The 144179-nt window shown below is 41.1% G+C and overlaps 2 protein-coding genes across 3 annotated transcripts; both read right to left on the reverse strand.

The window, feature by feature from the left end:
* Positions 1 to 14047: 14047 nt before the first annotated feature.
* FNDC1 (fibronectin type III domain containing 1) lies at positions 14048 to 97174 on the reverse strand. 2 transcript variants are annotated; one of them, XM_089530111.1, is made up of 18 exons: positions 97069 to 97174; positions 92736 to 92853; positions 90465 to 90652; positions 88224 to 88331; positions 86589 to 86777; positions 82108 to 85197; positions 79808 to 79926; positions 79601 to 79712; positions 78325 to 78675; positions 69951 to 70016; positions 67924 to 68085; positions 60234 to 60464; positions 57312 to 57420; positions 31712 to 31791; positions 23443 to 23472; positions 19734 to 19895; positions 16677 to 16799; positions 14048 to 15059 (listed from the first exon to the last, which is right to left on the reverse strand). In XM_089530111.1, the coding sequence occupies exons 1-18, from the start codon at positions 97118 to 97120 to the stop codon at positions 14944 to 14946; spliced, it is 5406 nt and encodes a 1801-aa protein (XP_089386237.1). In that variant the 5' UTR covers positions 97121 to 97174; the 3' UTR covers positions 14048 to 14943. The 2 variants fall into 2 exon arrangements, with proteins under 2 accessions (XP_089386237.1, XP_089386238.1); XM_089530112.1 differs by having other exon boundaries at positions 82108 to 85206.
* LOC149310960 (uncharacterized) lies at positions 43372 to 47296 on the reverse strand. Its single transcript, XM_089528433.1, has 2 exons — positions 46363 to 47296; positions 43372 to 44147 (listed from the first exon to the last, which is right to left on the reverse strand). The coding sequence occupies exons 1-2, from the start codon at positions 46963 to 46965 to the stop codon at positions 43446 to 43448; spliced, it is 1305 nt and encodes a 434-aa protein (XP_089384559.1). The 5' UTR covers positions 46966 to 47296; the 3' UTR covers positions 43372 to 43445.
* Positions 97175 to 144179: the final 47005 nt, after the last annotated feature.

A 144179-nucleotide genomic window follows, 5' to 3' on the forward strand; every position in this document is an offset into this window, starting at 1 on the left:
GGGATTTTAAAGCCTAAGCACACATCACCACTCATTTCCAGTGGACAGCAGGATTCCCTGTCTCAGCAAAAAGTGTTTGTATGCAGTCGTGTACCTAGTGTTTGTGATACCTGGGACGGATCATTTTTAACACCTCTGGTGTTCCTTGAAATGCTCTAATAATGAACACCAGAATCCAGTCATTCACCATAGACCAGGCTACTTCCACTATGCTGACTGGTTCCTTCCTCTTTTATTACCACTTAGCTTCCCTGCCTTATCCAGTGAGCTGTCTAAATACCCCGAAGGCACCAGATCCTGTCTGCTCTTGGAAGCTAAGCAGGGTCAGCTCTTGGATGGGAGACTGCCAAGGAATTCTTGGTGGTGTAGGCTACATTTCAGAAGAAGGAACTGGCAACACCATCTCTGAGCATTCTTTGCTTAAGAAAACCCTATGAAATTCATGTGATCACAAGTCAACAGGTGACTTGAAGGTGTGTGCATGAATGTTCCCATGCGCACACACACAATGATCTTGTGAATGGCAACATGGTGGTACTCTAAGATTACACTTTTTAACTAATTTGATTTGGTGAAGATTTTCCCTTCATATTATAAACCCTGACTCTTTTTATCCCTGAGTTTAAAGATCACCAATGCCAATGCACATCATCCTGATATGAAGGAGTAATGGCACTGCCTAGATTAATCAAGATGCATATCGAACTGTGCAAAACTTCTGGTGGGCAATTATCTTCCCTTTCTTTTTTAAAACTAAAACTTTAATCAGTGGACAGTGATCAGCCCTATATAAATTTTAATCGATTGCCAAACCTTCCAAAGATTCTATGTACTTGCAGATTTCAGATTTCTTTCCAAAACAGAGTTTGGGGAATGACATGAAAAAAATTCATTTAAAATTCAAAGGGGGGGGGGGGGGGATACAGAAGGAAGCAGGGCTGTAACATTTTCCTAGCATTTTTTCAGTATGGCTACTGAGACAGCAAGGCCACCTGCTGAGTGGATGTGTGCATGCGTGAGCAAGCAAGCAAAGTGAGCAAGCAAGCTTTGCATGCATGCTTGCCCACTTTCCCACCTACTCTCTCTCTCTCCTTTCTAGTCTCCCACACGTGCATACAGCAGCAACAGTTTGGTAAAATAAAGCCTTATCATAATAGAAACAAACTCAGCAGGCAAATGGAGAGAAGTGCATTTCTCTTTCTGGCTGCACAAGTCAAAGCACTTTAGATCTCTTCTGGTTGTAAAAGCATGAAAGAGGGTCATAAAAGAGTACTTTTTGCCAAACAGATTTTTCCAGCTTGGCCAAAAAACCCAAAAAACAAACAAACAAAAAAACACTTTTACAACACTTGTATGACCCTCTCCCACACTTTTATGATGGAAGAGAATGAAAGTGCTTCAATGTCATGAAGAGATAGAAAGAGATATTTGCTGCATTCTGTTTGCCTGCATTCTGTTTCTAATTCAATAAGACCGATAACCTTCTGTCAGGGCATTTGGAGCAGAGCATGCACTGTCAGATGGTGAGTGGAGGGGCCATTGAGAAAGTGGTGGACCTAAGGGCACTCCCTTATTGGCTCACCTAGAGCAGACCGTATCCACTGCACCATGCTTGGTGCATCACTGTTGGTATGAATGTTGTGTCTGTGCACTCAATGCTACACACACACACAGCCAGAATCAAGAAGATAGGACTGGGGAGAGAATGGGTAGATGCATGCACTTGGCAGGAAGGTGGAAAAAAGATGGTCAGCCATGTCACTCTTGGTTGCCATATTATCAGATTTGCTGTTTACCCCAGTTTCACTCACACCCTAATCCAGGGGTAGACAACCTTTTTGAGCTGGGGGCCAGGTTGGTGTCCCCCAGACAACGGGGGCGGGGGGGGGCGGGCGAAGCCAAAAAATAAATAATTAAATAATATAGGACAACATTTTCAAATGTAGGACACATTTTTTAAAAATGGAGAACATGAGAAAAAGTTTGATGATTTTTTTAAAATGTTAATATAAATTCATGTTTCTTAGGCATGATCAAAATGGAGGACATTTGGGCATTATTCCTAGACAGATGGCAGAAATGTACTTTCCTTTCTGGCCAACCCCCCCTCCCCCCATTCCAAATAGCACATTTGGGCATCGAACATGGCTTTACTTAAGATGGCCTCTTGCATATTTCAGAGGCTTATTGCATAACCAAACTCTTTGGGTTTCACACTGAACGTGGGTTCACATGGCTATGCATATTGAACATGTCAAGGTGGTTTCACAGTTCTTGCACCAAGTGTACTTCTCAGAAGTGTGTACTTGGTCAAGGGACTTTGGTTTTTCTTCACTGTGCATGAGTTTGTAAAAATCACAGCAATTTACAGTGGCCTTGCCTCAGAGGCTTTCTGCTATCAATGGCGGGATACAAACGGGCAGGGGAAGACGTCTTGGAGGTGTATTCTGCTGAATACGGAGCCTCCAGACCGCCCGCCCCGGGGGCGTGGCTCAGGAGATGGGGCTTCCACATGGGGGGCAGTGAAGACGCCTCACCTGGGGCCGTTTCTGACCCGCAGTTTCTAAACCGCCGCCTCGGAGGACGCTGCAAAGAGAGAGGCAGCTTCCTCACGGGCGGCCAAAAACAGGGCTTTTTTTTTTCCTTTGCCGGCTGGCGGATGCGCAGCTGCGCAGCTGCAGCGCTAAGCAGCGGCGGCAGAAAGCCTATGTGCACATTTAAAGTGCCCAAGCCCCTTTAAAACTTTTTCCCTCACCCTGCCCAAGAACAATGGTGGTCTCCTGCCAGCTGGTGATCAGCTGGTGTTGGCATCCTTGTCCACTTGCACTTTGCCAGTGTCACCAGCATCATAGATGCCTCCTCTCCTTTGGTCCCCGCGCTCTTGCTGAATCTGCAATGCACAGGTCTCCGCTGCCACCGCTGTCCCCCTGCCATCCCCCATCACCTCCCTTGTACATATGTAAATATTTAAAGTTTTAGGGGTTTTTTATTGTTAGGTGAAAATGGCACAGGAATGTGTGTAGGGGCTCACTTTAAAGTCCAAACTTTCCAAGCAGCGCATGCGTACATGTTGCTCTAGGGTTAGGGTTAGGGTTAGGGTTAGGGTTAGGGTTACAAGTCTTAAAATGCGCTGCAGCTGTGCTGCAGCTTCCACACCTGCATGGCAGCTGACGCTGCAATTAAAGCCTGACTGCAAACTGCGCATGTTCCAGGACCCCGACTCATTATGTGACGCAGCAGACACAGAGCTTTTAAATGGGCAACTTAAATTAGCGGCGCAGCAATTCTGACGTACCGGTGCAGCAGCTTACAGACAGAGCTGCGCAGCTGCGCATCAAACGGAAAAGAAGCGGAGAAAAGCAGCACCTTTTTAATGCCGCCTCTTCCCGCTTGGGGCGTGCGGGGGGCGTGTTCATGGCGGCATTCAGGTAAGGCCCGTCTGAAGGCTCTACCTTCATGACGTCATGAATACACCCCTTTTTGCCCGTCTGTATCCCGCCAAAATCACCATTAAAGAACCAAAAACACACATAAAAGCCACTTTGGAAAGTCACACTCTCTTGGCTTCAGAAACAGTGTGTGCATGCCTCTCAAGCTGACTCCTATCATCATCATCATCATCATCATCATCATCATCATCATCATTATCATCATCACACTATCACTGTCAAAACAAGGGAGACTTGTTAGCATTAAAAGCACCCAAAACACACTTTGGAAGGTGACACTCACTCTGTGGTGGAAATTCCTTGTTGAAATAGAAAGCTATAGAAAGATGGAGTCACCTTTGTCAGCCAGAGAGATAGTTTTTAAAATAGAGGCTTGGAGTTTAGAAAAATTAGAGCAAAGGAACAATGAGTGCATCTTGACCTAAATGGAAGCTGGCACCAGTAAAAAAGACATAACATAAACTACTGAGATAAGGATACATTGTTGATGTTTAAAAGCAAGGTTAGAAGGAAGGCTACTAAATTCCTAAAGGAGGTGGTAAGGAGTGATGATGCAGTTTTAATGTATGCATGTATTTCTGTTCTGATTGTAAGAATTCTGTATGTTTAAATTGTAATTAGCCAATCAGGTGTATTGAAGAAGCTTCTTTGTCTTCAATAATATAAAAAGAGCCATTTTGTCTTGTTCGGGACCTCAGCTTTTTGGAACTTGAATTCCACTGAGTTCAATGTTTTCCTTTGTCGACAATTGGAAATAAATTTATGGATTTTCAATCTACTAGGTCTTCTTGTCAATCATTGCTATGCCAGGCCTAGATTTTTAAGTTTCCTGAAATTTCTGTTACATCTCAGCTTAAGAAACAGTGCCTGCATGCCTCTCAAGCTGACTCATATACTCATCATCATCATCATCATCATCATCATCATCATCACACTATCATTGTCAAACCAAGGGAGGCTTGTTAGCATTAAAAGCACCCAAAATAAAAATTTAAAAAACCTTGAGGCCTCTGGCCACTCACCACCTCTTCCTTCCTCCTCTTCCTCCTCCTCCTTCTTCTCCCCCTCATCCTCCTCTTCCTCCTGCACCTTCTGCTCCTCCTCCTCCTCTTCCTCCTCCTCCTTCTGCTCCCCCTCCTTCTCTTCTTCCTCTTCTTTCTTCTCCTCCTCCCCCTCCTCCTCTTCCTCCTCCCCCCTCCCCCATGCGCCGCGCGGCCTGGGGGCAGGACAGAGGAGGCAGAGGAGAGGGAGGTGGGCGGCGCGGGCCCACGTGGGGAGGCAGGGAGGGCGGAGTGGGCTTGCATGGGGAGGCGGGGAGGGCAGCGCGGGCCCACGTGGCGAGGCAGGGAGGGCAGCGTGGGGCTTCCCCCTTTGCCTCCTCTGCCCCAGGCCGTGCGGCCCTCCTCTTCCTCCTCCGCGCGGTGGAGGAGGACAGCGCGGTCAAGCGGCCCAGGAGGAAGAGGAGGTGGAGGAGGAGGCGGAGGCGGCGGCGGCAGCGGCAGGACCAGGCTAGGGCCGGTCCTGCCGCCTCCGCGGGCCGCATCTGGCCCGCGGACCGGGGGTTGCTGACCCCTGCCCTAATCTATAACCAGATGGTCCAAAAGAAATTCAAATTCCTTTCCAAAACCTAGCCTTTCTTCCCTCCTGCTGTTTTCAGGTTTTGAGACTGAAACTACAGGGAGTGGAATGCTTCTGACCTGGCAACATTATACAATAGCTCAGGCCTCATGCCTGGGCTCTTGTTGTCTTCCCCATTCCAGGAAGAGATTGACTGGATTATAGTTTCTGTACATCTAAATCCAAGACTTCGTGACTTAAATCACTGAGGATTGATGGATATAATATTTTCCCATGTTGAAATCTGTGGTAATTGTCTTTCCGGTGGCATTTTTTGCAAGTTGAACTGATCTTATCCCTGCTTGGAAATTGCATGAGAAGAGGAGTGGAGTTTTTGCTGGCTATCCCTCATTCCTTCACCACCCACACTCTGGGGAAGAAGGTATGAAGAAGGTGCCCCCACTGTAATTCAGGAAGTGTTCTGAAAAGTTACTTTTTGGATTATACTTCCCAGAATCCTTCAGCCTTCTGGGAGTTGTAGTAGCCACCTTGAGTCCCTGTACTGGGAGGAAGGCGGAATATAAATAAACATATAAACTTTAATAATAATAATAATAATAATAATAATAATAATAATAATTCTCCTGCATAAGTATTGGGAGAAAATGGAAAGTGTAATCTCACTGCCCTCTGGCAATTCTAATCATATATGGATCTTTCTGGCCCTACTATTAGGCAGAAAGAGGCAACCACCTCCAGTGGCAGATAGCATGGAGGTAACAAATGCAAGCTGCATGTGCACAAGTTGCTCATAAGCGAGTTTGCTGCCCATAGGAATCCTGTCACCAGCAATGAAGTAAAATGCAAGGATTCATCCAACTGGCTTCTGTATTTGGAAAGGGGAGAGCCAGTGTGGCAGAGTCATTTGAGCTCTAGAGACCAGGACCTGGGGTAAGTCACATTCTCTCAGCCTCAAAGGAAGGCAGTTAGTAAGCCCACTCTAAATGAATCCTGCCAAGAAAACCCTGTGATAGATTCACCTTACGGTTGCCATAAGTCAGAAACAACTTGAAGGCACAAAATAACAAGAAGGATATGGAAAGATTGTGTAGGCATCATCTTGTCCTTTTACTTCAGCAACAAGACTGGACCCAGCCCAGGGTGAATGCTGAAACAAAGAAAGAAATACCAAGAAGGAGGTTCTGATCTGCTTATTTATTGATGCCCCAGCTGGGGTCATGAAGCTGGCACAGTGGTCACATCCTGAACACATTTCCTTCCATAAGAACTAATGATTGGGCTAATGGGAATTATATATTGCAGAGAACAGTCCCACATAAAAGAGACAAAATATCCTAATTTGAAAGATTTTTGGACACAAATAGGAATGTACATTTAGAAAATGTTCCTCCATGAGCTTGTAAAGTAATATTAAATTACACGTTAGACTGTTTCAAAGTCAAAAAATTTAATAGCGGAGGATGAATAACTTTGCCTTTAAATTAATTATGAATATTTTAAACAAATTAGTTTCAAATGTCAGTACGAGTTTGGATAAGGACACATTTGGAGGGAATGCTACAGAGAAAGAGTGCAGCTCAGTAAAAGTGTACTGAAAGAAATGCAAAAAAGAAAAGAAAAAGAAAAATCCAGGAATGATATGAAGCATAAAAACTGCCAGCGTGCACAATGGGCAAAATCATTGTCTGACATTACAGCTCTCATTATAGATTAATAATAATAATAATAATAATAATAATAATAAAGTTTATTTATAAAGCACTGTAGGTTTAAGAGAAAATGTCCAATATTGGTGTAAATTAGGAATGAATTATAGACTAAACTCTAACTCTCAGCAACATTTTTATTGTTTAAAAAAAACCCTAAGTGATTTAAAAGCATAGTGCATGTAGGCCAATTATAATCCATTTTTACAGAAGAGGTGTACAAATTATATTTCCATTGCATTAATCTATTTATTCTTGTTGTTAAAACACCATTACTTTCACTGTCCATTAATTAAAATGATATGTGGTTTGTTATTCAGAGAGGTTGGAACTAGAAAACCACATTCAATGTAGCTGCAGCTTACTTGTTACTTTTTAATAATTAGGGTATAATAAAGTCACATTTCAAAAGTAAAACTTGTGTGTGTTTGTGAGAGACAGAGAGAGAGAGAGGGAGGGAGGGGAGAGAGAGAGAGAGAGAGAGAGAGAGAGTCAGCAATCCTTGATGGTTAACCAACAATCCATTTCCCAATTATTTTTCAAAGCTTTTAGAGACACTCTGAACAGAATTTTTCAAGTTTTACAGTTAAAAAAACTTCATTTATTTTAAGCAATGAAAAAGACAACATTCCATGAATTGGTCCACCAACTTCCCAGGAACTGTTCCATTGCTTCAACCACCATTTGCTGATGGCTTCTGCAGAGAAGGCAACTCCAACAGCACTTCTATGGAGAAGAAGACACCAGCCTGCCCACCTGCAACAAACAGCCCTGAAAATGGGCTAAGCAAAGTGTATCTGCTAGAAGATGGTTCCCATAAGCCCTCATAGTGGCCAGAGCTGAAGAGAACTGTAGGGCAAAATCATCTGGAATTCCACAATAGGAATACCATATTAGGAATACCTACTCCTGCTCTAGAAAAGACGGGCAGAGCAAAATTGGGCTCGTTTTGCATTGATGGTACCTTCCCAAGGTGCATTTGTATTAGTGACACAGAGTCAGTGGAGGAAAGAATAAGGGACAAATGGACTATGTCTTGCCAACCCTTGTTGTAAAGCTCCAACCTGTCAGTCCTAGGGACTGGAGGCTAAGGCACAAAACAAAACAGGCCAGGTCAGATAAAATTACACAAGAGGCATCTAAAGGTTGTAGGAGGGTATTAAGGTGGAATTAAGGTTCCAAGGCAGGCAAACAGAGATCAGGAAGACCAAGTCAGGAAGTGGTCAAAATAAAAGGGAGGCAACAATCTTTGATTGTATAGGGGCAGAGGGCAAAAGGGAGGACAATTTGTGCAGTAAATCCAACACATTGACTACTGTCCAGAAACAGATTGGAGTCCAAGGTCCTGTATGGCAAAATGTAGTTCCTCGTGTAGAACTGTGCTACAGTTGTTCATTCCACACACCCCAGACTTACTGTTGTACTACTGCAGACAACCCTGGCCATTCTATGGTAGGTGGAGAGTTTGGAGGAAAGTTTGGAGAAGCAACTGTCTAGCCAGACACAGAACGATTATTTCATCTTCTGGGGCCCTCCAGAGGTTTTAGTGGATGGCATAATCAGTCTCTTTCTGGCTAAAGGAGCATAGCCAGACACTTTTCCAACCTCCTGTTCTTGCCACCAACCACAGAATGGCTATGAGGAGGGAAACTTTTGTAGTTGTGTAGAATGGATAAGAATAAAAGGGATTTAAAAACCTTCCTATTTCGAGCTGCATTCCCCGAATGAAGCTCCAGATAGCCTTCCTTCCTCTCCTGCCGGCAAGATGGTCGGCTGATTGTGTTTTTAATCTGTTTTTAATCTGTGTACATTGTTATTTGGTTGATGTTTATTATTGTGTATAATTTTATTATGTTGTTCACCGCCCTGATCGATGGAAGGGCGGTATATAAATAAAATTTTTATTATTTATTATTATTATACCAACCTCTGCAATGACTGAAGAAGGAGAAGGAGAAGAAGAGATAAGCAATTGCAAGGTGGACTTACACCTGCATATGCCAACAACAGACCACCTTTCTAGGGACAAGGACATACACTGCTCCAAGTATATATGTGAAGGATTCCTGTCCGACTATAACTGCTGTCCTCCTTTATCATGATTAAAAATTTTACCAGTTCAGGGGCAGACCAAAATGTTTTGTTGCCTGAGATAAAGCAGCAAATGGCGCACACATACACATGTAAGTTAAGATGCACAATACCCAAATCCAGCCAAGTAATTTTGGTATAGGAGGCAGGAAATTGCCCAAGCACAACTCCTCTTCTCCAGCAATAAAAACACACACAACACTAACAATTATAACAATTGCTGCCCTTTCATAGCACCCAGATTCTGCAGCCTGAGGAAACACACTCTTTTCCGTAACAAGAGGGCTGGCTCTTATTACATTCTTGTTATTTTACTGCAGCAATGCTTAATCACAAATTGTTTTATTCTAAAGCCTTCATCAAGAGCAATCTTGGATCTTCAAATGAGCAAAGGAAAACTGTAAATTGTAACCATCTGGTGTTAGGAACCTGATCCAAAAATATTTTTCAACTGTGAAACAGGGTGTTCAGCCCAAATGGCTGCTCTGACATGTCTTCCATGGGAAGAATGTCATGAGTTCAGTGCGGTCCTAGAGAAGCTTGAGACACGGTCTGAACAACAGCTAGACAGAGAGAGGAAACAGCAACATTCATTGGCAAGGTACATGTGCCTGCACCACTCCTCTAATAGTCTGATATGCTGTATGTTCCCTAGCTAGAAAATGAGTGAACACTGAGACCAGAAAACAGCTGCAGAAGGGAGGCAAATGAGGTGGAATCAATGGATGGTACTTGTTCATTGCTGCTGTTCCTGTATTGTTTATATATTTCCGTTATATATTACAATGGTTTGTGATTCCTACTGTCCTGTGTTGTCCCCATTAGAGAGGAGCAGATGGTATGAGTCATATATTATCAGAAGATATAATTAAGTGGAAAGTGTTTGCATTGTTTCTTGACTAGGATGGTTCTCTTGAGTCACTCTATCTTGGAAAAATACCCCAGTCAGTTTGTATCAGCAAGGAGACAAAACTCTCTAGGATTTTAGATTCAAGGATGTTCTCACCATTATGGCTCCTATAAGGTGAGCATGTGGTAGGCATAGCTCGTAACCCCTCTTATGAGTTTTAGGAGAAAAACCTTTTTTGGGTGGGAAAGCTATGAAAGCTTAAGAATTGCTCCATGAGTAAACTAGAGCTTTGTTGTTCTAACTTAACTGCATTAAACTCTAGCTTTAGCTTTGTAACAGATTAACTTGGTCACTCCCCCCCCCCCCCCCCAGACACATATGTTTTATTGCATCACAAAAGTAATTTTATCACCTTTTGGTTTTGTGAAATAGACATTCAAAGGAAAGGAAAAATACCAATTTGAGTGTGGGTTTTAAACTATCTTCAGTGCAAGGGACTACCTGGGCCCAGGCTATCTCCAGGCTGAGGCTTTGAAGACTGGTGGAGGAAAAACAAGGAAAAGGCCAGCCTAACCTCCTTTGGAAAGGCATTTCATAATATAGTGGTAGCTACTAAAAAGGCCCTAACTTGGTCACTTTTTTGAATGTTGTGATCAGAAACTGGAAATGTAACAGTTTTGAATTACAGTTCTCACAGTCCTTCAGCCTTTCTATGGCCTCTGGTTGTGAAATGGGATACATATTTTAAGCAGGGTCAACTCTCAGTTTAAGGAAGCCTTCAGAAAAGTGTCTTCTTATAGGTAGAGTCCTTATTAGATCTGTGCTAGATCCATGCAATGGGTTTATCTGGTGGTGGCAGCACATAGAACTCCAATCATTGTTGCCTTGGTGCCTATAATTTAAATTTCCCACAGTGTTACAGATAAGGCTTTGCCGACATTTCATTGCATTTTAAATTATAAATGCTCCCAATCATCAAATGCTGTTAGAAAATATAAGGTTCCCCAGAGCCTTAGGGCACTGTTTGTTAATACCATTCCTGATTTTTTTAAAAAAATAAATAAATAGCATAATAAATGTGACGTATCTGTACAGGTAGAATTACTAACAAACATCTGGGATATACAATGCTACAAATCACCCTCAACTCGAAGCTGTCAATGCATATGTTGCTGTTACATGCTTTCAAATCAGTTCTTACTCATGTGACAATTCTATCCTATGAGGGTTATTTTGCATGATTTGTTCAGTGTGGGTTTGCCATTGTTTTTGTCTAGGGCTGAGAGAGTGTGACTTGTTCAAAGTCACCCAGTGAGATTTCCATGGTTGAGTGGGGATTCTAACCTGGGTCTCCCAGAGTCATACTTCAACAACAACCACTAAACCATACTGCTCTTGCACTGTGTATGACTAGGGTGCTTTAAGAACCCCTAAATCTACACTCTCTCTTTAAAAAAGAGCACTAGGTGAATAAAGTTGCTTTTATTTTTTGCTTGGGTGGGATGCCTCCTCATTTCAGAGACAGAAGGAACCAGAGATATGTGGTGCTTCCCCTGAAGACTAACTGAATTGGATACAGGTAATGGCTGAACTCCTACATTGTTCAGTGCAAGAGTTCTGGAAGTGGTATCACTATGTCACTCTATTCTCTGTCCACTGGACTCTGTGACTTGTGGAGAACAGGGGGAGAGGTTGGAGAAGCATCTGGCTATGCTTCATAGCAGACACAGACTTGACTCTCCACCAAGATTTTCTAGGTCTCAGTGGATGTTCTTATTGGTTTGCATCTGGCTATGGGACATAGTCAAACATTTCTCAGATGCTCCCCTTTACTGCTCTCCACCAGCCATGGAATGGTCATTCAGGAGGGCTATTGCAGCAAAACCAGGAATCCTGGGGAGGTGGGGCATTGATCACTGCAGGAGGAGGAAAATAACACCAACTTCTGCAACAATAACAACAACAACAGATATACACAGGGATAAAGTGCCACTAACAGGATGCTGGCCATTATCTAGATTGAAACATTAAATTTAAGTTAGCCATGACAATATCGAATGGATCTCATTATGACTTGATCTACATTTCTTTATGGCATTTTCTCTTCCTTTTAATTGCAATAAAATAATGCAACTTTTATGTGAAGCCAAATAAAATACTGTTATTTGTTTTCCTATCCCACATAAAACTTTGAAAGATTGGCTTTACATCTAAGCAGTTCTGATCCTTGGTCTGAATAATTTCATACTCTGGAGCCATTAACCAGATAATCAGTAATAATGCAATGCAAATTAAACAATATAACAACATGACATCTATTTTAGAAAGGTTAAGGACCACATGTATTTAAAGCTGTATTTAAAAATGGTTGAAAATAATGTTTGTGTCTATTCCCTCATTCATTGGTGACAGTTGCTGTTTTCTGAGGCTGCCTTTTCCCAATGTGTCAGAAAGCTTATAAAATGCTACTGAAGAACTATTATGCTAGCCTTTCTGTGGCTGCACAGATTATTAATATTGGTTTACCCTGAAATAATAATAATAAAGTGTAGATATGGATGGTCTTGTCTCAATATTTACCAGACTTGCGATTGCCAGTTGGCTGTTTGCAGACATATGTGGGCTGGCCAGAGGCTTCTTTCTAACTGCTCAGTACTTCCACAACTCTTTATTTTTGAGAAAGTCTGGCTGAAGACCCACCAACCTAGCTTAGATCCAGTGGTTAATATTCCTATATGCTGTTTTTTCTTGTTCTAGTGAGAGATATTACAGACAGCTATCTAGAGATGTAGTGACCTTCAGATACAAATAGGAATCAATAGTTGCTTGGATTGTACCTTCAACAGATCCCAGGTAGCATCTTGATATTTTTAAGTTTTGCCTTTAGGATGTCTTCCCATTCCCTCTGGCAGATTCAGCCTTCAGATGTTGCATGAACAAACCCCTTCTGCACCAGGCTGGTAGCTCTCCAATGCTCTCTGTTCAATGGATCCCTGCCAGTAGTGGGAGGTGATATCATCTTGGGAAGTGCCAGGCCTGAGCATCTAGAGTAGACTTAAATTTCCCAGGCTGAAATTGGCCATTACAGATCTACTCAAAGCTGGGATGAGAAATCAATCTTTAGATATACCAATTTTGTTTATGATCTAAACCCCATGCACACATCTCAGCTGCATCTGAATTCAGTACAGTACCTCTTCCACAGCTCCTATGTGTTCATGTGTTTTGTATGAGCAGAGGTCACTGTATAATTTTAAATATTCTGTGCATGTAAGAAACATGTGCATTCATTGATGTTAAACAAAGTGAGGAAACTCCTGCACAGATGAAGCTTCACATGTATATTAGAGATCTACAGAATTCTGGATGATGGCTATGATAGAGAGTTCCACTTAAAGGAGATGCTTTTTTTTTTAAAAGCATGACAGACAAATGTTTCTAGGATAGTCATAGAATATTCTCATGACTTGAAAACAGAATGACATATTAAATAATATCTGCCATTCAAAGAGATATTTAATTGTCATTAAACAATAGTTGTTATTTAGTTTAGAAATCAAAACAAGTGAAAGGGGGTGGAATCAACTGAACTGAGAGCTAGAATTTATGTCACATTCTTAGGTATAAACCAATGTGCTTGTATTGTGAGAGGGTAACAACTATGATGTTAAGTGCTTTATTTGGTTTGTGTACTTTGTAGAACTGAAATATCATGTTTGGGACCGGTTAGCCAGAAAAGCAGGAGTTTACCTCCATAATCACAAGAAAGTGTGACTGATAACTCCGAGGGTGGAAAAATCTCATTACTATCAATGGGAACTTTCTTATAAATGAATACATATGTCAAGGACAGAGTCACATTTTGGAGTAGAGTTCAAAGACATAGCTGTATTAGTCTGGAATTCCAGTATGTAAAGACATTTTGTAGAACCTTGTTGCTACAACTTCTTCCACTCAGTCTCAAAATATTACAAGATTCCTTTGCATACTTGCATTTTGGGAGTGTATCATGGTGGAGTAGGGATGAAATTCACTTTTCCACACCCATGACAATCCTGAGCTTTTATAATAACCTACCTCAACTTCCCATGAATGCTAGAGCCATTTTTTTTTAAAAAAAATGCACATTAAATACAGCAACATCTTAATATCACTTATGTAGTTTGACCCTAATTTCAGTGCAGTTGCACATCATATATGTATATATAGTACTATGGCTTAAGTCACATTTCAATTTCAGTGACCCCAAAGTCTCTCTGTATTTTAGAGTGAAAAGGTTAGTGACTCTGTATGTTCTAAGGGGCATCCATCATTTACCATACACATTGTTAGGTTGTTAGTTTGACATGTGTATACCAAATAATTCACCATAATTGAAACATCACATGCCAGGAGCCTGATGCTGAATTCTTCTATTTTATACAAATATCAACATCATTACAGTTCAACAATACTCACAAGAGGAGAAGCCTGGTTTTTACATGGTTAATGTATTGTGCATAGTATATTTTTCACAGGATATTTTTTTTAGAAGACTTGTTTGTTAATAGCACCTTTTACATAAAAACATCATCCCGCAGACATATTTATCTAAATCAACAAGAAAACCTCAGTTCTAAGAAATACTTCTGCAAGCATACAGTACTGGTTGTTGGTTTTTTAAAGTTCAGTTTACATAGTGACCTGGAATTTTCTTCCAGCAACCCACAAACCCACAGGAGAGGTCTTGAATAACATTGATTGGTTTTCATTGGGCATTTCATTAACACAGCATGACTGCACAGCAAAATTCTGAAGCAAAATGTTTCAGAAGGCAGCTGAAGGCAACAGACAATTCCATTAATAGTAGTGGAAAGTGGTTAGCATTCCATAATGCAAGCAAAGCATGCTTAAGTCGTTCTTTGCAAGATATATCACAATTCCACCCCCTTTTTTTGGCTAGCCAAATATATTAGGTTTCACTGAGCACAGATTGTGATTACATCTCCATGCCTTTTAAAGGCAAGGAAAAGAAGACAGCACAACCCAACTAAATCCTGTATGTGCTCTGCAGCAAGAGGAACCAAGAAGCACCATAGACTTGGGTGACAAAAGCCTATACAGTACTGATTTCATGAACGTCTATTGAGTCTTCACTAGTTTCTTCTTTTTTGATGCTGCCGTTTTCCTTTGTTTGATGAACCAACTGCCCAGAGTCCTTCAACAATGGTCATTCAAAAGGCACTGTTGGGTGCACTGTGCTTAGAACTGTAGAAAGACTGCAACACCATTACCATTTCCCTGGAATGGGAACACCACACTCATACCAGCCCACATAGTAATAAGGTGTCATATATCCAATGCGTCCAAATGATACAGGCTCTTGTCGATACTGGCGATAGTAACCTGTAGGAGCCAAAATATCAAGATCAGTTTCTCAGTGGCAGAAAAGCAATGATTCTGTTATCATAGGGGGAACAGAGCTATATGAAGGGGAGTGGGATCTAATCCCGTTGTAGTCATCAGAAATACCAGTGGGCTGCCATGGTGCCAGTCACCTCCCTGGCCCAATTCAAACGGGAGTTGAAGACCCACCTGTTTGGCATCGCATTCCCCGATTAGTCCTTATAGGCCCCCCCGCCATAAAAGGCCGCACAGGCAATGGGTTCCTAACCCGGGGGCATTTGTTGTTGTTTTTCTTTTTGTGCTGTTTTGTATTTTAACATTGTATATTGAAATTTTATGTCATTTTAACTGTTGTGAACCGCCCTGATCTTTGGAAGGGCGGTATACAAATAAACCATTTATTTATTATTATTATTATTATTGCATGTGGCAGAAAATGTAGCTCCTCTTCTATTGCTATTCAAAGAAGCAAATTAAATATAATTCCTTCTGGAGGTACAGAAGACAACCAAAGAGGGGGAAAAAGGGACTCTCTTTTTATTGAGTACACTGTGCTGCTTTCAATATCCTCTCTCCACTATGCCATTAGTGAGGAGTGAGGTGCAATGAGGAAAGAGCAGCAAAAGGAAGGCTGAAGAATCAGCACTCACAGTCAAAACAAAAGTCAAAATGAATGTAAGAAAGAAATAGAGGGTTAAAAACTAATTTTTTAAAAAATGGATAGAGGGAAAACTAGCTGTCTGTAGAAAGAATCTGACTGCTTAAAGCATTAGCAGAACCCGAGCATTCTTTTCCACATATGTGGTGTACTATCTGAACTGCTGGTTGCTGTGCCAATTCCACAATTTCCTTTGTTTCATATTTCTGGTCCTTGGAGCTAGCCCCACACATCTGGATTAACTGCCCTTTGCTTAGATGGCAAAGCACGGAATGATCCTATGACTTTGGTGACTAAATATTTCATTTTCTATGCTAAAAACCCAAACTTTATAAAAAAAAAACCCGCTTACTGAATTTCAAAAAGCCTTGTTACACCAGTTACACCAGTACACTAGTGCACAAGTAGCTGGATGGTCTAGGAAATTTCATAAACATAGACCTTACCAGTGAGCAGGGAGCTGGATAGACTGCTGAGCAATGAGAAAGTCAACACTTCTCCATCCTGCGAATTGATTGGGTGCAGTCTAGTAACTTCAGTGTAGCAACACTGTCATAATTTTACACTATGGAGTTTAGTAAACTCCATGGAGGCTAGTAAAGCACAATTACAGTAGGATAACAACATTTTAGGCAGGTATGTATCACACAGATTTTGTGTCTCTCCTGTTACTAATTTGCATTGCAATTATTGGTGGAAAGCAAGTTTTCACTGAGGGTCCCCTCAGCCCTCAGTGAAAAAGTGCGCTCCACCAATGACTGAAATGCAAAGCAGCAATAGAAGAGATATGACATGATGTGATAAGTATCTGCCAAAGATACTATCATCCTAGTATAATTTTACTAGCCTTGTGTGATAAACTCCTAGGCCAACATAGCTATGCTGTGAAAAGAACTTTTGGCCAATATCTCCAATATTTTATACAATTAACATTGCTTTTTATATTTATTTATTTTTACCTTGAATGGGAGGCAGGGCCTCTACATATGACTGTGGTCCTGTTCTTCCATCCAGGTGTGAATCCACAAATTGACAATGATCTTCACCTCTTCCCCAGCTATCCCCAATGCTGTAAAATGTATCTGGGAAAAAATGTGCTTGTGGTTAGACTTTACAACTCTTCTGGTACACAGAGGAGTTTATCACACAAAGGAGATTGGGAGTTTATCCTGTGAATATCCAAGGGAAAAAAATTGCTTTATTTGTGGGATGCTTTAAATGTGTTTTAATCTCTCTTTAATCCTGAAATTAGCCCCAGTGTGATAAACTCCAAGGAAAGGACTGCTTCTTGTATTGCAAGAGGTGTTTGCTTGCTTCTACCCTAAAACAGATGGGGTCCGTTGCATGAAAATGGCTTCTGTGTCTTGGACAACTATAGGTCTGAGTTGAAAGATGTCATGATAACATTCATGATAATATTTTAAGAGACATGAAATAGGAGGCCAAACTCCCTTGCAAATGTATTCATCCATAAACTGCAGTATACAGCAATAAAACAAACCAAATAATATACAGGACACACAGTATCAAAATATGGTGCTTACATTGTACATGAAGGTAGCTTGTATGGTATTGGAAGACTTATAAAATAGGTCTGTTTTCAACATGTGCTTAAAAATATAAATCACAGCATCTTGAATTTCAGATAGAAAATTACTCCATAAAGTGGGTGCCACGGTATTATATGTCCTGCTCTGTACAGCTATGTAATAGAACTCAGAAACATGTGACAACGATGTTTATCACACTATACTCTTAAAGTGCTACTATTCCACTTTGACTCCTCTAGCTGCCTCCTGTTGCATTCTGGGATTGGCAGTTTTAAGGAGGAGTATTTAGAATTCTCAGGGAGAGAATGCAACAAGAGGCAGCTAGAGCAGTCAAAGTGGAATAGTAGCACTTTAAGAGTATAGTGTGATAAACATCAACATCAGGGGAGTCACTCTGGATGATTGCAAGGATTGAATGGGCCTATAATGGAGAAATTTCTTTTTTTACACTGTTGAAAAATTCTTCCACTGTTACATGTTGGGTGCAGGAGCTTACTGAGCAGCAGCAACAGTGGCTTTCATTTGTATTTTAAAATGACATTGATACCACCACCTGTGCTAGCAACAAAATAATTTATAACAAACAAACAAATAAAGAAACAAGAAAGATAAAGTGTTGCTGCCACTATGATCACCCAATAAATCTCTCAATGGCGCGTCAAATATAGGAGATGGCTGGTCTTGTATGTACCACCAAGGGTTTTCTATAGGTCAAGGGTTTTGTGTAAGTGCCTTCAAGTCATGTGCAAACATTTGAAGACCCTATGAATGGCATAGGGCTTTCTTAGATAGGAACATGAAGAGGTGGTTTTGCCAGTTCCTTCTTCTGAAATAAAGCCTAAAGCACCTGGTATTCACTGGGGGTCTTCCACAGAAGTACTAACCGGGGCTGACCCTGCTTAGCTTCCATTATCAGACAGAATCTGGGGTCTTTTGAGTATTCAGGCCAACATAAGTTACTTCTACTACAAATGAATCATGATCAACATGATGAATGCCAATCATCTGCTTGAAGATAGGGATAAGGAGTTACTAAAGCCAGTCTTCTGTTTAGTCTGAAGATCCTCACACAACAACCTCTGAACTGGAGCCAGAATTGAGTTTACCAAGCCTGAATATTAATCAAAACATAAAATGGGATAACAAGCAAATTCCACTGAAATTTGCAGTGAAGGTCTTTCACATTAGGGTACCTCAGTGCTAAGAGGTAGAAATGCATGAACAGTCTATTTGTACACAGAAAGGAACAGTGAGAAAAAGCTTTGCAAGGCCAGTCCAAAATTCTTTTCTTTCTCCTCTGAAGAAGGGTTTCAGAATGTATCCAGCTTAAAGTTCAGTCTCAGCAACAGGTCACAGTGGAGATTTGTGTCTACTGAAAGGGCCAGTAAAGGTTCAGACAGAAGCAATACTAATCTAGGAACACTGGGTGCAGATCTCAAATGTGAGCTTGTTTATTATTTCTATATATTTCTGAAATAATAGGAGCATTATGGTAAAAGAATCCACTGGCACAATACGAAAGGAAGCCAGTGGTCCTCGCCAACATTCCTGAATTCAGTAAAACAGATTTTTATGTCTGCTATTAGCTGGGAATCACAGTGGAAGATCTCTTGTTTTCTGGACCAGCTCCTGCCACTGTGTTAGCAATTGCTCTGAAAGCAACACAGACCTAAGGAAAATGGAAATGCTTTGTATCTAAAATAACACCACTATTCCATAGACCAGAGATGGGCAACTATGGCCCTCTAGATGTTGTTAGACTGCAACTACCAGGATCCTTCATCATTGGCTATACTGCCACAAGCTAATAGGAATTGCAGCCCAATAACCTCTGGAAGATGTTACTGCAATGCTAGATGACAGTTCTACAGGTACTATGAGCCACCAAAAAAGACAAATAAATGGGTTCAAGAGCAAATTAAGCCTAAAGGTAAAGTAAAGGTATTCCCGGTTGTCAAGTCATGTCCGACCACAGGGGGCGGTACTCATCTACATTAATAAGCTGAAGAGGCAGCATTGTCAGAGACTACTCTGTGATCATGTGGCCAGAATGACTGCACAGAACACCATTTACCTTCCCACTGGAGTGTTATCTATTCACGGGAAATCCTGTAAATGGTTTGTTGCTAGAGCATTCCTGGTTCTTTCCGGGATAAGTCCTCTTAGATCACAACATTGTCTGAAAACCTTTGCTGTGATCACGCACCTTTCCCAGGAAAATGCCCTTTTAAAACCCTGATTTTCCCCATGTGATAGTCTCCCCTGACAAATTGGTACAGTTGGATGATATGTGCTAGTTCTTGCAGCAGCAGGTTTGGAGTAACCTGCAGCTGCCACTTACTCCTGATAATCTCCTCCATCCTAAATACTGAAAAAATACAGATTTTCTGTTTTGCCCTTCTCCCTGCCCCAGTAATAATTTTCTGTGTCAAAATCATAGCACTATGAAATGACACAGATACATACCTCTTAGGTCATCACTGAGATAAATCTTGTATCTCAGTGAATTGCAAAGAACAACACCTACAAACTTCCTATACCATGTCCTTTTCACATATTGCTTGCCACTGCATTCGGAGTATGTGGGATCATATTTGAAAGAGAATGGGATCCAGATTGGTTCTCCGCCTGAAAAACAAAATTTAAAATGACACACTTTGAAATTTTTCCCATTAAGTTTGTTTATAATGAGCATCTTTACCTTATCTGACATTTTATTTTATAAACTCATAAAAATGTTTCTTAGCTAACACCTGAAGCTAATCCTAAACCGATTTTCTTGGAAGTATGTTTATTTCATTTAATGAACCTCACTTCCCACTAAATGCGTGATTATCATTTGCTATTTGATGTTCTTTTTTGTTGCCTGTTTTATTGAGCCATTTCCTGTATTTCTATGTATTTTATATGTATTATCCTATTATTTCTTAGATTATATGCCATAGGCAGGTTTACTCTTTTATATTTATTGTTATTATGTACAGAGCTGTGCAAATCTACAGCGCAATAATAATAATAATAATAATAATAATAATAATAAATATTGTAAAGATCATATTTTGTCAGTGGCTCTCAATTTTTGGCATTCCAGATGTTTTGGACTTTAACTTTCAGATTCCCAGACATTGGTAACACTGACTGAGACTACTGGGCACCGAACTCCAAAACATATGGAGAGCCAGAGGTTGAGAACTGCTAGTCTAAATCATAAACTGAATAAACTAATATTATCCATCAATGCCCCTCTGGACAAATGTCAGCATCATGAAACAGAATAAACCCAAAGTGCTGAGTGAATTGAGGTATACTTTTTTTAAAAGTCAGTGGTACATAACATAATGGTATCCCTACTATCACACTCAATATTTATGATTTATTAAATTACATATCTAACATTATAATCATAATACATCCTAATATATATGGAATCCAAAAGAACTAAAACATCCTACCTAGCCAAATGTCTGGTTTTGAGAGCTTCAGACAACAGACTTCCTTAAGACATTTATCAAAACAAATACTGAAATATACTTGACCCTTTCACACTCATACACCCCTCTCCAGGATTAACCCACCATAAAAGGATTATGGATTTTACAGTATATTACAGTGTGTTCACATGACATTTTATAATGAAAAAAAGAAACAAGATTTTTATAAAGTTTTGTACTGAATAGAAATTTTGGTTTTTTTTAAAACTTAAATCAGAAATCAGTATTAAATTAGAACAATTACTCAATAGGAACAACAAAATAAAATAAAAAAGAACTAATTTTAAAATGTGCCTGCTAGCTTTATCATTTTTAAACCAGAGGGTTGTGACAATTAAAAGCTATTATCTATCTATCTGTCTATCTATTTGTATGCTGCCTTTCTTCCAGAAGGGACCCAAGGTGGTTCACAGACAAAAACATGTTAAAAATATCACAATATTAATAGCCCAGCCAACAGCTGATTTGAATCAGTTGGATTTAAAACTGATAACAGGCTAACCTGTATGATCTTTACATTAAGACAGATGGCACAGTTCTGAAGTGATCCTGTGTCAGTATTCTTTAAACTGCTGCACAACATTTGAAATAGGCTAGAGTCACAAACCACAATTTGGGCACCATAGAACAGAAGATGTCTTTAGTGTGCATTCAGCATCCCTCACAAATCTGGTAACTCACAACCTGCCCCTGTAAAAAGATTGTGGGAACCAGCTAGTATTCACTTTGAAATCGATTGTCCTTATTCCAAGTCCTGTGTGGTCTAATGTGTAAACATGAGTGCCAATGGACTGTCCTGATAATTTCAATGGAGACAAGAGTTTTGTAAACACAAAAGAATGCACATGTGGATCTGCCCCCTTGACTTAATTGAATGGGACAATCCTTGTGGGTGGTAGAGCCCTGTGGCTGTACCAAGAAAGCAAATCATTTTGATCAGGCAATATCAATGATATGCTTTTAAATTTAAGCATTTCAGCTTACAAGCTTTGGACTTCATGCATAAAGGAGCAGCCGTGTCTGTGCGTTGTAAATAGATCAAACATTAAAATCTATCTCTCATCCAAAACAGCATTGTAATTCTACCCATACTTTAGATGAGGGAAGGTTTCACTATGAAGGTTGTTGCTTCATTTCTTTCTCAAGACCTCTTTCTGCGTGCTCTGTCTCTTTTATACTTTGGCAACTGTTCTACAGCATGGGAACCACATTTTGAAAGGGAGGACAAACAAAGCAACATTTTGTCTTTTATTTAAAAGATTCTTTTGACCCTGAAAGAATCAAGCCATAATCCTGTAAACATACATAAATTCATGAACAACACGCAGGAATAACCTCCATTGAGCTCTGCTGAAATGGGCTTCAGTACCTCTGACTTGTGCTTAATGGGGCTTCTTTTGTACATAATGTTTCTCCCATGTGCCATTATTTCCAGCATTTGAGCCAGTGGAAATAAAACAATGAGGTGTTCATGGAAAGAAAACTACTCAGTGGATCTGAATTGAAGCACTCAGCATTCCCATGCCATTCATCAGCATAGTGGTTCCCCATGAACAAGTCCAGTGAAATCGACCATACCTCACTACAATTGCTGCTGTGAAGCTCACCATATGGTTTTCATTACTGACTCAAGCCTGCTTGGGAGAGTCATTTGGCACGTTCTGTATTTTTTAATACCAAACATAAAACCCTGGGGTAAATTATCATCCCAAACCATCATTTTAAGCCATAATATAATATAATAATATGTGCCTTGCTAAAATGTATTAGATATCAAACAGATATACTAAGTGGATATCCAGCTAGCTTGAATTATATGAGGGAAGTATAAGAAGAAGCTCATAGGAAGAAAGTGTAATTGAGAGCTAAATGTTTCAAATCAGCCTTGTTAATATGTCCACAAAGGTTACTAGTCTTCAAAGTCTTTACTAGCCTGTTAGAAATTGGCAAAACAGGGACAAGAAGCTGTCAGATTCCTTTTCCAGAATTTCTCCTAAAATCAGTGGTTTCAGTGCAGGGCATAGAAGAGCGACAGATCACTTTGTCTCTTCTTCACCAGCCAGCTCATCCATCTGCGTGGAGTTCCTAGTCTACTTCTATGCACATCAACTTTTTAAAAACCTCAAGGAAAGCTGTTAAGAGTAGCCAGTGTTTGATACATTGATCATGCTCTTCAGTTGTTTGGTCAATATTCCATAAAGTTGAAATCTAAGCTTTATACCTTGAACAGCTTGAAGATCTGTGAGTTCATTCATGTAGTCAGAGCAACTCTTCTGGGCATGATTAGCCTAACAGTTTGTCATCTGATGATCATCCTTATGGTGATAAGGTTCTCTGTATTTATCTAGGAAGGTCTTCAAATGACACAGTCTGCCTTTGGGGCCACACCCGGAGCTTTACCAATCTAAATACACAGCCTTTGAGAACCTAAGATCACTGCCATGTAATGATAAAACATGGAGTAGAATTTTGTGGGGGCCTTAAGCTATGTAGTCCATAATTTTAATTAAGTAGTTCAAGAAGGTATGTAGGACATCACTAACAGTATAAAGCAAGACAGCAGTTTTTCACACCTTGCTTTCTGTCAATTGTTTTCAGTTTATCTGTCAATTACATCAAGACACAACTGTAATCTTTGCAGTGTTTGGGACAAAACAATATGTGAAATCAGCAGTGAGACTTACCCGGTGGTCTGACAATAAGCAGAGGATTATCTGTAAAGAAGACATAAGAATATGCTTGAGTAGTTTATTCTAAAAATATCTATCGCCTAAAGCCAAAATGAATTGCACATAAAAAAAATTTTTTTTTAGTCGAGTAAGTATATTCTATTCCTATTTGTGTTCAAAGAAAAATGCACTCACAGGATTCAATTCAAATTATGCTCTATTAGTTGGGTATAAACTTTTTCTTTCTTTTCCAAAATAACAGTGTTTTTTTTTTAATTTCCAGAAAAGTGAAATTTGCATTTCCACCTGCCATTGTGATAAATTTGTCCACTGCTGCAATATGTTTTTGGGATGATTATTATGGGATCATTAAAAATGAAAAGCACACAATGGTGGTGTTATACAAATAGTCCAGTTTCACAGAACTGGGAAACTCACAACCAAAACCAACCCTGGGGAAGATAAGATAAAGAGGTGACATGGTGTTTAAACAATTTGAATGATGGAACAAACATGTTCATGTTGAAGAGCCCTAGTGGCGCAGTGGTTAAATGCCTGTACTGCAGCCACTAATTCACAAACTGCAAGATTGTGAGTTCAATACCAACAAAGGGGCTCAAGCTCAACTCAGGCTTGCATCCTTCTGAGGTTGCTAAATTGTTGGGGGCAATTAGCTTACACTTTGTAAACTGCTTATGGAGTGCTTAAGTGCTATTGCTATTCATGTTGACAATGGAGCAAACTTGTTTTCTTCTGCTCCAGAGACTAGGACATGGAGCAGTGGATTCAACTTGCAGGAAAAGAGACTCCACCTTAAAAATAGGAAGAACTTCCTGACAGTAAGAGCTGTTTGACAGGGGAACAAACTGCCTTGGAGAGTGGTGGAGTCTTCTTCTTTGGGTTTTTTAAAAATAGAACCTGGAGGGCCATCTGTCGGGAGTGCTTTCAGTGTTCCTGCATGACAGAGGATTGGGCTGGATGGCCCTTGTCATCTCTTCCAACTCTATGTTTCTATGATTCTATGATGAAATGGCAAGCCAGCCAATCACTGAATGCAGAACAATGATAAGCAATGTCCCAGAGCTGAGCTCACTTAGAGTCCAGCCATCAAGTGGGCAGGGAATAATAATGAGAAATAAGCTGAACAGCAATTTGAAATGGGAAAAGGTGGTGACCTTGTGCATACAGGAAGATCCAAAATAACAATTTAGAAAATCTTATTTTATGGAAATTATGTATGTATTATATGTGTGTGGGTTTTTTTTTTTAAAGAATGCTAAACATAGCATGCTGTTTTGTTTTGCTTTTTAATTAAGAAAAGACATCCCTAGGGCTAACTGGGAAGATTTTGTTCATATCTAAAATATATGGTTTAAAGGAAATACATTCCAAATCAATTAAATACTGTATCAGGCTGTCACCCCATAAAAAAAATCTAAACCTATTAGCAGCATGAATTCTAGCCCTCTAATCAGTTGATACGTTACATAAATGTGCATATTCAAAAATAGTTCTGCAAGAATCATACTTCATTTTTCAATCTTTGAAGAGGCGCTTCTTATGAAAAAGCAAGTGACAAATGCCTTAACACAGTGCCTGTCACCTTCAATTTTAAAAAAGAAATCAAGCCTGAACTCTCACTAGAAGCCAAAAGCACTAAGCCGAGGTTATTGTACTCTGGACATATCATGAACTGACATGACTCATTGGAAAAATTGATAATGCTCAGCAAGGTGAACAGCAATAGAAAAAGAAGAAGGCTGCATTATAGATGGATTGATTCAATCATGGCAGCCATGTCCCAAAACCATGTTACTTGCCCTAGGTCACCCAGTGGGTTTTATGACATATTTTCATAAAATCTGCTGCCCAGTTAATCAGGGACATTTTTTAATAATAATAATAATAATAAAGTTTTTATTTATATACCGCTTTTCTAAAAATCAAAGCGGTTTACAGCATATACATAAACAACAATAAAACCATAATAAAACCACAATTAAAACCACATTAAAACCCCATCTCATGCCAGCCCAACAATGCTGACGAGGGAGGGGAGCACATTGGGAGTCGGAGGTCAAGAGTCAGGGGTATGCCTGCTCGAAAAGGTGTGTTTTTAACCCCTTCTTAAATAGGTCCAGTGAGGTGGCCGAGCGGAGCTCATCGGGAAACGAGTTCCAGAGGTTGGGGGCCGAGATGGAAAAGACCCTTCTGGTGGTCGTAGCTAATCTGACCTCTGGAACGCTTAGCAATTGCTTCCCGGTTGATCTGAGTGTGCGGGGCGGATTGTACGGAAAGAGGCGGTCCTCCAAGTACCCTGGGCCCAAGCCATTTAGGGCTTTATAGGTAATAACCAACACCTTGTATTGCGCCCGGAAGTGAATAGGCAGCCAGTGAAGGTCCTTAAGGACTGGTGTTATGTGGCTGGTCCTAGGTGTATTAGTGACCAGTCTTGCCGCCATATTCTGCACCAATTGCAGCTTCCGGGTATGGTACAAGGGTTGCCCCATGTAGAGCGCATTGCAGAAATCCAACCGAGAGGTTACCAGAGCGTGTACTACCGTTTCAAGGTCTCTCCAGGCCAGGTAGGGACGCAGCTGGCGTATCAGCCTAAGCTGATAACAGGTGCTCCTGACCGTCGCGTCCACCTGAGAAGTAAGGTGGAGCGACGAGTCAAGGAGCACCCCCAGACTGCGTACTGAGTCCTTCACGGGAAGCGTGATCCCGTTTAGGACAGGTGGAATCACCGCCATCCCTGGGCCAGGGGAGCCTATCACGAGTACTTCTGTTTTCTCTGGATTCAAACTGCATCTGTTTTCCCTCATCCAGCCCATTAGCGACTCCAGACAGGCAACGAGAGGAGAGATGCCATCCTTGGTCACTGAATCAGTCGGAGACATAGAGAAGACTATTTGGGTATCATCAGCGTACTGATAACCCCGCGCCCCATGCCTCCGGATGATCTCTCCCAGCGGTTTCATGTAAATGTTAAAGAGCATGGGGGACAGAATGGCTCCTTGAGGGACCCCAGATATGAGGGCCCTCTTATCGGAGCACACGTCCCCCAGCTGCACCATCTGGAACCTCCCAGAGAGATAGGATCGGAACCACTGGAGCGCAGTGCCTCCGATTCCCAGCTCCACTAGGCGCTCCAGAAGGATACCATGGTCTATGGTATCGAAAGCCGCTGAGATGTCCAAGAGCACTAACAGGGACATGCTACCCCTGTCCATGCCCAGACGGAGATCATCGACCAGGGAGACCATGGAAGTCTCAACCCCGTAACCCGCCTGAAAGCCGGTTTGAAATGGGTCTAGATAATCCGTTTCATCCAAGATCGATTGAAGCTGGATTGCGACCGCCCTCTCGATCACCTTCCCTAAAAATGGCAATAGCGATACTGGTCGATAATTACTATGCATCAGGGGGTCGAGGGAGGGCTTTTTTAGCAAGGGTTTTACTATGGCCAATTTCAAGCTAGATGGAAATTGCCCATCCCTCAATGATGAGCCGCTAGCCATGAGGGACAGGGATCGAGGGAGCAGGTCGTCTTCCTAACACTTCGAAGGATCTTGTCCACATCATCGGTATCTACAGACTCAAAGCAATCCAGTTTAATCGAGTCCACGGAGGCTCTGGATACCTCTATTCTGGTTTCTGCATTAATACTGGCGTCAAGACCTTCCCTTATCCGAGAGGTTTTATCCGCGAAGAAGTTGTTAAATTGGTCACAGCAGGCCTTAGATGGTTCTAAAATAGGGTTCAAGGCAGGGGGGAGCCGAGTTAGCTCCCTCACTACCCTGAACAGCTCTGCTGGACGCGACTCCGCGGACGCGATACGTGCACCAAAGAACAAGTTCTTTGCTGCATCTATCGCCTCTCCATAGTCCTCCAAAAGACGGTCTAGGAGAGCCTTGTTGGGTAAGCACTGGTGTGCCCGCCAGGCTCGCTCTAGCCGTCGCAGCACCCGCTTCCTTGCCCGGAGATCTTCCGTATACCAGGGCTTCTTTTTGGAAGCAGGCCTAAGAGGGTGCTTGGGAGCGATACTGTGTATAGCCCTGGAGAGATCAACATCCCAGATGTTGGTCAGGGCATCAGCAGAATCGCCGTCATTCCCAACCATATATCCCTCTAGGGCTTCCTGGAACCTTTTGGGTTCCATCAGCCTTCGAGGGTGGACCATTCTAATAGGTCCGCCACCCCTGGGAGGGATCTGGGTAGATGCTTTGATTTTTGCCTCTACCAGGAAGTGATCCGTCCATGACAGGGCGGAAATATTAGTTATTTCCGCCCCCGGAATTTCCATGTCCGTACAAAAAACCATATCAAGCGTATTACCCGCCGAATGCGTAGGCCCCGAGACCAGTTGTGACAGGCCCAGGGCTGCCATGGTATCCATGAATTCCCAAGCCGCACCTGTTGGAATCTGGTTGGCCGCGAAGGGAATGTTGAGATCCCCCAGGACCAAGAGCCTGGGGGATTCCAGCACTAGCTCCGAGACCAACTGTGTCAGCTCGTTAAGGGAGTCTGTTAGCGCACGGGGTGGCCGATAGACCAACAGAATCCCTAGACTGTCACTGGCCTTCAGGGTCAGGTAGATACACTCGATATAGGAAGTTTGACAGACATGGTTCCTGGATAGGGACAAGGTGTTTTTATGAATCAAAGCAACACCCCCCCGCCCACCTAACCTGGTCTGGTCCTTCACTGAGTACCCGGCAGGTAGGGCCTGAGCCCACACAGCTTCCCCTTCAGGCCCAAGCCAGGTCTCAGTTATGCAAGCCAGGTCACAGTTGTTATCTTCGAGCAAGTCATAGATAATGTGGGTCTTATTCTTAATAGACCTGGCATTGCACAGGAGCAGAGACAGGGTTTGTGGAATGGTTGGGATGACCCTCAGATCTCTTTGGTTAGAAGAGGGATAGGAAGGGGAGATAGATATTAAGCATCGATCTCGCCTTCCCCTGTAACGCTGATCCACTCTCCTACCGCCATACCTCCCCCTGCCCCACACTACTCCAATAGGAGCCCCGCTTGCGCCGAGGGAATTACCCTCTGCCTCCCCAACCGAACCACTCTCCACATCCATACCCTCCCCCTCCCCCCCCCAACAGCAATAAAGGCAGAGAGAAGATACTACAATCATTCTCTGCCAAATAGCTGGCACAGGTCCGTCGCCCCTGCCTTCTGTGCAGTCACCGATGTGCGCAACTGCGAAAGTGCGCTGTGATGGAGTCCAAAAAGCAGTCCGAGGGTGGCTCCTGGGCCGGTGCACACATGCGCACCTCTAACAACCCAGGAAGCCACCCGGCAGCAACAATAGCTCACACAGCAGTCCTCGGAGTCAAGGGGGCGTGACGGAGGAGGGGACCAGGCAGGCTGGCTTTATACACGCCGCTGCCCCAGCGCGCCCCTTTCTCCGCCTTCCCCAGGTGTTCTGGCCTTCTCACCCGGTCCGCTAGCGAAGACGCTGTGGTGGAGTCCAAAAAGCAGTCCGGGGGCTCCTGGGCCGGTGCGCAGATGCGCACCTCTAACAACCCAGGAAGCCGCCCGGCAGCAACAACAGCTCACACAGCAGTCCTCGGAGGCAAGGGGGCGTGACGGAGGAGGGGACCAGGCAGGCTGGCTTTATACACGCCGCTGCCCTGGCGCGCTCCTTTCTCCGCCTTCCCCAGGTGTTCCGGCCTTCTCCCCTGGTCCGCTGGCAAAAACGCTGAGATGGAGTCCAATAGCAGTCCGAGGGCGGCTCCTGGGCCGGTGTGCAGTTGCGCACCTCTAACAACCCAAGAGACCGCCCGGCAGCAACAAACCGCTCACACAGCAGTTCCTGGAGGCAAGGGGGCAAGTAGCCTCGCAGCAGGGCTTGGAGCTGGCTGGTGGTGAAAGAGCAGGGCAGAAGAAACCTCAAAGCTTTGGCCCCGCCCCCTGTCCAGGTTCCTTGCCTTTAGCTGCTGCCCAGATGGTAAAAGGCACAGACACACAGTAGCCTCTCAGCAGGGCTTGGAGCTCACTTAGATGTGTCTCTTTTTTGTGTGTAAAAATCAATCACATTATTCATAATCATATTACTGCTATAATCCATTTACTTAGGAGTCAGTTCCACTGAACACAATGGGGCATTTTTCTGACTAGATAAATATAAGCTTGCACTGTAAATTGATTACTGTATATACTCTACTATAAGTTGACCTCATGTATAAGTCGAGGGCAGGTTTTGGGGCCAAAATTATGGATTTTGATAGGGCCCGTGGATAAGTTGAGGGTTAAACATTGGGGCATGTAACAAAGCAAAGTTTCCAGCAGAAAAGCAAAGCCAAAGAACTTACAAAATTTCAGCTGGCATAACTGTTTGTGCTTATACTAATGGCAGATGGATGAGAGAATAAAGGGGTAGTCAGTGATTTCAGGATAGATTACACTCACATAAAACCATACTTCTGTGGCTTATCATAACTTATTTGTTCTTCCTACTTAATAACCTTTGCCTTCTTGACCGCATTCTGAGGTTGTTTAGCTGTATGTGTCCCAGTGTTCATTTGTGCAACACTGAAGGCTATGAAAATTGCCCCAGGTGTAGTTGTCCATGCTTGCTCCAGACCTAACACAGCTAACTGTTTCACTTGCTTCTGATGTTTTTTCTTTCACATATTTGAATGGCTCAAAATATGTATGAATTCAAAGGCAAGAAGTAAAAAATACACTGAAAGTGGGGAGGAGAAAATTAGGGTTGTGGTACCAAATGCAAATAATTGTCACAAGGTGGTGAAGGGATCAGCACATTGTATTCTGTTTTTATACTGAGTCTGTTGAATTCTGACAAAGCAATCAAGCAAAAATAAGAAGCAAAAATAACATGGAAAAATCAAGTCTTTAGGAAGCCATACTTAAAATCTATTACAAATTAAAAGCCTTTAATTCCCAATAGCAGTATCAGGATTATGAAATGGAAACAAGAAAGGAGAAAAATGAAATGGAAAATTGTTTCCCGTCTTTCTTCCAGACACAATTGCTTCCAACTGCTCAGCTGTTCACAATTAAACAACAAACAAACAAATTTAAAGTGTCTAGCCAATCTAGCAAAAACAAAACAAACCAAAACATGAAAATGAATCTTTTACTTTTTTAATGAATGTTTCTCTATTAGCATTTATTGGGGTATCAAATACTAGACTTACAACAGGCAGTTCTGAAGATAGTTGGCCTGTTCAGTTTATATCTGGCGACGTAGAAGAGAAAAGCATATACATATATACATGACTTCTAATACTCAAAGTTCCACTCTATAAAAAGTGCAGACTGCAACTTTAGAAATTTCTGAGAATTGGTATGTATATATTTATAACATAAAATGTTTAATTTTTAAGAAATAATACTATTTTAAAAATATGTTTTATATATTGTCTCAAATATCACATGCAAACATAACAAATGTGTTTTTGTTTATTTTATAACAGCCCTGAAGATGGCCAATTGGTTATAAGGCTGAAATACATCGGGCTTTTTAAGAAATAAAAGTTTTTAACCATCTTATAGCACATGGGACTTTGTCTCCTGTCATTTTTCAAATTACTTTTTTGGACTAGCATTTACATTTAGCAGCATTCTCTAAGTGGTTCACTATCTGTATTCCAATTCCTTATCAATTTTCTACAGTTTTCAGAACTCTTCCATGCTGATTAAGGGATTCTGGTAGTTGCAGTGCAGCTACCAACTACTAATACTTTGTCCTTCAGTTTCCTTATCCTTTTCCTTTATACCAAAATATACTAAAATGCTCTTCAAACATTCAGCTCTGTTAAAATCCAGTTTTGTCTCTCACCTTTCTTTCCTGGCTCTAAAAATTAATCTGAGTGCTACAGTCTCCTTCTTATTAACTGGACTCTCGGACTTGTAAATAATCTTATTCCATAAATTATGTTTGCAGAGTATAATTTTAGATTCCTAACTGTGGAATCCTGCTCTGTAGCTCCAGAGAAAGGCTGGATAATAGATCTATCAACAGCAGAAAAACAATAAAGAATTGCCAAGTTATCCTCCTGTCAAATATAGTAAGCCATCATTTGGCCCATGCTGAAATCAATTGAAGTTTTTAGAAGTTGGCAGGGGACACCTTGGGGTTTGATACTGCCAGTTCCCAAGCATGGGGAAAAACAGCATGATAATGGTTTCTGAAAACTTTTCAGTGGAAAATTTGCCCTTGTTGTTATTGTATTCCTTGTCAGTGAGCCAAACTGAATTCCTATTATTAGAAACTTCAGTTTCAGTTTATGATTTTAAGCCTTACCTGATTCTGTGATATAGGAAATAGATGAGCTTACTGGTCCATAACCATAGGGATTCTTTGCTTGCACTCTAAAGTAATACCTGAAGGAGAGGGAGGAAGAGAAAGATGGATGGGGGAAGAGAGAAAACCAGGGTCCTTTAAAATAGCACTAAATCCATACAGTCTATAATAATGACATTATTAAAATATCAAACAATATATATGTACATTTTACATCCTTATCTTGCCTTTCTTCCAATGGGTTCAAGGCTGCAGATATAGCTTCCCTCCCTGCTTAATTTTCACAAAACATCTGTGAAATGTGACATCCAGGTTCAGGTCTCCACTGAGCCATTAAACACTCTGGCTGACCTTCGGGCAGTGGGTCATGTTGAGAAAGTGTGGTCAGCCAGTGCATTTAATATTTCGGTGGACATCTGACCCTGGACCTCATAAATCCCATTCCGACAGTTGTACTGTCTCAAAGAATGTGTGACATACACCATGAATTTGGGGTCAACTCAGATCTTGATTTCACCTGCAAGAGTTTCACTCAGTTCTAAAGGAATGCAGCATAGTCTAGGCAAATTCATCAGTCAGTGGCTGCCATGTGATAATAGAGCCATCACCATTAAAACACAAAAGATTACATATTTAGATTACATGACATCACCTCAAAACCTTTTTTTCAAAGAAGTCAGTTCATATGGTAACTGTGAGCCATCATTTCTTAATTCAGCAACCACATCAGTCTGTAGAATATAGGCACACATGTGAATCAGATTTCAATTTTAGAAAAATAGACACTGTATTGGCTGGGCATTGAAGGCAAAAAAAGGAGCAGTACAGTAAAAAAAAAGGCCCTCCTTGAATTAAGTCTCGAAATTCATTTATGTTTGCACAATGGAACTTGAACCAGTGTAATGGCATGGTTCAGTTCAGTCCATAGATTTTACCAATGTTATGTAAGATGGAGCAAAAAAGTTACTACCATAGTCCAACTGTGACTCTATAATAGCACTATGCTTATATCGCCAAAGGACAGGATACCAATTACAGCTTTAGGCTGTAAATTTGAAGGAAAAGGCCTGTTTTATCAGCACATACCAGTGAGACCATGCAACAGGACTTGAATGAGGCTCTGGCCACTAAATGGATTTCAAAATGAAATGCATATCTATATTGAATAATCGTTCTTTGACACTGATTGAGCAGATGGGTACACATCTTCTTATTTTAGAAACTCAACCTAAATCACAACACATGCCTTTGGAATGTTCCAAAAAGATTCAGGGTATAAAGATCTCAATGCATTTCTGTTTGAACCTAAAGCTTTGAAAATGAAAGAAATTTCCTAGTGATAAAAAGGATTATGCTGGGTCTAGGATTTATAACTGAATGCTCATAGGCATACTTAAAGTCTCCTAGAAATATTCATTCAGGGCCCTTTTAGAGAAACTGAAGTCAGTGACAAAGGAGATGGTCCAGTAGGTTAGTGCTATATAAAATGGTGATTCCTGGCTTGATGCTGATCTGTGAGAGGCTGTCTATCCATTAACAATTTCCAGGAAAGAGAGAAACAATTATAGCTAATATGCACAAATACAGATCAGGTCCCTGGAAAATTGGAAAACTGCAGTTCCCCACCATCATATAGCCTGAAGAGAACTACTATAGGGGAAGAGGATTTCAGTAGGCACATGCCTTGGAGGAAATCACACACATATTTTCCACAATCTTCCTACAACACAAAGGATGTCACTGAATTCATTTAATCTATCATCACATCATTTAACTACCAAGAAAAAACAGGTTTTGAATTAAGAATTTTGTGCTTATATCGTACTTAGATAAATTACATTTCACATCATTCCCATCCTGCACCTAAACTCTGCTTCATACTACAGTTGGCCCTCTGTATCCACAGATTCTGCATCCATGGATTCAACCATCCAAGGCTTGAAAATATATATATTTAAAAACCAACCCTGATTTTGCCATTTTATATAAGGGACACAATTTTACTACACTTTACTATATAGTGGGACTTCAGCTTCCATGGATTTTGGTATCCATGGAGGGGGAACCAAACCCCAGCAGATACCAAGGGCCCAGCTATATTAAAATCACATATCAACATTTGGAACATACTTAAGTTGCACAAAGTGTTCTATATAAAAATGTAGAACAGTTGAAACACAGTGCATAAGAACTGACACAACTTGTTGAAGGAAGAACAGGCAATGGTAGGTAACCTGTTAGTGGCATAATAGTTAATTGTGGGAGTTGGTTTTCCCTTCTATTCTCTGCAACAACCAAAAGCTGTCTGCCTAACTTACTATGGCCCTTATCAGATGAGTCTGGAACTGGGGGTCTTCAGCACTGGGGGGTTCGAATTCACGTTATTTCGCACAAAACCATCATACCAGCATTCGAATGGCCCAATCCGAACTCACGTGAATGCGCGAGATGCCGAACTGAATGCGTACTGGCTCCTCTTTTTGGAGCGTGTTGGCCAGTGCGCTGATAAGGGGATTGGCAATATCCTGGATTGGGGCTCTGTTCGATCTCAGTGCGAATGGGTCTGGTGTGACTACCCAGTCCTGAATTCCATCGCAAGACCCCCAGATTCCAAGTCTCCCATGATGCCCTGTTGCAGTTTGCCCCACTTTCCCTTCCGGTGGGTCTTTTCTCTTGCTGCCGGTTCCAGGGGAGCCGGGAGGAGAAGCGCTCTTGGAGGGAGGGTAAGCTTGCACATTTCTTTCCAAAGCGGGCTTAAATTTAGCCGCTTGTTATGTGGGGTTGAGGGGGGGAGGATTCTCCAAGGACGTATCCAGGGGGTGTTTGGGGGGTCGGGACCCCCCCTATCAGGCCCTGGGGACGTTCAAGCTCCTTCCTCCCCCCTCCCCTCCATTAAAACCACATCAGGGACGTAGTTAACAAGCACCCTTTCCTCTCCTCCCGGCCCTGGCAAAGCCAGAAGGAGCACAAGTGCCACCCCTAAACTTTTTGCGGGGCCTGAGGAGGAGGAACTATGGATTTCTGGGAGTATGTTCTGAGGTCCAGATATCACAGCTTGGCTCTATTCTGGCTCATTGCTGTGGAATTCTGGGAGTTGGAGTGTGTTGTGTGGTCCAGATATCACAGCTTGGCTCTATTCTGGCTCATTGCTGTGGAATTCTGGGAGTTGCAGTGTGTTCTGGGGTCCAGATAGCACAGCTTGGCTCTATTCTGGCTCATTGCTGTGGAATTCTGGGAGTTGGAGTGTGTTGTGGGGTCCAGATATCACAGCTTGGCTCTATTCTGGCTAATTGCTGTGGAATTCTGGGAGTTGCAGTGTGTTCTGGGGTCCAGATATCACAGCTTGGCTCTATTCTGGCTCTTGGCTATAGGACACATCCTACATTTTAGACTTCTGCCTAGAAGGAATTTCAAAAGTCCTCATTTTTTGTAAGATGAGCACATGTCCTCCTTTTATAGGACGTGTCCTATGATTCAACCTTCGGGCCTGGATGACTGTAAAAATGTCTTCCATTTTTGGTAGGATAACACACGTCCTCCTCTATCCAGGATACGGCACACATTTCAGCCCAGGAGCAATGTTGGAACCTCCACCATATTATCAGGGTGACCAGACATCATCCTTTATCCAGGACATATCCTACATTTCTACCCAGGAGGAATTTCAAAACATCCTGCTTTGCCAGCCTTTGCATGAGGCTGAGAGTGTGTGACTTCCCTGCCTAGTGGTTCTTCTTGCTTAGTTCAAAGAGTTTGCCTTTGCCGGCCTTTGCATGAGGCTGAGAGTGTGTGACTTCCCTGCCTAGTGGTTCTTCTTGCTTAGTTCAAAGAGTTTGCCTTTGCCGGCCTTTGCATGAGGCTGAGAGTGTGTGACTTCCTTGCCTAGTGGTTCTTCTTGCTTAGTTCAAAGAGTTTGCCTTTGCCGGCCTTTGCATGAGGCTGAGAGTGTGTGACTTCCTTGCCTAGTGGTTCTTCTTGCTTAGTTCAAAGAGTTTGCCTTTGCCGGCCTTTGCATGAGGCTGAGAGTCTGTGACTTCCTTGCCTAGTGGTTCTTCTTGCTTAGTTCAAAGAGTTTGCCTTTGCCGGCCTTTGCATGAGGCTGAGAGTGTGTGACTTCCCTGCCTAGTGGTTCTTCTTGCTTAGTTCAAAGAGTTTGCCTTTGCCGGCCTTTGCATGAGGCTGAGAGTGTGTGACTTCCCTGCCTAGTGGTTCTTCTTGCTTAGTTCAAAGAGTTTGCCTTTGCCGGCCTTTGCATGAGGCTGAGAGTGTGTGACTTCCCTGCCTAGTGGTTCTTCTTGCTTAGTTCAAAGAGTTTGCCTTTACCCGGGGGAACCCATGGGGATCAACAAATTTAGATGTGTGCATGTGTGTGCGTTGGGGTTCTCTCTGCTACCTCACCCATCATCCACAGACTGTTCCCAAGCACACACCTATCTTGGGTACTGTTTTTGGATGTGTTAACATATTTTCCTCTTTTCCTGTCTTTTCAGAACCTACAGCATGCTGAGGACGACCTTTCTGGCGCTGGAACTTGATTACATAAATAAGGAAGACAAGCAACAACAAAATAAATGATTTTAATTGTGGTGTTAGGACTATTTACAAGGGGAAGAGGCCGACTCTCACGCACTCACAACTATGCACACAGGCACACACAGAAACCAATTTACAAAATATGGGGTCAAAAAGAAAACAACTGCAGGGTGTTCCATCACAACCTGCAGGGGGGGGAACATACACACACACACACACACACACACACAGACACACAGCCACCCACCCACCCACCCACCCAGACATCAACCCCACACACACACAAACACACACACACAACAACCCACCCACCCACCCAACCACCCCACACACACACACACACACACACACACACTAAATGCAATACAATAACATAAATACCCACAGGCTGTTAATGCACAGCCTGTGGTGGGAGGAGGGCGCAATCACTCCCCATCACGGGGTGGGGATCTCGGCGCTGCAGGAGGCTGGGGCCGTGGTGGTGACCCCCACACCCGGGCGTGGTACAGGAAGTCGTGCTGTTGCTCTTGTGTCCGCCTCAGGTCTTGAACTGCCCTTTCCAGGGGACCCAGGCGCTGCACAACTGCAATGTGAATAGAATGTGTTTAGAAGTTCCATTACTCCTGCGCCCCCCTCCTTAAATGTTGTGCTGGTGAGTGATGGGTGGGGGGTAGTGAGAACAAACCTTGGTCCAGCCTGCCACTGAGGCTGGAAACTTCGGCCCTAAGTAGGGCGACCTGCTCAGCCAGCGATGGCTCTTGGCCTTGAGGCTGGGGCAGTGGGTGGTCCTCCAGCTCTTCTCCAGCATCATCTAGAGCAGGAAAAAAGTGCAATGACTATGACTACCAAATGGGTTTGTATGACACTTCCAACCTCCAGGATCCTGACAGGAGAGCCGTGTTAAAATAATTGCATGGATAACATGGAGGGAGCATGTTTTCTCCTGACCCACAGACTTGGGCAGACTGCAGCATTAGGCACAATTTCCACACAGGTGTGTGTTAATCTCCCTCAGACTGTAGTGGAGTTTCCTTCCTTTCAGGTCTCTAAAATGTGCAGGATGACCATCTGTGAAGAATGTGTGTCGAGTGGGAGTCGATGCGTGCCTCCCTACTCCAGGCGTGGATGATTCCATGAAACCAAACACTAGAAATGCCCATATATATATATATATACACCTTTATAGGCATGTGTATATGACTATGTATGTGTGTATGTGTGTGTTTGTTGGCGTGCATACATAATCTATTGCCAGGTAGCTATACACTTCTGTATACGTGCGCACACACAGTCCCAATTCAAATGTATATATGCATATGTATCCACACACCCACTAACCTTCCTGGTGAGGAGGTGGGCCACCATCATCCTCCGGCTCCTCCCGTGGGCTGGGCAACGCGGCAACCATGTGCCTCCCACGACGTCCTATGTGATCAGAACACAGGTAGACGGGAAAGATATCACCACAGATGTCAGGGAAAAGAAAAAAAAAATCTGAGAGGCAATTGCAAAACACACTACTCACCAGCAGCAATGTTCTCCTCAATGGATGGGCCCCCAGCAATCATCCAAAGATGCCACATCTCATGGAAGAATGCAGGGGTTTGCTGTGGTGCTGGGCTGTCCCCATGGGCCCTGTACGCCCTGTAGAATGCAGTGCGTAGCACCTTCAGCTTTGATGCCACTTGCCGCCATGACCTCTCAAGCCCCTGGGCCTGCAGCTGGCGAGAGAGCCGCCGGTAAATTTGCCGGTTTGGGTGGGAGGTGGAGCCCATTACAATGTGTAGATCCACATCCCTCTCCAGGAACTGGAAAAGGAACTGGACCTCATCCTCCCTCCAAATGCTCCAGGACCTAGGCATGCTGGCAGAGGCTGGGACCAGGCAGACAGACAACTGCTTTCAAAAGCCTTCCTGGCTCCCCCAGGCCACAGGACCTCACGTGAGACTTTTCCCAACTTCCCCCTAAAAGTTTATTCTTGCCAGCAGATGGCGCTACAGGCGGCTTGTGCGCATGCGCGAGCAAAGCGAGCGCCATAATTTGTCTTTGCCGGCAGAGTACGGTAGGAAGGATCGCTTGCTTTCCTTGTGGAAATTCACGTCCCGGTAAAGTTAAAAACAACGCACGTTATTTCGCGCAAGAGCACTCTGCCTGCCTTTGGAAAAGACACGCGGAGCAGTGAACGTTCTATCGCGGGAGCCCGCTGCCTTCCAAAGGGAAGACATACAGAGCACGTTATATCGCGCTGCAGCACGCTGCATTAGGAGGTAACCTGCCTGCCTATTTTTCTGCCCTTTTTCACTGCATTATTCCTTATTTTTCTGGAAAAATAAATCTTTAAAAAATCCTCGCATGGCCTTTACATGATAGAGAGTCGCAGAGAATACCAGAAATGTGCTCTCCTGTGGCATTATGCACTCTGTAAGAAATTCACGCATGGCCTTTTTCAGAATTTCTATCTTTCTGCCTTTTTTCAATGCATTATTCCTTATTTTTCTGCCAAAATAAATCTTTAAAAAATCCTAGCATGGCCTTTACATGACTGAGAGTCGCAGAAAATACCAGAAATGTGCTCTCCTGTGGCATTATGCACTCTGTAAGAAATTCACGCATGGCCTTTTTCAGAATTTCTATCTTTCTGCCTTTTTTCAATGCATTATTCCTTATTTTTCTGCCAAAATAAATCTTTAAAAAATCCTCGCATGGCCTTTACATGATAGAGAGTCGCAGAGAATACCAGAAATGTGCTCTCCTGTGGCATTATGCACTCTGTAAGAAATTCACGCATGGCCTTTTTCAGAATTTCTATCTTTCTGCCTTTTTTCAATGCATTATTCCTTATTTTTCTGCCAAAATAAATCTTTAAAAAATCCTAGCATGGCCTTTACATGACTGAGAGTCGCAGAAAATACCAGAAATGTGCTCTCCTGTGGCATTATGCACTCTGTAAGAAATTCACGCATGGCCTTTTTCAGAATTTCTATCTTTCTGCCTTTTTTCAATGCATTATTCCTTATTTTTCTGCCAAAATAAATCTTTAAAAAATCCTAGCATGGCCTTTACATGATAGAGAGTCGCAGAGAATACCAGAAATGTGCTCTCCTGTGGCATTATGCACTCTGTAAGAAATTCACGCATGGCCTTTTTCAGAATTTCTATCTTTCTGCCCTTTTTCACAGCATTATTCCTTATTTTTCTGGAAAAATAAATCTTAAAAAAATCCTAGCATGGCCTTTACATGATAGAGAGTCGCAGAAAATACCAGAAATGTGCTCTCCTGTGTCCTTGCAATATTTATTCTTGTCATTTTTTTAAATTTACTATAAAACCCTGAAATATTATCTGCTTATGCATTGCTAATCCTTAAATAATATCAAGCATGGCCATGTAATTTTACCTGACTAGCTTACAAACCACGAAATAACCGTCCCTGTTATTATTTTGACTAGTAAAAAGGTTATGAACCCTTACCTTTTGATCTTAGTGGATTATTCACCAATACACAACCCTTTCTTAATAAATTAGTAGTAGTAAAAAGTGATCAACCCTGACCAGTTGATGTTATTGGATTATAAACCAATAATCAACCATTCCTTTAGGTATTTGAAATAGCTTAAATCGGCAACCTTTCCTAATGGCTATTTTTTTCACCTGCTTTGCTTTAGCCATTCCTCCTTGACATCCAGAAATAACGACATGGAACACCCGAGGAACGGCTCACATAGCGCCCCCCAACGGAAGCATGGCAGAGGAATATTCTGGGAGCATGCCCAAATACTGGATCTAATAAGTATTTGGGGCGAAGAAGAGATTCAAAGGCAGCTCTCCAGCAACCATCGTAATATTGCTATTTATGAAATGATATCGGAACAATTGGCAGAGAGGGGCCATTCCAGAACAGCGCAGGAATGTAGAAATAAATGTAAAAGCTTAAAACAAAATTATAGCGCTGTGTGCAAACAGAATCAGCAGAGCGGGAATGGACGGCAAACCTGTCCTTACTTTTATGAAATGGACCAAATCTTCCATGGAAGAATAAGTGCAAAGCAGCAGAAAGTCCTGACTAGCTATCCATCCGAGACTTCAGCAGCACCCCGGGAAGAAGCACAAGAAGTTCCCGCAGCTGTTATTCTTACAGGTATGTCGGTGTTGCAAATGCCTGTTTGAAAGGGAAAACCACCCTTCCCCACGGCTTCCCTTGTGCCCAAGAACCACTCTTCCCATTCTATTATGGACAGCCAGATGGTGAAAAGCTTACTGAAGCCATGACATATCACCGAGAATAATCCTTCAGCAAGGCTTCACAAAAATATGTCCATTCTTCTTAGGGTTAAATACTTCCATTGCAGTGTTTCATGACCATCTTTTGTGTCCTGTGTAGAAGGAGAGGAACCAGAGGTGTTGTTGACCCTCCGATCTGTTCCGCAAGACGAATTGCCGCCCGTAGGCACGCCGGCCCCTCAGGAGCCAGAGGAAGAGGATCGGGAAAGTAGTGATGGAGGTAGGTTCCTGTATCATGGAAAACATCCCTTCCTGTGCCAAATGCTCAGAGGGGCTGCTTTATGGCATGATACTATCCCCTATCAGACCAATGGTGGAAATCCACACTTTACGTTCAAGTATTAGTCCGAGTAAATGGTTTCTGCACATCATTTACTGGGTATTCAATAACAGAGGTGGGGGAGTGAGAAAGAATACCTGGCACAGCATGTAGTGTGGGTAGGGATTGCAACTGTCATCCTCTACCATTTCAAAATGCATGCCTTTATAGCGATGGCTCTATATGTGAACATGAAAAGCCTATGGGAGAAAATGCTTCCTCGGTGTATGTCTCCACTTGTTTTGGCTAAGGACTTGCCATGTTGTTCCTATTTTCAATTTCAGAAACGTTCGTGGAAGGCCTGAACATCACACAGGAGGATAGAGAGGGTGCCATAGAAGGGGAAGGAACAGCGGCCATTCCCGAAGCCCCTCCCGCCCCTCCATGCGGTTAGTGTAATCTACACCCATTCTACACCCAATTTAGGAAGTCCAAATGCTCAGCCTCGCCCGCCGTTTTCACTAACATTGCATTTCCTCTTTTCTTTTGCAGTACCAGATAACGGAAGAAACAGGCCAAGAGTCGACGCTCCCCAACCAGAGCCACAGGGGCCAACTGAGGGAAGAGCAAGGAGAGGGGAGCACATAGTGAATGCGATAATCCACCATGGGAAAAATGAGTGGGAACTGTACAGAAAGCAGAACAGGATTATCGCAAATAGGAACATGCGCCAGATGCAGCGGTTTATTGATAGCTGCACAGCCGAGGCGCAATCATGGAACGAACAACAGCAGTTGCTGACAGAACAAATAGGGAAGGCAATTGATATCTGTTCACAGCTTGTCGCACTGCAAGAGGAGGACTTGGAATTGCGACGAGAGGAAATGGAACTGAAAAGGGAGGACTTTGCTCTGCGGCGAACCCAGGCTGAACAAGTTGTGGAATATCAAAGGGCCAAATTGGATTTACTTCGAAGAGGAAGCCAACAGCCCAAAGCAGGTGTCAGTCACTTTCGCAGGCCTTTGTGTCTGGGAAACGCTCCCAGCCATGCCCCAATAGCGCAGCCTCCCCCCATGGCTGAGGAAACAGAGGAGGAAGAAATTGTTCCTGGGTCACAATGGACACTTCCAGTCGAGTCCGAAATAGTACCGGAGCCCGCAAGAAAGAAGAGGGTCATAAAAAAAAGGCACCTGTATTCACCATCATGACTGCTGTCTGTTGAACGTCACCCATCATACTTGTTTTTAGTACACGTTCAGTTAGCAAGATATGTTGTGTTATGTTATGTTATGTTATGTTTGCACTAGTAAACTTTAGTACAATCAACACTTTGCTGGTCCGGCTTGGGTAATTGCCTGGCTAGCCTGTGAGGGAAGCCATGGCAGAACCAAAACACATAGCGGGCCTAGGATGCAGGGAAAGTGGGAAGCGAACTTATAAAGGGATGCCACATGTAGGAAATGGTCCCAAGGTTTGTGCAACAGCATTGCAGCACATGGGAGCCGTGGAAACAGATGATGAGGGGTATCCCCTCCATATCTCTGGCCTGTTACAGAGTGCCAAAATAAAGCTGATTCAGGTCTATTTGGAGATATGCTGTTTAAATGATACATGCATCCTAAGAGTCCAGAAGTGTGCCAAAGCCACACTCCATTCTGAGGTGCTGGAGTGCTGCTGTGGTGTAGCTGTCGGATTCTTAGGATGCATACAGCATCCAAAAGCCATGTCAAGGGATTTCTCTGCATCACCTCTGCAAAGCCTGACACAGGACCAAGGTCAGAGAGGCCCGCCAGCCAGAAGACACAGGAGAAGGGTGAGGACCAGGGGCCCTCTCTCTAGCCCCCAAAGAACCTAGCTACGACCCTGCTCGGGGCAGGCATTGCTATGAGGCCTCTGCCAGGGCCATTGAAGGCACTATGCCTAACATTAGGTGTGGGACTCTGCCAGGGGTGCAGGTGGGGGCATAAAAACTTGGTCTCTCCCTTTCTTCCCATCTCTGGCCCCATCGGAACCCATGACGCCATAGGTGTGTTGGATCCTTTGGCAGACTTGTAAACACGTGGTGCTGTAGCAAGGGAGGCTGCACTTTCCTTTTGAATTGTTAGGTGTTTAGGTCCAGTTCTGGGCAAGCTGCAGGAAAAGAGATTCCACCACCACAGTAGGAAAAAATGCCTGACAGTAAGGGCTGTTTGAGAATGGAAAAAACTCCCCCAGAGAGTAGCGGAGTCTCCTTTCTTGCAGGTCTTCAAGCAGAGGATGGATGGCCAAGTGTAGGGGATGCTTTACTTTCGATTTCCTGCATGGCAGGAACTGGATGGCCCCTGTGGTCCCTTCCAACTCTACGCTTCTTATGCTTCCATGAGGAATGATGAAGGTTCGCACCCACACACCCCCTCTTCAGCACTTGCTGGGTTTTTTAGGGCAAGGGAACACTAGGGCAAGAGATTGATATTGTCTGTTGGAGGGGCCAGGGACCGGCAACAAGCAAACTGACCAGTGGGTCCCCTGCCCAACAAGTAGGTGTAGGTGCCTGTTATATAGGACACACGTGGAAATTTTAAAAAAGGAGAACCCGACCGCATGAACAGAGCATTAACATGTTTTATTTATAATTACAACAACAGTAGGTTACGAACATGGATGGGGCCGATCTCCACCACCTCAACGTTGCTGCTGAAACCACCTGGTTAAAGCAGTTCTTACAACTTTCCCTTCCTTCCGGCAACGTTCTTGGTCAACATTCAGGAGCTCTGGGAGAGCAACCACCCCAATGTCCCCGACAGCATCATTGTCATTCAAGCATGCACCCCTAGTCTCACATATGTTGTGAAGCACTGCGCAGGCACTCACAACAGTAGCAAAGTTGGGCTCCCCCACAGTGAGGTGCCCGAGTAAGCATCCAAATCGATTTTTCAGCCTCCCAAAGGCTCTCTCCACCACGCAACGGGCACGGGATAGAGCGGCATTGAATTTCTTTTGTTCTGGAGTGATGGTGCCCCCCCGGTAAGGTTTCATGAGCCACTTACGGATGGGGTATGCACCATCACCTAATAACAGTGGTGGCACCTGAACACCTTGAATAGTAATACTGGGATTTCCCGGCACGAACATCTGCGCTTCCATCGCCTTGAAGATTCCTGTTTGGCGGAAAATGTATGCGTCGTGATGTCTCCCAGAAAACCCCGCCTCTATGTTAATGAATCTCCCGGTGTGGTCAGTAGTTCCCTGCATCACAATTGAGAACCCATATTTGCGGCTGTAGTATTCTTCGGCCTTTCCTCGCGGTGGGCGTATAAGGATATGTGTCCCGTCCACTGCCCCCACACAGTTAGGAAAGCCTAACTGCTCGAATCCTTCCATGATCTGTACGGGAAAAATAACAATTAGCTTATGTCGATCATGCCCTCTTGCATAATACTTTCATAAATGGTCTGGATGATGGGAGAGGAGGGAGCAGAGAGATGGGGAGGCCCTCATGGGTGGGTGCTGGGAAGCAGTCTGTGGATGATGGGAGAGGAGGGAGCAGATAGAAGGGGAGGCCCTCATGGGTGGGTGCTGGGAAGCAGTCTGTGGATGATGGGAGAGGAGGGAGCAGAGAGAAGGGGAGGCCCTCATGGGTGGGTGCTGGGAAGAAGTTTGTGGATGATGGGAGAGGAGGGAGCAGATAGAAGGGGAGGCCCTCATGGGTGGGTGCTGGGAAGCAGTCTGTGGATGATGGGAGAGGAGGGAGCAGAGAGAAGGGGAGGCCCTCATGGGTGGGTGCTGGGAAGCAGTCTGTGGATGATGGGAGAGGAGGGAGCAGATAGAAGGGGAGGCCCTCATGGGTGGGTGCTGGGAAGCAGTCTGTGGATGATGGGAGAGGAGGGAGCAGAGAGAAGGGGAGGCCCTCATGGGTGGGTGCTGGGAAGCAGTCTGTGGATGATGGGAGAGGAGGGAGCAGAGAGAAGGGGAGGCCCTCATGGGTGGGTGCTGGGAAGCAGTCTGTGGATGATGGGAGAGGAGGGAGCAGAGAGAAGGGGAGGCCCTCATGGGTGCTGGGAAGCAGTCTGTGGATGATGGGAGAGGAGGGAGCAGAGAGAAGGGGAGGCCCTCATGGGTGGGTGCTGGGAAGCAGTCTGTGGATGATGGGAGAGGAGGGAGCAGTTAGCAGGGGAGGCCCTCATGGGTGGGTGCTGGGAAGCAGTCTGTGGATGATGGGAGAGGAGGGAGCAGATAGAAGGGGAGGCCCTCATGGGTGGGTGCTGGGAAGCAGTCTGTGGATGATGGGAGAGGAGGGAGCAGAGAGAAGGGGAGGCCCTCATGGGTGGGTGCTGGGAAGCAGTCTGTGGATGATGGGAGAGGAGGGAGCAGATAGAAGGGGAGGCCCTCATGGGTGGGTGCTGGGAAGCAGTCTGTGGATGATGGGAGAGGAGGGAGCAGATAGAAGGGGAGGCCCTCATGGGTGGGTGCTGGGAAGCAGTCTGTGGATGATGGGAGAGGAGGGAGCAGATAGAAGGGGAGGCCCTCATGGGTGGGTGCTGGGAAGCAGTCTGTGGATGATGGGAGAGGAGGGAGCAGTTAGCAGGGGAGGCCCTCATGGGTGGGTGCTGGGAAGCAGTCTGTGGATGATGGGAGAGGAGGGAGCAGATAGAAGGGGAGGCCCTCATGGGTGGGTGCTGGGAAGCAGTCTGTGGATGATGGGAGAGGAGGGAGCAGAGAGAAGGGGAGGCCCTCATGGGTGGGTGCTGGGAAGCAGTCTGTGGATGATGGGAGAGGAGGGAGCAGAGAGAAGGGGAGGCCCTCATGGGTGGGTGCTGGGAAGCAGTCTGTGGATGATGGGAGAGGAGGGAGCAGAGAGAAGGGGAGGCCCTCATGGGTGGGTGCTGGGAAGCAGTCTGTGGATGATGGGAGAGGAGGGAGCAGAGAGAAGGGGAGGCCCTCATGGGTGGGTGCTGGGAAGCAGTCTGTGGATGATGGGAGAGGAGGGAGCAGAGAGAAGGGGAGGCCCTCATGGGTGGGTGCTGGGAAGCAGTCTGTGGATGATGGGAGAGGAGGGAGCAGAGAGAAGGGGAGGCCCTCATGGGTGGGTGCTGGGAAGCAGTCTGTGGATGATGGGAGAGGAGGGAGCAGAGAGAAGGGGAGGCCCTCATGGGTGGGTGCTGGGAAGCAGTCTGTGGATGATGGGAGAGGAGGGAGCAGATAGAAGGGGAGGCCCTCATGGGTGGGTGCTGGGAAGCAGTCTGTGGATGATGGGAGAGGAGGGAGCAGATAGAAGGGGAGGCCCTCATGGGTGGGTGCTGGGAAGCAGTCTGTGGATGATGGGAGAGGAGGGAGCAGATAGAAGGGGAGGCCCTCATGGGTGGGTGCTGGGAAGCAGTCTGTGGATGATGGGAGAGGAGGGAGCAGATAGAAGGGGAGGCCCTCATGGGTGCGGGGGTAGCAGACAGAACCCACACACTTGCACAGACGTGTATCTGTGTATCTATCTTTCTATCTATATATATCTGTTTATTTATATGTATATGTATATGAATGCTATCCTATTGGGGTCTATATATCAGCATATATGACACACGCACACACTCGCATTCATACTTACCCGATGATGATTCTCCAGCCGTACCACTTTCCGGAGAAGCACCTTCACAATGGCCTCGCACACCTGGATGCAGATCACAGACGCTGTGGAGCTCCCAATCTGGAACTGGCGGGCTACATTCTGGTACGTGAGTGGGCCAGCCAGCCACCAAATTGTGATGGCGACCCTCTCCTCCACAGTGATAGCCCTCCTCATCACGGTGTCCATCGCAGCAATATGGGGCCGAAGGATTTCAGCAAGGCGGAAGACGGTGCCTCTGGGCATCCTGAAGTGCTGCATCCACATTTCGTCGTCCCACATGTGGAGCAGCTCCTCGTTCCACCAGCTACCCTTCATCTTCGGGCGGATCCAGTAGCGCCGAGGTGCCGGCATTGTTGCCACAAAAGCCAGGACCCGATCCGCATCTCCCCGCATCAGGAGTCTAAAAGCTTGCCTAGTGTGGAAATCACCGACTCCCCTGGCTCGCATCCACTTTGTCAGGTACCTAAACCATATCCTGCGCCTTGCCCTCCTTCTATCCTGCAGCTGCTGGTACCTAAAAATCAGCTGGGATAGCACAGAGAGCATGAGCCGGAGAGCCTCCATGGCGGGAGTCCCGGGCATCGTTCCTTCCTACCAAAGGGAAAGGAAAGCGAGAGAAGCAGAACAGTAGAGGCAGCGGTGACTCTCACGTTGTATCGCGCTGTGCTGTTCCCGCTGGGCAATGAACGTGCGCGAGAAACAGGAAAGGGAAGTGACCTCATTTCTCACCCCGGAAGCGTTTAAGGTCGCAACCCATGCAGGGCACCACTGAGCATGTGCGAGGGGGCCGATACGAATCGGCCAATCCTCATGTTGAGCACCGGTGTGACCAAACATTCTGCACTGAATGCACTTCGCGCGAATGCGTATTGGCCAATTTGAATCCTGCCAATTCGCAGGGGCTCCCAGGTATGATGGTATTGTGCGAAATAACGTGAATTCGAACCCCCCAGTGCTGAAGACCCCCAGTTCCAGACTCATCTGATAAGGGCCTATGCACCAGCTGCAGCCCTCCCTTCACAGCCATTCCTTGGCTAGTGAACAGTGGGGAGGGATACCTGAAGAAGTGTCCAGCTATGTCCATATAGGTAGATACAAAATTAGCACATCATCTGCTGAGACTTCCAAATAGCCCTAGCAGATCTCACTGGCAATGTAATCACTGTACATCTAGCTAGGGGAACATAGCCACATGATTCTCTGACCCCTCTGCTACCAGCCATGGAATGGGTGGGTAGGCAATAGTAAATCCAGGGGACATTGAATGACCAGTTGAAGTCTAGTTCCACATATGGAACCATTGTGCTTCTGCCTTATTGAAACTTGAATTTTAAGACTTATGGTGATTGTTCTAAATTCTGCAAAATTTACATTCCTATGTACTGGTAATTTATATGCACCCTTAAGCCTGGCTTTCCACCACCAGAGCATCCCATTTTCTCTGCTTCAGATTCAGTATTTGAACCTCTTTTGCAGTATTTTGAATCCTTTCTACATATTCTGTAAGTTTAAATGGTCTAAAGAAGCAGGCATTTTTACAATACTCTTGGATTTTGTGGGCTGTTGTTGCCTCCATGACCATTTTTTGTGGGGAATTGTTGATAAAGATTTTCTTGGACCTGCATTAGATGTTCTTCAAAGCCCCCCACCCTGGGCATTTTTTGCTGAGACAGCCCTATGGTCTGAAGGACAAATTTTGTCCTTTCTGAATTTCCCTAACATTTTTCTGATAGACCTTTTTGTGTATGCAGTCTTGACTAACATATTCATGTTAACACAGAATCATGGGTGTTGCACTCCAACAACATTTGCATGGCAACTTATTCCCCACTTTCTACCATCTATCGTTGTGTTAGAACAACACAATTTACCTCATAACTGGAAACAGAAGACTTAGCCACCCGGGATTAGTAAAACAGCAGAAGAGAATGACAAATGAAATACAGCCTACATTTAAATGTAATGTATCCATGGCCATATGAACAAAAATCATGGTCAAAATTATTGTACTGTAAACCGCTCATTTTATTACCACCATGACATCATTAATTAAAATAAACTTCTTTCAAAGTGTATTGTCTGGGAAGTTATATAGCAATTCCTGGTTTCATTTAAATTGCATTTTCTCCCCCCCTCAAAGAAATATGTAATTAGTCATGATTAAGTAGTCTTAATCAAGACAATGATCTGAGTTGCTGTAGAAGCTTGCATGTTATTTTCAGCAATCAGGCCTCTATTAGTTCTGCTAGATTCCCAACTTGCAAACACGCACACACTCCCTACTGCTGGAAGGAAAAATACTGACATTCTCCAATTCCTAGCAATGACTTGGCCATTTAGTTTATTTCTCATCCAAAAGTGAGTCTCACCAAAAGAACAGCATCCTCTAAAACCACATGACCTTCCTAAGTAACTGGCTCAGACAGGGGAAATGCCACCAAAACCTGGATTATTTTCCTTGACAATATTCCATTCAACTTCAAATTTAACTTAATGTTACGTTGCATAGAAAATCTAAGACAATTACTGCTCCAAGTACTAGGGCTTCAGGCTTTAACTAAGGCTGGAAACAGACAATTGGTTTTTCAGAATGCTGAAGGTCATATAATGGAGCCAAGATTTCATGTGGTGTATACTGCAAAAAACATGGTTGAGAAGAAACATTAGTAGAACAAACAAGACAGGGAGTTGTGCATGTGTGTTTATAGGTACTACTTCATCTGGATACCAAATGCATCTGAGGAAGTAGGCTCAAGTCTATGAAAGGCCATTGCATATGAATACTACTGGTTCCATCATGCCACATTTAACTGACTGAAAAGCTATTGTCTGTCTCTTGCCTTATGAATTTTCCCAAAGAAAGGATCTCATTTGGCATAACAAAGCATTCTGCTGTATTGCTACTAGCACCAAGGGAAACTCCATGGGAGTTTGAATTAAAAGTGGTTGCTCTTCTTTATGAGACACCTTTGGCAAGCTCTGGGACAACAATATTGGTGGCCCAGACTACCTCTTATGTTAGGAACATCTCTTCTAATCACCTTCTCTTCTGGTATATTCCTGTTTTTTCTCCACACTACCTGAATCCTGCTAGAAACAGCCTATACTTTTAAGATCTTTCTCAAAGGCTATCCTCACAGTGCCCACATCTTTGTCCTTTCTGACAAAGGGACTAGGCTGATACACTCAGCTCTGTAATGTTGACACAAATGTTGACAGTTCTCTTATGTTTCAGACTAGAACAGAGGTGTGGAAAAAAACTTACTGCTACCAACATTCTAGTCAGTATTGGGCATTTTATTCCACTGTTTTTGGGAAGAACAAGTTTTTAAAAAAAAAATTGAAGATTTTTCAAATCACCTTAAATCCCTCAGGCATGCAAAAGATGTGTTTTCACATTGGAACAAGAGGAACATCATGTGTTCCAACAGGACAGGGATCAAGGTAAGGATGCATTATTTAGCTTGTTTAGATTCACCCACAGTAGCAGTCATTCAGAAGAAGGAGATGTGTTGCTTCTTTTACATGGAAGGACAGATTTTTGTTGTTTTTCTTAACTAATGGTATTATTTGAACTATTTCCCCATGTATATTCTGAAAGTGAAATTGTAAAAAGTTCAGTGTTTGTGACATTTTCTCTTCTTCACTTGTTCTTCACACTTAACAACTTTTCTGCATACTGTTGTCTGCAAACTGTTCTGAATGCTACTGAGTGATATCTATGGGGATAAAAACAGCACCCTCCCATAACTTTCCTTTCTATAAAACTGCCTGTAACAGATGAAAACCACATAAAAGCTTGGAATTTAAGAGAGTTATGTTTTCTTTTCTTCCCTTTATTTCCCCGACATAGTCCTACACATTGTGGAAATATTATTTGGTGGTTTAAATATAGACCCTCATTCTCCTGGATGGCTGAAGAGGCTTACCACAGTTCAAGGAGCACAGTCTAATATTCAAAGCTCCCAGCTCTATTCCCTTGAACACTGGGATAGGAGCCAACCAGCTTCACTTATCTGTCTGCCACATTTATAGACTGCCTGGCCTCCAAGAAACTCTGAGTGTGATACACATAATTATCTCCTGTTATCTCCACTTATAACCGGAGCTTTGGAAAGTTAACATTTTGGACTACTACTCTCCAAAAGTACCATTTCCAAACTCTTGGTATAAATTTAGCTAAGAGAGGAAGACTTGTCCAAGCACTACCTTCTATGAACTCCCAGCCAAGTCTCAGCAATGAAGAGAAGGTGATGCAGCTTTGTGCACTCTGCATTCAAAAGGACACAAAATGACTTGGAAGGACATGATCAAACTGAACCTGACCTATTCTATTGCCTGTCCACCTGCATAAAGCAGGCAGCTTTTTTCTAGGACTGTGGTAGGAACTATGTGGCCCTTCAGATATGATTATACTGCAATTCCCAGCACTCCTCATATCTGGCTCTGTAGGCTAGGATTTCTGAGAGCTGTGTCTGGAGTTGTGTACCATTCCCACCCTGCTATCAGAGAGGCAACCTAGCTCCGGGCCTGACTACCAGCCTGAAGAGCTGCTATTGGTTGGGGTAGTGGTGGGGATAGTGTGCTGGTTTTTTATCCCTTACTTCTTACATCTTAGGAGTTAGATCTCCCTATAGGAGAATCATCCTCAGGAGTGGCTGCAGGAGGAAAAATGATCTAGCCAATGTGGAACAATTATGGTGAATTCTAATCTCTATCACAATGATTTCAGACTCTAGTAGAAGAGAGAGCAGAGATCTTGGGCTTGGATGTGAAGAACAGGCACATGTTCAGAGACAAAAAGATACCCATTGAATTTATCTTTTAACAGAAATAAATGTTAATCAGGCCAAGTAGCTTGGCTGTGAGTGGTATGAGACACAATGGGTCACAAATGTTTCCTCAGAACGTTTTAAATGGATTTGAAGATGAGTACAGAGCTTGGAGGATCAAATGGTGAAGCTTATAAGAAAGCTGTTTGACAGCCTTGCCAGTTGCCTGATTTTTATGCATGAAAACACACAATTAAGTGGTACAATTATACAAACACTTGGGTTTGCTTACTATTCCTTCTAAGGAAGTGTCCAAGTGACTTGCATACTAGAAGTCTTCAGGAATGCCAAGATCGCAACTCAGAGCTCTTAATTACCAAGTCCCATGAGTTGCCTGAAAGCCAACACTTCAAGAGTCTGAACTGTCAATAAATCTTCTTCAGAAATGGCAAAAAATAGCAATAACAAGCTGCTTTCCAGGCAACCATCCAAACATTTGGTTATATTACTGCTCTTAACTGACTGCTTGAGGGAGGTACTAGATGTTGCAAGAGACATGGAACTGCCTGTCACTGTCTCTTCTTTCTTTTCTTTCTCATAGCATCTAGCATTGCATCATATATGACATGACATCATGCCTCATGCCACTCCTGGCCAATGGGAGAAAAAAAAATCAAAGCTTGGCCACACTAGCTGAAAAATGCTGATAGTCTATAAAGCTCAAGGACAAGGAATGAACAACTCATCAGTCATTATGTTTACACTCAATTATGTAAACATTATGTTTACATTGTCACTCGAGAGCAGAACATGGTTCCCACTACATTTGCTCTGATCACATTTTCCCCTGTAAAATAACCCACTTGTGGTTTACATTCACAAATGAATCGGTTCAAAATGGTCCCGTTCCAGCCGGCCGAAGGACAAATTTAAATTGATTCCGATCTGCATCTGGTTCACACTTGCACAGAATCCATTTATCCAAAAAGACACAGAAAACATCAGCGTCAAAAACATGTGGGCTAAATGGGTCTAGCGTGTGGCCCCCCTCTATGAATCACTTCCGCAAATCGATTAAAGTGGGAACCAGACTCATTTGATTTGCGATCTGGTTTAAAAGGTAGTGGGAATCAGGCCTAGGAGGAACTTCCTGACAGTGAGAGCTGTTCAACAGTAGAACACACTTCCTCAGATAGTGGTGGAGTCTCCTTCTTTGGAGGTCTTCAAACAAAGGCTGGATGGCCATCTCTTTGGTGGTGCTCTGATTGTGTATTCCTGCATGGAGGAGGTTGGACTGGATGGCCTTTGTGGTCTCTTCCAATTCTATGATTCTATGCTTCTATGAAATGTGGTTATAGAGCTTCTATGTCTGAGAACCCAAGCCAATCAGTGTTTCCAGTCATACATAGTTCTGTAACTGCATCCAGACATGTGTACTAAATGTGCAACTGTCTTGAAGGCCGCCAAGCATGCAACTGATTAGAATTTACTGCTATGCTACATCCCCAGTTTTGTCCTATAGGGCTCAAGTACTCCAAAAAATGATGATGGAATACGCACTAGTGTTGCATAGGAGCACATACAATAAAAGGAACACATGTAATAATTACACATTATATAATATACATTCACAGTTTCCCTCTCATCAAGTATGAAAGTGGGCTGTGGCATGGCAGACAGAGGAGGATTGTGTAGCTCCTCAAAACTCAGGCAGTGGTACCTTCTGTGAGCGAAAGCTCTGCCCATGGAAAATACTATGGCTTCTAAGAGTTGGTTTCTAATTATATGAAGCTGTGTGAGACTTTATAATTCTAGCAACTATTAACAGGTTATTTTCTGGGACAGTCAGAGAAAACAACATCTTAAATTTATGCTCCCGTCTAGGCTTTCTGCCTTAGACCAGAAAGTTGGAGAGGAAAAGCAATGATGTGTTTCAATGAGAATGTATAAGTGGTATAATAATTAATTTCCTTATGAAAATACATCACCCCACAACCATGTTAAACAAGCCCTGGATTTAAGTGCAACAGCTTGATGTTGTTCCAAAATCATGTTTCCCTTCGGAATCAAGATGTTAAAAACTATACTTCTGAATTAGTTTTGAATTTAATTACCATTTCTGAAGAAGGAAGAAAGAGTGATTTCACAGTAGTAGGAAGAATCTTTGGGTTGAAAACCTTGAAATTTGGTGGGATTTTATTGGGATTTGTTTTTTAAAATATCCATTAGACACAATGCCTATTCTGGTCTATATCTTATGATTTTTGGGACCAGCTATGGCTTTTTAAATGTAGGGCAGGGAGTGCATTTTTTTAAAAAAATTCTGTCCCAGGAGTTTCTAATACCATGATAAATTCCATGGTCTTAATTTCTAGTGTACTTCTGGGCAGCCCTGCTGATAATGTTTGGAATAGGGATGTGACCTTTTCTACAAGAGCTTTCCCCTGACTTTCCTTCCCTCATGATGTTTCCAGTCACTAGGTTAAACAATTTCTCTGCATTGCGCTGCATTTACAATATTATTTTTTCCTTTATTTTCTTTGAACTTTCTACAGATACAGTGTTAAAATGTACAGTATAGTTTTGCACTATAACTATAAAAGTATTTCCAAAAAGAAAGAAACTGAGAGTGGGATACTCTATGTAAAGGGTCAATTCTGACTTTACATTTATAATACTCCAAAATGAATACAAAGATTAAATAAAAAACAATGTTGAACTACTTCAAACAGAAGCCAGCAGAATAAGAAACAATACTCCAATCCAAGGTTAAATCCCACAAAAAAACATAAATAAACAGAACAGCGTTCAGTTGGTCCCTAGAAACTGGTTGGTGCCAGAATGATATTTAGAAAGGAATTTTATTAATCTGCACACTACAACAGAAATGGCTGTGTCTCAAACAGCCACAGTGGCAATTTCAAATAATGGTTTATACAAGCAAAATAGTCACATGAATGATGCTACTTTGGAATAAACTCTTGTGATCCCTTGCTATAAAAAAGAAAATTCAGCACGTTGTGTTTGTCCTGTTCTTATGAGGTTCCCACTTTTGTTTTAGAAGTTAAATTTGCTTTATATAAATAAAATTTCTAATTTAAGTTTGCCAAGAAGATAAACATGCTCGATTAAGCCTGTGCAACATAGTTCATCTATCAGTCCAGATTCATAATCCATTTTATGATCCATATTTCATAATCTGTCACCAAGTTTATGACTGATCATCATAATATTACTGCATACAAGTACATGTTGCTAAATAGGAATTGCTGAGTAGCTCAGACCTCTGGTCTTTCAAAAACACCAGAGAGTAGATTTATAGCTAAAAGTGTTCAAATTGGAGAGGATAATAAAATTTCCGCTCTCATGCTAAATTAGTTGAGAATAAGGCTTCTTTATGTTTTCCTATTTAGGACACATTTCACTATTCCATCAAGACCTGAATTAATTCCTTTACTAAAATAATTCATTGTTATTCATTGTACATTAACTCAAAGAAGAGCTTAAAAACCCACATTGAATGTTTATGATAGTTCAGAATGCTTATGATCATTCAGCTAGCCCTAGGACAAAGGTAAACCCAGGGCTAAACTTAGTTCTACAATATATATACACAGTGTGCTGTTTAAGATCTATTTCTTTACTTGTCAGTAAGGAAATATGGTCATCATCTGAAATGGGACTAGACAGACAAGAGAGGGACATTTAAACCTCCATTCCTGCCTTTGAGTATACAAAATGTACACCCACATGGAGGAGAAGGGAGAGAACTCAACTGGCATCAAATTTCCCCCCACCTTCCTTTAGCCTTTGCTTGCTGCCCCACTCATGTAAAGTGGTCATGATCCAGATTGGGATCGCATGTACTTACCTAAAAATAAGAAAAAAACTGATCTGAATTCTGTACAGTATGTATTTACTGTAAGATTGCAGTTTAGCCTGTCAGAGTTTCCCCAAAATCTACACATAATCGTGAACACATGGTTTTAGTCCAGCTTTAATCTTCCAGTTCATGTTTGCCCAATTACAGAAATGTTGCCAGTGGTTGAAGAGCTATTTATAAGTCACAAGATCTGTGGTTGTTTCAGCCCATGAGTTCAGAGAGAACACAAATTATAATAGCTGACAATGCAAATGATATTTTGATCCCAGAGAAAAAGAACAATCCCAAGCCTCTTCCCATGCATCCTACATCCTTGATTCTCTCTTTTTTTAAAGAGCATAATTGAAGCCAGTTCGTTTTTAAGAAACAGCCAGACAAAATGATTTCTGGCAGAACTGGACTATGGCTACAGAATCATGCTGAAGTCCAGTAAGCCCAACAGAAATGAACATAAGGTACCATTTCACAAATTTATGTGTTGCATTTTCATGACACACATTTCTGAGGAGTTGAATTGATGGTGAGTTGCTTTGGCAAGGTTTGACTCCCTATGCATGTCTATGTTTGCCTATCAAAATATGGGTTGGGTAAAATATATCTGTAGGGAAAGTAACGCCAAACTCCACCTACTCTCACTCCCCTCCTCCACAATCCTCTTTGCCTCACTGCATTGGAATGAGCTTGGAAACATTACTTTTTGGACCGCAATTCCCAGTTTTGCAGAATTCTAATCTCCCCAAGGTATTTTTTTTCCAAGCTTGGGTTTTTGATCACAAGAGCTCTGTAGGCATGGCTGAACATGTTTTACAAAGCTTTTTGCACTGACTACATGCACAAATAAAAAAATGCAGCTAGGCACACAGGGTGGGGATGGCGTTTATATCTGCACTGCCATCTTCTGCACAGTTTAGCTTTAGCTGGGTGCGGGCAAATGCCTGTAATAGGACTTTGATACCTAAGCACATATATTCCTCTGTAGGGCTTTTTTCTGTACTAAAGCAAATGTGGGGAAAACTGGAGCCATTTCATCATGCCATGTTTTTCCACAGGATGCCCTTGGGGTTCACAAACTGTACCCAAGAACCCAGCCCCAACAGAATCCAGAGTTTTGTAGCTGCTGAAATAATCCTACTGCCAGTGCTGAGGAAGCTATTCCATTCACTGCTACAGTGAACCAAGTACAGGTAGTAGCAAAGCTGGAACAGAAGACCTGCCCTCAGTTGATGCAGTTCATTTTATTTGTTTTATAACATACTCTGAGCCTAATATGTAGGCTCTCTTCACTGCAAACAATAAAGGACACATTAAACAGGGAAGGAAGGAATATTAAAACATATAAAAAAAGTTGGGAAACTGTGATGAGAAGAATCCCGGACTGATGCTAATTTTTGCCGTTCAGAACTTATTTTGAAAAATTTGCACATAATGAGTTTGTACATAAAACTTCATTTTCTGTTTGGAAACAGCATTTTCTGCATGGAAAATAATATTTTCATGCAGAAATATTATTTCTGTACAGAAAAAGCTGGTTCCCATGCAGAAAGTTCCATTTTCAGTACAAAACACCACATGAAATTTTTGTGCAGAATAAGTCTTGAACTACAATATTAAGCTGACACAGAAATATTATTTTCCATGCAGAAAAAGCTGTTTCTTGTACAAAAAAATCCATTTTATCTGCAAAACAACCACATGCACATTTTGCTCAGAATAAGTTCGGAACAATGAAGAATCTTCAGAAAGGACGTGGTTTTCAAAGACTTTATCACAGAGAGAAGAAAATTGCTAAAATTAATTGTTGCTATAGGCATGGCTGTACAAGCCAAAATTGGACAGATAAAAGAAGAAGAATAGAACAGAATAGAATGAGGTCTCTGTTAGGTTTTGGAACTCAGCCATTAAGGTTTCTAAACATGCTTGAACTCTCCATTATTAATAGGAACTCTGGGAGTGTGACTTTTTATTCCTTTTCCTAAATGGGTTAGGAGGATTAAAAATATCCTTCTGGAGTTTTCAATGGAGGAAAGAACTATTTGAAGTTCTGGGCCAAAACAGAAGCTGCCTTTTAGTTTGGTGTCAGCAGTTATTTCTTTCCATCCATAGCTTGCTATGGTAGAAAAGGCAGGACAAAGAGAATGAGCAAAATGAGATTGAAATTGGCAAGGCAAGCCTAGGTACAATTTGGAAGGTGCTCTCATAATAGCTAAAACATTTCTGCAATGTGATTTAAAAAAAAAAAATAACTGTATAACCCAAACAGAACAGACTGGTACCTTGTATTTGGCTTCAGATTTTCAATGGGTAGATTTGTGTTTCCTGAAGTCTTGGTTGACCATTTGTTTCTGATGAAGTCATCATATGATGCACTGTAAACTAAATATCCTGTCAAGAAAAGGAGATGTTATATATGTGTAGACTTATAGTCCAATACACCAGCAGACCCATCATCAGGACAAAATTAAATAGCAACTGATCCCATTCCTTTGGAGACACTGAAAGGACAGGGCCTGAGAGATGATCTTTTGGGAGGCTACCCTCTGCTTCTTCAATTCCCTGCCAAGAGAGGTTAGAATGATTCCCTGTCTGTTGTCCTTCCACTGGCAGGCAACAAAGATTTTACTCAAAGAGGATTTTGGCATGTAAGCTGCTCAATTGCTATAGGGAGTTTTAATGGGTTGGGCAGTGTTTCTTCATTATTTTGTTTCTAATTGTGCTTTGTTTGGTTCATTTTTGAGGTAATTAAATTTTAACTAATGTTTTGTTTTCAAAATGTATTTTACTACATTTCTTGGAAGAAAAGCCAGCTCCTACCCTCCTCAGAAACTGGGATCAGTTGGCAAAAGGAACTCTAAAAGGAGTAGGTTGAAAAAAGCTGCTATACATCACAGAACAAGTCATGGTTTCAACAAAATGCCATCAGAGATTTCCATACATTACTAGTCACATGGCCTCTACCACCAAATACCAGAGCCCTCTTCATAACCGCCTTAAATGGAAAGGAGTTCCACATGTAGAAAGGATGCACACCAGTTCCACTGCTCCTACTCCTTAAAATGGAATCTCATATTGGCCTCATATTGTTTCTCTTTCTTATGCTAGAAAAGGCCCTAACATGACTATCATGATGATCATGATTAAGATGACATTGATGGTAATGATGACGATGACAACAATGATGATATTGACCACAAAGGACATCTTAGGGACAAAGGTTGCATCCGCACTGGAGAAATAATCCAGTATGACATCACTTTAACTGCCATTGCTAAATGCTATGGAATTCTGGGAATTATAGTTTTATCCTTCTCTGTCAGAGAGTTCTGGTTACACAACAAATTACAAGTCCCGGAATTGCACAGCACTGAGCCATGGCAGTTAAAGTGGTGTCAAACTGGATTATTTCTGCAGTGCGGATACAGCCTAAGAAACTTGCATCTATGCTTTTCTTTCCCCACATTCACCATCTACCAGTGGAGTGGGCACCTGGGTTTGTGGTGAGGTTGCTCAGTAGCTTTCTTGTGTACTTCAGGCCATAGGCCTGTCAATACTGCTTATATGGAGAATTTCTGAGTGTATTCAGATGGTTGAGCTTTGGAGAGACAAGTAATGTCAGCACAGAAAAATGCAAGCCCATTCTATCTCTTCTCATAACAACTGTTCTCATTTCAGGCTCTGCAGGAAAGCACAGAAATAGTCTCAATGAAATCTCCCAAGTAAACACACCTAACTCAAGTTATCAACACCTGTAAGAAATAACTGATATGTCTATGCTCCACCTGTTTGTGTCTAGCATTCACGGTTTACAATAGACTCTTCATTCAATAAATCTAGACTACTCTATTTTTAATGCTATTTACATTCAGAACTGCATCTGTGTTGTATTATTTGCTTCTTGTCTGGCACTGAGCCAATGCACCTGGTGAGTTTCCTTGAGATTCTGAAGAAGATGGAAATTATCAACCATGTAATCCAATTTTAAATTTGCTGCTGTCATTGTTATGTGCCTTCAAGTCAACTCCAACATAAAGTAAGTCTATCATAGGATTTTCTTGGCAGGATTTATTCAGAGGAGGTCTGTCATTGCCTCTCTTTAAGCTGTGACTTGCCCAGGGCCACCCAGTAGGTTTCCAGGTCTGAGCAGAAATTTGAACCCTGGTGTCCCAGAGTCCTAGTCCAACACTTAAAGCCTCAACACCACACTGGCTCTTAATTTTGAATTGGATCAACCCATTTTAGTTTTTAAATCCAAATAATAACTTTGGTGTTATGGAACAGAGAAGTCATCAATATTTGGAATATTTTTTCACTGTGCCTTTCAGATAAACCTTCTGAATAATTAAAGACTAAAATGGTACATGATGATGTATGCAGTTGCACTGTAATAAGTACTGAATTTTAAGTTCAAAGACTTATTCATTAAGTTGAAGAAAAAAGAACAAAGCTTATTCTTATTTTTCATATCAGGTTGTAATTCTCAAGCCACTAACTTTAGAGAATCCTGGGATACAGTACACACCAAAAGATTGTCACAATGAGTTAGCCATCTTCAGGCTGTCCCCTTACAGGTTTTTTTTTTTGGGGGGGAGGGGGAGTTTAGAAGAGATACATTTTTGGACTCCAACTCTCAGAATTATCAACTAACTGCAATCTAAAAAATAAAGTAACATTTTCAAGGTCTGATTGGTCATACTACAACTCTATTATATTATATGAATATATTTAAATACATTTTTTAAAAATATGTATATATGTTGTGTGTATGCAATATATTTTATATATTTATGTAAAATATTCTATATTTTATATAAATCATTTAAATCTGAATAGGTGAATATGTGAAGATTATCAACTTAAAATAAATAAATCCATTCACATCTTACCTTTCTCTCAAGGTTGGGACATAGTGTTTATTTATAACATATTAAAATGTGCAATAAAACACAATAACATATAAATACAAAATTATGTATTAATTTAAAGAAGTCATGAAAGCATTTTAAAACACCACCTTAATAAATACATTAAATGTCCATTTAAACCCAGTTAGTTAATAAAACCGTGCCTGAATAAAAATGTATTTGCTCGAGAGCAGAATGATAAATAAAATGATTTTGCTCTATGCAGATGTCATTAGTAATGAGAAACAACCAATTACCAAACCCAACATTCATCACAACTAGCCAGTATTACTGTACCTGTCACCAGATCTCCATGCATAGGTTTTGCCCAGTCAAGAATCACAAAGGAATGGCAGCCTTCCACAGCTACTATGGTAATATTGTGAGGAACCTTCTGAGGACGCGTCTCTGGGTTTTTTAGGTCGTTGGGTATTATTTCATCCAGGCTGTCTACTTGGAAGTGATCTAGCGCCTCTGTCAATGAACAAGGAGCTCCCGGGTCTTTGTTCAGGTAAGTCACATAAGGAGCTGGAAGAAAATACAGAAAGGAACTGTTATTACAAACATTTCTCAAGACGGATGGATTAGTTCAAAAACAAAATCCTGACAATAAAAAAAACAACAGTGAGTTGAAATTACAAACCAGATAAAGTATGCGCTTACTTTGTTGGTTTTTTTTTTAAAAAAACAGTAAATTAGACATTCATTTCCTGCACTAGGAATGCGTCTATTTTCCTGTCTTTTGCTACAATTTTCACGTCTGTAAACTGATGCCATCTGGAAACATCCAAGAACAGTATGAGAATTCACATATATCTAGTGCTGTGGAAACTACCAGCATGACAAACATTCCTTATGATTTAGCCATAGTCTGAGGAAAGGAATCAATCAGAGATCAGAAAGTTGCATTTATATTCTTGAATATTCATGGTACATACCCATGTTTGTTTATAAGTTTTAGAAGCAATGTTTGATGCAGTGGGGAAATATATCAGGGATGAGCAACTGGCAGCCCTTGAGCTAAATCTGACCCATTCAGCAAGGGACACCATGAAAATCACTGCTAAAAGAGATATATAAATAGGTCCTAATGAATCTGAACTCTCCATAGTAGCCAATATAACTAATCTGAGGCTGTTGTACTTTGGCCATATCATGAGAAGACATGGCTTACTAGTAAAGTAGAAGGCAGCAGGAAAAGAGGAATACCCCATTCCAGATGGATAGATTCAAAGAAGTCACGGGCCTGAGTCTGCAAAACCTGAACAGGACTGATGATAACATGGTAACTTGGAGGTCCCTCATTCATAAGATTGCCATAAGTCGAAATTGACTTGATGGCAGTTAACCATATAAAAATAATTTCTGCCCCACCCCATGCCATCCTAGAAGCTAAATGCAAGTCTTTGATGAATGTGTTCATTCCAACTGGCCCCTTTTCTGAATAGTAGTGGGGGCAAGGAGGGTGGTCTACGATTTTTGTTGCCAGAGACAGAAGAAAGGATGGTGTCCCACTCCACTACCAGTCAAGGTGCATAGTATCCAAAGCCAGCCAAGTTATTTTGTCACATAAGAAAAGAAAATTGTGTAAGCACCTCTCCTCATTCCTGACAGTGCAAACCAAATCACAACAATTAAAGAGCTAAAAATCTGACATCCTTTCACGATGTCAAAAATCTGCCTACTGGTAGTGTCAGTTCTGTCAAGCACTCTGCTTCCTGAGGGGAACAACTCAGCCAGCCCCTGGAGGTCCCAATTAAGACCAGGAGACTGCATGCGCATTATCTCCATCCTGCTCTCTGCAGGGGTTGGGACTTTGGAAAGGGTTGTGATGGGGTCAACAGTGAGCATCTAGTAAGCCACATTCTGGCCCTTCTTGGGATGCAAGTTGCTATTCCCTGTTCCACATTACACTAGGAGACAGAGGTAGCCGTAAAGTGGCATGGTTGATGTTTCTTCACCATGGCCTGTTACAATTGGGCCGTTTTGTGCGTGCGGAGCGCACACTAGGGTTAGAAAGGGGCAGTGCTTCCGCACCCCCCTAACCTTAGTGCGCACTCTGCACGCACAAAATGGCGGCGGCCGTTCCACACGGCCGCCGCCATGAGGACGTCACGACTGTGTCTCCTCTATACAGGGTGGCGCGGAAGTGACGTCCTCGCTCCGCACCAGGGCGCCTAGTGCGCCCTTAGCGCAGAGCAGGAAGGAGCTCTGTTTCGGAGCTCCTTCCTGGTTTGGTCCACTGGGCGCAGCCTTCACATGGCTGCGCCCAGCGGACCAAAGGAGAAGGGGGCCAAGTGGCCCCTTTCTCCTCCTCCCCGCCACCGCGGGGTGTCCTTGGGGCTTGAAGCCCCAGGGACACCCCTTTTCAGGCTGCGGGGAAGCGGCGTTTTGCCGCGTCCCCGCAGCCTGAAAAGTGGCGGATCGGGGCCTCAGCAGCTGCCGTTCTGGCCACTGAGGCCCCGATACACCAGGGAAAGGGGCGGGTACAGACTGCCCCAAATGGGCGGTCTGTAACCTGCCCATAATCTCCTATATGAACCACACACCATTCTACCAAATTATGGAGACATAACATACTCCTGCAATTAGAATCACTGAGGTGTCCTGTCTGGGAAACACTATCTTCTCTTGAAAGTATTCTTATTTATACTTATGATGTCATCACATTTGTGAAATAAGACATTCTTAATCTATAGCCCATGGAAAGGTTGATGAATCTTTTGCCACTGTCCATCCCATTCTTAGTCTTCTTCTTTTTATTGCTGTACTGTATTGTTTAATGTGGGGGGGATTTCTTTCTATTGGATTTTGTAGTTTCTGTATGTTTTTATTACTGTTGTAAACCGCTGTGATCATGGGAATAGCGGTATACAAATAAAGATTCATTCATTCATTCATTCTTATTTCTTTACTGTAGTCTCCATTCTGATCTATGTTTCATCCAAAGTACAAGAAATCTTTAACTATTTCAATTTCTTTACTATCTAGCTTGAATTTATGTGGATCGTTATTTTTATTTTCTTTATATTCACCAGCAAGCCTGCCTTTGCACTTTCTTCCTTTCTGTTCTTTAATAATTGTTCCAAGTTTGTGATCTTTTCTGGTAGTAGTATGATGTCATCCTCATATCTTAAGATTGTTGATATTCTTTCTTCCTATCTTCACTCCTCCTTCTTCCGAGTCTAGACTTACTCTTCTAGTGATCTTTTCTGCATACAGGTTGAACAGGTAGGGTGATAAGATGCAGCCCTGCTTGACCTCCTTGCCAATTGGGAACTTTTTGGTTTCTCCATATTCTGTTCTATCATTAGCCTTTTGTCCTAAGTACAGATTTCCCATGAGGATTATCAAATGTAGTGGCACTCCCATGTCTTCAAGAGCGTACTATAGCTTTGTGTTTACAACTGTTATTAGAACAAATAAAAAAGTTCAAACAAATCTTGGGATTAAAAGTAAATATAGAAAAACCAAATGTCATATCCATCTCTATCATGTCTAGCAGCTTTATTTCCCATTCTTCAATTTGTATTTCTTTGTCTGATTTCCAGTGCTTTGCGTAGGTAAGTCTAGCTGCAACCAACATATAATAGATAACTCTCCCATGCTTTTTCTCGTTTACATCATCTAGCATACACAGTAATAGTAACTCTGGGCTACATGGCAAATTAATTTCCAGTATATTGTTAATACTTCTACAGATCTTTTCCCAAAAGCTCTTAGCAAACGAGCATGCCCACCATAAGTGAAAAAAGTACCTTTTTCTTGCTTACATTTCCAACAACAATCTTTCCCTGTTTTATAAATTCTGCTTATTTTGTCCAGGGACAAGTGCCATCTATACAGTATTTTGTAATAATTTTCCCTGATGTCTTGACTTGCAGAGTATTTTAATCTAGTTCCCCAGCATTTCTCCCATTGTACCAGTTCCAGAGTTTTGCCACAATTCTGGGACCATTTTATCATGTTGTCTTTAATTAGGTCCTCTTCCATATAAATTTCTAATAATTTTTTATATATTCTTGATAATAGTGCTGGTTTTTGTGAAAATAAGATGATTTCTATTTCTGATTTTTTATCTGTAGTACCTAATGTTTTTTTTTATCTTCCATGTATTTAGCTCTCAATTGTTGATACAGAAACCAGCTACATTCATATTCCTCTTTCCTGATTTGTTCTAATGATTTTAATTCCAGATCATTATTTGTCTTTTGTAATATATTTTCATATTTGAACCATTTTTTTTCCCAAATGGGTCAGATCTATATAAAGCCTCATGTGGGGAGGTCCATGTTGTTATATTGCCACAAATTCTTTTCTTATATTTGTGCCAAACCTTATATATTGTTGCTCTAACAAAGTGATTATTGAAATCACGATTTGCTTTAAGTTTATCATAAAATAAAAATCCATGGATCCCAAATCTAAGTTCCGCAGTTTCTAATTTTAATTGTTTTTTATTTTCTAATGATAACCAATCCCTCATCCATAAAAAAGCCGAAGCATCGAAATATAATTTCAAATTTGGGACAGCAAAACCTCCTCTCAAGACTGAGTCATGCATATATTTTTGTTTTATCCTGGGCTTTCCCCAGCCCAGATAAAATTGGTGATTAACTTTTGCCATTCCCTTAATGAATTTTCTTTTTGGATTATTGATATTGATTGAAATAAAAATAAAAACAAAAACCTGGGAAGGATATTCATTTTGATGGCCAAAATTCTGCCCAATAATGTCAAATTTAAATCCTTCCAATTATTTAAGTCTTTTTAAACTTCATTTTCTAGTTTTTTATAGTTTAATCTCATTAAATCTGAATTCTTATTTGAAATCATTATTCCTAAGTATATAGCTTTTGGTGTTACATTGAAACCTGAAATAGCCGTTAATTTTTGGTTATCTAAATTAGTCATGTTCTTTGTTATGATATTTGTAGTAGGCTATAGATTTATGTTGTACGTTTTTAATGTTGAAAGTATGAGATTATTGTGATTTGTGCAAATAAAAATAATTTTTAATATTAAAAAAAGAGTGTTCTATAGCTTTCTGTGATTGATACAATCAAAGGCTTTGATGATTTTGTTTTGGAATTCCTTGGTGCACTCCATTAACCACTGTATGTTTGCAATGTGGCCCCTAGTGCCTCTTCCTTACCTAATCCTGCTTGCCCTCTGGGATTTCTCTCTTCATACATGGTTGGAGTTTATGTTGCAGAATTTTGAGCAATTTTGCTTGTGTGGGAAATTAATGCTATGGCTCTATAGTTGCTGAAGCTTTTATGTCTCCTTTTTTGGATGCGGATCTATATTGAGCATTTCCAATCTACTGGCCACCATTTTGTTGACATATTTTAGTTAACATTAGAGTTTATTCTGTCTGTGTGATTGTAGCTGTTCAATTGGAATATCATCTGTTCTCATTTTCTCATCTCTTTTATATAGCTCTTCTGTGCACTGCATCCAATGTAAAAAATACCACTCCACAATTTGAACTATTCAGTGAAGCCATAGAATAGCAGTCTTGCTGCTGAAATTTATTTTTGCAGAATTAAAATTTACCATTTGTTATAACTGCACAATTTTCATTTATTTCATTTTTTTCAAGAAGTAGCCATTACTTGTTGCATGCAAATATAAGACACAGGGAGATTATTCCTTATAAGTTCTATTTATATATTGTATCTACATTAAGGAAATAAATTTCCAATGCAATAAAATGAATGGCATGCAAAATTTTGTCTGTATTTGTGAGCCAGTGTGGTTGAGTGTTGGAACTAAGACTGTGGGAGACCTGGGTTTAAATCCCTGCTCAGCCATAGAAACCCATTGGGTGACCCTAGGCAAGTCACACACTCTCAGTCTTACAGTAAGGCAATGGTAAATCTCATCTGGATATATCTTATCAAGAAATCCCTATGATACTGTTCCCATAAGTCAGAATGGACTGGAAGTTACATAACAAAATGTCTGTGATCATTTTTTTCTGGGGGGGGGGGTTCCATAGTTTTCTCAAAGGGGGTTTAAAAGGTGGTTAAGAATCACTGCATTAAATAATCTTGATTTACTGGGATTCTTAAAGGGATGAGAAAGCAGAAGGCATGGCATTCAAGGAGCTAACATCCATGTGAAATAACTTCTATAAGAAGCTTTCAGTGATACTGAGGAAGTCATGAAAAAGTAACTGAGGTGGAACCTTGGCCTTCTCAGAGTACATGATTACCCTCAAAAGTTTAGAAACTAAACTCTGCAACCACTCTTGTGAACACATTTCTATTTTACAAAGACAAAAATATTCACTCACACATAGCTTACAAATTAATGAAGCAATTGTTTATTCAGTTACCGTTTAAAGATTTTGTTAGAAGGGCAACTTTCCCCCCTTTTGCTCTGAATGGCATGAAGTGTTCATAAGAATTTTTTTTAGTCTATGTTGTTAGATTTCATCCCTCTAGGAAGTTATTTTCCACCAGTATGTCATTTGTTTACCTCTCAGACACTCCATGCTCTTTCAAATCATGAATAACTGAGAAATACTGTCAGAGAGAGGGAAGATTAATGCCATTTAACCACTTGACAGAAATTAGATGAACGTCCCTTCAAAGTCTTGTCTGGCATAAATGCAGATTACCAGTTGTTGTTGTTGTTGTTTAAAGACATAATTAGATGGTTAACTCTGCCAAGAGACATTTAAGGATTAGGATGGTGATGGGCATTTTATTTCATCACCTAATCCACCCCACAGAGCTGTCATTAATCACTGGAAAGAGTGTCCATCATCAGTTGGAATAGGCTCCATTGTGCTACCATAACTAATTACATGACTTGCTGCTGCTTCATTCATTTTCAAATTACCACAACCCACAGTTTGAGCAGGATGACATGGTCAGATAATCAACACAGACATTCCTAGTATGCAGAGATCTGCTGTGAGCATTTTCCAAGGGGGTGAGAAGGAAAAAACAACAAGTCCTGGGCCTTTAAACATTTGGCCATAATATCTAACCAGAAGCTTCCCGCTTCCCACTTTCCTCTTTATGTCAGGGATGTAATGGATCTGCTCCAGGTTTTAATTCAGACTTTAGAGGAGCAATTTAAGGTTCTGAACCTAGTTTGGGATAAAATTCAGCACCCTGGATAATTCCTTTCAGGTCTTGAATGAAACCCAGACTTGAATGAAACCCAGGGATGGGCTGCAGGGACACCGCAGCAGCCAAACTGCGCAGCGTTCCTCCGGACCAAAAAGAACCCGGAAAAAAACTGGTTCTTTTGGGTGCACTGGGACAGTGTTACCAGTGTGTCATCGGCACACTGTGACACATCCAAGAGGCAAGCACTGCCCAGTGGTGCACTGCCCAGCAGTGCAGATGCAGCGCCACGCTTGCATCACACACACACACACACACACACACACACACAGACCATCTTTGAACGGCGCCACGTAAAGATGGCGCCGTCCATATGTATTGAGATTCCAGAACGTGCAGGTGCCACGTGCTCTAGAACCCTAATTTCGGCACCGACACGGTACTTTCAGCCTGTCTGTTTCAGGCCACTGATTCCCTTTCATTCTGGGAGAACATCTATGCATTCTGAGAATGTGCAAATAAGTCAGCTTTAATAATAGCTCCTCATAATATTTCCCAGCAACAGGACCTTTAGCCAGATTTCCCAGAAGCACTGATTTATCACCTGGACGGGCGATAAGTGGGGCTTCGAGGTGTCTCATTCACAAGGTTGCCATGGTTTGAGGCTGACTTTAAGGCAGTTAACAACAAATTAAAGGAAAGCAATGGCAAACTGCCACTGAATAACTCTCGCCAAGAAACCCCTATGATATGGTTGCCATAGGTCAGAGCTGACATGAAGGTACATGCCAATAACAGCAGGAGACAGTTTCTAATAAATAAACACTCATTTCACATTTAGCATCATATGAAGCTAGGCCATTTAATCACTGCAATTCAAGAGAGGAAAGCCTGGGACATACCAGTAAACCGTTTCCTTCCAGTAGCATCATATTCTGACAGAGGATCTGTGCCTGTGACACTGAACTCTGGGAAGCTGGTTTCAAGCATTACTTCTGTGGTGGTGGTGGTTGCGATGGTAGTGGTGGTAGAGGGAGGCAAAGTAGTTTCAAAAAACTCATAGTCTAGACAAAAAGCAAGATCAAGAGCATCAGACCTGTGAATGTATGATAAATCACTGAGAATGTACAGTGCCAGTGGTAGCTATCATATATATCAACAGGGCAGCGAATATGCTCTTTAAAAAAACACTATAGTGATCTATCTATCTATCTATCTATCTATCTATCTATCTATCTATCTATCTATCTATGGTGATCACCTATTGTGGAAAGTGGATTCAGCACTTGGATAGCTCCTTCAGGATAAAACTCAGAATGGATTAACCACCTAACAGATATGAAAAACTGCACACTGCACAGAGTTATTAAAGGAGCAGAACAACTATTTGCCATACATTTCATCAGTTGTATTTCAACTCTGTTCTTGAATGCAGTGATTTTGCAAAGCTGTCTTTTACATCTTTTAAAAAATAGAACAGAGTCAAGCTGGGTATGCCTGGATACCAGTGCTAGATTAGATGAATAAAGAAAGGACAGCTACTAGGACTCAGCAAGGTGATATGACAGTGGCATGACTAGTAAGGCTACTAACTAATGTAGCTAATAAGGCTACAGAACTAATGTGACCTTCTGCTCTAATTCCTTTCCAAATATGACAATGTGGACTTCTGTAGCAATTAACTTCTGCATTGATTCCCTGCAGAGCTTTGGATGACCTCTATACTAATTCCTTGCAAAATACAGTGGGCTCTTGGTATCTGCTGGGGTTGGTTCCAGTAACCCTTGTGGATACCAAAATCTGTGGATGCTCAAGTCCTATTAAATACAATGGCATAGTAAAATGGTGTTCCTTATATAAAATGGTAAAAAAACAAAGTTTCTTTCTGAATTTGTATTATTTTTGAATATTTATAAGCTATGGATTTTTGAATCTGTGGATTCATCCATGGATACAGAGGGCTAACTGTACTACATGTGGCATACAACCCATGGACTGGAGTGCCTTGAGATCATCCATCACATTCACTAAATGCCCCCGAGAAAGTTACCAGACCTCAGTCTAACCTATCACATAGAACTGTGAGAGTGGGCAGTCTGAGTTCATAGAACACCAGGGAAGGTCCAAAACCAATACATAGCACAATTATGCCTGATTCCTATTGTTAGTTCCAACTACTATTGACCCACTGAATTAATGAAATTTATCATTTTGATTTGATACATCATTCAAAAATTTATTCTAGGAATCTACTCTATTTGGGACTAGGCATCAGATCCAGTCTGATCTTGGAAACTAAATGAGATCACTCCTGGCTAATACTTGAATGGAAGATTACAAAGAAATTCCATGCACTTTCTGAAGATGTACCTGGCAAAACCATCTCTGAGTATTCATTGCCTAAGAAAACCCTATGAAATTAATGAGGTCATTGTATATCAACAGGAAATTTGAAGGCACGTACATACAGAACAGTGTACAGGATTATGGTCCAGACAAATGCCATGGTCCAGCACTGATAGGACTGGCACTGGTAACAAGAGGAGTTATGGGTACTCAAGGTGCTCAACTCACTAGCAACGCTATCTTAATTATATAGATCCCTACTCACAATGTATGTACATTAGGTGTGGGGCTGGTGAAATTAAGTTAATTACTGCACTGTACGTCAATGTTTATAAACCTGAGTTGGGATAGGCAGTGGTCAGGGATTAGCTGGACCTGCCTGTGGATCTGCCCCGGTAAATTCTATTTTGACCACAGGGATACCAAAAACAATACTGAAACAACTTTCCATTTTCAGATACACACAGGTGCATATTGTTTCTAGATTATTACTACATCTCTATTAATGTATTTCTGGAAGACAGCAAGAAAGGAAAGTGATGAAAAACACTTTATATGAAAGACTTTTTGCTATCAGTAGTACCTTCATCATATATCACATAAGATTCTGTAGTTCCAGTCACATCGGCATCAAACCCTGAGAATGTATCTATGGAAAAAAGAAAACATTTAAACAGTGAAAAAAAAAATCCCTTTTCATCTCAAAGTTGACTTAAAACAGGATTTAAGTAATGTTTTAAAGTAGGGGTGGCCAATTTTCCTCACCAGACTCCCCTCCACAGTGAGCTACATTCCCCCACAGTAAGACCAAATGCTTCCATTTCCCCATGCAGCCCCTCTCAAAATGGTAACTGGAAATGATATTGCATTGTTGCCTGTTGCCATTTTGAAAGGAACAACAGAGGAAAATGGAGCAACGGGGGGTAGTACAGACTTCTACAGTCCTTATGGGGGTGGTTTTTTTGTGTGTTTTCATGTGTTTGGAAGGGGCTTTCTGTGTGTGGGGGAAAAGTTGTCCAAAATCAGACAGTTTTATTTAAAAAGGGGGCCTTGGTGGAGAGTCTCAGGGGCTACATGCAGCCTGCAGGCCACACTATGTCCAGCCACAGTCTAAAGCAGTGTTTCCCAAACTTTGATCACCCAGATGTTTTTGACTTCAGCTCCCAGAATTCCTGACAGTTAGCCAAGTTGATTGGGGTTTCTGAGAGTTGAAGTCCAAAACATATGGAAGACCAAAGTTTGAGAACCACTGATCTAAAGGCTATCATTTATATAAAATAAAAATAAAAAATAAAATATTTATTTATAGCCCGCCTTTCCACAGATCAAGGCGGGTTACATAATATACCGTTACGGCATAAAAATACAATAAAAAGAGCAAAAAATACATTGAAAATTGCAAATAACAATTACAAATAACAATATCCAGCTAGCACGAAGTACAACAACAAAAACAGTGAGGGGGAAGGGGGAAGGGGGCTGCATTGGGGACAATTAGGGGAAAGCCTGTTGAAACAGGAAGGTTTTTAACCCCTTCTTGAACAGGTCAAGGGAGGTGGCCGAGCGGAGCTCATCGGGAAGCGAGTTCCAGAGCTGTGGGGCCGAGATAGAAAAGGCCCTCTGCGTTGTTATGGCATATTTCGAGTCTGGAACTCTCAGCAGTTGCTTCCCGGCCGACCTGAGTGTGCGGGGCGGATTATATGGAGAAAGGCGGTCCTTCAAGTACCCTGGGCCCAAGCCATTTAGGGCTTTATAGGTAATAACCAACACCTTGTATTGCGCTCGGAAGCAGATAGGCAGCCAATGTAGATCTTTTAGTACAGGTGTTATATGGCTGGCCCTGGAGGATCCAGTGACCAGTCTTGCTGCCATATTCTGAACCAATTGTAGCTTCCGAGTATGGTACAAGGGTTGCCCCATGTAGAGCACATTACAGAAATCCAAACGAGAGGTTACCAGTTGGATTGCAACTGCCCTCTTGATCACCTTCCCCAAGAAAGGCAGTAGCGAAACAGGCCGATAATTCTTATGCATCAGGGGGTCAAGGGAGGGCTTTTTAATCAGCGGTTTTACAATGGCCAATTTTAAGCTGGATGGAAATTGCCCATCCCTAAATGATGTATTAATTATGCGGTGTAACATAGTGGTTACAACCGCTCCCCCCTGAGCTGCTAGCCACGAGGGACAGGGATCGAGAGAGCAAGTTGTCTTCCTAACACTTCTAATGATCTTGTCCACATCCTCAGTACTTACAGGCTCAAAATGATCCAGTACAAATGAGTCCACAGAAGCTCTGACAATGAACTAACCCACAGTACAACCCAACAGTTAAAGATTTGGACTAAAACACACAAATACAGATGTCACAAATACCACTGTATAAATATGCCCTTTGAGCCAACCCCAGAACAACTCCTGTGGCTCTTCCTAACTCAGACAGGTTAGTCATCCCTTTCCTACACCTCTGCTGTGCAGAAAGACTTCACATTCCTCTGCTTTTCTCTTTCATTTTAATGGTCATTGGAACCATAAGCAGAGAGCCCAAGCAGATGAGCATTACTCCTCTTGTGTGAGGAAAATACCTGACATGTTGCTCACTTTGAAAAATGGCTATTCATCTATTATACCACAAGTATGTTCATACAGAGTGAGTGCCCACTACTGGGGGCTTAGATTTTCTAGACCGAAGAACACTGTCAAATTTGAAATTCAGTTTTTGTTGAGGTTCAATAAGGCATGTTTGAAAAGTTTCTGCCATGCAACTCAACCTTCTATTTCTCATTCTGACTGATTCAACCTTTAAGATTTTCAGACACTTCCTTTGTTTCTAATCCAAATGTATTTCATACAGTTTTGTTACCCATGAGCAGAAAGATCGGAGGAATAATGATGGAGGTTTTCTATAAAAACACCTTTCATTTGTCACCTGACTAGAACATTTCCATTCTGAATATTCTGACAGACCAATACTGCTTACTGTTTTTCCATATGTTATTTTTATTTTCCCCATATGGAAAATTGAACTTTTTTCCCAGTTGAATTTGGAAAATGATTGAACTTGATTTCAGAATTTGAATTGGTACATTTTTTTTTACTGGCAAATGAGGCACAAAAACTCACATAGACTTATTTTAAACAGTATGTGGAAGGCATATCAATAAGATCACATCAATTTTTTATGTGCTGTGAGTGAGTCAGTGCTTGCTTATATGTACTCAGGTGTACTGGGAATGTGAAGGAATACAGCAGTGGTTTCCAAACTTTGGTCCTCCAGATTTTTGGACTTCAACTCTCAGTTGCCTAAGCCAGATTGGCCATCAGTCAGGAATTCTGGGAGCTGAAATTCAAAACATATGGAGGACCAAAGTTTGGGGACCACTGGAATAGAAGAATGGGAACTGAAAATACAGCAAGTTCTGTGGAAGATGGAAAATCTGGAAACAAATACCAGACACAATGGAAAAGCATATCAGCTCTGCAAACAAGATCAGGGAATTTGGAAGCCTTGTTTTATTGTTATTGTTAATTGCCCTTAAATTGACTCTGACTCAAGGTAACCCTATGTGTGAGGCATCTCGAAGACCCACTGGACTCCACTGCTCTGCTTAGTTTCTGTAAATTCAAGCCTTGTACCTAGGATGAAATTTGGGTGAGGAGAACTTGGGAAGTATCTTAGCTATGGCGTTCTCACTGTTGCTACAGAAGGAGGACATAGGCATTGCAAAGACTGCATAGACAAGGACTGGTGGTAGATTCTCCTAAAGATTGACAAGGAGAGGGTGTAAGAAAAGGGGCTTCCATTCACACACACCCCAACCAACAAGTCCTTCCCAAAGTGGTACCTATTTATCTGTTTGCACTTTTACATGCTTTCAAATTGCTAGGTTGGCAGAGGCTGGGATTAGTGATGGGAGCTCACTCTGTCATGCAGCACTTGGGCCTTGAACTGTCGACCTGCCAGTTTTGCAATTGTCAGTCGGCATCTTAAGTGCTGAGCCACTGTGTCTCTTAACTTCTTTCATTTACCTACATGAAAACAGGGGTGAAATAAGGGGGGCATTTTGGCTCAATTCTTTGGGCCTTATCCTCATGGCAATGGTGACTCAAATTCAGTGCTTTGTTTTCCACACAGAGTTGAATGGTAGCAGTTTCCTTATATACGAGATAATAAAGGAGTACTACTGACAGATGGGATTTGGGCATTCTTTGACCCAGTAAACTTAGCCATTCAAGTACAAACTTGCTCCTATCTGCAGAGTTCCATTCAATATTCAGTCCTCTGGGAAGCAAGTTGCAGCTGTCCACATGTAGCAGCCTTTGGCTGCTCCCTTTATGGCCCCCAAAGCTTCTCTCCTCTCCCCTTTTCCCTGAGAGTGTGTGCCCAGAATTTCATGACTTCTGAGATTGCTGTTTTATCACTACAAGGAGTGAAGAAACTACAGCCTTAGTTGAGATTACTTGAGGATGAAAGAGGGATTTCATTTTCATGCATAAGAACTTGTAAAAGTTACTTTTTGATCTATAATTTCCAGAATCCTCTGGCCAGTAGCCATGCTGACTGGAGGATTCTTGTGGCTGTAGTAAAAAGAAAAAAAGTTTTAAAAGCTCTCTGTCTCTCACACACACATACATACAGATCACAGATGCTGCATGCCAAGAAGTGGTTGGATGTGTATGAATGGGTAGTCCCTTGACCCCTCAAACTGACACTGGATGCCACACTGAGGCTAAAAAGATTGTGCACTTCTGTGTTGGAGAAGGAGACGGTGACTGCAGCATGCCCAGGGACTGTTCTACTGTCTGGATACTGCCACAGAGACCAATAAAAATAAAGCAAAATCCAGAAGTTGAAAAAAGTTGTTTTTTTTTTAAAAAAAAAATTCAAATGATCTTGGCCATGCAATTTATTTAAAAGGTGAAGTGTCTATCTTACAGGGCTTCAAGAGAGACAATCCACCCTCTTTTCTCTCTCTCTCTCTTTAAGTCTGGGGATTCTGGGAGGTTATGGATCACAAAAATAGCTGGGGGAGAAGTACTGCCCACCTCTGATGTTAGCAAGTGACTTCTAGGAGTAGCTTTTTATACATGCAGCTTATTGTTCGATGTACACACTGTCATGAAACACTACAGTTATTACTCTGTAAGCAATACAACATTGGAAAAGACCATAGATACCTCTGACTGTAACAACCAATATATGTCATTCATTTTCTATCTAAAGTAATCATATTACACATTTTAAAGCCCTTCATAATATAGACCCTTTTTTCCAACAACCAGAAATATGTTAAAATTAGTCCAAATCATGACAAAGCTAACACTAAGTGCCTGATTGGTTGGGCTCAATTTTCAATAGTCAGCCTGAAGAACACCTGAACAATAGCACTGTGTTTGGGTGTAACCGGCATCATTTCTTCTCTGGTTATGCCCGTAGATCTTAAGTTTTAAAAGGAGCTTGAGAAATGCCATGGTATATTCCAGGCCAACATAAACCTGAAGGTGAATATGGAAAAAAACATTTATTCCTTCAGAAAAGTGTTCTCAATATTTCAGCTTAAAGCCTATTAACCACCTTGGTTTCATTTGATACTTATTCACTGACTTTGTCTCTAGCCACGTAACAAGTTTACAGAAGATGCATTGGGCAGGCATCCACTAAATTCTGAATGCATGTGAATGTAACTAATTAATTTTTTTTAAAAGGCTAGCTTTACCAAGCTGCTTTTTTTTAAAAAGTAGCACAGCCCAGAAAATTATGAAGCTCAGATAACAGAAAATCTGGATTGCTTGGCCCTTTAATACTTCCAAGCTTATTACTGTCTCTCAAGTTTATAGATCTATATTTTCCAGTAATATGATAGCAGCAGTTATAAAAGTGGCTTTTAATGGCTTTGTTGACTGCAGTTCTTCAAAGACGTAGAGTCTGTCTGGAGTTTCAGTGCCACATAAGCTTGGGCTCCTCATGTGTTTTCTGACTGTAAAACAGAGCTGTATCTGGTAAAATCATCTTTATAAATCCTAAGGAGGAAATTGGACCAAACGTTCAGTAGAACCCACAGCAGCATTTTTTTCACACCACATTTCTTTGAGCCCATTTGGAAATAGTCTTTCATATTCATGAGAAATGACAGGGTATTCAACTGAATATGCCACTGTGTTTGTTCACCATGGGAGGGCATTCTGGAACATTCTTTACAGGCATATATTTAGTACATTTGGTAGCAATATATATAAAGGCAGGCTGTTATCTGATTTGCAGACTGCACAGGGATTGCCGAGTAGGTTATCATTGTTGCAGTGCTCTCCCCATTATATCAGGTGTTTTGCTGCTTTTGTCAGCCAGCCAAGATGCTGAGTTCAAGACAGGTATATTTATAGTTTATAGCACATTGTCCACAATAAGATTACTGTAGCTTTGGCATTTCAGTAAGTGGCAAAAATAGTGCAAGCGCCGTCCTGTCCTTCCATGTTTCCATCTGAATTACTGGCAGAGGAGTGGTTGAAATCTTGGATTTTTGAGCAGGGGCAGCTGTTTTTATGGAGTGAATCAAATCCCTCTATAGAACTGCTTTTCTCCATGAATGATATTGTGTGAAGAGCAACGCTGGGGCCAGACCAGCTGGAGAAATGGTAGCTGGAAAGGAGAAAGAGAAAGAGAGAGATCAAATGTCAAAATATTACTTAGGCAGATATTCTAAGCACATCCATATCCTAGGTCTGAATGCTTTGCATGCACATTTACTTCTTTCTTTTTCTTCTTTTCTAAAAAAATTCTATTCATACACATAATTTCAAATACATTTATTTTTAAAAAAAGACATCACAAAAACAAAAACTATCAAATATGCCCCCCCAACATAAAGTACAAATACAGAAAAATATCATATATGAGCTCTACCCCTGGGGAAAACCTTATTTCAAGTTTAGGGATCGCTCCATTCACATGTGCTTGCTCTCTCTTTTATGTTCATATGAGGTGTACACACCACATATTTTATTTTTTTCATGAAAGAACAAACATTTCAAAAGTTTTCTCCCTGCTGGGCAAAATTAGTTTTGCCCATTTGCACTTCTGAACTTTTTTTCCACAAAAATTCCAAAAATCTCTTTTTCTAATGAAAAAAAAATCTCTTTGTGTAAAATACATTTTCTCAAAACTCTCATAAATGTCTTGTGATGGTCATCCTTCATTTTTTGTGTTAGGTGCCACCCAGCCAGAACTGACCAGCTGCTACGCAAAAGTAATACTGCTGACTCTATTACTGATAATAATATCTGCAATCCAGAGAAATAGCAATCACTCCAGGCAACATCCTAGTTTATCATATTCCCCAACTGTTCCATTTTGTCAAGGAGAGTCCCAATTAATCCCCTGTTGTCTCACTTTCTTCCTCCTCTTCCTCCTTTCCCCCTTTGTCCTCAGCTTCCACTGGTGTTGGAACTGAAAAAGTAGTTTACATTAAATTAACTCAAGGGGAGGAGGAGAAGAGGGGGGAGTCTTGCCCTTCCCAGTAGAGCTAAGCAAAAACAAACTGCTGCAGCCTATGTGTGTGCTTGTGTGTGCTTCCTCATTAAAAACTGTTCCCATTTTGACCACACACTGATGTTGTTTGGCTACACGCATCCCTTGTTTCACTTGTGAAATGTTGAAGGACATGGTTTTCTGGTGTTCTCTAGGAAACACCCACTGTGTCACATTACAGATTGATTTGGAAATTTCAAAAGCAAATTTCATTGCAGCACAGAGGAGCAAAAGTAAGCCAATGTCTTCATAATCAATAGCATTAGTAAACAATAGTAGTTCTATGCAGTATTTACAGGGTGGGGGGGGGATCCAGGAGAGACCACTCACCTAGCACACTTCCAGGAGTAAGTAATCCCTTGTTCTAGTTTCCCCTGCTGAAATTCTCTTTCGTCTTTCAAATTTATTTTCAGCTGCTGAAGCCTTTTATTTGAGGCTCTTCTTTGATGCTCTAAATATTACTACTTCCATTCTCATCACGCAAGAGAAGATTTAGTCACCATTTTAAAAAAGTAATGCTGGGAAACATTGTATCTCCCTGCTAAATGCAGGTAGCCATTTCATGATGCAGTATTCCATGATGAAGGTGTTAAAATAAGACATGTTAGAATCATAACAGTGGTGAAAAGAGAATCTATATTCTATACCCTGGCAGTCTATACAGAAAAAGATTTAACCAATGACCAGCACAAAAGATAACCATGGAATACTCAGTCAGAAGATGAAAAACACCATTTAACAAAGTGGTAATTCACAATATAAATACACATATAATTGTTTTATCTGTGTTGATCAGCCAAACAATGAAGAAACTCTTGGCACACTTCTAAACACAAGGAGGCATTCCCCTTATTGTTTGGCAAGTGATTACAAAGAGTAACTTAACATTTATTAAAAACTGGCCACATTTATCCTATACCACACAATGGAATAATATGATATGTAACGACATATTATGGCAAAACCAGAAATATGAATTAATGCAAGACATGTTTCAAATTGCATCGAGAGACTCCATGGATGGAGGAGGCTCTCCTCCTGACAGAAGTGGCCTCCGTATATAGACAATGACCAAAGCAGTGACTGAAAAGGCAAGAGTAATGTTTACAGTACATGGCTTCATAGCATCTGAACAGGGTTATTGTTCTTTAAAATGTTAAATCTATTCTTGGTTTGTCTTCCAGCTTTGCTAGTTTGAACAGCCCAACAATTCACCACAACAGAATCAAAATACAGCTGTGTGAAATAACATGGACATAGCTCTATTTGTTGCTTACATCATGGCCAGAACAAATTTGAGGCATCTGTCTCCTGACTCTTATCTTTGTTGGCACTCTAGCTGGAAACATTTGTTAAAATATAAATGCCCACAACCCAGCATTTCTGGTAAACCAATAGAAAGCACTGATTGTTTAACTAATCTAAAAAATAGTACCTTCAGAACTGCATTCAGGAAGGCCATCATAGCCCAATAAAAGATTTCCCTCTTCATCATACCCTGCCTGGGTGCCTGGGGGACAGGTAGGTAATGGTTTCTCTGTTGGTGGCTCAGTAGTTGTTGGTTCAGGAGTGGTGGTGGTAGTAGTAGTAGTAGTAGGGGCAGTAGTAGTAGTAGTAGTAGTTGTTGTTGGAGGAGTTGTTCTTTTAACCATTTCAAGGCCTATCAGTGGTTTTCCTCCAAGACTTATAATTGGTTTGTCTTGTGCATTGGCTACAGGCTTGCTAAATCTTCCATGTCCAAACAAAGGCAAACCTTCTGGACTTACTATTGGAGCTCCTTTAGAATCTGAAACAGAGCAAAATAAGAAAGAAATTATCTAAAAGAACAGTTAATAGGACTATTACAAGGGGGATAGAACACATGAAGACTAATTATATACTATGTATGACTCCTATGCTGTCCCCACCTTCAATATAGATCCACCTTCTTTAGGGATAATTCCCACCAACCTATTTTTAGAGATTTTTATGCATGTTTTTCTGTAGGCTATTAGCCACTTCGACCTCTTATGAAGAAGGGCAAAGTATAATAAATAAATATAGAAATTTAGTTAGGGGTTTTCAAACTGCCCCAAATAGTCTATGGTGATCAAAATTAGGGATGGTTGACAATTTGGTAGGTTATTATAAAAAAATTAATTGAAAAAATTAATTTTTTTATAATAACCTACCAAATTCTCAAATTTTTTCTAAATGGAATTAAAAAAACTTGAGGTTTAAAAAATTGAATGTGGGATAAAATCAAACTGACAGATTTATCCATTCAGGTTAAGTGCTTAGTCCTTAAATATCTCGATTTGAATCCCGGTGTATTTAACCATGTTGTAGAATTACGGTTGCCACGTCCTTTTTCTAAGAAACTTCTGATCTTTAATAGATATATGACAGGCAGGAACAATACCTCCACCCCACTCTCACATTTTATTGAATTATTCCAGCGGAGAATGTTGAGAATTTCATTTGGTTCATTTCTGATAGGTACTTGTCACCAACAATCAAAAAAGTGTTAAGCAATCAACCAGATCCTTTTTCCTGAACAACCCCACTGTTAGCTCCTGTCCACCTTTCCATTAACAAAATTGTGCTTATTCATTACTAATTATCATTACACATTATTAATTTACAGTATATTTATACTGCAGCTTATAGGAATCCTTTGTAAACCTTAGGGAGGTTAATGTATAATACAAATAAATAAAACATAAACATACCAACAATTGTACGGCCATCTCCTCCTAATTTTACTCTGAGAGGCTTTCCTTGTGAATCTTGGAGGTACCTTCCTTCTATATTCAACACCAGCCCTCGGTCAAGATCTACAATCTAAAAGCAATGTGTAGATTGAAAGGTGCTCCAACATGAAAGAATATGAAATTAAATCTTGTAAGTATTTTAATTTTAAAATAAGGTCACCCTACCCACTTTATTCCTTGTGGACCATTTATTATCTTCTGCCCATTTTGTTTTCCATTATTACCAGGAGTTATTTTATTATTTGTATCTGTTTTTGTTGTTAGATTCGGTCTGCCACCATTACCTGCAATATACATGGTACAAAACAAGAGCCATTCATCACTTTATCAGTTCAGTGAAATTACAGTTCACACTATTTAAAAAAAAATCAAAATTCTTTTAAACATGATGAAACTAAAGTTAAACTTGTGTAATTGAATCTCTGACTACACTTAGGTAAACAAAATTGGTTGGATTATATTTTGTAAGAATGAACTCATATACTGAACACATTTGCACAGAAGATGTTTGATTTTCACTGTTACAGGGACCTTTGACATATTATCACTACTACTTGACTATGGACTTCTTTTTATCTTATATTCATGCACTTGACATTTTATTGCATAGTTAATTTCATCGCTGTGATGTGTGTGTGTGTGTGTGTGTGTGTGTGTGAGCACACTCAACTTTGCATCACAATTCTATATACTATTGGATGATTCACGTGGTATTTAATTTTTGGGAAAATGCAGTTGTCCTACTAGGAGGTACACTGAATGAAACATCCAGTCTGAATTCATATTTAAAGCCTATGCAACGTGGGACCTTGATACTTGATGGATGTTTCCTGAGAATTGAAATCTTCTGGGCAGAGGCCCATTCTTGGTCTTATAGGAGAACACTGGATAACACCTTTTATCTTGTGACACCACGATTTTCCAGTACCTTTCCATAGACACCTGAACAAACAGCTTATTATTAAAGTCTCTGGAGCCTAATTGAGTTCCCTCACATCTACACATACATACCTGTGGTTTTAAACTGACTATTTTTTAAACAACAACCTGATTCTAAAATTGTCTTCACTTGTTAAATTGTTTAATATGTTTCTTCTTATTTTTAAAAATTGTTTTAAACTGTATAAATTGATTTTATTGTATGCTACCCTGAGGTCCTTAGCTGTGGGGAAGAATATACATACTTTAATAATAGTTAATAATAACGAACATACACCCAGACACTAATGATCATGTCTCTATAGTCAAGCAATCTTCTACAGTGACTTGTACATACTAAATTAAGTCCACTGGAGCACCAGTTCTCAGATGGGGAGATCTTGCAGACCTTTAATTCCCATAAGCTCCAGCCAACATAGCCAGTTGTGATGGATTCTGGGAGCTAAAGTCTAATAACATCCGCAGCCAACTTGGATGGGGCTGCCAGGTTTTTGAAATAGCAATAAGGAACAGTAGAAATTCATGGCACATAGGACTGACAGTCAGATGTGGCTATTAAGAAGACTGTGCCCTATCTAAATAGCAGATAAAAATATTGTTAACTTAGTCATGCATTTCTTGGTAAAATTAGCACATTGCCCACATTGTCAAAATATAAGCTATACGATGCCCTCACATTATGAAAATCTGTTCTTGGTTTCTTTTCTGGCATGCATCAACAATCCTGAATTCATTTCAATGATAGCTAAAATGCTCAATAACTATAATTAAAATTCAGAGTAACCTGAATCTCAAATTTGGTTAGATTATCTATTCCTCTCATCACTTTCCCATCACAAAATATGGGATTTTTGGAGACTAGTTTAGCCTGCGTAAAGGACAAGCTTTCAGTCCCACAAAGGCATCCTTTAAAGTAGAGGACATAAGGATGGCTACCCTGTCCCTGGATGTGCACTAAAAATACAGTCTGTTTATTAAACTGCTCCAGTAAATATGGATGTGAAATTATACAAGAAATAAAAGTAATATATGAATCCTAGGAGCTTATCACACAGAGGCTCACCATTCTTAAAACACGGCTAGATTGTTCCTAAAGTGTGAGGGTGCGATCGCCCGTTGCACTTGTCTCCCATGATGAAATAGTCATGGAGGCATCCTGTCATTAAAGGGTTCATGAAGCTGCCATTTCTCTGCATAACAGGAACTTCCATTATGCAGAGAAATGGGGGCTCCACAAATCTTTAATGATGGGACGCCTCCATGATGTTTTCATCATGGTAGACAAGTGTGACCGGCGATCACACCCTCACACTTTAGGGATGATCTAGCCACGTTTTAAGAACAGTAAGTCTCCGTGTGATAATCTCTTTAGTGAAATAATAGAACTGACAGGTGGTTTCAGAACAAAACCAGTTCCTTGTTGGTGATCTGACAGCACATTTGGGAACTTCATATAATAAAGCATTATTTTTGTAAATCAGGATGAGACATAATATCCAAGGGGAAAATAATTAACAGCTCATTACCTTGTCTGTGAGGAAATCGGAGTTGTTGTCGTTGAGAAGGATTGAACGATCTTGAATTCTGTGTTCGCTGATTGGGGGATGTTGAGGGGGAAGCTGAAGAATGTATTGGAGAAGTAGAGTAAGTGGGATGAGTAGATACAGAAGTAGAGCCTGAGGAGTGTGGCAGAGCCAAGTTTACTTTAGGCAAAGCATGAGGTTTTTTAGAAATCTGAGAAGTCCTGGAAGTCAAAAAAGGAGATCTGCCCAATGGGGCAGCATTCAGTGTTTTGGAAGTAGGATGTTCCTCCTCCTTCATCTCCTCTTCATCCTCTTCCTCCTCATCAGCAAATTTTGCTTTATGAGGCAAAACACGGCTTGATGATTTACCATTAGCAACATTATTATTTAAGCTTTTACTGCCTCTTGAAACTGAGGAAGATCGCCGCCTTGCTGCTGAAGATAGCGTGGGGGTTTCCTCTGTTTCTGATAGATCAGACTCATCGTCTTTGTCATCATTGCTTGAAAGTGACTGATGCGTTTTAGAGGAAGATGTTTTTGGAGAAAGTTCTACTTTTCTAGAGATTGGCTCAGCAAGTCCATATTTTTTGTCTGTTCGGACTTCTGTCCTAGTAGGGACTTTGGAGCTGGATGGATAACGGGGCATGGAAGGATGGGTTTGTTTCTGAGAAGGTGAGGAGGATTTTGATAAGGAAGATGTTTCTCTGTTGTATTGATGGTTTTTGACTGTGTCTTTCGAAGAGGTAGATGATGGCTGAATATATTTGGACTGATGGGAAGATGCATGCAATCTATATCCATCAGATGTATCCTCACTAGAAGAAATAACCTTTGATCCAGAAGGTTTTCCAGGTGACAAGCTTAATCTTTTTGAGGAAGTGGAAGACTCATGCTGAGATGGAGATCTTTCATCAGATTTACTCATACGAGAATCAGAATGTTTTGAGAGAGGACTGGTATTTCCCTGAGTTAAAGTTGAAGACATTCTCCTAGTTGGAAAGGCTTCTTTGACAGCAACTGAATGAGATTGTCTCTGTTCCTCCTTATCTATTGTTTCTCCGTAATACTTTTCTTCAGAATTTCCATCATCTTCATCCTCTGTCTTTTCATGATTTTGATGAGATGTTAATGTGGAATGGCTTCTTGAATTTAAGTAATGTTGAGATTGTGATTGATCAGTTAATGTTTTTGAAGAATGGCTGTTTTCTGGTTGGAGTGTTTTACGTGACAAGGCATGAGAACCTCCCGTTAATGTTGTTTTAGACAAAGGTGAAGACTGTTTTGATTTAGTAGATGTATCTTTGTTCTCTAAGCCATTAGGTTGATATCTGGAAGCAGAAGACTGGAGAGGAGATGACCTCTCCACAGAGGTCCTAGATATGGGTTCAGTAAATGGGGATGCTGATCTGGACCTTGAACTCTGACCATTTGTTAACTGGTGAGAAACACTAGAACGATGCCTACTTAAGGAGGGAGAATGTCCAGATACTGGAGACTGTCCACCTGAATATTTATGTGAGGAATCTGTATCTGTGGTTTCCTTTTCTTCACTATAACTTTCTTCTTGTGTGATTGTGGGATTAGATTTGTCAGTGGCCACAACTCTGTGATGCTTTTCAGATTCAGCCAGAGGAATTCTCTTTCTGGAATAATCCACTGAAGATTTAGAAAATGATGGTGAATGGCCATGGGAAAGGGTTGATGAAAGAGGTTTTTCATCTTCAACTTCCAGTTCTTTATCAATATTGGAATTAGACATTCCAGGTGTTAAGTGAGAATTGGACTGAGGGTGAACCTTTGAGGGCTGTGTTGTGGAGGGATCTTTTGAGGGCTGTATCCTGGTATCATGAATATTACTTGCTCTGTTTGCAAATCGATTCATAGTAAGGGCAGATCTGTATTTGAACAGATCAGAACGTTCAGATACAGCCTGGCTTGAAGAGACTCTAGAACTAGATCTAGAAGATGACGAACCTTGCCGTTTGTCTTCATCTTCATCTCTTTCACCATTGTTACTGCCATTATTATTAGAATCATATCTTCCATTATGCTTACGTTTAACAGAAGAGGAGCCATGTGACTGTATGGGTAAAGTATGGGTAACTGCACCAGAAACAGCAGAGGTGGCTATTCTTGGATCTCTTAATGTTTGACGATTGGAATGGGACAAAGTCTTTGTATGCAAAGATGGAGATGAACCACCCTGGGGAGAAACAGACCTGGAAGCTGGCTTTTGCTCCCTTTTTTCTGTCTCCCCATTTTTATAAATGTCAAGAGTATCACTAGTATCAGACGGAACTACCTGATAAGAGGGATGGTGTGAATTAGTGTGCAATTTGGTGGGATGACTATGAACCACCTTACGAGATGCAGAAGATTGCTGATTTGAATGTAAGATCAAATGACTATCTCCTGGAGTTTTAGGAAACACTACTGGCTTTTCCTCTGCACTGTCAACTTGATCATTACTTTCATTATCAACAGGCAGACTACTATCTAAAGTAGTCCTGTCCTGTCCTAGATTCTTTGTTTCATTTTCTGTATATTTAGGAATGGAAGATGATGATGAGTGAGAGGAGGAGGAGGAGGAAGAGGAGGATGAAGGTAATGACTTTTGCTGATCAATACTTGTCTTCCCTGTCCTTACTGGTGTACGTAACCTAAGAGGTATTTTCCCTGAGGAACTGACAGTGTGTGATGGCTTCAAAGGGGAGTGGGATTTAACACTGCTCTTCATATCCTGAGTTTTTGGCTGCATTGTTGGTGTTTCTTGGAAAGAATCATGGTCAGCAGTGCCTTTTGTGGAGTGTGAATCAGTTTTCACCATTCCTCCTTTTCCAGATGATGGCTGGTTTTTCGTAAGAACTCTACCACCAGCTAGGACCTTATTTTTTAGGTCAGGAATTGGACCTTTCAAGTCTCTGCCATCAGGAAAACTGGATGGACGGGAATGTGAATGCTTAGAGGAAGAGGACGATGAGAGATTTTCAGATGAGGAAGCCACCTGAAAGGAGGATGAAGCCACATTATTCCCAGATGTTTTTGGTTCTGGATCTTCTTCAATATTTGTTTGTTGACCAATCTTTGATTCATCTGTACCAGCTACAACAAAATCAGAAAACCAGAGAGAGATTGACATAGAATCCTATAAAAGCAAACAACAATTACAAGAAGAGAACAGAGAAGAGAAATCACCTAGTGAAATGTATGTTTACAGCCAGTCCACTCAATTTTTTAAAATTATGTCAATGAAAAAAAACTATTCACAGTACTTATCCCGAATATACAACCTTTCCTCACAGAACCATGGAATTAAAAATTGAAAAGAAAACTTACAAATATTCAAAACCTGACCATTTTAAAATGTGATAAAATAAAACTGCATCTTTGAAGGTGAGAACTTAGTGCAAAACCTGAGAGCATAAGACTTGTAGGCTTTAGAAATGACTTTAATTTTTTCCAAGAATCAAACATTTTTATAAACATCTGCTGCCAAAAATAAACACTATTGCCTATTATCCACTAAATGGTTTCAGAGACTAAATAGTATGACTATAAAATACAGTGAGAAATTATATACTGAAATCAAACATCAAACTTGAATTCACTAGATATCAAATAAAGATATTCGTTATTGGGGGAAGATTTCAAACAATGAGACTTCAAATCTCACAGCAGAGGATTTTGAGAATTTCCGAGATAAAATTATTATTGTAGCAGTGCCTGATAAGAAGCCAGTTCTCTGCCAAATCTTTGTGTTTTAGCCAATTAGTGTAAAGTTCAAACAGTCCTTCTGCTTGTTGCTGAACAGCATGTAGCATTTTGGTTTATGAGTATTTTCGCAAGCAAGCAAAAACCTAGGGTATCAGACTATAGATCCCAAATCTGGAACAGAAGTTTATGTCTTTGAGTCTACATACTCTAGAACCCCATCTTGGAAAAGTTACTTTTTTGACTGCAACTTCTAGAATCCTCCAGCCCATGTGACCATTATGATTTCTGGGAATTATATATATATATATATATTTTTAAAAAAAAACCTTTACAAACTTAGTCTAAAAGAAAAACAGGGAACCTGCTCCCTATCAAGATTCCCATTTCTCTTGCAGACCTCATGCCAAGGCCTGAGTCACCAGTAGGCCAGGAACTGGGGCCTAAGCCAAAAACGATTCATCCCATTTTCTCTATCCCCTTTATCTATCTATGCTTTTCTCAATGCAACTCCCAGAGATCTGAACTAAGTACATGAAGAAAAGTTGTGGAATAAAACTGAGGAATGCACATATCTTAATCCACTGGTTGTCCACCGCTCTTCTAGCAAAATGCTCTTCCACACTGCCTAAAATAAGGCACTCGTATCTATGCTTCAGCATCCTCAAAATGGAAAGGCACTACTCCAAATTAATTCATTGGTATTAATAAAATAGTGAGAACACAAAGAAATAGGAAAGAGACAGGATGAACAGTGCAGACTCCATGCTTACCTCCTGGCAAAACAACACTGAAGGCTTTCGACTGAGGGCCTTGGCCCCTCCTGTTTGCTGCACGAATTTTGAAAATATAGCGCTCTCCAGGCTGCAGGCCATCCACTAGGGCAGATGTGGTGTCTCCCGGGTAGGAAATAGACTTTGCTCCAAAGGGCTTGAGAGCGGGGGCGTATGAGAGAATGTATTCTGAAATGATTTGGCAGACGGTTGGAAGGAGGAAACTGAAAACAATCCTGTTTCCAGCGGACAGACTGTATGGGTAGGATGAATTAGAACGTGCATTACTAAAATTAATACACTGGCAATGCACGTCAAGTCAACAGCTGGGGTATAAAAGACATCATTTATATAAAGTACGTTGAGTTAAACATGAACATTTAATCAAACTTTTAAAACACAAATTGTCCAATATTAATTAAATACCCCAGACTTTCTCACCCAGTATTTTACAGTTCATACTACTATTACTACTACTACCTTGGCTATCAATAGATATACATGCACAGAATGAATCACAAGTTGATGTAAACCAAGAGTTAGTAAAAAGTGCAGTCCATAGGGTACAACTTTGCTAATGCACTGATAGCACATGGCAGTGTAATAAATATTTCAAGGCCACCATGGCTCAGTAGCTATCATTTCAAGAAAACAATGGCTAGAATCCACATAGTGACATATGTAAGTATAATCTTAGGTCAGTCAGTTTTCCTTCCTTTCTGTATGGTGGTATCCTGTGCCTTCTTGTACAGTGCCAATTTGTGTGTACAGGCACAGCTGTTCCCTTAGCCACTGACCAGCTATGGAGTGCATTCAGGACTTTCTGGCTGTCCTCATTCTCCCAAAGAAGCTCTGCAAGGGCTATTGGAATAGACTTAGGCCCACACCTGCTTCCAAGTGGCAGCCAAATGAACAAAAAGTACCTGCAAGCTGCAGTTGTAAACCCAAGGAGGAAATAAACAAGTTGGAACAGTTTCCACTCCCCTGATGTCACCATACGTATGCTGGTAGCGAATGATGCTCTGGCAGCATGCTTCCTGGGTCCTGGTCCATGTTCCTGGCTTCAGTAATCTTGATTTACAAATTGAAGCTGTGTGCAAGTGACATACCTCCTCCACCACCTTTCCATGTCTTCCCTTGTACGATTGTTTTAGCATGTAAATCCTGATTTGTCTACACCAGGGTTGCCCATTTCATCCAAAATGGGGGAACTTCAGTTTAATGCCAGTTTAGTGGCCAGGTATTAAGTCAGGAACTGGAAACAATATTAAGCCAATATCTGAAAACAGGGAAGTCTTCAAACAAACCAGTATCTCTGTCCTGAATATGGCACACCAGAGGATAAGGAGGGAGCAGGGCATGCTGAAATGGTATATCTGCACTGACCCTAGTAGTAAAGATGCTGACTGCAGACTCCATTTTATGCTAAAAAATCTTCATATAGTAAGACTACGTCTTTACATTATGCTGGTAGCACTGAAGCAAGTACAACCTTGTTTCCTTGTGTCCCCATAGTAGTCAGATGATAAGCTACAGGCAAAATGGAAGGAGCACATGGTATGGTTGTACCCCATACAAGCACCATCACTGGAGCAAAGCTGGTCTGAAACTTAGATCTCCAAGTCAACTACCTACCTTTCACTTTTCCTTCACTCTCTGAAAGAGCATCCCAAGTAGCAGCAACGGATGGAGTTTCCCCTTTTATTGGCCAAACATTCAGATTTTCTGGTGCACTAGTGGGGGCTGTTCAATATACAGGAGACAAAAAAGGAATAGTCAATGCCTAATGGAGTTAGACTTGGTCTTGAGCTTGTTTTTTAAAATTGTGGGGGGAATTTTTTTGCTTACTATAACTCCCATGGTGTGACTCTGATAACTGTGAGATTCTAGGAGTCATCGCCCGCCCCGCCCCCCCAATAAGCATTTCCTAAATCTAGTTTCCCACTATGAAACTACCTTTCTGTGGTGTAAGGACTGTATGTTCCTGTAATGCAAGATTTTTACATGTCAAATAGGCTTTTGCTGAGGAGCCCGTCTAAATATACCAAAGAGCTATTGACCAGCAGCAATAGTGGGGTATGACACCAGTGGAACATCTCTTAAAGATAACAGCAATGGCATGACACAGAAGGAGACATGGGAAAAACCCTTTAAATGTCTTTCAACATGAAACCCTTTCAATGAGATAATCAAAAGTGAAACAAGAGGTAGTGCCAGAAGATGGCATCCACAGGTCAGAGGGCACTGAACAAATTACTGGGATATAGCAGAGGACAACTATGAGTAGCATTGTGGCTAATGATGCCACTGGACTGAAGCCAAAAAGATGTTCGGCTGCTGGCCTACTCAGAGATGAAAAGAAAGTCTGAAACTTCACTGCATATATTATAGAAACATGGAATATGAGAAGAATGAATTAAGGGAAACTAGACATAGTAAAACAAGAATTGGTGACATTCTCTCTCTTAGAGTGCCTGTTTAGCCTTATCTATACACCAATGTTTGGTTGGGTATTAAATAACTTAGCAGCAGTAGCCTAAAGATGAACCAGTTTGCGGATAGCAAAATCTAGTGTCGCTAAAAAGGTTTCCAGTTTATACCCTCTTTAGCATTTGTTTAGCCACTCCTCCCCTGCTCTCTCATTCAATCAACAGAGGGATCTGAGGTAAGGTAGGTGTTGTTACTATTCTACTTGTTTCGGTTAGTGTATCTGTTGAGGTTTATTTTCTCTCCCAACCTACTGAAGCAGGAGAGTGACTGATTGAATTCTGCAAAGCCAATGGTTTGTTCATTGTAAACACATTCTTCAAACAGCCAAATAAGCAAATATACCTGGGCATCACCTAATGGCCAATACAGTGGGCCATATCTGTGGGGATTTGGTTCCAGAGTTCCCTCTGACATAAAAACCCCCCACAGACAATCATACCCGATATTATTCAATGGCAGTGATGTGAATGCACACACTTAAGCACATGTGCACTGACATTACCACAATTAAATATATATGGTGAGTGATGATCCAAGGGTAGTCAAATTAGCAGATCCAAAGCCCACCAATATGGAGGACCCACTGTATAGAAATCAGATAGACTACATAATTGGAAGCACATGATGGAGTAGCAAAAACAAGACCAGGAGCAGACTGTGGCGCAGACCATGAACTGCTAATATAAAAAACTGGAGTAAAGCTAAAGAAGAACACGAAACAGCCATTGTGCCAAAATACAACCTGAAGAACATCTCTGTCGAATTTAAAGATAATGTTAAAAAAAAAAAGATTTGCACTATTAAGCCTCATTTACTAGGAGCCAGAGGAAGTCTGTACTGAAGCTAGGGACACTGTTATGGAGGAATGCAAAAATACTGCTGCCAATGGTGAGGGCTTAGATGATAGGTAATCCAAAAAATATCAAGAGCTACTGCTAACTATGCCTTCACTAAATGTACACACTGTCCTCCAAAAACAGAAGTCATGCATACAGGCCTCCTTCAATGGCACCTATTAGAACTTACCAATGTCATCATATTTCCGCACACGCTCTTCTTCCAATGGACAACTAATATTGTGAAAGGAGATGTGTAGGGGGAGAAATACGGGCTGCTTTAGATTCACAGAATAGGGTGAGCTCAGATATCATGAAAGAGCAGAAGTGGAGCTAAAGGTATAGACCCACCCGAACAACAGGTGCATATTTTCATTAGAACTCTTTCCTGCAGAGACGTCTAGTCACTAATTAAGTGAATAATCAGTTGTTCAAGAAATGAACAAGGAGATGTTTCATGAGGCGCATTCACATGTGAAACAACTACCTCCAAGCTGCTGATCTGTCAGATAAATTATTTACAGATTATATAGTATAATATAATACATACCAGCTTCTGGAGTCCTTTGGTAAACTGAGGCACTCCACCTGCCTTCCTTTTCTCCCTGTGAAATTCGAATGGCAAATTCATACATGGTGTCTGGAATCAGTTTATCTACCAACACTCGTCTGTTATGTACTTGCTTGTAATCCCACCTTGCCGATTCCCCTTTCTCTCTGTAACGGACACTGTACTGCCTGGAAATAGTACAGAAAGGGACGTTATTAATCACAATCATAAACAATGCAGAGCAATACTTGTTCATACCTTCACAAGCCCATCCACTTCCAAACAATAGATCAGACTGTCTTCACTTGATATGCTAGGCAAATTATTAATGGACAGGAAAAAAACTCAGCAACTATAGACCCATTCATGTGTCTTAGGAGTTATTCACACCGTGAAAATAATCTAGGATGAATTCTGGTTAAATCTCCATTGTTTACTTGCATCCTGAATGCATCTGTTTCAGTTTGGAGGGGCTTCCAAAAAATCCACTTAATCTGGGATAATCGATATAATGCTTGCACATATTGAGCAACTGAACTTGCAGAGATGTGCATTAGTGCGGAACAATGCGGTTCAATAGTGTGAATAACAAACCCGCAATGCATGAGTATGATGATTTGCATCATCACACTAAAAAAAAAGACATCTAAATGACCTCTCAATGAAAGGATTAAAAATAATACATGAGGAGTGGTGTATATGGCCCTGCCCCTCTCCACTGCCACTGTTCGTATGTGCATTTCCACATTCCCTCAAGTATCTGATTGTGTGGAGAGCATCAATACACACAGAAGGGTGTCTTCTTCAGACTGTTACACTCCAAACACAGAGAGAAACAGGACAGGACAGCAGCGCTGGCATATAACTCTTCCCTTCACCACTTTTAATGAATGCTTGAACAGGATGTATGAGAGATGGTAATCTGGGCATGATTGTGTTTCCTTTTGTTCAGTGTCATGTGTTGCAATCACATTACAAACAGAAGTTTGGATCCAACAACTCCTGAACAGAATGAGAATTCCAATAGGCTCTTATTTGGGAACATTTGTGGAGAGAGATTAATAGAAAAGCCTGTATTCATCTAGAAGAGGTAGGTTCTATAGCAGTTTGTGTGCTTCTGCAAGATTTCACACAAGCAAAAGAGTATTTTAGATTTAATTTTACTTTTCTTGTACAATGCTACCTTTCTTTGCACAAGCATGAAGTGTAAACTTTAAAAAAATATATCTGAATGTAAGACACCTTCTGTATGTGGAAGGTCATCTTTGGAACTACCCTAAAAGCTACTTTAAATGATTGCCCAATTACTCAACTCCAGAAAATGAATTATATATGTCTGTGGAAGCGGGGGGGGGGGGGGGGGGGGAGAAAACAAGAGGGAGGACTAGGACTTCAGCAGAGCATTCCAAGAACCAAAAAATGGTAATGCCCAAATTTCCTTGGATACTTAAAGTACTTTGAATCCCATTTAACTTTCTATTGAGAGTGGAGAAGAAGAGATGGAAGCCTCCATTGTCACCCTGCTGTAATGTTACTACAGTCATAGAGTATAAAACTGCATTAAGTACCTAGGAAATTAGAAAAGTGCCTTACAGTAAGTCAGGGCATTCATCCACCTAGCCCAGTATTTTCAACTCTGACTGCCAGTAATTTCTACAATTGCAGGCAGCATTCTTTCCCAACCCTACATGAAGATGTTGGAGACTGCGCTTAGACCCTTCTGTGTGCAAAGCAGATGCTCTACCACTTTACTATTGCTCCTCCACTATGTTAAGCTGGACTGATTTAATAAAACCAGTGTTAACTTCAGGGGTTCGTATTCTAAGGCAGCTTTAAGGCCTGCAAGTGGTCTACAGATGGCATCTGACATTTTTACTCTCCTCCTTGCTATGTCTCCCACCTAGAGATGATCCATAAAAACTAGAGACTCAAGACCACGTCTGGACATCTGGCAACCCAAGTGAATGGTCAACAGTGACAGCGGGAAAGAAGAGAATGGCAACAAAGAGGATGGACACTCAGGGAGTGAGACACTGTGCCCATCATGCCCAGCTGACCATAATAATATTTGGGGGGGGGGGGGGGGAACAGGTGAAGCAATATTTCCTTAACCCCAATTCAAAACAAAACAAAACAAAACAAACACAAAACACTTCCTCTTCTTTTCTCTTCACTCTGTGGACCTAAAAGGAGAAAAGGAGTACAAAAAAACAGTTGCTCATCCCTGAGAAAAATAGCACCTGCGTAACAGATAACATGATGCTTACATACCTGGAAGTGGCAGCTTTTCTCTGTTTCTCATAGATGGGATCTGTCCATGTAACCAGCACTGACTGAGAGGACATAACACGAACAGTGATGTCCTTCACCTCCTCCAATTCATCCTCCTCTGAAAAAAGATCATAAGAGCAAGCCAGTAATGAGAATTTTGGGCATCACAACTTATTCAGATATTGCAGGGCTGAAAGAGGTGCACAAAGGGGCAACTAAAATTACCAAAGTCTAGGCAACTCCCCTGTAGAGTAAGCTTACAATATTTGGGGCTCTTTGGTTTGGGGGAGGGCAGGCAACTAAGAGGAGACATGGTAAAACCAGATTGTGCAGAAGACAGAAGTTAGGACAAGCACTCTGACTTTGCTGTGATCCACTACAGCATTTCTTCTGTCTTATGCTTGTTAACATAGCAAGTATTCAAGCTGTGATATTAATAAAGGAATAAAGTAACAGGCAACACAACAAAGAGGTCATCCTGCACTTTGCTTGAATGGCTTATCCTTGGACCTTTCTTTTACAGCTGAGGAACCCATGGAGCAACCTATTACACGTTGAATATCCCTTATCTTAAAATGCTTGGGGCCAAAAGTGTTTTGGATTTCAGATGGTCATTTTATACTCAATATTTTTTGTAATTTTGTGCACGAAACCAAGTTTGTGTATATTTAACCATCAGAAAGCACAGGTGTCATTATCTCAGTTACCCATGTGGACAATTTTGGATTTTGGAATATTTAGGATTTCAAAATTCCAGATAAGGGATACTCTACCTGTAATGATAATTTTAATTATTAGTAATTACCAATATTATTGGTAATATTGGGGTGAAGCAGATGGGGCAAAAGGAGTGGTCAGAGGCCACTCTCACCCTGATTACGCTGGGACCACTGTGGGACTGTGGCAACCAGACACCATGGCCCCACAGCAGCCACTGCCACCAGCCCAAACAGGCCATGAAAAAGAGTGGTAAGAAACCACTCCTTTTGCAGCTGGGTTTGGGCCACATTAGGTGGCTCTAGCATGTGCACATCCCACCCCCAGATCAGCCTGATGATGGTCCTTTTGGGCTATCTGTTTGAGACCAATGATAGACAAGCTATACAAAAGGGTTTAACTTGCTTTATGTGCACAGTAGCTCATTCAGAAATATTGGATAAGATATCTTAAAGGAGAATCCCTCAAACACATCTCACAACTCACCTTCTGCTCTAGATAAATTAATAAATTACTTTGTCTATGCCCACCTCAACAGCACATGGAGTGCCATTGTAAAAAGGCATAACAACAGCCAAATGCCCTGGTGGAAAAAAATTAAAGGCACCCTTTGAACAACTTCACAGAATTGCAAGGGAAGCTGTTCTTCTTTTAGAATTTTGTGTAATCTATACATTAATGTTTAAACAAAATGGAATGGACTTGTACACTTAACAAAAGCAACACAGATTCCATTTGCATTGATTCATTCCTCCACCGGTACCTGAACTCATGAATGTCACTTTTTTGGATAACAACTCCCAGAATGCCCCAGTGTTGTAGTCCAAAAAAGTATTTTTTCCCAAGCTTTGGTCTCTTTTGAGAGCGGCCCTGGCACTTTTTCCCCCATAGAAATTCTTTGACGCCTTCCTTTGGTGCATCTTCCTTGAACTGGAGCTGTGAACTGAATGCAACATGAAATACTCAGCTAGCGTCAACACAACACTCTACAAATCTGTGGGCTAGAAGCAAAATCTCTGCTTCCTATTTTACACCACCTGTTCCTAATTCCCCACTAAGCAACCAGGATTTCACGTTTGTTCCAGAGACAAATTGGATCAGACAGCTGAAGACTGTACCCCATGAAGATAAGATTATTCCATTACATCCATACTATCTATACTGGAGCCAAGATGAATTTTACTTTTTAAGATAAAAATGATTGACATTTCCTTCTTTTAGGGCAATTTGTTCAATGTGCCATGCAAGCCCTGACCCGCACTGACCAATTGGCACTACCACCACCATCTTGAGGTTAGGGGTTAGGAAATAGCCTTTAGCTTTCATTTCCCATCATCTGCTCCTCCCACTACATCAAGACTAGAACGTCATCTTTCATTCTTGGGCCTATCTTCAAGGCTAACAAGTAACAGCTGGATTTCCTGTATTGTTTATATGGAAATTTAGCTGCATTCATTCCCAGTCTCTGCTTACATATGAAGTAATAATCAATGTACAACCAGAAATATTAAAGAGCCATGGGAGGCAGGAGGGGCTTTGCATTGGTCCTTCTGAAAGATGTCTTCTCTCCCCCCCCCTTTCCCCCCTTTTTCTTCTCTATTCCTTTTTTTATGTTGTGTTACCTCCTTTTAGATCAGAGGTGAGCAACTGCAGCCGGTCAGCAATTTTCTGCCCTGTTTCTTTAACTTAAAAGGTTTTTTAAAATACCTTGAATTCCTCCCAAACATTGTAATGGTTAAGGGTCACTAAATGCCCCAATTAATACAATTAGGAGAGTATTGCATTGCTTTTAAAGTGCCTCATCCCTGACGGGATAAAGGCACATTAAAACTGGGTGTTATCACACTCACCAGTGCCTGGGCAGATGCAACCCATATGCAGCCCGGATCCCAGCCATGCTTGTCCAGTGGCTTTTCAAAATGGCAAAATCTCATTTTTGAAAAGCCACTGGATAAGCACGGCTGGGATCTGGGCTGCATACAGGTTGCATTTGGCTAGCCACCGGTGAGTGTGATAACATCCCATTGTAAAATTAAATGTGCCTTTATCCTGACAGGGATAAGGCACTTTAAAAGCAATGTGATAATCTCATTAGACTTAGATTTTACACCTATAATTTCAAAATTAAAATACAGAATTAAAATTAAAATAATTGTGGACAAATGAAGCTCCTTTGTGTTGACACAGTCTGGCCGGCAGTTTCCCCTGGAATACAAGAAAAGGTTTTTCCCTATCCAAACACTAGAAAAGCTTCCTTAACAAGAAAAACAGTAGATGAAACTGGGTCTTTCAGAATGCCAAGCATGAGCTCTGTAACTGCGCTCTCATCTCACACTATGGACAACAAATGAGTTTCAACAAAAAGGGAAGGTCTCAGAGGAAAGCCAAGGTAACCCCCATTTTAAATAAGGGCTTATTCTATAAGCTTCACCTTGAGAAAACTGCAGAAAGACTGTAAAACCTCACAAAGCTGACACAGTAAGCCCCTATTAAAAATGGCCACTGACACTCCACTCCACCTCAAGCACCCAAAATGGTGCAGCTCATCCAGCCATCTTTGTCATCATGTTTCCAGCATTGACCCATGGATAAACCAATCCAAGTTTATTGGGTCAAATTTTTTGTCAAAATTTTTCCAACTTATACACAAGTATACACAGTAAGTTAGTGGGAGTCTCCAGAATGCGTCCCATCATTTGCTTGTCAATATCATACTCTTTAGACTACATTTAACAGATTTCAAACTATCACTTGTGAGGTGTGACTTCTTAATATTTGTTTTCTACTTTTTAAGAATAAATTATAACACAGCATAGTACATAACAAATATGGTATAACGGTTAGAGGATCACAGTAAGACTAAAGTGCTAGTGGCTAGATTTGCCAATAACCCATTTAAAACTAGCAGGCCCAATAATACTGCCAAATTTGACTTCAACTGAAATTAACTGGAAGTGATGTAAGACTTGGAGCGTGACTGCTCAGTTGAGTAGCAACACTGCAAAATTAGCAAGATCCCCCTTCTATTAGTTACTATAGTTTAGCTCATGTAATTTACCACCATTAATATATTTAGTTCCCTACTATGTAGTATTTCTAACCCAATACAGTCGGCCCTTCTTATACACAGATTTTTTTATACGGGGATTCAAGAATCCACAATTTGAAAATGTTCCAAAAAAGTATAAATTTCAAATATCAAACCTTGATTTTCCATTTTTATAAGGGACACCATTTTGCTATGTCGTTATATTTAATGGGACTTGAGCATCCACGGATTTTGTTATCCACGGGGGATCTTGGAACCAAACCCCAGCGTATAACAAGGGTCCACTGTATTGTCTGATCCATTTGCTCACATTGTATATGGCATCCTGACAAGGCTTAATCGCATGCTTCTAATTGCCTTCTTGGCCGCTTATGACAAGTACAGTCAAATTCCATATACTGTATTTTCATACATTAATCCATTCTAATGAATGAAATACCTCATTGAGCCAAATTACCAGGGAAAAATAACTGAGGAAACTCTTTGTCCCAAAGAAATTCAAAAGAACATTTATTATGCATGACATGAAATGGAGGGCAAATCTACTGCCAGTAAAATTTGGCTTACCTAATTTTTTAATGTCATGGCTTCTTTCTTTTGGCAGTGGTTTATAGCTCATCTTTCTGCTGCTTTCCCCATATCCCAAGTGGTAACCTGGATATCTACGGAAGTTTCTTGACCCTGAAGAAAGGGGTAGCCTCCATCGAACAGACGATCTATCAGGAGATGAGGGTGGTGATCTGATGCGAAATCTCAAAGGTCTGCTTGGCACGTCCTTCTCTTAAAAAAATGTAAAAGAAAACAAGGAGATAAATGAAGATTGACCCTCAAGCAGTTGACCTACAAAGAGTGCTGGAACAGGCATTTCTGAAGCTCCATGAGTTGTTCATTTTGCAGGCAAAGGTTTGATAGACAGTGGAGCACAGCCAAGGCTTTATGAATCAAAGAGTACAGAGAGGTATAAATCAGGAATTATTTCCTCACCAGTGTTAATAGTCCCCTTTTATGTACATATATGAGCTGTCCTCCAGCGGAGGAGGTGTTGGTTTTGCACTGAGGTAGATCAGGCTTGGTGATGTTGTGGCGCCTAGAAGAATCCTCCCTGAGACCAGAGCCAGCCTCTTTCAGGCTGAAAGAGAGGGTATACCTCTCTTGCCTGTATCCCAGGTAGCACCACCCAGCTTGAAGTCACAGAGGCAGCAAAATCAATACAACATCCACTATACCCATTTCTTACCACAGCTGGGAAATGGGCCAGGATGGATAATAGATATTCCAACTCTTAGGGAGGGAAGGAGAGAGATGTCTACTGCTCTCCTCTCTCCCCAGGACCTTTTATCACTTGGCAACATCACTCAGTACAAGAAACATGTATGTATCTGTGTTTGCGTTTGCAGTGGGACCTCTAACAATCATGGGACCCCTAACCATTAAGGGCTCTGGATTATTTGTTCCAGTTGCACCATTATCTGCCCCCTCCCATCTCCTGCACTCCATTTTCCCACTTTTGCCAGGCAGCAATACCATTTCTTCTTTTCCTTTTAGAAAGGAAATGATCAGATGCGGAAGGACATTTTGCTCAGATTTCTCCCAGCTTGGAACTCAACTTGGATCCTAGAATATCCCTGTCCTCTTGTCCTTTGAACCCAGCCTAACCCGATATGTTAGACCAGTACCACACTGGGGGGTCACCCGGTGTGGGGGAGGGCTTTGGGGGCTGGGCCAAAAGGGCATACCTTTACCTTCCTGCCCAGCACACAAACAAACCCATGCTGGGCCAGGAGGAAGGGGTGCCCTGGGCCTCTCTCTCCCTGCTGTGCAGCATGGTGCATGGCAGGGAGGTGTGTGTGTGTGTGGGGGGGGGTGCTCAGCAGGGTGTCACCCCCTTTCTAAGCTGTCACTTGGTATGCGCCGCACCCCCTGCACCTCCAAGTGACACCACTGTGTTAGAGGAGTCTTTGGCCCATTCCTGCTGGAGCAAACCTATCATTCTAGTTTTGAAACCTCATCTCAAGGAATCTTACTGGATTTCTTGGGGGGCTACCTGAATAAGACCTGTCTCCATCTAACAATAGGCAAGGACCATTAGGTATTTCAGCCTTGGATACTGTAAAGTATTCAGGAACACTTGCCTATGGTGGGTTTCCAACTATATATTTCTGAATGCCAGCTGCAAACGAATATGGTGCTGCCTTAGGTCTGAACTGGGGCCTCTGTTCTCAGCTCCTTGATGCCAAATTGCCCAGCAGATTTAGAGGGCACCTCCTCTCCTGCTGTTTCCTTGAAATTCAATATACATTGCTGGCAAGCTTCTGACTCCTATGAAAAACTTCCAAAGGCTTTCTTCAGCTTTTACCATGCTCTAAATTAATGAACAATTGTGTAAAATGGAAATGCAAGCGTTCTTGTGGAGGTTATCTGAAATTAAAAGTAATCTGAGCTCCATGTTTTGTTTCTTACAGTTTTATAATCTAGGAACTTTCCTCTAGACAAGGGAAATAAAAGGTTTTACAAAATCTTTCTCTCTTTTTTTCTTTTATGGTATACTAATTTTACCCAAGTCCAATAAAAATATATTTACTGAGGGGATTGTTTGAAATTTGATACAGTTTCCCCCCCTTCAGGCCCTGTCAAGTGGATGGGTGTACAACCACCAGGGCAAAAACACACTTTGATGATTATGAGTAGGCTCCAAGGCTGACAGAACCTTCCATCTCACCCTCACCCTTCCTTCTAGCTTAAGGCACATAAGAAACATTTTCCTGCAAGCAAGAATCTGTCTGACTCCACAATCTGGTCTACATCTTTCCTTCGAGAGCACAATAAAAATATTGACCGCTTTCCTAACACAGATGCTCCAAAACTAACTAATGGTACTGTTTAATTACATTTGGAAACTAGACCAGATAAACTTTCAGTATCTGAATTATGATTGGCAACTAGTGGCTTCCAGGTCAGTGGGACAGTAAATCCATTCCAGACTACGATGGAGAATAAGAATCAGCAACTTGGATAGTTTCTTTAAAGTTCAGACTGAAATGCAGAGCAGTTTCAATATCCCACAAACATGAAAGTCACCACTACACACTATTGAGCAAGAATTGCAAGTCTCTCACTTAAAGTATTCCTCAGACATCATGATGGATACAGAACTTGGAAAAGTTATTTTTTGGATTACAGTTCTTAGAATTCCGAGCCAGCATGGCTATTATTCCTAGAAGGAGTTGGCAGAGCAAAACAAAAGTTCAGTTTAAATTAGACACTGGATCCCAAATCAACTGCAGATCACTAGACATGAAGCAGGGAAAGTTAGCAAATGAGGTAAATTTAGAAATTACCAGGGCAGTCTTGAGAAAATATGACCATCCATTAAACATGAATGGCAGATGCACCCTGAGGTGTGGGTGCACTTTACGTCCAAGAAATGAATGTTAGGGAAGCTTCAGCAGTTTCTGGGCTTGGTTACTAAGTACATCAGCCAACTAGTTTGGAAAGAGGCCTGAGACTGGTGAATCCAGAAGAGAATGAATTAAAAAAACAAAAATCTGAAATCATGTTTTGCAGAAAGAGTTATAAATCTAGACTGTATACCATACTAGTGTGAAACAGATGAAAACACATGCAAAACCAGTTATCAGTTTCCTCTTACTCACAAAGTAAAAACTGAACAAAAGGCAATGTGATAGACAACTTCTAATACTGAAAAGAACAATTTTATTTTCTGGGGAAAGCAGAGATCGATGAGGAGTTTGCAGTAGTTCAGCAAGGATTTCTGGCTCTGACTTGTTTAAAAAAACACAATTTTTTTGTGGAAATAAATTTTTCATGAAAACTAGACAAAGGGATAACTCTTTTGGATTTATTTTTATTTATTCTTTAATGCAAGAATAAAATAAGGAAAGATTTGCACCTCTAATCCAACTGGCATAGATTAACAAAACTGCTGCATACTGACTCCTTCCATCCAGTGCAGAAAGTCTCATCTGACCAAGCCAGGACTCCTATGCATTGCCTATGTATCTCTGGCAAACAGAAGCAGTATACCATGAGAACAACTGCTAGAAGTGAACACATCATCACATATCTTATGTCTTAGAATCAGCTCAGGAGAACTGACTACCATAGTCTACCTTTATATTGGTAACTCCATGCTTTCCACTGTAATATTGTACATTAAGCAAATAGAAGTTTTGTTCCTAATCTATTCCAGTTCACCTATCACAGATGTCTTGAAGTGCCATTGACTCTTTGGCATTTCCTTTTTGCTATTTCAAACATGTGGAGCATCTGGTTACCATAGCCTGGATTGGGACACTCTTTCCTGGCCAATAAAGTATGTCGCATGATCCTCTTTTGCACTCTATCATGCCAAAGTGTCACTGCATGAATCTTCTTTATTAGGCCTGGTGTCTGAGGTTTATGGAATAACAGTTTATTCTTCTTGGAGCAGAAGTCCCTTTTCTATTATCAAGTCTTCTTTGACCATCCAGAAGACCTTAATTTCCCATAGCTCCTGAGACTTGATTTTAGGCCAACCACCTTTTATCAATCTAGTAAAGTTCTGCATGATTTAATCTTTTCTCTGTTTCTTGCCTTCTTGCCTTCAGTTCCTCTAGTTTTTAAGAAATGTTTGTAATTGTTGGTCTGGATCTTCTTTCCCTAGTGTACAGCATTGTCTTGAGCTAGAAATTATTTGGCCAGAAAGGTTATATTTCTTTTCCCAGGTCAATTTTGGGGCATTTTTAAAAACCATCTGGTGTGTTAGCTCTCAATGTTTTCTTCATTACAGGGCAGGTAGGGAGTGCCAATGTCAGTGGAGTGGTGAATTAGCTCCAGATTTTAAACTGAACATTAAATTGAGAATTGAGAAGCTCTACCATACCATGGATAGTCAACAAGGTGTAGTGGTTTGAGCATTGGACTACAACTCTGGAAATCAGGGTTTGATTCCCTGCTTGTTCATGGAAACCCACTGAATAACCTTGGGTGAAAGCCCAGATAGGTTCACCTTAAGGTCACCATAAGTTAAAAATGACTTGAGGGCACACAAAATCAACACAACAATCCACAGCATAGATTCAACATCTTGAATGTTCAGAAGAAAATCAAGGTTGAATTCACCTCCCAGCTGATATGGGAGCCATCTCCGTCCCCTGCTCCTGTAATTAAGACTTCATTGTGCTCTTAAGGAGCTTATGTCTGTTGTCACTGCTACTTTATTTGTTCTAAATTGTTATGTAGTTTTCACTGCACATGGTTTTACTGTTTTCTATTTCCATGCACAAAAAATAAAATAAAACTGATATACATACATTTTAAAATAAATGAATAACACTGTTCTTTATCTGAATCTGAAATACAGTCGCCATTCCTAACTCGCAGATCTGTGATCCGTGAACTTGAATGTCCGTGGAGGGGTGACCTCCACAATTTTCAATGGCCCGTGTGCCCAAGCTGCGCACATGGGGGCACGCCCCATTCAAGCCTATGAATGGGGCTTTAATATGCTCAAACCTCCGTTTTGCAAGGGGGGAGTGGGTGCTTTAATATGCACAAACTTCCGTTTTGCAGGGGGGAAAGTGGGTGGAATGGATCCCCGTGAAAATAGACGGCCAACTGTATTACTAAATTTGAGGTAGTATTTTGTACACTGTACAAAGAGCAGCTGAAGAAGCAGGGAATATTGCAGCATGATACTAACTCTCAGGCCAAAAGAAGGGGGATATGGGGCAATTCACCAGTGCTCTCTGGTATGACACCATATGCCTGATCCCATCCTTTTTGGTAGACCAACTGACAACATTTGAATTTTGACATATACAAAGGAAATAATTAGTATCCAAAAGTATTCTGCCCAATCCAGTCCCTGTTAATTTTCAGTTCATGTACAAAGCATTTGTTACATCTTAAAAACCTTTTAAAGTGGAAAATCTATTAAATTTCTGGCAAATTAATAAACATTTTGCTACTCTTTATCCTTCCATAAATTGAGAACATTTCAGAAACTTATTTTCCAAGTATGAACTATATTTGAACAGACAGATTACCACACTTGTTTTGCATGCTGCCAACAACCCACAGCACAGTTATAAACCTAACCTTACCAGACAGTTAACCCCAGTTTCAAGAGGCCATCGCTTGTAAGGCAAGCCACACTGGATGAAGCAGGAGATATGATTCCTATAAAAATGATGTGCTCTTGATAGCAATACTGTGTGGCTCAGTCTCAAAGCCTTGCCAGTAATCCATTATGAAACAGACATTGCTCCAGGGCAATGGTCCCCAGACTGTGCTCTTTAAGAGATGTTGTACTTCAGCTCCCAGAAGCCTCAGCCATGTTAGCCAATAGTCTGTAGTCTGGGATTCTGGAGCTGACGTCCAAAATCTCTTAAAGGCCACAGTTTAGGGACCACTGCTCTAGGGTTTTTAATTTGTCTCATTTTTAAGATGGACAGTCCCAAGGCTTCCACCATCTTCTTCTTCCTCTTCTCTGCACAGAAGATGTAAGTTGTTGCTGGAAATGAACTGCTGTCGTATATGAAGGCTTAATACATTCCTCCTGACCACAAAATTCAATGAACCTTTACCGGCTGGGTTTGGCAGGAATGGAGTCTCCATTTGACTGGTTTTGCCTTCACCAATAAGCATCCCTTCTTTCCAACTGGAATTAGTATAAAGGGTTTTCATGGGACAAAGGAAGTGAAATGAACCAAATCAGCCAGAAAGCCATATGGAAAGTATTTTGTTTAAAACAAATGAGGCTTTCAGTAAGGAACTGCTTATCTGTCCTAACTCACACTGGAGACACTTTTTAAAGGAGAAATCTCTTGAAGTCTGAACAGCTATTCCTCATCAGAGTAGTATTAACTGCACAGAGTATGGCACTGTTAGGGCTGGACTACAGGGTACAAATCTGATGCCCCACTGAAAAGTCATATTGGATTCAAGAATGTTCACCTGGAAATACATGTGGCTGGAATATTCATTTTCATGTAAGGGGTGCTAGAACAGTAGCTATCGCCTTAATATTGCATGTCTTCCTATCCTCCCCCCCCCCCTTCTCTCTATGTATTATTTTACACCCTCTGACCACTTCCATACTGAGAGAGGCATGCAATGAAAAATAATGAACAAATGATATTGGAAAGATTTTTGTGGCTCCTATGACTTGGATGTAACTTCTAAAAAAGAGGCCACCACAAGGTAGAGTGAAGAGACCAACAAAGGCAGCCTTTCACCATAAAAAAATCTATGATGAAATTATTCAAAATGAAACAAGAGATAGTGCAAGAAGATGAAACTCCTAGGTCTGAAGGAGGGTCAACAAGCAAATGGAGATACAGCACAGGAAAATTTCAGTAGTGCTCTGAGTAATCGTGTAACTGGAATCAATCTGAAAGGACATTCAGCTGTTGATATGCTCAGAAGTCAAAGGAATGCAAGAAGCATGAACCAGGGGAAGCTAGATATAGTAAAACAAGAAATGTATAAACATTGCAACACTTGGAGTGAGCAATGTAAAGCGGACAGGAATGTGAAATTTTAGTCTCGTAATTACACTTTTTTTTACTCAGGATATGAAAATCTAGGAAGAAATGGGGTGGCATTAACATTAAGCAGTCAAAGGATATCATGCAAAGTCTCTCTGAATAATATCTATAAGACTTCAGGAAAAGCCTATCACTATAACCTTAATCAAAGTTTATAGTCCAACAACTAGTCGAAGTTTATGCTCCAACTATCAAAAGAAGAAGAAATTGAAAGATTCTGCTCTGAAGTCCAGGAGAAAATTGATCACACCAAAACAGGACCTCTTGCTAACTGCTGGCAATTGGAAAGCACATGTAAGAAACACAGCAGCATCAAAGACTCTAGGAAAAATTGCTTGAGGATCAAAAAATGAAGCAGGAGATGAACTGACTGAAGTTTTTGAGGCCAATAGTTTGTTCACTGCAAAAATATTATTCAAGCAACCCAATAAGTGATGGTATATATAGACATAGAATGCCATCTATGTCATCAGACCTCAGAGGGAGAGAAAGGCCTGTGGACTCCAGCAGGTCTGGCCTAAAGAAAGAAGGAGAGCCCTCCCTTCAGTCCATCTGCCTTGGTCCAGGCCTCAGAGGGAGAGAAGAACTGCTGGACCTGATCCCCTTCCCCATTCCCATTCCCTTCTCCTTTTGTGTCATGTCTTTTTATATTGTAAGCCTGAGGGCAGGAAACTGTATAATTAACCATTTTGTAAGCTGCTCTGAGAGCCTTTGTGGCTGAAGAACGGGTATAAATACTACTACTACTACTACTACTAATAATAATAATAATAATGTATTTGGTATCCTGCAGCATATAGACAAAATGCAGAGTTAGCATTCTGAATGCTAACCTAACCACTCCCAAGTGACTGCTTAATTGCAAAAATGACTAGGTTTCTGATAAAAGAGCTACTCCGTACAAGCTGAAATATGCCCCAGTAAGGCAACTAAGCAGAAATAGGGCAGGGAGGAATCACTGTCAGAGCAGGAAGGAAATGGAATGCATTCTAAAACATCTTTTCTCAATGGCAACTGGGGGCTTCTATGTCAGTGAATCCAATGTTAAGAGTTACCACCTTGAATAGCCAGATTGGATATGCCATCCCATTGACAAAGAAGCCATCCAGTAACATAGCTTTTACCTAACAAAACATATATTAATGGTGATGCAACTACATAGCATCCAGAATGCAACATGGAAGCTGATTAATCCACAAAGACACACAATGTTGTCCATATTAGGAAAAAGGCAAACCTTAAAAATAAGAGCAATATGGTTTCATACCAGTTTGACTTTCAAATCTTCCCCTAGATGGTGACTATGAGGACACCGACAATGAATAACTGACTACTAACACCTTTCAGCACACAAGAAGTTATAATTACTCCCCAGCCTAATTAGTCTCAAGTTAAGAACCACTATCCTAAAGAATCTTAGAAAGGGTATTTTGGAAATGCTTAGTAAAACTAGTGAACTAGTGTTTCCAAAATACCTTTGGGGTCTATAATCAGATCTGAGAGGAAGTATTAAGATGTTATTATACGGTAAATACCAGTAAATCAGTGCTTTCTATATCTAATTTCCCTCCATACCTTTAAAATCCTACTGAACTCTTTCTTTGCTTTTTCCTATTTGTAAACTTGTTTAATTGTCTTGTCAACATATCATCACACACTGTGATGTGGCAACTTGGAGAAGAGATGCAGAATTCCAGCTGTCCACTATCACCCCAGAAGCTAGCTGTAACTTCTCCTTCCTAGGCCAAGAGTAGCATTCTTTATCATTCCTTTAACATGTTCTCTATTCCGTCTGGTTATTCTGATCCAGCAAAAAATATCTGTTTTTTTGGACAGCAACACAAAACCACATGCAGCTTCTTGTATTGGTTTCACAAGGGCAAGTGCTTACTGTCTGAGGAAAACTCACAGCACTTAAAAACAGATTGTCATCCAGAAAAATTACACTTCATTCACCTAGTAAAGCATTCACAGAAAATCTTTTGTTGCTTCTTCAGCTGTAGGCCACATTTGTGCACCTAGTACTTCAGGCTATTTTGCATACTGGGCAGCAAAAGGCAAGATAATACACACCTTATGTTTATATGTACCTGGCCAAGATGCAACTAATTTCAGCATCTTATCATGCATATCGTTCAGATGCAGAGACTTGGGAGAACACATTTGATACATGTGCAATCCTACACTGTTGTCACTACATGTAAACATCTGAATGAATATGTTAAATTTACTGAATGTCTCAAGCTGCTCTCATAATTTTCTAGATTTGCCTACAATGGTATTTCCATGTTCTTCCAAATCCTGGCCAGGCCTCAAAAATACTCAAGAGCTCTCATCTGCACCTACAAAGAGCCACCCAGGAACAGTGAGTGGGGATGGTGGTGGCGGCCCCATACTTCAACCCCCTCTAAAGTGGTCTGCTAATAAATTGTCACATTTTCCACATCTTTTCTAACATGACCATGAAAGGTGCATGAAAATGGCATTACTCAAGAAATTATTTTGTCCCAAAGGCCATGTTTTCTAATCTCTGTGTCAGCATCTCCTCAATATCTATTAGAGTAGTCATGTGGCCTACATTATAAAGGACAACCTGGTGGAAGGGCTGTTGGAGGGCATTGTCCAGCACAAGTCCATTTTAAAGATCTGACCCCACAGAATAAAGAAGCCTTAAGCTGTCCATCATCCGTTAGCACCTGAAGAGGAAACTGAACAGGTTTAAATGTTAGCTAGTCACAGTCTTCCCCACTGTGGTGGAATTTAGTGTACAGTCCACTATTATCCACTGGGGTTTGGTTCCAGGATCCCTGCGGATACTAAAATCTTTGGATGCTCATCCCATTACATACAAAAGCATGGTAAAATGGTGTTGCTTATATAAAAAGCCAAGCATCAAAGTTTACTTTTTGGAATTTATATTTTTTTTTTTTTTTGAATATTTCCAAGGTGTGGATGATTGAATCAATAAATAAAGAATCCATGGACACAGAAGATTGACTGTAATTCCATCAGAATTATAAGACTTTTTCTGTATTTGCACGCATGCACACACAGACAAATTTTATGCAACTCTTTATCCTAGAATCATAAAATCGTAGAGTTGGAAGAGACCACAAGGGCCATCCAGTCCAACTCCCTGCCATGCAGGAAATCCAAATCAAAGCATCCCTGACAGATGGCCATCCAGCCTCTGTTTAAAGACCTCCAAGGAAGGAGACTCCACTACACTCCGAGGGACTGTGTTCCACTGTCAAACAGCCCTTACTGTCAGGAAGTTCCTCCTAATGTTGAGGTAGAATCTCTTTTCCTGTAGCTTGCATCCATTGCTCCGGGTCCTGTTCTCTGGAGCTACAGAAAACAAGCCTGCTTCCTCCTCAATAAGACATTCCTTCAAATATTTAAACAGGGCTATCATATCACCTCTTCTTTTTTCCAGGCTAAACATCCCCAGCCTCCTAAGTTGTTCCTCATAGGACATGGTTTCCAGACCCTTCACCATTTTAGTCACCCTCCTTTGGACATGTTCCAGTTTCTCAATGTCCTTTTTTGAATTGTGGTGCCCAGAACTGGACACAGTATTCCAGGTGAGGCCTGACCAAAGCAGAATACAGTGGTACTATTACTTCTCTTGATCTAGACACTATACTTTTATTGATGCAGCCTATCCTGTTTCCTTAGTGGTGATGTTGTTGTTATGAGCTTTCAAGTCAGCTCTGACTTATGACCATTTTACCAAAGGCTTTTCTTGGCAATGTTTATTCATAGGAGTAATGCCATTGTTTTCCTCCAACACTGAGAATAACTTGTCCAAGGTCACCAAGTAAATTTCCAAAGATCAGCAGAGATTTGAAACTTGGTCTCCTGGAGTCCTAATCCAATGATCAAACCACTGCACACATTCAGAATATCTCTACTTAACAGTGAAATGGTGAATCAGAAAATAAGAATATAATTAGCCACAACATACTTAAGGTATACCTCATGGTGTTTATTATGTTTCTCTTGGCTTTCTGTATTTCTCAAGAAGCAACTTGTGTCATACATCTGTTTTGCATATAGGCCTAATTCTGGCTTGCCATCTCACATTTTCAAAGGGGTTGAAATATGCCGTGTATAAAATATGGTACATTTGAAAGAGCACACTGACATTTACTAGCAGAGTGCAGTATATAAAAGTTTGCATTAATTTGTAGAGTATAAGGCTTTTATGTGAGCCTGTTATTCATTCAGAAGGATTGCTACTGGAGGCTATGGCGCATTTGTAGACTGGGAATATAGATAAAACAAGGGCAGCTGGAAAATGGTGCAAATAAAGGATTAGAGAAAAATTACAAGGTAGATGCCCTTTAAGAGAACAAAAAAGGTGTAAATGGAGGCCTTTAGGTCAGAGAAAGATTCAGGATGTACTAGATCAGACAACATAGAGAACCACAGTCAGCTTTCTTCTTTCTTTAAATTCTAGCAAACAGCAGAAACAAAGGGAGTCTGTTTACTAAGACCATGGCCCTGCTGGAGATTCAAGCACTGCAGAAAGTAACCTAAACTCATAAGAGAGAAGGGCAACAGACTGACCAATAATCACTAGCATTTCCTCATCTGATCTTATGTGTGTGTCGTGTACCTTCAAGTCATTTCCAATTTATGGCAACCCTATGACATCGTGGGGTTTTCTTAGCAAGTTTTGTTCAGAGGAGGTTTGCCATCGCCTTCCCCTGAGGATGAGAGCATGTAACATGCCCATGGTCAGTACTCACTACTCAGTTCCTAGCTGGGAATCAAACCCTGGCCTCATGTCATGAAGACAGTCTGAACTTGAACCAAGTGTGGGAAAAACCGGTTCATATGACCCATGTAGATATACCCAGTATGGCAATTTGTCATTTAGGAAAAATTTAAATGAGAGGAATTTTTCATCAGACAATGGAAAAGTATGCCAAAACCATTGCAACTATGACCAAGAATTTTCAGTAGCATACATGTGGCCAGCAGTCATGCCTGATTTTATGTGTAATTTATATGCAATTGTTCATTATAAAGCTTGAGAAGTGGTTACAGTCATTCCCATCCCGTTTAAATGTTTGTTTTGCAAGCTTTAACAGTTTCAGAAATCAGAGCAGGAGATTCTTTGAATAACCTTTCATATGCAACAGCAGTGTAGACATTTCCCACTAAAAATAATAAACGTATTATGAGCAGACAACATTTATTAAGAATCCCATTCATTTCTCAGTATTCAGTTCTTACATTTAGTACTGTACTTCAACCACTAAATAAATGTAAAAAATAGCACCATCATTAGTATGAGGGAGTTGTTTCAATGGTTCATTTATATTCTGCTTTGCTGCCAAGGAGTTCTGTCTTTTTATTTTATCTCCACAACAGCTCTGTAAAAAAATTCAGTTGATGTTACTTTTGGAATCTCACAGACTCCAGTTGTATGATCTTCACCCAGAGTGGAAGATAGGATGACAAAGTTTTTAAGAGTACTGGGAAAGTGACTGCTTGTATGAATATACATTTTGCCAACTTTGGGGCTATACAGGCCACCCCAAAGGGGTGTTCTGCAGCTGCCCTTTTACTGGCCAGGTCAGGGCTGCGGCAACCTCACGGCGCGGCCCTGATCCATCCTCCAGAGAGCACAAAAAGGAGCCGCAAAAGTGGATCATTTTTGTGCCCTCCAAGGGGCACCATAGCCATGGCGGCATGGCTTTATGATGCGCCTTTGGTGCTACATTACGTGGAAGCAGCACCAAAAGGGTGTCATGATGGTGTGCACCATGTGGCCCAGCATGCGCCAAATGGCACCCTGAGGCGGGATTAGGGCATCCACCGTGTGGACGCTGCGCCCTAACTCTGCCCACAGACCAGCACGAAGTGCCGGTCTGTATCAGGCCTTTCTCTCTTACCTAGAGTACTGGTTTCTGCAGGAGAGGCAAAATAGAGGAAAATGCAACTGCAGCTCTTAATCAGTCCATTTCTTTAATTGGATAACTACTGCTGGATGTAGTATCCCTGCTTCTCCTCTCCTGCTCTGATGCATTGGTAAGACTGGAAGGTTTCAATTTCAGTTTCACTTAACCCGTATTAGTGTTATGCGTCAACACTAAACTGTGGTTAATCTTAACTATAGTTTATTGATGCAAGCCAACTTCATAAACCAAAGTTTCAAACTGATGGGTTTCACTAAATGATAGTTAAGATTAACTGCAGTATTTCCAGGTTTGGATCTAACACAAAATTGTAGTTACTCAAAAACAGAAGGGAAAGTGATTTCTTTGCAGTCAGAGGAGGAGAGGGGAGAGGAAAACTCTGAGCCTAAAATTTGCTTAGACTCATTGCATGCAAATATAGCCAGTAATTTCCAGATGTAGCCCTCAAAATTATTGAATCATACCTTAAAACTGACCAAGTAAAATGACATTTTGTTATACAGGTGTTAGTAAGACACTGATTTTTTTTTTCTTGCAAAACTCCCTAAAGATATGACGGAATTCCGAATTTTAAAAATCCTGTAAAATTGTAGTGATATTCTGATTGGATTAATTCTCAAAACAATGCACTTACAACACTCTCTTTTCTTTTCTGCTTCTGTCATTGCATGGAATGCCTATCTGTTCATGTTTTTACCTAAATTGCAGTCTTGGGCCTCTCCTAAAATAAAGGTTCTTTGATTCTCATAACACAAAAACAGCCTGCTAAATTAGTTCACAAATATCATAAAGATGATAACATTCTATCTCAGACTATATGATCATTATCTCCAATGCATGCATCAAATTCACACGAACATCTAACAGTAGATGTATCTAGATTTTCAAAATATGGTAGAATCTAGATGATCATGGTCTCAATGATTCATAAAATGGAACCCATTATTAAAGTAGGCTACAACATTCTGCTTGTCAAATGTTCACATATGTTTGGAAATATAGGTGCTAAAACAATGAAGAACTGGGCTAGTGGGTGGGAAATGCATCCAACTTTCCTCTGGACAGGAACTGGCAACTTCTGGCCCACTACATGTTACTGGACTGCAGCTCCCATAATCCTATGTTATTGGCTGGGCTAGATGGGAGTTATTAGTCCAACAACATCTGGAGGAGCAGAAGTGGCTAATACTGACTATATGACACAATCTCTCATGCCACTTATACCAGTCCCTACCTTTTATGATTCAGCTGTTTCTGTGGGTCAACTGAAAGATACTGTTAGCATGGGTTTTAGAGACATGTTCCCTCAAGTGGTGAAAAAATCTGTTTGTCACAGCACATGATTTTCTTCACCGACATACCTTGAATTTAAAGTGTTTTGTGACTGATCATTTGAAGATAAATACAGGCTTAATTAATGTTTCAATTGTCTTACTCTTTGATGTAAACCGCTGTGATTGCTGGAATAGCGGTATAGAAATAAAATATTATTATTATTATTATTATTATTATTATTATTAATTTGCATGTCTGATTGCTGAGGCATATATGTCTGAGAAAATCCCATTCTGGTTGGGGAAATGGGTTAAGCAGGTCAATCTTGGGGAATATACGTTCCTCTTTAATGTTTAATTTGAATGTTAATTATATGGTATATGTAAGCTTCATGACTTTGTTCCCAGCAAGCATTTCAGAAGTGGGTCACCCTTCTCTAAATACAATAAGGGAAATCACGTTAACAAAGAATGTTTCCAATTCACTTTTCACACATACAGCCAAAACTGTAAGTTTTATGCACCTTTCTGTGCATAGTGCCAGACTTTTCTAAATTCAGTGCAGATTTCTTTATAGTTAAATTTTCCAGTCATTAATTTATATGTAGAAGCACTGCTTAGTCAACCTATTCATGAAAATATCATTTCCCCACATAGTATCTAACATTAGGGCCAACAGAAAATATAGGGAGTGACAAATACTAAAGCAAAATGTTACTTTCCTTTGGAAGGACTAAAGCTCAGATGTAGAGCACTTGCTTTGTTACAGAAAAGCCCAGGTTCAACCCTAGACATCCTAGAAATTTCTTTAAAAAGGAAAAAAAATGGATCAGGTAATATGTGATAGGGAAAACTTCTGCCTGGAAAGATATATGTTGCCAGTGAGACAATACAAATCAAACAGACAAACAATAATGAGGCAAATTGTTCTGGTTCTCCTCAGATCTTGGAAAATTCCCAGAATTCTGGAGATAGTATGGCTACAGCGGATTCTGGGAGTTACCGTCCAAAAAGTAACTTTTTGAAGTTCGGCTCCTCCCTAAAGTTTAAACTTTACATCAAATCTGATTTGATGTTAACCATGACTTTGAATCCCATGCTTGAGATTCTCTTGCTCTTGCTGCCTCTTCTTAAAAACAGCTTCAAGAAAGAATTTTCAGCAGGAAAAGAAAATTGGCAAATAAAAATCACAGAAAATTTCAACACCGGATTTAAATACTGTATTTTCTGGTGTATAAGACTACTTTTTAACTCAGGAAAATCTTCTCAAAAGTCGGGGGTTGTCTTATACGCCAGGTGTTGTCTTATAGGGCAGGTGTTGAAACTTCTGAGCTGGGCTGGAGAATCTGTGGTCGCTCCATATGGTGGGGGGAGCTCAACAATGGCTGCAGCCATATACCCGCTGTATGTGGTGACCGTATGAAAGCAGCAAAGGGTGGTGCTGTATAAGTACGGTAGAAGAAAATCCACTCACCAGGTTCCAATGACGAGGTGAGGGGGCACCTCAACAGGAAGGTGTAAGTGAAGGGCGGAGCAAGCTGCAGGCCGGGGTATGGAAAAAAGAGCCATATTTGCACTACCGCTCTGATAGTCTTAGAGACAGGGAGGGCTGGGCAGGCAGGGAAAGCTGACCAATCAAGCAGGCTTTGTATACAACAAGTTTTCCTGTTAGGTACCTGCATGTCATAAGCATTTGAATTAAAATTACCATATTGGAATCCAGTCTGATTTTTTTTAAAAAAAAATTATTTGGTGTGTGTTGGAAGGGTAGTCTTATATGGCGAGTATATCCCAAACTCTGTATTTTAGAGTTGTCCTTCCCATTTGCTTTCACCTGAACAAAGAGGTCCTGAACAGTAATAATTACTACAGTGTCCTATTTTACAATCCTTTGTGTGAGGGACCACTTAATCCAAGTATGGGTTGACAATTAAAACAAAATTTAAGAAAAAAGTTAGAGTTCTTGAGATTGCCACCAAGAGCATTTGGATGACAGAGAAGATCAGATTAAGATGATCAGGGCCCTGGAGCACTAAAAAACAAACAGGTGGCCCTTTCAAGAGAAGAACTACTTCACAAACTTCAAAATCACACTTGGAAGGGACCTCAAGTGTCATCTAGTTCAACCCCCTGCCATGCTGAAATACTATACACAACTACAGCACTCCCCAAAAATGGCTGTTCAACCTCTGTTTAAAGACTTCTAAAGAAGGAATGTCCACTACCCTCCAGGAAAGTCTATTCCACTACCAGTGTTCTAAATCAAGAAGTTCTTTCTAATGTTCCTAATATTTTTTCATGTAATTTAAATCCATTGATTTGTGTATTAGTATCTGGAGAAATAGAAAAAAATCTTACTCAAATTTTTATATGACATTCCTTCAGATAGTTAAAGATGTCTATCATGCCACCTCCTGGTCTTCTCTTCTCCAAGCTAAACACACCCAGCTTCCTCAGTCATTCCTCATAGGGCTTGGTTTCCAGAATTGTTACCATCCTGGTCATTCTCCTCTGCCCATGTTCCAGCTTGTTAGCATCTTTTTTTAAACAGTAGAACCCGTAACTGGACACAGTATTCCTGGTGAAGTCTGACTAAAGCAAAATAGTGGGATACTATGGCTTCCCTCAGTCTGAATACTACACTCATGTCAATGTAGCCTGGAACTGCATTGGCTTTTTTGGCTGCCCCATCAGACTGTTGGTTCATGTTTAAGCTGTGGTCTAGTAAGACTTCTTGATCCTTCTACTGCAATTTCCCTACCTTTTAGAGCATAGGGACCACCAAACGCAGTGTGCAAACCAGAATCAAGGAACACGAGAGGCACTGCATGAGACTGGGTGAGCTAGAAAAATCAGCAGTAGCAGAACATACCACAAACCATCCTGGGCATAAAATACTGTTTGAAAACACCGAAGTTCTGGACCATGCCAACCACTACCATGTCAGGATGCACAGGTAAGCCACTGAAATCCACAAACACTTGGACAATTTCAACCGGAAAGAAGAAACCCTTAAAGTGAACAAAATTTGGCTACCAGTCCTGAGGAATAGCAAAATTAGGTCTCAGCAAATGCAAATTGGAAATCATTCAGAGTCAGGGGCTTTCCCAGCAGATAATGATCACCAATTAGCAGACATGAATCCTCGTTTACATTAGCCTCCCAGGCTGAGGCCAGCCATCAACACAGAACAATACACATGCAAATCACTCCTGCATTCCCAGGCTCACACAGTATATATGCACCCAATTTTTCTAGGCAAAGCATTCTCTGAAGATGCAAGCCACAGATGCTGGCAAAACGTCAGAAAGAAACTCTGCTAGAACATGGCCACATAGCCCGAAAAACTCATAATGGATGCCGGCCATGAAAGCCTTCGACTTTACATTGTATTGCATTTCTGCTTATATTACACAGATCGTTTTTAAAAGTGCAACTATATACATAAACGTGTATATGCAAACCTTATGTGATCTTTTGTGCTCTTTTTGCTACTGCAATTCCTCTATTTTGGTGAGCATAAATGGTTCCCGACAGTCCCACAATACCACCAGAATGTCCCCACTCTTATCAGGCGCAGCCTTCTCTCTAGACCCTCCCCCAGAATCTGGGAGAGATGGGGCTTCCTTATCCAGGTCTGAAGCTGAGTAGCAGAAAGAAGTGTGGACATGACCCCAGATGTCCACACATCAGTGGCTTCAAACAAACATGATAGGAGATATGATCTATCACATGGAATGTTGTAAATGCACTTTAGCTGTATCTATACTGCAGAATTAATGCAGTTTGAAACCACTTTAACTGTCATGGCTCAATGCTATGGAATTCTGGGATCTGTAGTTTTGTGAGATATTTAGCCTTTCTTGTCTGAGTTCTGGTGCCACAACAAAGTACAAATCCCAGGATCCCACAGGATGGAGCCAGTTAAGAGAAGTGTCAAACTGCATTAATTCTGCAGTGTGGCTGCAGCCACAGTCATGTTACCAACCCATGGTTTGACAGTATGTGAATGGGGCCTACAGGGCTCAGGCACCCATGTCCATGTTTCATCTTTTCCCTCTTTGTGCATAATGATTTTTACTTCCAATCCTTGTTTGTGACAAACCATAGCTTTGTGCTTGCATGTAAATGGCCATGGTCTAACACCAGCTGGTGGAAACTATAGTTTGCCTGTTGGCAGGAGATATCAAAAACTGTCCGTACAATAAATAAAAATATCTATATTATACACATGGTTTTGTTTGTCACAAACAAGGGTTGGAAGCAGGAAAAAGAAAGTAAAGTGCTGAGATATGGGGAGGAGAAATTAGTCAAATCTAAAGTTCTTGGAAGTTCACATAATGCCCAATTATGAGTTTGTGCTACATCTGAACAGATCCCTGAATTTCTTCTATGCCATTTGTTCAAATAAATATGTTCTTAATCCCACTGACTTCCAACTGCTACATAAGTAATTACCTTGGACCTTATATCGGGGGGGGGGGGGGGGGGGGGAATAAAACCTAAAAGTAAATGTAAGTTTGGCACTGGGATGTCCATCACCAATAATAAAAATGATTCCACTTAAGTTGAACAGACTGTCTGTTTCCACTCCATAGGTGGAACTTGGTTCAGGCCCATACTGTCCACATAATAAATAAAAATATCTGCATTATACACATGGTTTTCATTGAAAGCTATTCAAGTGCCAAAGTGGCAGACAAGGCTTAGTCATAGGCACTGCTTCTTCAGGTTCAATTAGAATAAGAAAGATATGGATACATTAAATACATTAAAATATTTAAATTTACCAGGTGATCCCTCAGGATTATAAGACTGGCAGCTGTTTCCACTGTTGCTTCCTGCTGTAAGCAACTCAAAAGGAGCTACCTCAGGCTCTGAAACATATGGTTTATATCAAGCCACTGTTTGAATTTTCAAGGGACATCTTCAGTTGACTGTTTGATTTAATACTGCATAAAACACAACTGAAACACAATGCAAACCCATGCTATAGCTTCCAATAAGATAACCACTATCCCAGATTAGGTATGTTCATCTGCAAGCAAAACATTTACCATATGTACTCAACTATAAATCGACCACATGTATCAGTTGAGGGTAGGTTTGGGGACCAAAATTATGGATTTTGCTATGACCCGTTAAGGGTAAAACTTAGGGGCACATAACAAAGCATCTAAAGGATGAAGCAAAGGAAAACAATGCCAAAGAACTTAGAAAATTCCAGCAGGTGTAGCTGTTTGTGCTCACATTAAAGGATGGATGGATGAGAGATTAGAGGTGTGTCAATGATTCCCGGCCAGATTATACTCTTGCCCCACCAGAGGATGGTTCCTTTTTTTTAAAAAAAAATAAGAGTTCAAGTACAGTACAAACATTGACCAGTACAAACATAAGTCAACTTTAGTTTTTGGGGTCAATTTTTTTACTATAATTTCTAGTCTTATACATGAGTATATATATTAAAAAATTCTGTGTTTGGAGAACTGCATTAAGCTGTCCCTGTTATTAATAGGATGCAGAGGAGGAGGATGCAAGGAGAAAAGTTATTAAAATATGGTCCTGTTTTTGGACAACTATGGCCCATTGGTCCACAGAGTCTGCATTATATTAAAATTGCTAATCACTATGGTGCCACAGGATTCTCTTCTTTTTTCTGACAGCACCATAGTGAAACAAGTAACATTCAATAAATTTTAAACCATCATCATCATCATTTATTCATATGCTGCCTTTCTCCTGAACCCAAGATGCCTCGCAGATAAAACTGGTTAAAAACTTACCAATACCATTTTAAAGAGAATTTAAATAATTTCATTTAAACAGTATAAAATTATGTTGAAAAATACAAAAGTTAAAAACATATATAAACACAGCACATACCCCAATATTATAATAGGAAGAAGTAAGTAAGAAAACTAATCCAATCCCAGAAGTAAGCAATACTTTTCCTTTAAAAAAAAACCAATAAGATAACAAACCACCTGCAGAGAACTGATGCACATGTACTAATAGTATGCTATTTCAATGGAAAATAAAAAAGGTAAGTATACACACAATAAAACATATCACAACAGAAAATGTGCTTCCAATGCCAAGAATATGTCACCTTCTGGGAGAATTCATTTATGTGAAAATGTATTTTTTTCTGACCTAATTCTTGAAATATGTTATCAGAAAAAGATGTGTTTGCTGACCTTTACTATCCCCTTGTCATTTTTCATTTTGTTTCAACATGAGAGGAAAGCTTCTTTTGGCTCAATAATAAAGCACATGCCTTGCATGCAGAAGATCCCAGTTTTAATCCCCAACATCTCCAGGAGAGTGCTTCAGTTGACAGAAGAATGATTTGACTCACTATGAAACAAGTGTCTGTGTTCCATCTACATTTGGAAGGAATATAGCTCAGAGGTAGTGTACATGTGTTAAATGGAAACGTAAGAGGGAAACAATCTAAAGGGAACCACTAGCCCCAGTTAGAAGAGACCGATTGAAACAATATTTATGTAAGCCCCATTGATTCAGCAGCTCTATGTTAACTGGGGCTAGCAAGTGGATTTAGAGTTCACATGCCTTTTTGTTGTTGTTGTTGTTGTTTCCCATTTTAAAAGCTTATACAATTTAGTCCTAATGTATAACCACTTTGCAGTCAGTTCTAGGTATCCAGTGACCTCAGTGGATCATCCTTATCCGAAATGTCAAAGCAATTGTATATTGCTTACATTTATGCTGTACCCCGCTTTGATCATTTTTTGGAAAAGCGGGCTATAAATTAAATTTTTTAAAAAAACAGTGCCTTGGACGTTGACTCAGAAGCTGAGGACACAATAGAGCCATCAGGTTAACCAAGTGCTATTGGGGAGAGAGAGAGAGAGAGAGAGAGAGAGAGAGAGAGATATTCCCCCATTTGATACTGGGCCTGAGCCACAAATTCCTGTGCCTGAGAACTCCACACCCACAATCCATGGACCCGGACCAACACTGAGAGCCCCTAGAGCCTGGCTCCAGCACTGGAACAACACTCCCTCCTGCAAAGCCTTCATGAACCCTGAAGCCAGTGCCAACACCCGTGTACAGCACGAACTCTCAGAGAGATAAAAGAGTACCAGGCATCAAGCCAAAGATTTATTGTTTTACGGTTTCCCATTCTGGGGAATGCAGTGGAGTCTAGAGGAACAAGAGGAAGTAAATACCTCAGCTGAACTTCAGAGCCAGGTGCTCACTTGGAGCTGTCCCTGGTGCTGCACTGGATAGTATGTCTTGCTGCCCTGTTATTTTATTCTCCTGTACTTAATGTCAGTCCTGGTATTTGGATGAGACACCGCCCATTAATACCAAGTGCTGTAGGCTATATTTCATAGGAAGGAACTGGAAAAACTACCACTGTGTATTCCTTGCCTAAGAAAACCATGAATTCACAATAAGTTAACAGGAGAATTGAAGACACACACACATAGATATACACATAAGAGAGTAGCTGAAAGCTTCCACGTCACCAGTGTGGTAAACTGCTCTAGGCCCTTTCCAGATGGGCCTTTTAGTACGTACTGTGTACGTTCTAGGGTTGCCCGGAGGCATCTCTTTCAGACGCCCCCAACCCTAGTACGTACACAGTACATACAAAACAGCGGCGCCCATTCTACATGGGCGCCACCATTAGGACATTACAACCATGCCGCCTCCAAACGGAGTGGTGCAGATGTGATGTCCTGGCGCCATGGAAAGGCGCCTGTGGCCATATCTACGATTTCAGAGTCAAAACCTGAGATCTAGGAACTGGTCCTCGGTGATGTCAAAAGAGTGGTTACTTTTAATGACATTAAGCATGATGCATTCAGTATTAACCACAATTACTCAAAGCATGTCTTCATTTAAAAAAAAAACACAACAATGCAAATCTAACAAATGAAAAAAATATTTATCTAGCAGAACATTAAGTTTTCTAGGCTCTGCATTGAACCAGAGAGGGAAGGGGACCAACAAGAAGAGGAGGCAGAAATAAGCTAGAAATTATGGATGAGAGAAAGAAGAACAGATAGAATGAGGATGGGGAGAGGATGAAGATAGACAGGAGTTGCTGGTTACAGAAGAAGATATTGGTAAGACAAGGACAAAGAAAGCAGAGAAGGCAAGATATTTAGCCAAGATTTATGTATGGAAGGAAGGAGAAAAGGGATGAGAACGAGAAAAAAGTGAAGTCAAGAAATAAAGGGGAAAGGGTTCAAGTGGCTAAGTAGTGCAACCCACATGCACCTCAGACAAGACAAAACACTGTACACTTACTTTGGCCATTTAAGACAGGATGAGGAAAATGAAAACAAAATTAGGAAAATTTAAAATAAAATAGTAACCACCACAAAACAGCAATCCTGCAATGCCATATAGTGATTCCTGAGGCAGCAAAAACTGAGGCAACTCAGTATTTCCCCACATTGACCTCTCTCTCCTTCAAAAGCTTTTCTTCCACCATGTGTTGCAACAAAAAAATTCAATCCAAGAAAGATTCATATGTTTATGTAAAGTCTTTCCATTCCCTCTCTCTAGTACAAGTTTAATTTTCCACTGAGTACTGCCAAAATTCTCTCAGGGACCCAAAAATAAAGAAATACAAATTCAAGCTTTAGCATGCACTCCGTGAAGAAATCAAATATGTCTCTGCTCTGCCTTTATTATTTAAGACATCCATCAGATCCACAAAAATCATGGAGTTCCACAGATTTAGCATTGCCAAAGATAAGAACAGTGAATGGGTCAATTCATTACAGAACTTCCTTCTTTAAAAGAAATTGTCAAACCAGAGATTAACAGGAACCATAAAAAAAGCATTTTCCCCCTCTACATCTGTAAGGCACAAGCCTTGTATTACCATTTCAGGTGCCCAAGTTTCCCACTTTACAGAAGATAAGCTAACAGTTGCCTCTTTCAAAGACTCTTCCATCTAAATCCAGTTTTAGTTATAACACTTCTTGACTGCCAACTTCACCTGAACACAAATTTCGATTTCCCGCCTTCATACCTTTCTGAGGCTGCAGATTTACATCCCACATTTTATATCTAACCACTTTGTTGGACATGTGCCATATTGAACTCGGTGGGGCACTCTTTGGAGTGGTCATGTATTTTGTACTATGAACCACAGTACTATGCACATTTATGGGTGAGTACAGTAATCACCAATGAACTCAGTATAATTGCTGAATAAGCATTAGGGATGGAAAAATTCTGACAGCTCTACTGTCTCCAGCTTTCATGTTTTGTGAGGTATGGTAAACCATGATAAAAAATGAACTGAGGTAAAATCTTTAGCCATTCTTGGGAGATAAGCCAATATCTCAGTCTTGCTTTCTCCTACATTCAAATTTTGCAATGTTGCAAAAATAAACTGAAACAAAACTTTCATCTATCCCTAATAAGCATAATATTGGATTAGATTAGAAAATACAGCAAGCGGACAGCAAAGCTGCAATACAACTTTTTGATTTCTAATACACTACAATCCCAGTATTCACAGGGGATACATTCTTGGACTACCATGGAAACATGATACTACAGATAATAGCAAATCTTGTTGAAATGAATTACTCCTGGAAGAAGTTAACCATAGAATCATGCTGGAGGAGATTCCTATAGAGAACATCTTTCTAGGCATTTCTAGGTCCTCCAACATGACTCTATGGTCAAATACCATAGACTCGTGCTTAAAGACCTAGAAAATGCCTAGAGAGAACATGATTTTTCAGACATGGGTAAGTGAAACAGCATGAACTGGTCCCATGAATACATGAAGCAAGTGCTGACTTTATTGTTCTAAAACTGCAAATGATTAGACTGAATCAGGAGTCCTATCAAAGAAAAGGTGAAAGAATATCCAGCTGCCCATGCCACATAATTCTGTTTCACATTCCTCTTTTTTTCTTCTTCTAAAGGCAAGGATGGATGTATTCAACCCCTCACAGTTCAGGCTAGCAATAGGCAGCAGCTAAATTAAAAGTGTTTGCTCACTTCAAACTATAATTGGAAAAGCTTGCAAATGGGGTGGGGGAGAGCAATCAAGCTCATCCTGGCATGCCCTTCTTCTCTTTCTTTTGTTATTTTGGAATTCCATCCAGCTTCAATTAGCTAAGATTGCTAAATGTACCCACACCCCAAACACTCCTTCAGAGTGATTCACCTAGTTTCCCAAGTCTCCATACTTTTACAACTTCTGCAATGAAGCCAAACAATAATAACTATTTGTGCTATGTGCTACAGTTACAGAATTGGCTTTTATTAAAGTTACATTATAACATCATCCACAATACACAACAACACTGATACAGCAGTACATAAAATGAGATTTAATATTAAAATAGCCTGTTATAATATACACATTTAAAAATTCAAAAGTGTTTTCTCACATTTAACTAGATAGATATGAATACCTTTGGAAGTGCAACATTACCACTCTTCCTGCAAATATATTCAATAAAAATAATGCCAAATAATTTTGGCATTCCCAGAAGACAACGGATCACTAATTAAATAGACACAAATCCTCTTTGTATATGCTCCCACCCTGAGGTCTTGCCATTTACCAACAGACCAATACACAGATTAACATGTAAATCACTTCCTCTCAACCAAGGGTCCCACAAAGTATATATACTCCACACACCTCCATGCCACCATTCTCTGAAGATGCCAGCCACAGATGCAGGCAAAACATCAGGAATAAATTGTTCCAGAACATGGCCACATAGCCTGAAAAACCCACAAAAAACTACTTTTGAAAGTATGTTTTTCCTCCTTTTCTTTATCTATTTGCAATGTATTAATCTTTCAATCAAAGCTAATTATTATACTAGACCAACAGAGGCACCACTTTTAAATATTTCAGTAGCCAACTTGGCAGCTACTAATAAACAACAAAACAGTGCACCTGTGCATTATCTCCCTGAAAGAAAGGCAAGACCACCAGCTCTGGAGTCTTTGTAATCTGTCCATTAGTACACTCATCCCTACAAACGCCTAGTGGAGTGTTCTCTCTAGGAATATCTAGGTTCTTCAGTGCGACTTTTGGTGAAAGTTGACCATAGAGTTGCACTGGAGGACCTAGATATTCCTAGAGAGAACACATTAATAAAATCTGTGAATAATCAAATTCGCAAAAGTTGAAGCCACAAATGTGAAGGGACGAGTGTAATATTACTTTGGGGAGGGGAAACATGTCCTGGAATTTTGATACCTTATTAGAGAACAACTATAGATGTTGAAAAAAGTCTTCAGTTTAGACACACTGCCCATAGAGGTACATCTGTTGGGAACATAGGAGAGGGCCTTCTCAGTGGCTGAATCCAGGTTCTAAAATTCCTTTCCAAGGCTGCATCCACATTGCAGAAATAACTCAGTTTGACACCACTTTAACTGCCATGGACCAATGCTACAGAATTCTGGGAATTCTCTTCGCTGTAAGAGAGCTCTGGTGACACAACAAACTATAATTCCCAGAATTCTATAGCACTTAGCTATGGCACTTAAAGTGGTGTTAAACTGGATTATTTCTGCAGTGTAGATACAGCCCAAAAGAGGTTTAACTTGTCTCTGCCTTGTTATTTTTCCACAGGCAGGTTCAGATTCCTCCCCCCCAGAACTTTGAAGGGGACTGGGTTTTATATAATTGTGCTGTACTGTGTCTGTTTTCATTAAGTTGTTGTTTTTAATAGCTATATTTTGAACTCGTTTTAATGTTATTTAATGTTTTAATATTGTGGTTATTTTACTGATATTTTTAATTTTAATATTTTGTATGTTTTTTCCCCTATGTTTCTTTTAACTGATGTAGGTGCCTTGAATTGCAGACTGGGAAAAAGGTAGGATATAAATTTACCATTATTATCATTTTACAACCTCACCAACAAATGAGGAAAGACTGGGATCAAGTGCCATATCTGTAGAATGGTTCTTCCCTTGGTGAAGCATAGACACTTTTAAAAGGGAACTAGCCCAACACAATTTCCCACTTTTCCTCAGCTAAACACGTATCCCAGTTACATCCTCACACTCTTCTGCAACCAACTGAGGGACCCATATTAAAAAAAATCAATCAGATTAGTGTATCTATACAGGAAAGAGCTTTTTCACTGATGGCCAGAGCTTTGGAATGCTCTCCTTAGAAAGGCATCCAGCAAAGGCCTTTATTTCCTCTGGCTTTTAAAGATATGTGACCTCTTTTTTTCTCATATTATTTTGATATTCTTTTTATGCTGCTTTTATAGATTTTCTGTTTTTATGAATTATCTTATGGTGTCCTTAATACTTTATTATAAGCCACCCTGGTGAAGTCTTGAAATAAAGCAGGGTAAAATCTTAATTAGAAATAAATATTGGAATGCATGAGCATGTCCCTATTTTTGTTTATAAAATGTTGGAGGTCAAGGAATCCCGCTAAGCAAGCACTTCTGGATTTAATATCCAGACAAGAGCAGCTTGTAGTAGAAGGCAGCTCTTAACAATTTGTTTGGTAGTGTGGATGTATTATTTGAGACATCTAGTGGCAAGACAAGTGCAATGCCAAGGCAAATTTCTTTGCAACATGTCTCTGTGTATTTACACTCACCCACTTTGACCCTACAGCTGAGGCAGTCTATAAATCCAAGTAACTAAACTGAATGTGAATTAATAGCCCTGTTCCTACAAGTTCACCATTTGCTTAGTTTTGCATGATTTAATTAGTCCCATTAAATGTCAAGAATGAGCTAGTCGCCTATTGGGAAGGATTATTCCCCAGGGCTATAAAAAGCTTTACACTTGTGCAAGTTGTAAAAAAGAAAATTAAAAAATGGAGCAAAGCTTTGAAATGTTACTATATTGGACTACTGCTCCCAGAATTCTACTTATCCAGTATTCTCAGAGGTATAGTAAAAAAGGGGGGGAACTTTTCTAAGTACAGTATAGCATTATAATGGAATATCACTTCTCCACATCCCTTGCACATATAAAGCCTCTCGAATATGTACATCTTTTCCATCAGTACAAGGTGGTACCCACTCCAGTTCTCCAGACCCAATACCTTAGTATGGGAAAATTACAATGCTTGGAAAATTACTTTCAAAAATGTAATCCATTCCTACCACCACAATGCCTGGAAAATAACTTGTTGCCAGTTTTCATCAGAATGCTCAGGTAAAATAACTCATTACATTGCTTGCTGCTTCATTTCAATTAACTTTTTGAAGGAGGGAAACTTAGGATTGATAAGGGAATGACAAAAAATCTGAAGATTTTCTGTTAAAATGTATCTAAAAAGGTCCTTAAAACAAATTGTGAAAGTAACTAGAAACCAATACTACTAATACCAACAAAGTAGCTTGACTATGGCTAATTACATTACTTCAGAGTTTTACTTCTCCTCCTGTAACTATAGTTAGCTGTGTTACTTGTAGTTTTCAAAGCCGTAGCCAGCAGCCTAAGGTAGCAGATCTTAGTATCTGGCAGCAATTTGTGAGCTCAGGTATTATTACTGAACTTTGCCATCAGGGAAAGAGAGTGGTGCCTAGGGGATTTGCAGTTTTATATTCCAATAAATTTGACCAGCCTTGACTACTAAGTACTTTGATTTCAGGAAAGGGATGGTAAACTTGGCTGTTTTGCTTCAGGCATCAAAAAGACTTGGACCAGTCCTTCATCTAAAGCCACAGTGGGTGGGACTTCCATATCCTCCAACATTTCACAGATGAAAAGCAACATGTGAAATGTTACCGCACTACACTCTTATAGGGCTGCTATTCCACTTTTACTGCTCTGGCCGCCTCTTGCTGCATTCTGGGATTTGCAGCTGAGGGAAGAGCACTTAGAATTCTCAGCCAGAGAGCTCTTAGGCCTCATTGAACGACAAACCTCAGAATGCAATAGGAGGCAGCCAGGGCAGTAAAAGTGGAATAGCAGCACAATAAGAGAGTAGTGCCGTAATCTATGTAGTCAAGATGGCATAGAGTTAATGAGGAAGAACACACAAGATAGGAGAGGCTACAGCAGTTTGCTTTTGCTAAAGCGTCTTTGGAAGAGCAAGATTCAACCCTCTCCTCTATTTTTCTCCAATGCTCACACCACTACACCATGCTAATATGGCAAAATTCATTAATGAGGAAGAACAGACAAATTAGGAGAGACTGCAGCAGTTTGTATTTGCCTGAGCCTACTGGGAAGGGCAAGATTCTACCCCTCCTCTCCTCCTGATTGAATTGTGCGCCAACTACTTTTGCACTTTAAATACCATTTGCAGCAATGAAGTAAGCTAATCACAAAGGAAGAAAATGGAAAGAAGACAGAGAATCTGGGAAGCAGTTGAAAAGTGAGACAACAGAGGAGTAAGGTATTTGATACCTTTCTTTTGTAATCCGCTTTGATTCCATGAGGAAAAAGCAGAATATAAATAAATCATTTATTATTATTATTATTATTATTATTATTATTAATCAGCACTGTCCCTGCCAATTGAGACACTTGGGGTATATGCCTCACACAAAACAAGGTAATCCTCTATATCTAGAATTTGCTTGAATGCTTATGAAATAATCTATCCTGAATTACAGATTTAACACCAGAGACAGAAAGAAAGTTACATAAAGTTATTGGCATTCTAGAATTAGAATTAATCATCCTCAGTGTGAACTAAGTGGCAGTTCAAACATCTGCAGTCTGAACATAAATGAGATCATTACTTGATTTGCAAGTTTAGCAGTCTTGATTAAACCGTCAAATACAATATGAAGTTTTTGTGGTTACTTGGAACTATCAAATTGTTAAATATTTATTGCTATATATTTCTAGTAATGTTAACACAACTGGTTTGTTTTAGTGTTTTCATTAATGTTCAGCAGTTACAGCAGTAAGAAATAACAGGTTTTAATCCAATGTCATGGTAGCAGAAGTCCACTAGTGGAATGAAACTTTCCCCCATTCCCTTCTCTGCCCTCCAGCCCTTTGCATCACTAAAAAAATCTGTGTCAGATATTTTACCTAAACATATATGACCTAGATTTGTATCTACTGACACTTTGTTATAAAATATACATTTTTGTGTACATTTTGCACCTTAAAAAAAAAAAGCCTGGGAACAGCATTACAAGTGCAATGGAGAAATGTGAAATGAGAAAGATAACACCATTCCTGTCTTAGGAATCTAGACTTTGGCCCCATACAGACTGCCAAAAGAAAGCTGCTTTGGATCACTTTGGAGGTATGCTGTTTCAATGATGCATGCATCCTAAGAGTCTGGAAGCTGTGCCAAAGCTGTGCTCCAGTCCTTAGGACTGGATTGTGGCTTTGGTGCGGCTTCCGGACTCTTAGGACGCATGCATCACTTAAACAGCATACCTCCAAAGTGACCTGAAGCAGCTTTATTTTGGCCTGTTTGTATGGGGCCTTTGTCTGAGAAAGCTTATGCTACCAGCTTCTTTCTCTCAGTTAGTCTCAAAGGCGCTACAAGATCTCATTGCATATCATTCCTATATGCATATTAATTTGGAAAGTGAAGTTCAAAAATAGTTTCAATGAGTATTCACAAGAATCAAATCCTTAAGTATCCCTGGCTTTGAAAAATCAGTAATTTGGGGACCTGAAAATCCAGTAAACTCCATATCTACCCATGATTTTTGGCAACCAGAATATATTGCATGCCTGTTTCCATCCTGGCTCTGCATGCCCATAACTGACAATGTTCCTTCAAGTTACACCACCAAACTGTCAGGTTCTATTCCATGTCTACCTTTCCTGGTCCCATCCCTTTACAAGGAGCCAGGATTTATTTATTTATTTATAAATAAAAGAAGCCGATCGATAAACCTGTAGCTACCAAGGATTCAACTATTATTTTGACCCTTTCAGACCCTTTCAACTATTATTTTGATCCTTTCAACTGATTAGTAGCATCACGTCGGCTGCTTGTGTCTCCTCCAAAGCAAATAGAATTTTAATTGAAATTGATGCAACTAGCAGTTATATAGCTGAGGGGAGACATGAAACATACTACAGTCACTCATCTAACAAATTTATCATTGCATTGAACCTTTGGGGCTAAATCAAATATATTGCTCATGACAATGTTGGGATTTTCTTCCTGCCCAAGCTTGGGCAAGTTACCTTTTTGGATTAGAGACTTCGCAACCACTAGCACAGCCATTGGGGCAACTTTCCACAGTGCCAAAAACTTGCTCTGGCTCTGAAGTAAGATAATGAGTAACTAGCATCACATCCCTCCCTGTCAAATGATGGAAAATAACACCATCAGATTCTACTCAGCATCTCAGCAGTATCATGGTCTGGAGAAATATCAATTGAACAATTTGTCCTAGAAACGGATGACACAACCACACAAACCATATGTGCTCTCAGTTTCCTTGCCACGTAGAAAGGTTATTGTCAAGTCCTTATCTCATATGTGGTACATTTGAATCAATACATTTAGTGGGCTTTTTTGTATTGATATTGAGTGTTTTAGGATCTTCTCTGAGGAGACTGGAAGTGTTACTTTCTTGCATTAGAACCAGTGGTGGCTGGCGGCTTCCATGTCAGTGGGGCAATTAATCCATTCTGAGTTTTAATCCAAAGTTTACAGGATATATATGCGGTGTTGATCCTATACTGAGGGTAGGATTCAGCACATTGGAGAGCTACATTTAAAGTCTGGTCTATGATCTTTGGACTACAACTCTGGAGGCCACATTTGTCCAGTGGTTTGGGTTTTGTTGCTGTTGTTGTTATTGTTCTACTTTATGCAAATCTTGAGGGTCTGAATTTGGAGCAGCCTATGGGGAGAGAAGGTGCTTGACCCTTCACACATGGGCCATTTTTGCAATCAAGTTGCTCTTCCTCCTGAAGGAGAAATGGTAACAATGTGGCATCCTTCCATGCTGATTCTATGCTGCTACAAATCTGGGCAGTGGGGTGGGGGGTATATAGGAAAAGAGATTCCACCTAAACATTAGGAGGAACTTCCTGACATTAAGAGCTAATTGACAGTAGAACACACTCCACTTGGAGAGTGGTGGAGTCTCCTTTTTTGGAAGTCTTTAAACAGAGGCTGGATGGCTGTCTGTCAAGGGTGCTTTGATTGTGAGTTCCTGCATGGCAGGGGGTTGGACTGGATGGTCCTTGTGGTCTGTTCCAACTCTATGATTCTATGAACTACAGCTTTCCATTCTTACACTACCAATTTTGCATGGTTGAAGCAGAAGAACTGTGACTACCCAGGTGTATGGCATTGTTGAACTGGATAAGCAGTGTTGTTTCACCACAGTGAACACCCTCTTGAACTTTGTCAGATACAGGAAGGGAAGCCAAGAGGGTGAGCGTACAATAAAGTTTCCTGACATGAAAATAAACCCAACAGGCAGAGGAGATGCTTTAATCACTGGAGTACACAGTGTGCTGTTCACTATTCTTCTAAGAAGCAGAACCAAACTGGGATGTTGTCAATGATCAAACATACATGCACTTTACCTGGGTAGAACTCATATGGTCCATCACCCACCAAGCCCAAATGTATTTGTTGGTTACATTTTGGTGTTATTTTCTGTTAGGATTCCTGACTAAGCATTGCATAACAGGCAGAAACCCAGAGGAAAACTTTTCTCTACCAATACATCTTCATAGAAGAAGTAGGCAGCTGTTGAATTCCCTCCCTCACTCCCTCGCTGTTGTTGAAAGCACAGCAGTTCTGCTAGGGAAAATGATGGCAATCATGATTCCAAATACACCACTAGTAGATGCAGTCAAGAACAGGAAAATTCCAAAGGGCATTTCCATTCATCTGCAAAATACTTGGCACCACAGAAAATAGGACTATTTCTAATCAGTTTTCTATGAAAGCCTGAATGAAATATTGAAATCCTAATCATGTCTTTTCAGTGAGGCTTCCTCCTAATTAAAAGGGTTTAGAATTGCTACTTAAAGCAACCATAAATTCACGAGATTCACTAAATTATCACATTGTACACATTTCCAGAGAAAATTCAAAGTCCTACCAACCACACAACTGGGCAACTGTATAAGTCGACAGCAGGTTTGGGGACCAAAATTATGGATTTTGATATGAGTGGTGGATAGGTTGAGGGTAAAAACCTAGGGGCATATAGCAAAGGATCTAAAGCAGTGGTTCCCAACCTGTGAGTCTTTACCCCTTTCACAGGGGTCACCTGGTTGGATTCACTCTGCCGCCTCTGGCCTGCCACCACTGTTGCGCCTCAATCACGTGGGGCTTCAGCCCCATAGCACAGCCACTTCCGGAAGTCCTACCCCTTCCCAGCCAATCATGAAGGTTGCCGACCAGAAGAAGGGGCTGGACATCTGGCTGCAAGGGGGTCATGGCCAGAGAAAGGTTGGGAACCACTGCTTTAACTGGTTTCAGATTTTACAGTGGTTTAATAGCTTTTGAAGTTTTGTATACTGTTAATTTTTAAGAACACTGGTCCTTCCACATTTTCTGGGGTAAGGGTGAAGGACCCCCCCATGAATATGGGAAAAACTCAAATAAAAAAATACTATTCTTTTTACCTATGAGAACACCTCTCTAGGAATCTCCAAGTCCTCCAGTACAACCCTATGATCAACATCTGCCAGAAGTTGATCATAGAAGCATGCTGGAGGCCCAACAAATGTCTAGAGAAGTGTTTTCTCCAGGAACTTCTAGGTTCTCCAGCACAACTCTATGGCCAACTTGCAGCAGAACTGCGGTGGAGGACTTACTGCTTTATCACACTAGAGGGCAAACAGGATTTAAATGAGAGTTAAACTAGAGAAAACCAGGAAATGGCTGATATTTATCACATGACATTCTGAGATTCTTAGAGAGAACATATTAATCAAAATGACAAATAATCAAGTTCACAAAAGTGAAAGCCATAAATGTGGAGGAACAACTGTATATTTGTTTTAACTGTAGTAAGCGGCCTTGAGTCCCAAACTGGGGGGAAAGGCAGGATATAAATAAATACAATAACAATTCTAGAGTGAATTTGGTGTCCATAGCACATAAAATCCAGAACTTGGAAAGGTTTTTTAATAATTGTGGACCACAACCATCTGGCAGGTTCTAGGAGCCATCATCTAAAATGTTACTTTTCCAAGTTTAGTGAAACTCTTTCCAAATACCAGAAGTTTGAGCCAGCAGCCCTTGCTCAGGAAAAACTCTGAGACAGCAGCTGCATAGAATACCTCCTTGGGGCAAATTTCTTACACCTGCCTCAATTATACTGGTGTGTCTTTAGAAGTACATTCCTGGACTGACTCTGATGGGGCAGGGCACATAGAGAGAGACAAATAAATGCATATTAAACCATCTTACAGTGGCTTCTTATTTCAACTAAAGTTTAAACAATTGGGGAGGGAGTGGGGAGAAAGGATTTCTAAACAAATTCTCTTTATTGAACTATGCTCAAACAGAAACTCATTATTTATATTCTCCATTGGAATCTCTAAACATTGCCAGTTAAGAATAAAATTACATTTTGAAACTTTTTAAAGATGCAAGATTACTGAGTTTGGCCCGTTGGTCACTAATTATTGCCCTAAAACCTTTAAAGAGGAAAAAAGCAAGATGGCTTTTTTTAAAATATCCCTCAAAAATCAAAGTTTAGGATTTCTCAAAAGCCAAGAAGCCAAATTTAAATTCTTACTAAATGACATTAAAACAAAAAATCCTCCTCCAAGAGCAAGTATTGGATACAATCAGAGAGAATGTAAGGTGGCTCTACCTCACACGTCCCACTTCATGCACACACCATTGATATCATAACTAGGAAGGCATGCGCTGAAAGAGTTCTGGAGTTTATTCTGTTATTTATTTATTTAATAAATAGCCATCCTTTCTTTCAGTGCAGATTGCAAGACAGACTACAACAGGCTTAATGCAAAATGCAACTAAAACCCAATCAATTAAATCAATTATAACACTGAAGAATAACTTTGGAAAACAAATATTCAGAAAAACAAAATCTTATTAAAATCAAACAATAGATTAAAACTGTTATTTAAAACCATAACATACAAAAGAGAGAGGAAAATATATAAGCTCCCCACAGTAAAAGACCCTTCTGCAGTTGCCAGTCATGAGCCAAAGACTGCCTGAATTAAAAAAAAGGTCTTTGCCTACTGGCAAAGGAGAACAGAGATGAAGCTAGCCTAGTTTCCTACGGAAGGAAAATCCACAGGCCTAGCCACTGAGAAGGCCCTCTCTCATGTCCTCACCAAATATAGCTGTAAGGGGAGTGAAACTGGGAGGGAAGCCTTGCCTTGAAGACCTCCAAATGCAGACAGGATCACATGTTTCTACTACTGAGATAATACCAACTATTTTTTCAAACTATCTGTTCTCTCAAAGGTTTGCAAAATCCTGCTCCATGGAAGGACCAGTTGCTACCCAGCATTTCTGTCTGACCTTCTCTTAAATGTAAAACAGTCCAAACATCCACCTCCACTGTTGAGTTTGTATAGTCCAGATCACTTTGATGGATAAAGAGTAACAAAAAATCAAGCAGTGAGCACAAAATGTTGTCTTCCAGATGTTGTTGTACTGCATCCCATCATTCCTGACCACTGGCCATGGCTCAAACCAGTACACCACATTGGCTCTTTACTCAACTCACAAGAAAGTATCACTGAATTCAATTGGGCTTATTTTCTCAGGTAAGAGGATGTAGAGTTGCAACCTCAAAGACTACATTCCCCAACTTGCTCTTCTTCAGGTGTTCTGAATTTCAACTCCCATGATCATGCAACATTGTTCAAGTTAGGCGAGACTGATAGGAATGACAATCCATTCCAAACTCTGTAGGGCACTAGGCTGGGAAGGCTGACTTAAACCACCATCATCTAAGCACTGGGGCATCCAGATTTTAGAGCAACAAGAAGACAAACAGTGAGGACAACAGGCAGGAAAAAGAGTGGGAATTGTTCCATCTGGAAAGCTAAAGAGTCCATCCTTCCAAACAAAGCAATGGACTTCCTTTGGACTTGAAGTGTACATCCCAAGCTTCATGGCAGAGTGACATTTTTGGGTGTCAGCAAATATTTTACACAGGAAAGATTCATCAGCACTTCTCAATCCCATGACTGGTTCCATCCAAAATCAAAAACAAAACATTTCCTCCCTCCCATTAACCTGATTAGTTTCCACTGAAGTATTTTATCTTTTATCAGTCCATGATCCTGCAAATCCTGTGTTAATGTGGTGCAGCTGAGCCCCTTCACAAGTCTGTGGGCTAGAGCTCTCCAGCTAAAATATTCCACCTATCTGGAGTGATTTATAGACTACACAGAGCAAGCGGGAGGGGCAGAGGGGATGACTAGTCAGCCAGCCAGTGAAATCTCAACCAGGGTTTTGTGAGCCTCAACAAATAAACTTGATCCAAAAAAGCATCAGGAAAAGGAGGAGGGAGGAGTGGAAGGAAGAAAAGTTCTTTGAAAGAGATGCAGGTGTTTTAGCCATAGGCTCTCTCAGAACAGGACATTCCCGAATTATATGAGAAAGCTCCAGCAATCGCTCCAAAGGAACCAATGTCCTGCTTAGCTCTTCCAAAAGAAACAGATCTGGGGAAGCTGAAAAAATGCACAAAGAAAAATCCAGGCCCTGCCACACATTAAATGTGATTTAAGGCACCCTTCCCAAATCCTACACACAACCCAGATGTGTTGGGCTACAACTCCCATTGTCCCCAGCCAGCATGGATGGTGGGCATTTCTTGTCTGACACATCTGGAGGGTGACAGGTCATGGAAGGCTGCTTTAAAGCACTGTGTCAAAAGAAAACTGATAATGCTAACCAGCCACTAACATAAACTATGCATTTGAGAAAGTCAGCTTGTACTATTTGCCTGGCCCACCATTAATACCAGTTAAAAACCGAACTTGAAAAAATTACCCTTTCAAACTACAACCACTGGACATCTGAAGCTCTGCTAAAACCTCAAGGAAGGGTGTATCCACAAAGAAGGGGAATAAAATTATATTCACTTAAACTAAGATAAGTACGGTTTCATTTCTGATCCTGAAATCATGAGCTTCTCCTTTCTTTTTGGAAGGCTATCTCATTGAGTTTCAGGGGACATTCTTCCAACTGAGCCATCTTGACTTGGGGGTCATTCACACACTGTTGTGTTTTAGCCCGATTATGGGAACAATCTCACTCATGCATTTCGGCTTTGTTGTTCACACTATGGAATGGCATCTATGCGCATCTCTGTGAGTTTTGATGCTCACATGTGTCAGCATTCAGATAAAGATAGAGTCAATGATGCGAATGTATTCAAGGCACACTCAAAGCATGCAGAGTTTATCCCGGGTCTGTTCACATCAGTTATTCACACAGCCAAAAATGCAAATCTTTTGGAAAAACATGGAAACCTCCCCAACATCAATTATCCCGGGTTAAGTGGATTTTTTTGACAGCTTCGCCCCAAATTTAATTGGATGCTTTGGAAATGCATGTGAACAACAATTCAATCCAAATTGTACCTGAATTATTTTCACTGTCTGAATAACCCCTTGAATGTAGTCTCTTGCCTTCACAATGGACCTAACCTCAGCTGTCAAAAACCGGCCCTGGGGCAAGTATTACATTTGGCATTCCTGCCCTCAACTGCAAGCTGAACTTGTATCAACACATACAGCTACTACTAGCTCTTCCATTCCTGCAAGGCAGAGGTCTATATGAAAACACAAACAGATCAAGGTGAGGAAGAGGTGGGGGGTGGTGGGGGATAGATGATAAAGTGGAAACAAAATCTGACCCCAGGAAAATTGCTCTCTCACTCTGCAGTACCCAATTTTATCCATGCATTCAGATTTTATCTCTTCTCATTAGAAAGGATTCTCAATTTCCTCTCCTTTACAGCCTGATCCTGTGCACATGCTGACTCCAAAGCATGTCCCCCAGAATTTGATAGTTCCCAGGTGGAGGGCTGGGAACTGATGGGAACCGACAGGAACTTTGTGCACAAGGAACTGGGGCTGGAATGGGCTGCTTCTGGGGACCAGAAATCCATAAAAGATAAGAGGCTTCATGCAAGAGAGGGGGGTTTCAGAGGAAGTAGGTGGGATGTGAGATTTCAAAGAGATAACATGTTGGGGTTGTCTGTGCACTGCACAAATTACTTACTGCTGTATATACTTGACTATAAGTCAACTTCATGTATAAGTCAAGGACAGGTATTGATGCCAAAATTATGGATTTTGTTATGACCCCTGGATAAGTCAAGGGTAAAACCTAGGGGCATGTAACAAAGAATATAAAGAACAAAGGAAAGGAAAGTGATCTCTTATCTACTGTTTAGTGTCAGGCAGGGATGTAAGTTACACGATCATCCATGGAGAGCTTGGAGAAGTCACATTTTTGGAATACAGCTTTCAGAGTCCCCAGTCCACAAGGCCAGTTGTGGGCTGAACGTCTGGAGAAGTTGGAGCCCCCAAAATGAACTTTTCCCAGCGCTTTTTCCAACCCGGCAGCCCAAATACAGGCAAATATCAGGTTGTCTTAAAATTATCTTTACAATTTCAACTGGATGCAGAGCAGAAATTGTAAATATTACGTTCAGTAATCATTTTCCTCATTCTATCAGGGTAGGATAAGGAAACCTAGGCTTGACCTGGTCCCTGCCATGCTAACCATGCAGACAGAACAAACTCACGATAGAAGAAGATGATTAGGAGGTTTAAAAAGTGTGCAACATTTCTCATACTGAATGTGGAAATAAGGAGTGCTGGTGATATTAGGGGAATTGGAAGCCTGAGAAAACACACACATGTATATGAGAGACAGGGTGGCATAGCACTTTGAGCATTGAACTTTGACTCTGGAGACCAGGGTTCAAATGCCCACTCAGCCATGTAAACCCACTTGGTGACCCTGGGCAAGTCACACTCTCTCAGCCTCAGGGGAAGGCAATGGAAAACCTCCTCTGAAAAAACCTGCTGAGAAAACTCCATGATACATGACTTGAAGGCAAACAACAACGCGCGCGCGCGCACACACACACACACACACACAGAGACTCTCTCAACCTCAAGGGAAGGCCCCGACAAACCCTCTTTGAAGAAATTTTTGCCAAGCAAACCCCAGGATAAGTTTGCCTAAAGGTTGCCATAAGTTGGAAATGACATGAAGGTACACAGCAGCAGCAGCAGCAGCAACAAGAGAGCCTGTTTCACACTCTCTCATCTTCAAGGGAAGGCACTGACACCCCCACTCTGAACAAATCTTGCCAAGAAAAACCCAGGATAGGTGTTGCTCAGGGTGGCCAGAAGTTGGAAATGAAAGCACACCACATCTATCAATATCTATGGATACACACACACAGAGTCACATTTTTTCAGCATCAGAGGATGCAATGGCAAACCCCTCTGAAGAAATCTTGCCATGAAAAAGTTGGCCAGAAGTTGGAAATGACTTGAAGGCACACGACAATCTATATCTATATCTATGTATATATACACACACAGAGTCCCATTTTCTCTGCCTCTGAGGCAGACTCCCTCTGAACAAATCGTGGCAAGATAGGCTCTTCTCAGGATGGTCAGCAGTTGTAAATGAATATCTAGGTATACACATATACAATATGGTCACATTTTCTCAGCCTCAGAGGACGGCAACGGCAACGCCCCTCTGAAGAAATCTTGCCAAGAAAAACCCAGGACCAGGGTCTCCCTAGGCTGGCAAGAACCCCCTCCCCCCAAGTGAGCCTGGCCCTGCTCACTCTGCCCAGGAGGGGATGCTGGGAACTGTGGTCCCCAAAGCCCTTGCTCCAGGCAGAGGGAGGGTGCCATCAGCCCCTCTTGCCTTCCTGAAGCTGCTCTATCCATCCCAGGAAGGAGAAGCCCTGGGGAGGGGAGGGGAGGGGAGGGGGGTCTGGTTGTACCTGTTGCTGCGGGGGAGGCCGAGCGGGGCAGCAGAGCCAGGAGCAGCCCCAGGAGGGCCCCGGAGAGCCACAGGAGCCTCGGCAGAGCCATGGAGCCGGCGCTGGAGGGGACTCTGCACTGAGCAGCGCTGGAGCCAGAGCCACAGTCCCAGTCCCTCGCCGCTTCGCCTCCGCAGCGCTCCCCTCCTCTCCCCGACGCAACGCTGCCCCCTCCTGGCCGGCCGCGGCATTGCAACCAGAGAGGCACCAGAGAGATCTGGCTGCAGCCACACTGGAGAAATAAAACTGGGTTATTTCTCCAGTGTGGACACAGCCAAAGCCTGCATCTGCACGGCAGCAATAGCCCACATTTCGACACCCATGCGATGGGAATTGTACTTTTGTGAGACTTTTCAGCCCTTGGCTACAGTTCCCAGGATTCCTTAGCACTGAGCCAGGGCAGTTAATGCAGTCTCAAACTGGATCATTTCTGTTCCAGACCATAAATATGCAGAAACAATCCAGTTTTAGACAGCTGTAGCTGCCCTGGCTCAATGAAACCTGAGAAAGGAAAAGTGCCGTTTAGCCCTAAACTATAAATCCCAGGATTCCATCATACTGAGCCAGGGCAGTTAATACAGTCTCAAACCGGATCATTTCTAGAATTCAAAGACATTCAGGGAATTGATTCTGTGAGTTCTTTAGACTTCCTCATGGGCTACAACAAACAACGGTGACCAAAATGCCATAGCATGGAGCCATGGCAGTTAGAGTGGTGTCTAACTGGGTTGCTTCTGCAACACGGATGCCGCCCAAGAAAACCAGGATGAGGAGATGGTGCACTGAGATAGTTGGATGTGTTTGTGTCTGTTGTGTGCCTTCCAGTTGTTCCTGATTTAGGTCAGACATCTGTAACCACAAAGGAGAACAATGCACTGCAAGATGTAGGACATTCAAGGAAAATGTAAAGACATGACCAAATAAAAACCAAAAACACTAATTTCAATGTAAATTCATGCTTCTCAGCTAAGCTCAAAATCGAGGATGTGTTGGAATTCCTCCTGAACAGAAGGTTGAAATGGAGGGTATGTCTTGGAAAAGGAAGATCTCTGGTCATCTTGGACTTGTGGACTTCTTATCATGAGGTTTTCTTGGCAAGATTTGTTCAGAGGGGGTTTGCCAGGGCCTTCCCTGAGGCTGAGAGCATGTGACTCCTCCAAGGTCACGCAGGGGGCATCATGGCCAAGCTGGAAATCAAACCCTGGTCCCCAGTTTGTAGTCCAACGCAGTGGCATCACTAGGTTTGGCATCACCCAATGCGGTAACTTCATAGTGTCACCCCCTTCCCATTGATCTCCTCCCATCCCACACTATACAGAATCACTTAGGAATGTTTTTTGTACTATTTTTACTCATAAATTGCAACTCCCATATATCCCTGAACATAATGGTAATACAGTTGGCCCTCTGTATCCACAGATTTTTTATCCATGGATTCAAGGATCCACGGCTTGATAATACTACTAATAATAATGTATAAATTCACAAAAGCAAACCTTGATTTTTGACATTTGATATAAGGGACTCCATTTTACTATCCATTGTATATAATTGGATTTGAATATCCACAGATTTTGTTATCCATGGCATATCAAGGGGCCACTGCAGTTGTGACATAAACCACTAGGAAAATTAAAATTATACCCTGAAATTACAATATCGTATGCACAGACTGAGTGTATTTACATAGACATAGTTTCCTGTGGTTAAACTGAGAATTTGGTAAAATGTGATGTTTTCAAAGAAAAATTTAAAATAAACAATAAATTAAAACATTATTTTGAAAATTTAAAATTCAAATTTAATTTAAAAAACAGGCTCAGTAGGAGGAAAAAGGAAACGCCCCAGTGAAAGGTGAATCTTTGTTGCTATTGTTGTTGTGCGCCTTCAATTTGTTTCTGACTTATGGCGACCCTAAGGTCAACCTATCACAGGGTTTTCTTGACAAATTTCTTTAGAAGGGGTTTTCCATTGCTATCCTCTGAGGCTGAGAGAGTGTGACTTGCCCAAGAACACCCAGTGGGTTTCATGGCTCAGTGAGGATTCAAACCCTGGTATGCAGAGTCATAGGAGTTTATCACACGGGGAAATACCATGCAGAAACAGGTTTTAAAAGGTAGAAAAACACCCTCAAAAGCTGGTTGATTTACACACATGTCGTTGTTAAACTTGTGTTAACTCAAACGGAAAGTACACAAAAGCGGCTTTTTGTCTACTTTCCCTCCACTTTCTGTTCATGTTAACATTAGTTTAACAATGACATCGTGTGAAAATCAACCCTCTTTTGTGGGTTTTTACAATTTAGACCCCTGTTTTTGCATGTGATTTCCCCTGTGTAATAAACTCCATAGTCCAATACTCAAACCAATATGCCACACTGGCTCAGGGCAAACCTATCACAGGGTTTTCTTGGCAGAATTTGTTCAGAAGGGGTTTAGCTATTGCTGTCCTCTGAGGCTCAAACTGCTTTATCACACTAGGGGGCAAACAGGATTTAAACAAGAGTTAAACAGGAAATGTCATGTGATAAACATCAGGCATTTTCTGTTTAACTCATTTAACTCCTGTTTAAATCCTGTTTGCCCCTTAGTGTGATAAAACAGAAAGAGTGTGACTTGCCCAAGATCACCCAGTGGGATTTAAACCCTACTCTCCAGAATCTTAGGACCTTATCATACATGGTCTAAACGTCATCAAAATGTTCCAGAAACATTGCAGAAGCACCAGGATGTGATCATCTGTGGCATTTCTAAAGTGTAATTGAGGCTTCCTGCTATGTTCCCATCATGGAATCGTTCACGGGGAAGCCATTTTCTGAATAACAGGACATCCCATTATTCAGAAAATGGCTCCTCCTGGCTTCCCCATGAACAATTCCATGACAGGAACATAGCGGGAAGCCTCAATTACATTTTAGAAGTGCCACAGAAGATTACATCCCTGGCGCTTCCGCAATATTTTTCTACAACGTTTCCATGACATTTGGATGACATTTCGCCCTGCATGTGATAAGGTCCTAAGTCCAATGCTTAAACCGCTCCACCACGTGGTTTATACCCCAACTTTTATTCTCACAACAACCTAGTAAGTTAGATTTTCAGGGACACAGACTATCTGGCCCTCATTCCTGTAGTAAGCTTAAGGCAGGATAGAAAAGGGATATGAATTCATGTGTCTCTTCAGTCCAGTGCTATAACCACTATACCACACTGTGTCTTTTGTAATGAGCAGCATTCAGAAAGGAAAGCTGCTCCTTCCCACTCTGACCAACACATTCTCTGAAGGGATGTGGTCCAGAATTCTGCCTTTTCCAACCACAATTAATGTGAGGGAAATCTGGACATGTTTTGTAGATTCCTGTGTTTTCAGCCACTTCCAGTTCTAACCCAACCATATCAGTGACTTCCGAGGTTGCATTTTTCTTAGAAATTAGTTCCATGCATCTCATGTCCCTTTTTTCCTAATGAGAAATGACTGTAGTGACCACCAAATGCAGACACTCAATAGGGTCTGTCCATAGAAGTACCTAACAGGAAGTACATAACAGGCGGGTGTATTTCCCTCCTAAAAGACATGAAATTGATATATCAAAAAGAAAATACATGAGAATATGAACACCAATGACTCATGAAATAATAACTGAAATAATAATAACAACAAACAAATAGGATGCATTTCACACACACACACAAAGCAGGATAGCATTCATAATCTCAGGTTCATCTGTTTTGCATTTCAGGAAATGGGATTTTCTGTGGAATTCCATTTTTAATCAATATTTCTGTGACTATTCTGGTTCAAAATGTCTTTCCAGAGTGCAAAATGATGTGGAGGTGGATGTCTTCATTGTGCTTCTTCTTCTTTTTTTTTAAGTTTATTTAAACTCTTGATTCCAATTTCAGTCTTTACTGAAACCTTCCCCAGTCTCAGCTCACAGATATTTTGCTGCAGTTCCTATCAGTAGGCAACATTTCAGATGAACTGGCAAAGCCACCCCTGAGTATATTTTGCCTAAGAAAACCCTATAAAACTCATGGGGTTGTCATAAGTTGATAGGCAACTTGAAGGCACATACATACACACCAAACTGTGTTTTGTAACTTTATGAATCTGTAGCAATCTTGCAGAAATGCAAAAGAATAAAACAAAACTCTCACATTGAGCTTTAAAGGTGAACAGCTGGAAACCAGCAAGAGTGGTCTGGTATGCACTGGACATTTCTGATGTATATATTGGGCACTTCTGATATGCATTAAATGCTTATACTTCACATTGGCACTTCTTAACCAGTGCCTGGATGTACTTTAGGGAGTGCCTCTATGCACATCGGTGTGATGCATCAGCCATTCCGCAGGCTACCACTGCACAACAGTCATGGCTACATTGTAATATCACAGCAGCCACAAGGTAAATACAGATGTTGTGAAATTACTCAATTCAATTTTGCACACATGTAAGACCGTTTACAAAGGCATATGTCCCAAGCAGAATGTCAGCCTGATTCAGTAACAAAAGCATACCAACATAATAACATTATTGAGAAAAACGTGCTGAAGTTGATACATAGCAGCAGGCTCACTTGCTTCTGACATCAGTGCATACATTGGAGCCAGAACTGTTTTACGAGGAGAGAAGAATAGCTTGGCTACTTCTAAGCATATACTTTGCCTATTGGATGGCATTTTTGGCAGCATGTGTAGCCCCCAAAAGATTCCTGGGCAAAATTCCTGCTCAGCCCACCACAATTGCCTACTAGATCTAGCTAACATTAGGGCCAGCTCTCCCATCTTCTTGGCTCTCAATGATTCCTATAACAACCACAAAAGGTTGTAGGGGGGCATTGATAAGGATAACGAAAGAAGGAGGAGAGTGGAGTGTAGTAAGGCTGACTTGTCATATTTTGAGGTTGGTGAATGAATATATATTACTATCTAAAAAGCTCATATAAAGGCTAAAATTAGCTAACTCTCATTGGTGCGGAGATGCACATTGATCAACCATTTGATTTGGAGACTGTTGTTCTAATAGTCCCATTTGATTTCCAGATCAAATGGAAGATGTCACAAGTCAGGTTTTATTCCACATTTTCCCCTACTGCACAAGAAGCCAGAGGACCATCTTCAAGGAAAAATTTCTCCCTGATCTACCTGATACTATGTGATTTTAGCAGACCAAGCAGTGCAGCACAGCACCAGGGGAAGTGATGCAGACAGTGTTACTGAGACTTCAACTCCAGGTATAAAGACACCATCCTCAAGGTGTGATGGCATCATAGACCAAACCACAATTGACAAAAATTTATGTGAAAGTGAATGGTATTACAAAATCTAGTGATGAAAGCATAACTTTATATGTGACAGTGAATCCCACAACCATAGTGCAAAAGAAGTGCTGGATGCAGTTGACAATATCTGCAGAACACAGTTGGATCCAAAACAGTTTGACATATTATCCTGTATGTATCCTCTTTGGTCACAGATGGAACAGCCAGCTCCTAATAATACACTATTAATATAATGTTATGAAGACTGAAATATAACAATAGCAATTTTAATGATCTACCTCTTTTTCCTGTATATTTAAGAAACAGCCTTGCTCCTGGTTTAAGCCCATATTGCCAGCTGCACATTTTATTTTCCTACTGCAAAGAATGCATCCAGTGGCATATTAGAATAATACCTGGGAAAAGCGTGTGCCTGCTCTTGTTTATTCACTGGTAAGATGACTTACATTTTCTTTGTGGTAGAATTCAAAGATATAGCCATGTTATTCTGTAGAATCAGTACATAGAGAGATCTTGTAGCACTTTTGAGACTAACTGAAAGAAAGAAACTAGCAACATGAGCTTTCATAGACTTCAGTGTACTTCCTCAGATGCAAGTCTACAAAAGCTTGTGCTGCCAATTTCTTTCTTTCAGTTAGTCTCAAAGGTACTACAAGATCTCTCTATGTACATTTTCTTCCTTACTGTTAAAAAAACAAGTCAGTTCAGTACTATATGGAGGTCTTGGTTGTATGCAAAATTATTTACCTTATTAAAAATGCAATAATCAATTCACAGCCTCAAACATTTCTGTGTGGTTTTCCTTCCCCAACACTTCCCACCTAAGATTTCCCAATGAGGACTACAAGCATTTCTGAGGGAAAGGATTTGGAAGGTGCAGGAGTGGAATAATCAGTCTATTGGGCTTCTTTGAAGCTGCTTACCTTTGTAAACTTTGTACCCTCAGAGAACATCTGAACGGGGGGGGGGGGGGGGGGGAGGAATGACAAATGGAATTCCTCACAGAATGGAAATATGCAATGAATCAGCTCGGGTGCCATGTTTCAATAAGCACAGGCTTGTATCCATGGTTATGTGGAATTTGTTTTGCTCCATTTACCTTAGTTTTGCCAGTAGTAGGGTGTGTGATGGAGAGTAGAACATCAGAGCACTTCCATGATTTAGAAAGGTCCTCTAAAATGGGTTGAACATTCAGAAAGAAGAGATATATCTAAACTTCATATTGCTCATTGCTTGTGCTAAATTTCTCTTCTTGATTACTATTTCATACTTACTATTAAATAAGAAAATGATTTATCTGTATTCTGCTAACATTCTGCTGCGTATGTCCTTCTTTTCCATTCGGAAAACTGCTCCCATTATCTCAAGCAGGAACTGGATTGAGTTCATATTCAGATGATTTTCAGATGTGACACAGCTGTGTGCGCCAACCTTTATATTGCATCTGCTTTCTTCTGGATGTCATTCCATTATTGGATACTTCCAGCAAGATTTTCTGTCTGTCTTTGTCTCCATTCATATTTGATCTTGCAAAGTAACTGTCTACAAATATACATATCTACACCCTGTTCCCAGATCTAACATCCCTGAATGTAGAACTTTTTCAAGACACTTACTGATTCCCTAAATTTTGAGCTCAGCTGTAAGGCCAGGATAACCCCATAACTCAGCGCTAGTACGTATTATTTGTCTGCACAAGGTCTCAGAGTCAGACTCTGGCATCTCCTACTATGAATGAAAAAGGCTTTCTGTCTTCCTCCTGGAAAGTTGCTGCAAGTCAAAGCAGAAAATACTGAGTTAGATCAGTGCACTCTGATTCATTATAACACAGCATACAATGTACTTATCATCATCATCATCATCATCATTATTACAAGTTCCACTAGGTGAGTTTGTAGCTACAGGACTTACTACACTGGATGTTCAGAAAGCCAACATGGTGTAGTGGTTTGCGTGTTCCCAGTAGGATTCTGGGACACCAGGGTTTGAGTACCCACTTGGCCATGGAAACCCACCCAGTAACCTGGGGAAGTATGATACTCTCTCAGAATTAGAGCAAGGCAATGATGAACTTCCTCTGAATCAATCATGCCAGGAAAACCCTGGTCTCCAAACTCCTAGTCCAACATTCAAACTACTTCACCATGCAGGCTCTCAGCAGATGGCTTGCAACAGGTAACAAAAAGGATGTGGTGGCTTAGTGGTTAAGATGCCGGTTCTGATGATTGGAAGATTGGAAGGTTGGAAGGTTCGAGGCCTGGGTACTGCACGATGGGGTGAGCTCCTGTCACTTGTCAAAAGCATGCAAATGCAAGTAGATAAATAGGTAAATAGGTGGGAAGGTAACAGCATTCTGTGCAGTCATGCTGGTCACATGACCACCAGAGCAATCTTCAGACAACCCTGGCTTAGAAACTGAGATGAGCACCGCCCCCTACAGTTGATTATGACTAGACATTCATGTCAAGGGACTGGCTTTACCTTTTTAACAAAAATGAGGGAAAGTGTTTGGAGGTTTATGAAGAATGGGAGGCTGGAGAACAGACTTAAGTGTCTTGAATCCACAGTGACCTCATTAAGAGGGCATGATGTTATTTGATTTGGCCTGAAACAGTAATTAGAATAAACACAGCTATTTGCCAGTCCAAAAAAGTCTGCCCCATCATTATCTGTCAATAAAAATGTTTCTCTTGGGCTGCATCTACACTGCAGAA

This window comes from Sceloporus occidentalis, unplaced genomic scaffold (genome assembly GCF_023333645.1).
Source record: "Sceloporus occidentalis isolate IW3139 unplaced genomic scaffold, rSceOcc1.0.p SCAF_6, whole genome shotgun sequence".
In the NCBI taxonomy this organism is placed as follows: domain Eukaryota; kingdom Metazoa; phylum Chordata; class Lepidosauria; order Squamata; family Phrynosomatidae; genus Sceloporus; species Sceloporus occidentalis.

What these genes read in the sequence shown, in the direction of transcription:
- LOC149310960 (XM_089528433.1), bottom strand. Translation starts at nt 46,965, where the DNA reads ATGCCCGGGACTCCCGCCATGGAGGCTCTCCGGCTCATGCTCTCTGTG. An exon ending in GGCTGGAGAATCATCATCGG is followed by an intron (nt 44,148 to 46,362) that starts GTAAGTATGAAT and finishes TTTCCCGTACAG; the next exon opens with ATCATGGAAGGATTCGAGCA.
- FNDC1 (XM_089530112.1), bottom strand. Translation starts at nt 97,120, where the DNA reads ATGAGCTATAAACCACTGCCAAAAGAAAGAAGCCATGACATTAAAAAA. An exon ending in CCATGACATTAAAAAATTAG is followed by an intron (nt 92,854 to 97,068) that starts GTAAGCCAAATT and finishes ATCTTTTTTCAG; the next exon opens with AGGAGGATGAATTGGAGGAG. An exon ending in TTATGTGATATATGATGAAG is followed by an intron (nt 68,086 to 69,950) that starts GTACTACTGATA and finishes CTTTTTGTCTAG; the next exon opens with ACTATGAGTTTTTTGAAACT.